The sequence below is a fragment of the Poecilia reticulata genome, chromosome 5 (assembly GCF_904066995.2).
Source record: "Poecilia reticulata chromosome 5, P_reticulata-male-v2, whole genome shotgun sequence".
NCBI classification, from domain to species: Eukaryota; Metazoa; Chordata; class Actinopteri; order Cyprinodontiformes; family Poeciliidae; genus Poecilia; species Poecilia reticulata.
In genome coordinates this window covers 10,055,416-10,199,594 of record NC_088834.1, presented here as the reverse complement: position 1 = coordinate 10,199,594, position 144,179 = coordinate 10,055,416, and the positions used below count along the sequence as shown (strand labels likewise).

The 144,179-nt window shown below is 38.0% G+C and overlaps 3 protein-coding genes across 6 annotated transcripts in view; all 3 read right to left on the bottom strand.

Annotated features, from left to right (window-relative positions):
• LOC103464393 (NDUFA4 mitochondrial complex associated like 2) overlaps nt 1–4,632 on the bottom strand; it is a 10,020-nt gene extending 5,388 nt beyond the window's left edge. The window contains exons 1-2 of the mRNA XM_008408450.3: nt 4,200–4,632; nt 676–761 (exon numbers count right to left, since the gene is read on the bottom strand). Coding sequence (XP_008406672.1) covers nt 676–761; nt 4,200–4,292 — 179 coding nt within the window. The 5' untranslated portion in view covers nt 4,293–4,632. The remainder of the gene's footprint in view (nt 1–675; nt 762–4,199) is intronic.
• An 18,706-nt stretch (nt 4,633–23,338) lies between these two features.
• On the bottom strand, nt 23,339–32,966 carry mims2 (mitochondrial inner membrane scaffold 2). Its single transcript, XM_008408449.3, has 3 exons — nt 32,333–32,966; nt 26,960–27,150; nt 23,339–23,804 (listed from the first exon to the last, which is right to left on the bottom strand). The coding sequence occupies exons 1-3, from the start codon at nt 32,792–32,794 to the stop codon at nt 23,588–23,590; spliced, it is 870 nt and encodes a 289-aa protein (XP_008406671.2). The 5' UTR covers nt 32,795–32,966; the 3' UTR covers nt 23,339–23,587.
• A 6,849-nt stretch (nt 32,967–39,815) lies between these two features.
• On the bottom strand, nt 39,816–126,236 carry ppp1r16b (protein phosphatase 1, regulatory subunit 16B). Of its 4 annotated transcripts, none has more exons than XM_008408446.3 (11): nt 125,917–126,236; nt 93,724–94,157; nt 66,996–67,066; nt 59,505–59,650; nt 56,473–56,576; nt 49,105–49,229; nt 44,714–44,842; nt 44,551–44,626; nt 44,226–44,355; nt 43,967–44,102; nt 39,816–43,050 (listed from the first exon to the last, which is right to left on the bottom strand). In XM_008408446.3, exons 2-11 carry the CDS (start codon nt 93,989–93,991, stop codon nt 42,577–42,579), a joined length of 1,659 nt encoding a protein of 552 aa, XP_008406668.1. In that variant the 5' UTR covers nt 93,992–94,157; nt 125,917–126,236; the 3' UTR covers nt 39,816–42,576. The 4 variants fall into 4 exon arrangements, with proteins under 4 accessions (XP_008406668.1, XP_008406669.1, XP_081463124.1 ...); XM_008408447.3 differs by lacking the exon at nt 125,917–126,236 and adding an exon at nt 125,500–125,851; XM_081606998.1 differs by lacking the exon at nt 125,917–126,236 and adding an exon at nt 100,336–100,355.
• Nucleotides 126,237–144,179: the final 17,943 nt, after the last annotated feature.

The window sequence follows — 144,179 nt, the reverse complement described above, 5'->3', positions numbered from 1 at the left end:
ATGATTTGGTGTCTTAACACAAGTACAGCAACCTTCAACATTTATAGGCATCTGTGGTAAAGTACTTTACAATCTAAAATAAAATAAAAATCATACTAAATTCACATTTTTACTGTAGAAGTGTAAAGCAATTTTTATACACTTTTTTCTATAACGCCACACTGCCAGTGCATAAAAAATATATTAAACTTGTTTTTTTTGGTCAAAATTACAGATGACACACTTGAAACTCATGTCAGTACTTACAGAGTAGACCTGACGCACATTTTAAAATGTTTTCTAAGAATTTAAGTAATCCAGGACTTCCTTTTTCCGGCGATATAAATAATGTGATTCTGAGACCTACTTCTCTCTCTTTCAGATGGAAAAAATTATAAAACATGCTATTCAAGTTACGAAGATTTTTTGAGCTCATTATACGAGCTACTTGTCATTGCACCGTTGGTAAAAATGTTGCTAAAGGGGTTAATACAGGAGGGATGTTGTGATTAAGGTGTTATGTAACAAATAGCATTTTTGCAACAACTGAAGTTAACATAGTGTCTTCATTGTGCTATAAAATGACATCTATGACACTATGTGGCTGGGAAACACATAATACTGCCCCATCAAAGTTTGTGGTCGTTTGGAGACAAACTGCAGCAGAAGTAGATTGACTACACCAGGCAGTCTTACGTGACATGGGGCCCTCTTGCCAGACGGATCAGGTAGAGCGTGGCACCTGAGATGCCCAGAGTCGTGAAGAAAAACTGAGGGATTAACTGAAGACAGGAGAGAAAGGACGAATTAGTCTCAGACCACTATGATACATGTCATAAGAGAACAGTGCATCCCATCACTCCATTGACTATATGAACATGCATTTGTGTGGAAACCATACACACACACGCATACAGGTAGTTATTATCATTCTTCTTTCACCTCTCTGTGCCCTTTTGCATATGCATGAAGCTCAGGCCATGTGCGAGGTTGCTCACTGTCAGCATGGGTTGAAAAGGCAAGGACACTAAAGAAGCAAGAACCATCATCTGCACGTGTGTGCGTGTATGTGTGTGTGTTTGCAGCAGATTTTCTTCCAATAACACTATACCTGTCAGATTGAGCAAAACACACACTTTCACACAAACTCCGTGAATACAGACACATACTGTGGGCAAGTGTGTGTGCAGAGGTTCTGACTGGTGACTCAGACGGGAATTAAAATTAAAAAGCATGTTAAGGGGACAGGAGGATTATGTGATTTGTCATCTTAAACATAAGCTTAGGTGAGAGAAACCTTAAACCGCGCCGCATCTATTTGTCGACACTTAACTGCCTTCTATTTCTTGTTTGCTTTTGCCGTGCATGAATCAGAGGGAGAGCCACACCGCTGGCGAACATCTGTTTGCGGCACAGACAGATCTAGTCAAGCTGTATAGAGCTGACAGTTTGATCAGGTTGAACTGAAGGATGTCTCTACTCAGCTGCATCCAGACATCTGTCCTCCGCTAAATGCGATGCCACTCGCCAAGTTGTTGATTAGAAGGATGTCTAATGATAAAACTTTAATTCTTAACAACACTGAAACTTCTGGTGGATACAGCAGCATTCCCTCAGGTACGCAGAGCCACACAGGACTGCTGGAGGAAACGCTACTCCCAGAGAAGAAGGAACATGCTACAATAACCTTTACTTTACAATCACAAGAATGAAGGAAATTATTTCAGAATGTTCCCTTAATACCAATGTGTTTAAAGTTATACGTATACAAATCTTTTTATGAATAAATCCATCGTTTTACTGTTTGGCTTAACCCATTTCACAGTGTTACTTCTACTCCTATTCAAAGATTAAAACTTTTCCCTTAGCCCCATGTTCATAACTGTGAGGGCTACAGGTTAAAATACACTATATTACCAAATGATTTCACTTGTATGCCTCCACACACAGATAAGCTTGAGTAATATCCCCTGTTAATCCATAGGGTCTAACATGATGTTGGCCCAACCTTTTCCACTAAAACAGCTTACGCACTTCTGGGAATTTCTTCCACAAGGTTTAGAAATGTTTATGGGAATTTTTGACCATTCTTCCAGAAGAGCATTTATGAGGTCAGACACTAGTGTCAGACAAGAAGGCCTGGATCTCTTAATACATCCCTGAGGTGTTCTGTTGGGTTGAGGTTAGGACTCTGTGCAGGCCAGTCGATTTCTTTCGCAACAATCTTGCTCATTTATGTGTTTCTGGACCTCGACTTTTTGTACTGGTGGTCAGTCATGATGGAACAGGAAGAGGCTATCTCCACACTGTTCCCATGCTGAACATTTAACATAAAATAACTTAATTTACTAATTGAAACACATAATACAGGTTTACACAGAATGATGCTTTTAAGCCTTTATTTCTGTTATTTATGATAATTTTTCACTTACAGCTGTTAACATTTAATTCCTTGGATCATCAGGGCAACACAATTTTTTTGTTCTCGAAAAGTACTTTTAATCAGATAAATGAACGTTATGATATACAAACTATGTCAACATATTTTGGCTCTAAGTTGATTTTTAGAAAGTAATTTAGGAAACTCATTGTAAGCTTGATTTATCCACTTCAAAACAAGTTCGGAAGCATTTTTGAAATCCATCCATCATTAGTTTGTCGATACCCATCATCCATCTCTAAATTCATTCATCACCGTTATGACTCCTGCAGCACACATGTTGTTAAGTTGAGCGTTTACCTTTCATATGCAACACTTATTACTACTTTGCAACATCAGAGGACCTGATGGTCAACTGGCTTGTATTTGCTCTCCTCCATACATATGCTGCTGCCTTTTGTTGGCTTTTGTTTTATAGATTGTCTTGATCGCACATTCTCTGTCTGCCCATCTGCCCTTTTGCCCGTCCACATGTCATCCATCCATCAGTTTGTCCACTGATTTATCATCTGTAATCCATTTGTCTGTCCATGAGTCATTCATCTCCTCACAGTTCAAGCTATTCCAGATTCCATGTTTAAACACTGCTCTCATTGAAACTATCTGCAGAAAATTAAGACAATTTCTTATTATCAAATTATATAGAGTTTAAGATGATAAATCTGAAACTACCACTTACAAAAGTGTTTTATTTTAACATTAAAACCCTACTTTTAGTGTAAAGCATCTCTACAGACTCTATGACCTTGGAAATTGGTTCATAGAGCACACACACACACACACGCACACACACCCCCACACACGCACACACACACTGTGTGCTGAGTGCAGAAGCATCAGCTCTGTCATCGCCAGAGTAAACACAAGCAGCAAACACACACACACACATACACACAGAGAAGCAGGTCACCTTTGATCTGACACATACACACAAACAGGGAGCAAATAATGAAGACATGCTCGTGTGTAGGAAGTCATCTACTGCATGGTTCTGATATCTTCACACTGAGCCACAAACTGAGAGGTTCACCTTTCACCATCCAGCCTGACCAATATAGGAAGTGTTTTATACTCGCAGGGGTTCGATACTGTTGCTGCCCTTATTACTTTTCTGGTGCACTGCCAAGCCAGCCCTGTCAGTCCATGAATTTGGGTCACCCTCAGTATAGCTCTGAGGCAACAGAGGGGGGGAAAAAAAAACAAGCGCACACAGCTTGTGTCGTCCTTTCTTCTTTTTATTTATTAAGATAGTAAAGCAAATTAAGAAGCCAGGGAAATTATGTGCTGTCACAGTGCTGGTTTCAAACATTTTAATGTTATTTAGGAACTCACACTCAAAGGTCTTTTAAGTTCCCAGAGCATCTGGAGCTTTCAGCTGAAGAGTTCACCCCTTTTCTGTGTTGGGTTTGTTGTATTTGTTTAAAAAAATTCTCATTAATACGTGTTGTCATGGCAAAAAAGTGTTTCTCTTTGGCAACACCACTAGCTCACACTGTTTGTACTTTTCTTTCACATATTTGCATTATATTGGAATATATTTCAAACAATATATGTGAAGCATTAATACCTTTGTTGCATATTGTTTTTCTAATAAAAAAATGTTTCCAAGTAAATAGAAGAAACTGTTTTGTGCATAAAAATTATGCATCCAGTCCATACTGCTTGTCTATTGCTCGCATTTGTCCTATAGTTTTAAAAATGTAAAAATCCTTACAATTCTGTCTAATCTCATTTCTCAGAAAGAATTAAGGTTCAACAAATAACATGTAATCCAACCTACCCCTGGATGTTTCTTGGCGTGCTGAATCATGTCCTTAATCATCTTTATTATTCCTCTGAAAATGTGTCCTCCTTTATAAAAGCCAAACCACATAAAACGAGGAACCAGCTGTTAGTCACTAACTGATGACCGTATCCATGTGAGATAATGTCTCTGTGCAGATTTATTGAAATAGTTTTTTGTTGACTGACGTACAGTTTGTCCCCCAGAGCAGTGAGACCTGTTGCCAGTCTCCCAGCCGTCCTGCCTCCCTCTCGTATAAGAGAGAGGGTCAGAGGCGACAGGGAGACAGAGGCAGAGACGTAAGTCCTAATCCTCATAATCACATCTGTTCGAGGCACTGTATGTTTCTACTGCAGCTCATCAAGTGCTCTGTGTCCTAAACTTTTTCTGTTTTTTTTTTTTTTTGTGATTTGGTAATGAAACAAGAGTGCAGAACAGTTTGTTATTGTTAACCAGTCATTGTTTGTAGGTGTTGGTCCTGCTTAAAACTTTCAAATCATCCCTCTGGTGATGCAAGATGCTGCTCTTTTTTTTTTTTTTTTGCAGTGCATCATGTCATCTCTAAGGAGGAGTTATACCAACAGCCAGCATGTCCCTTGGGTCCAGACCTTTGTCGTGAGCATGGTAATGGCAATTGATTAGTCAATGGTGCTGCACTTGCAGACTTTAAAGGTTCCCTAACAGCCCCCTGCAACCTAATGAACCTAATGTAATTAATGCCTTAATGCTATACAGAGTAAATTGCACAACCTACTGCTGTTCTTTGCTTAAGGTAACTGCTGTGTTCACATCATTTATCATGCTTATGTGAAGAGTGCAGAGTCACTGTACTTTATTTGTCTCCCATCGTCATGAATTTATGTTAATTTACAACCAAAATCTTTGCTTGCATAAAAGTTTTGGTTGTAATGAGACAGCTGGTCTGTCACATAAAAATTAGATTATATATGACAGAACCAACACAAAGTAGGTTCTTGATGAAAGATGTTCATCAAGAAGTTCATGGTAACGTTGGTCCCTCTGACGGCAAGTAGTTAAGATCGCGAGTTTTTTAAAAATCCCACAAAAAATCTTTGTAGTTTGCCAAAAGCCAAACGGGGAATCAAACTGGGCTGCATAAAAATATGTGGAAGAAAACTATAACTCCACATCAGTGTGAATACCATACAACCTCCAGTGTGAAACACGGTGGTGATGTAAATGCTTTTGGAGGAGACAAGGTAGGTGGTCAGATGATGAGATTATGGGTGGAGCTAAATATAGAGCAACTCCGCAAGAAATCCTGTTAGAGGCTGCTAAATACTTTACCTTCACCTTCCAGCAGGACAGCTTAATTCAGTTGATCTGGTATTTAAATTGCTATACAATTGGTGATTTACATGCCAGCAATTCTCAACAAATGTTGTCTTGAGGTACTATGTAAAAAGGTCATTTGAATTCTACCATACATAGATCCTAATTAATCCTGGTTATCAAACAGGGGATTATGTTCAGCTCATTATTTAAGAAGTTTGGTATATAATAAACCCCAAGCAAGTTGCATTGAGTCATTGACAGTAACTGTAAACAGAGTGCATTTATATGCTTGAATGGCCAAGTGTTATATTATCTGCATTTGACAGTAGGATAAGAGGGCAAAACAATAAGCAAAGCCCAGGAATTGAAAAGCCAGAAACAAAAACAGTATGAAAAGGCTTACATTTATAAAATAAAAAAATATGAAAGACAAGAAAGGACCATTTGAGGATTGGAATATGAGAAAACTTATATTCCAATTTATATTCCAATATAAGAAAATCAAGGGTCACCAAAAAGAAGGATCTACATAACAACTTTCTCTTTGCCACCATCAGACTGTGACATAACCTTCTTCATGAGCTCAGATAGTCCCCGCATTGCCAATTAGTCACCATTACTAGCATCTCTCACAGCTTTATGCTGTGGTGATCAGAGGGGACATAGTGGTGCCCACCAACAGCTGCAGGAAGCCCAGGGCCGACAGAAAACTAAGAACCGCACCCAAACCACACACAGGATTCTGAATATAAAAACAAATCAACATTCAGTAGAGAATCTGAGGCAAGAACTTCTGTTAAGGTGCTCTCCATTCAATCTGACTGAGATTATTTGTGTTAAAGTATTTTTCCAAAGAATGGTGACCAAAACTGTATTTTTCTGTATGTCCACAGGAGGTAGAGACATGACAAGCAACATACACATGTCATTGTTGAGTTTACTACCTGCATCACTTAAGATGCCCCCATTTTACCCACTTTTAACTTGTGCCTGCTGTATTAAAGTTGCATAGATGTTTGGGAGTGATTTATGCTACGCTGCCTTCATACAGCTATCTTATGAGTCCCCGTAAGTTGTTTTACCTGATGCTTTTTGGTAGAAAGAATGCTATTTCTGTGTACTACATGTCAAAGGTAATGGGTGTAATTTTTCACCCAGCAAGGATAGGGAGATTGATGAAGGTTGATGGGGAAGGAAAGGTGCTCAACAAAAGAGGTTTGAAGGAAAATGAGATGCATTAAGACGAGAGAGGTGAGAGAAAATGTCGATATGCGCTCCCCCATTCACTCATCACTCTCTCTTATTGTTCTCCTGAGCAGATTGCAAACCGAGTGTTTCAAAGAGACAAAATGTAGTATTTAAATGCGTTTCCTATTGGTGATAATGCTAAGAGGAAGGGTGGCTTTAATGAGATTTTCTTCTTATGAATTGATTCAGCACATGGAAACTGTCTAGAGTCCTGACCCCACCCTGTTTGCGGTTTCCCATAACCTTATGTCATCTGTAATCCATCGGGAATCACCTTTTAGTAAATTGTTTTTACTGCTCTTCAGGCTCTATAGGTTACTTTAAGACCGCTCTGTAGCACACATATTTAATTTTCTGTAAGGCATAACATGGCCTAAAATTTATCTAGAGATACTGGTTCGTTCGTATAGTTTAATTTGAAAAGGTTGTGAACAGCTGCTGGATACAAATTGATACGTTGGGTAATATTGAGGATAGTTTTATACCTACAAAAGGCCCAAACTTTGTGGTGGACAAATTAAACTTATGTTTGGAAATTGCATTCTCTGATAGCGCGGATCACATTTGAGCAAGATACTATACCTTCACATATTATTTTTAAAAGGTTAAAAATGGTTTGTTAAAGTTGGTGATCTTAAAAAACAGATTTGACCCAAATCTCTCTAAAACTGGCCATCTGTGGGATGTACTTGACAAACATCAATTCAAAGAGCTCACATTAACAAACAAACATTTCAGCAGACGTCCTCTTCCAAATTTATTTTATTTTATTTAGTATCATGTAAACAATTTTATCACAATGACTAAAATCTATGCTATTATCATAACTCCTGTTGCTGCTGCTGCTGACGACTCGGGGCTGTTCTGTTCAGAAGACGAGTGATGTGTGTGACTTTGGGTAAGGTCAACACTTTATGACTTATCACATTGGTGTTGGTATTTTAAAACCTTTTTGATTATATGATGACATAAGATGAGTATATAATATAAATGATATAACTTCTTGAAAATTCACCACTGCAATGCTGACAATGCCCAGAAAGTGAGTCTACATCACACTAATATTTGAAGCCTCAGCATTGGCTGCATATGCATTTTGGAATAGATTTTATGGTGTAGTATGTATATTCTTATGGTTTTAAATCCAACCTTTCTGCCAGATCAGGCGGGTGGCTGGATGGATATATTTGCTTCTGTGTTTCTTCCATGCAAAGAAACACAATTGTGTTTCCTCATAATTATTTGAATTATCTGTTTATACATTTTTAATTTCTCTTACGTGTTTTTGGTTATTTGTCTGCTTTGACTTTCTGTATGTCATATTACAATGCATTAGAGTAAAATTTCTGGTGGTGTGACAGAATCTGTAATTAACTAAACACATTTTTTATTATCAATATATAAATATTGAATATTTATATCCACAAAATAGACAATATTTTCAGTCCAGAGAGACTATTTGATGCTAAATTATTGAATGAATAGACACATGAGCTCAACAACAAATATATTTATTGTCTTTTATCTGTTATTTAGGTTTTTCAATTTGTGCAATGTGTTACACTTATTCAGTTTTAAATTAATCAATCAATCAAATTTTATTTGTATAGCACATTTCAGCAACAAGGCATTTCAAGGTGCGTTACATAATTTAAAAAACAAAATAAAATCAGCATGTGACATTGAAAATGTTTCAGGAGCCCTTGATCATTCACATAACTCCTTTAAAAAAATATACTTATTTAGAAATGTGGATACTGACGTTAGCAATGGGAAAACATGTTTTGTACTGGTTTAGTATTTTAGGCTTGAATAGCTTTGGTGACAGACCAACTTCTTTTGCACAACTTGCACACAACAATAGTCAATACAAAGGTTTTGACTTGGGATTTCTGTATAGCAAAAAAATTAATCGCGTTCAAAATTTCAACCTGTGCAATGAAAAATTAACACCTTAAAGTCCCTGACGTAAAAATTTTATGTTTTAAGTTTTCCAAGTTCAAATTATAAATCATTAAAATGTTTGTCACATTTTCTCAGCAGACATTTGAAAATATTTAAAAATACATATTTCTTTGCTCTATTTCTTGGACCTTTCTTCCAACGTGCACACATGGTTAAACACACATCTGTTGCGTAATATTCCTGAAGTTCGCCTTCTGACCCGTCACACACATCATTAGAGTTTCTATAAATTTTCAACAAGCTTTTCTGTTGTTCAAAGAAACCAGAGAGTAATTGGAGCCACATGTCTTTAGACACATCTGAGGAATATGGGAGGCTTTTTCAGACCAGGTCTGTCACCTTGGACAAACAAAGAGTAACCCAAACATGTGAACCCACCCGGATATCCTCCAGCTAATATATGACTGTTCTTGTGAGCAAAAACTCTTTGGTTTTTACTTCTAACATGTAAGAATTACGACAATTTTCCTGTCACAAACATACTTTTAAGGCCCAGTAATTTCAGGCTTAAAAATCACATTGAGTTTCTGTCGGTTTTGATTATTGTGAAAGCTTCCAGATTTTGCACCACTCATCAAGTCCACCCAAGCTGATTTGTACATGCAACCTGTAGTGAGGAAGTCAAATTTTGGTCAAATTTCCACTATTTCAGATGGAAAAATCTTTGTCATTACAGTACAATATATTCTAACATCATATTTTTGAAAAAAGCAAATATATTTCTCTCAGATAATTTCCATCCTTTTTGGCATGGTTGCACAACTGGCACTGTTGTCTTGCAGCAAGAAGGCCTTGGGTTTAAATTTTGACCAGGAGACTCTCTGCGTGGGGCTGCACAGTGGCGCAGTTGGTAGAGCTGTTGCCTTGCAGCAAGAAGGTTCTGGGTTTGATTCCCGGCCTGGGGTCTTTCTGCATGGAGTTTGCATGTTCTCCCTGTGTATGCGTGGGTTCTCTCCGGGTACTCCGGTTTCCTCCCACAGTCCAAAAACATGACTGTCAGGTTAATTGGCCTCTCCAAATTGCCCCTAGGTATGAGTGTGTGTGTGCATGGTTGTGTGTCCTGTGTGTCTCTGTGTTGCCCTGCGACAGACTGGCGACCTGTCCAGGGTGTACCCCGCCTCTCGCCCGAAACGTTGGCTGGAGATGGGCACCAGCAACCATCCCGACCCCACTGAGGGAAAAAGGGTTTTCTCTGGGTACTCCAGATTTCACCCACAGTGCAAAAACATGATTGATGAGTTAATTAGTCTTCCTACATACATAATGACTGTGTGCATGGTTTGTTTGTTCTGTGTGTTTCCATGTTGCCCTGTGATGATCTGGTGGCCTATACAGGATGTAGTCTGCCTCTCTCACAATGACTGCTGGAGATAGGCACAACCTCCAACTCCCTTAAGACAACATAAGACGATAATTGTGTATAGAAAATGGATTGATCAACTGATGGGTTTCCGTCTTGTTTGGTTTAAAGCAGGCCAGGAGTTCAGAAGCAGAAGGGAGTGTGATGATATGGGTCTCCATGTAGGTCGGAAGTAGTGTAACAGCCTTTACAAGTTAGTAAACGCCGGAGTCTTTGAATCTTAAGACTGCATGACTGATAAAAAACAGAATGAAAAAAAAATCAAGCTTTGAATTAAATTAAAGGGTGTTATTTGGACCTTCAGTGCCCTTTTTACACAGTCATTTGATAAATTTGAATTGTTTTGAAGTAGACACCAAATTACCACAGAAACTGTGTGCAGTGCAGTTTGGCTAATCAGTAGATGAAATGTTTGCAGCAGCAACAGCATGAGATCTGATTTTTAAACACCACAGAATTTTATTTTAATTTTATTTTATAGACATCCTGGACAAGAATTATACAAAGTAGAAGTTGAGAGGAGTGTACAACATCTGTGGGGAATTATCCATCTGCAAATGATCTGGTTTTAGTTTGCTAAAGTCAGTGAAAATGTAGAAAGTCATAGTCAGACTGTGACCGTCGTCATTTGTAATTTCTCTGAGCAGAAGGTGGAGGAGAAAGTTGTTTTTAAAGCAGATGCATTTCAGCTAATAACCATGTGTGACTGTGAGCATGAAAAACATCCCAAGCTGTTAAAAAACAAAATAAACACCAGCCACCGGTAGTGACAAATTGTTTCAAACATGTGCACAGATGCACACGTTTTACATCTCAACTGGCACACGCAGAGAGTTAACCAAAACTAGTGTTTTAATAACATGCAGGATGTTTTTTTTATTTATTTTTTTAAGTAGGAAAGTAGTGCATTTTAAATCCCGACACTGTAAGCAGCCGATGCGTTTCACACCACAGAGGTTTGGATGATGGTCACAACTTTGTGTGCCCAAAACTGGGTCCCGTGAGTTCTGCAATTGCTTTGATGCATATTTCAAAAGGACTGTGACATGAATGCCAAAAAAACATTGCCTCCCGTTCCTCCAGACACGACACACAGTATCTTCATCATTTCTCTTTTGTCATTTATCTTTCTCTACTGGGTCTGAATTCTTAGAGCAATTTTATTTTAAGTTCTGTGGGAACCCAAACACTGTCCTTGCAAATCAAGAAATGACATAGCAGAGTGGATACTGCTGAAGAAAATGACCAAATTGAAAACTTGAGTGCAAATCCATCAGGTGACAGAAATCTTTTTGTTGGCTGTTTTTACATTAAAAGCATTCCCCTACGGCTTAATTTAGTAGATAGTTACCACAGTAAGTGATTTGTTGTGCCAAGCTATTTCCTTTCATTTATTGTTTTGCTATTTAAATAAATAAAGCTGTTTTACTGCAAGGCTTATTCAGATATACAAAGTTCATTGAATTTAAATTGATTTAATAGAAATCAATGACCATAATATGACCAGCATAATATGTCTTCATATTATGCTGTTGCATCATAATAGGTTAAATAAATTAAATAAGAGCTACTGGAAGAACTAAAACGTCTCGCAAGGGATTGTCCTTTATTTGTCTAATTATTAGCATTAACAACAGCACCATATGTTTTCATAGATATGTATCAGGTTAATGTGGAATAAAAGCCTTCGCTTTATGTAATATTGAAATTTGCATCATATTTTAGCCACCTGTAGCCCCTGGGCAGGTGGGAAAAGTTGAAAATACAAACTTAAACAGTTCGCTAAAGCTACGACTGTATGCTAAATATTATTAAATGTAAAAAGAGCGATGGAGAGTTTAAGCATCCAAACTTTCAACAGTATAGCCAATAATTTACATATTCCAAACCAACACTGTCACCTTTCCAAGCTGAACACAGTGCAAAGGTTCAGCATGAGAAAGAGACAATTTGAATATGAGAGAAACCCTGTTTACAGTTGCAAAGAAAAATAAACCCCCACATGTTTTTATAGATAGCTATAAGAAAAACACTTATGAATGAATGGAAACTGTACTGTTTCTCTGAATCACGATGTCTTATCCCGTTACAGAACAAACGAAAAGATGAGTCATCTTATGTCTTTTACAGTGAAGTTGCTGGAGGCGTTTGGACACAATATTGTTTAATGTTTTTTTTTTCATCATTATATTTCTTTAAATTACATCAAATTGTACATGTGTTCTGTGAAAACATATTTATGTTTTAGATCACATGATCAGAGCCGGACCGGAACCGGATCAGAACCGGGCCAGTCCAGGGATTATGGGATGTTTAGTCTCTAATCTGTAATATTGGCTTGCTAAGCAAGAAAGCTGGAATATTTGTGATTTTGTGAAATTTGGTCATGAATGAGGAATATCAATCGGACCGGACCAGAACCGGTACCGAGTCAGTGTATGTAAATATTTACACAACTTAACTAATACATATTCCTTGCGACTACTTAATATGTTCGCAATAACTTTGCAAGCAGCTTAGTTCTGATAAATGGACAGGATTAAATATGTACTGATATTATCACTTATAAAAAAATAACACAAAATTGTTTATCCAGTCACACTTTCAGAGAAGAGACGTTCATACCTTTTGAATTTGTTTGTAATTTCAGGTCCATGTGTTTAACACATGCGCTGCATGTGCTAAAGCGAAGCAAGAACACATTAAAAGGCGAGAGACGAAGAAGCACAGTCAGCTAAATCATTTATAAGTAGTTTTCTTCTCATTTTCATCATCCTCTTTGACAACTTCACTTTACCGGAAAGTTGTCAGTTACCAACAAGCAGCAGTGTTTTTTATTTCTGAGCACATGACTATTGAACCAATTCAGAAATATTCTACAGCAGATTCGGCATAAGATTATCTGCATTTTTTTTTATATAAGAAGAAAACTTTTCCGGCTGCATTACAGATTGACTGGAGTGTCATAAATTCTGCCAAATAGCCTAATATCATAATATTATAGGCGACGTCATATCTGAATGTGAGGAATAATAGCCTTTCCTCCTTCTGTCTGCAGGTCTTGATGAAAACCTAATTTTATTGCCACAATCATAATGGAATTATCTCCAGGTGTGAGGAGGGCATTTAATGAAATCATTACAAAGGATTACTTGCTCTTTTTCATGGTCTTATTAAAAGAGCCTTTGTGATTGGAGGCAGAGTGTGAGAGGCTGTTTTTTTTTTCACACTCCACTCTGACTGATTGCATGTTTGTCAGGCTTGCGGCTGCACAATTTGTGGCATAAAAGCCTGCAGGGAGTCATAAGATCTGATTGGGAATATTGGGGGGGAAAAGAAGAAGGGAAGGAAAAAAAATTGCACTGGCTCCTGCTGTATTGATGTTTGAACACGGGGCTCTAATTTTCTAATTATCATTTTTTCAAAGAACACTTTTTTTCTACTGAACGTTTGTCTTTGATGCACAATTAATCTTTTTAGGACAATGGAGTTTCTTTTCCTCTTGTGTCCATCCCTCTCTCTGTCAGACTTCCTCTCAGTGACCTTCTTCATGAATTTCCTTCCAATTTTTCTCTATCTACCTCTTCAAGCTCATCTACTTTTTATTAACAGTCATTTTACTCCATCCCTCTCAGTATTGAACTGTATTTAACCTCCTCTGTAAATCCTTTTCCTACTTTGCCGCGGGGACAGAGGCGTACACTATGGATGTTAAGTTTAATGAGCAGCACAGCCACATCACTGCAGAATTGTCGTTCATAATTCTTTTGGATTGAATCTTGAATTGTAAAATCAATGCCTGCTTGCCCCTTTGCTCACTCCTGGCTGATATTTCTTTATATGACAAAGCAACTTTGTTTCTCCCCTCAACTTGTGTTGCCCCGAAGATTGACATACATCAGTGTTTGATGGGAAATCTATCTTTATTTGGGTCTTCTGCTGTTAAACGTAATAAACTTGTCTTTTATTAATCCCAAAGGAAAAATTGATTGTTGCATTTCATTGCTGAACACAAGAAGAATGTTGTGTTGCATTCCTTCTTCCTGAAGGCCAGCATAGACAGTTGTTCTTCAGCCCTTTTCATTAAATACGTACAGACTGGGACTGAGATGCTTTCAAATGAGCCAGAACAGCAGGGTAGCCACTCTGACACGGCTTGGACAGACACAGAGTTGGTGGTTATTATACAGCTCTGTTTAAGTGCTGTTTCCTGTATTTGCTCCCATTTTGAAAAACTCATTTCTCAAAGACATGTTGTGTCTTTGATGTACAGAATATTGCTTTTGAAAGGCTATGTTCAAAGGGACCCATTGAAATAACTTTTAGACAGGTATTTAACATAATTTTTATTAAGTTCTCATTTCTGTATTAGATATGTTTTTTATCAGTCGGATGTAATTATTCTAATGTTAAATGTCATATTTTCATTAGCTGTAATTGGAAAATCGTCAACAGGATTGTTAACAGAAATAAATGCTTGAAAACATTGGGCTATGTAAATACTGTAATATTACTGAAATAAATGGACTTTTATTAAATTATATAAATTAAATTGTACGATAACACCATTGTTATAACCATGTACATCCACAACCACAGAATCAGTTAATCAAATGATGACCCAGATTCTTGTCTGAAGGTTAACTCTAAACTTTATTCACTGTAAAATAAGGTAGAAAGACAAACCTCTTCAGAATTCAGACTAAAAGTGGCTGTGCCAGTTTTGTCAGTTCATCAGTAGCCCCCAGTGTGTCGTTTTTCAGGAACTCATCGTGCTTGTGCTGCTGCGTTAAGCCAAGAAACTTTGTCAAACACCCAAACATCCTTGTATATGGTCAAGATATTTGAAGTAAGTAACTTTTAAAGCACGACTATTTCAACACTGAGACAAATGTGCACTCTGTTTTATTGTCATGATTTTTTCATTACTGTTATTTGGACTGAGCAATCAAAAAACCACGAGCTGACCTTAACTGACAGCCCACAGTTTACACCTACTCTACACACACTTCAATGTAAAGGGAAAAAAAAAATACTATTTCTGTTGAAAAGCTAAGAAAAATAATTCTACTCCAACAGACTCTACTCCAGATCTTCTGCATAAACTTAACATATTGTTAAGTTTATGTATGTTACTAAAATCCAGATATTTACCTGATCACTACCAATATACCTGCATTGTTTTTTTTACAGACAACAGGATTTGTTCTGAAGTGTGCTATTTGTCTGGTAAAAGCACAAACTGAGAGTGTGACGCATCTCTGTTTGCAGTTGTATCAGACTGTCAACCCTTACGTTTCTCAAAATGGCCTATCAGGAAGTCAGTCAGCAGCGTGACAAGTCAGCACATGGCCAAATAAAGAATGGTCACAGCACAGCCGGGTCCCGTCCATCATGAGGCATCACATTATTAACATCATTATTAAGTCTGCAGCCGCCGTTCCTCTTGCCAGCTGCCATTTTATATTTTACACTCTGATTAAAGCATAATAAAGCAGCAGTCGCCAAGTGACATGCAGCTTAATCTCACCGTAAACATCAGAAAAACAAAAGGCAACCTAATTATTGATTACAAGAATTCAACATGTAATGAAATTATGTGCAAGAGATACATAGAAAAAAACAATGATGGCATTACTTATGGATGGAAAAATCCATAATCCTTGTATGAGCATCTTAGCAAACAAAATTAAATTAAATGACAGAACTTTCATGTCAGTGCATGAAAGGTGGACTCGGGTTTTTTTCATAAAGTCTTCTTTCCCCATCACAGTACATCCTCAGTCGTGTCTTAATTACATTTACATTAAATGCAATTTTAGTCATTTTTTTATTTAAGTTGACATTCTACTTTTATGAATAAACAAAAACTGTCTGCTTTTGTTTATTCAAAAACAAAGTAGTGTCAAACTGTTTGTTTTTATTTAGTACTTTGATGATATTTTGGATTTTGAGTAAATCGTGGTCGAGAGCAAAGCAGGTATGGATACTCAAAATGTCACAAATGAAGGATATCTGTGCCCTATCTGGTGAATAATCAGTTTTGTGGTGTTATTTGTTCAACATTTAATACCTTGTGTTTCACAAACATCACATTGTCATAGTTTACATATTGTCTTTTTGTTTGACCGAGGTCGGAGTTGACTCAAGTTTTTGATGGTCCTTCCTTTTTGAATAGGTTTTGACAAAACTGTGACCCTAAAATGGAAGCGTGAACTGAAAACAGATTTATTTATTCCATTAAGTTTCACAAACCTATTCAGAAATGTTCTGCTGACGATAAATTAATTCAAGTCCTTGATCAGCTGACTAAAAATCGTACCGATAAATGACCTCACTCACACAAAAAGAACCAGACTGATGATTAATTTGTAGTCAAGTAAAAACAAGTAATTTTTAATTGGATAAGCTTCTTTTTTATTATTGTGTGGGTGGATAGTTTCCATTTTTAAAAAATAATTGTTAAGATAAGCCAGAAAGACTTCACATGACGATCTGACTCAGAAAAAAAAAAAAAAAACGTTTTCACTGAGGTTAGAAATAGGAGTCATCAAGAACTGCAAATCTTGTTCACAGCTGTTGGCAAACTGAGATGAATGGGTCTGCCTAACTACTCAGGAACAATGTTTAAAACAGAAAATGAATCCCGGTTTTGAATAAACGTGTTAAGCATTTGCCTACTGTCTGGTCAGCACTTATTCCCCTTAGCCGAAGAACGGAGGGGAAGGGGTTGTGTTGTGGAGCAGCGAGTGGCAAGAAATCAGGCACTCAGCAGCTCCACGATACCCCATTAGTCTTCATTTTCAGCAGGACATGCAACAGGGCCCTTATGTCTTAAAGAACAAACTAAAATTTATTGGGCTGGCTAGTTTGAGCTAATTGAAAGAAATTGTCTGTCTGCTTGCCTTCCATTAGGTTTACAGCATGTAGTGAGTCAGGGCTGGTTGATGATATGGGGCCCGAGCTTATTGCCCTCTGCTCATCACCCCGGCCCGGTTTCATGTTAATGGTTTGATCCATGCTCACCCTCCACTCAGCAGACAGTCTGAGCAGAGGGAATGATTCAAGGAGGAATTGTTTAGAAAGGATTTATGAGATTTGTTCATCATAAAGTGTGAGACAAACAGACTAAAATTGACAATGGCGGTTCAGCGATTGTTTAGCACTGAGTGTCTGTACTTGTTGTATCCTTTGTTCAGTTTTCTCCCAGAGCTCAAACAGTGATTAGGAATGATTATCTTTTATACAGTGAACCAGGACATTCCCCTATATAACTGATCTTCCTGGAAGTTGTTGTTAATTTCTCAACTTATCATCGGGTCTAAGTTTTTGGAGGGAAATTGTTTGGGTCTGCAAAACAGTTTACACATTACTTGAGACCGTCTCCTGAGGCTTTTTGGAGGGGATGCTAGGGAATGCTTTTTCAGGTTTTCTGGTACAAGTTCTCAGCTCAAAGTCAGGCTTGTTTCTTGTTATTGTTGGTCTCCTCCATAGTCTTGACTCCAACGTTTTTGGTCTTTCTGGACAGAAACTGAAGGTGTAGTTGTTGACGCAGGATGAAAAACCACATTTCCAGGTGTGTGAACGTCCACTATTATCTGCAATTAAAAACTGTTTACATTTCTTAGCGAACAGTTTCGGTTCTTAGTGAGATTTGATCGGGGAGTCACACCTTAATAAGAAAATAAAACTGTGATTGACTGGATCTGTAGCCAAGTAATATTTATGATAGGACACTAAATTTGCCACAACGGGTCACTCCGGCCCATTATTATGCTGGTCTGTAACCGTCCACCCCTTAAACTGCTTATAATACTATAATAATATGATAAATGAAATCATATTCATAAGAGGACAGTGAATTTGACACTATTGGCTCATTATTATGCAGGTCTGTGTAACTCTCTACCCTTATTCTGCTTAAAATGCAGTTCTCACATGTTCCCCAGACAGAAAATAATAATTAAAAAAACACACAACATTCACTAATGACCTTGAAGTTAAAGTTTATTCTTTTTATAAATGGGACAAGACATATTAATGAATTAATTGACATGTAAATACATGAGATTCTACTCTAGTCCTATTGGCAGGTTGATGTTTATTGAATACATACATTTTGCAACAAGTACTTAATTGCTTTTGTTTTCGCCCAAACCTCACAAGAAACACACTGAAAAATAAAAGTTATCATTTAAAATAGAATTTCAGGCATAAACCTTGAAATTAAATGTCCTTTTTTTTGCCTTAGTATTGTAGTTGGTAGACTTAGATCCAGAAAACACCTGCTGGTCATTTGTTGCGGTGAATCCAGTCTGCTTTAAAATCCCTGCAAAGATCACAGAGTTCCTTGCTGTGAAATGAGGGTGCTAAACCACCTGAGCTTCCTAAACTTGACCCCCAAGTAGGGTGTCTGGTTTAGGAACCAGATAGATGAGAACCTATGGTTTAGGGTCCTCAGGATAATCTATCCTGCTTGAAGACGATGTGACTCTTTTGGAGTATTTGGCCCTCTTAGCCAAATCACAACCTTCATATGCAACATCTGTGTGCTGATTTAAAGATAAAAACTGCAAATCCAGCAATTAAAATAAATAAATAAAATTGAAATTGAATGGATCAGAGAAAAAGTGAAAAATCTAATTATCTCTATATGTGTCTATATTTTTTATCTGCAGATCTGAAGTGAGTCATTCATGAAGCTCGGACTGTTTGACAAGTGTCAGACTGCTGGGTTAAACTTACAAACATAATCCACACCTGCAAAAAACCACTTTAACAACTCACACCTGCTGCCTCCGGTCTGTCGCTGCAGACTAGATAAACTCCCATTCTCTCCCTCAGCTCGGTTCTAATTACCAACATTTAGCAGCGGATATTCCAAATCCAGATTCACTGAGAATATATGGAGGCAGTGCACAAACGCTCAAATGCACACACACAAAAAAATAAAAATAAAATTAACACACGCATGTCTGGTGAGAAACTGACTGGCAGTGGTGTTTAAAATAATAAGATGCAGCTGTTGATCGTAGCGACTGTCTCCAGGTTTACTTCCCTGTGGCCTCGATGGCAGCAGAGGAACCGTGATGAAGGCAGACAGCTGACAGGTGCTCCAGGATGCTGCTGCCATCAGGTGCATCTGCTAAACTTAACTCCGAGACAGGAAGACATAGAAGAAGGGGGAAAAACAGCAAAGGAAGAAGGGAGGAGAGAGCGGGAGTTAGGGGGGAGAAAAGAGAGAGAGAGAAGAGAGAAGAGTGGCCAGAAAGAAAGACAAAGAGGGGGAAGGGTATAAAGATAAAAAAGGAGGCATATGTGTGTGCAGTGTGTGCTCCTTGAAACTTTACGCCTCAGCTCTGTGTAAAGAAATTCACAGGATTGCTTTGAAGGTGCGAGGCTGCGGGTGCCCCTTCGTCTAGACACTGACACTCTGAAGGGCTAACAAGTTTACTGAGCAGGTCAGGAGATGGAGAAGTAGAGCAGGGAAGAGAAAAAGGGGGAGATAATGGGCACGTGCAGGAAATGATGGAGAGGGGATGGGAAGGAGTAATAGGAATGATAAAAAATTAAATAAAGGAGGAGGGAAAGAAGGTGGTTTGTCAAGTAGCGAGTTTTAGTGTGTGCAAAGTATGTGTGTGTGGCTGAGGATAGGTATTTGCCATATGTTTATATTCTACTGCCTGTTTCAGCACTTTACAGCTACATGCCTTCCAGCTCTTGTCCAAAAACAAAAAAAAGAGAGAACGCGGCCAGGGTGCGAGTACACAGCTTTAACGTGACAATGGTTATGCTCTCTGTGTGTCTCTGCCTTCAATAAAAGGTGCACATCCCAGGCGCCTAGGCCGGGGTTTGAGCCCTTCATCAGAGAAAAGGCCGAGCACAGATCAAGTGTTCACGTTTTGACACAATGTGACTCGGGTCGAGCTAAATTTGACATTGAGTGTAACCGAGGAGGTGATCTTACAGACCTCTATTCTCTTGTATCTCCTGCTTTTTTTTTGGGGGGGGGGGACATTCCTAAGACGCAAATGTGTCTCGGTGAGCAGGGAGAAGAGTCTGACGGAGCCTGGCGCTTTGCAGGTAGCCTGACAGAGTGGCTCGGAGCACTGTCACCAATTTGTTCCTAGCCATGGGGGACATGCAGGGGATGGAGAGGCAGTGGCAGCTCCCTGTCCTCATCATGGCTAATGAGGCCTCGGCTTCTCCTACTTCCTCTGTGTGTGTGTACGCGTGTGTGTGTGTGTGTGACAGCAGTTTGTAGAGGTTTGTGTCAGAGTGCTGCCAAAGCTCCTCTTTCTTAAAAATTGTGGCTGGTATCTGACTCAGACCAGCGTGTACTCTTATATACAAGTCTTCTTTCTGAATAATTCAACTGATCAAGACACACACACACACGCACACACACACATACACACACAGCAAAGGAGGGAACAGGTCTTGTTCAAGGCAGCTACGATTCAATACGCAATTCAGAAACATCACACCAGCTGAGACTTTCTTTCTGGGTTGAATCATACAGTAAATGCTTAAGAAATCAAGACAAAGGAAACAGGGAGGCGCCTGCTGTGTTACCCGAAAGAAAACCTGCACAATGTATTATGATCTGAACCTTTCAGCAACAATCAGCCGACCTTTAACTTGCTTCTAAGTGTTACTCACTTGTCTGTTTTGCACAGAACTTTCTAATTTTATGATAGTATATTATGCTGTAATATGACAACATGTTGCCATATTTTATCTTCTTCTTTTTTTATTTTTGATAAATTTACATTTTATGTGAGTCTGCATGCTTCCATTTGACTTGCACTTTGCTGTTGGAACACCTGAATTTCCCCACAGAGGGACAATAAAGGATATTCTATTCTATTCTATTCTATTCTATTCTATTCTATTCCATGTGTTGAAGCCTTGAAATAAACACAGCTTTATTTGTAGGACAGGAGCTCCCCTGTGTGTTCAAAAGTCGGAAGCGCAGTGTTTTTCTTACTTTTGGTTATATCAAGAATTACTTTGGATCTTTCTTTAAAATGCAAAAGAAATGCAGAGGTAGATAAAGAAACAATTATAAAACAAATTCTATTTTAGTAACCTGCATTCTTATGTTTTGATGTCAGCTGTTTTTTTCTCCATAAGATGAAACTGACTCCTGACATTCATTTTCCAGAATTATATTATGATTGTTACTAAAAATGTAAAACAAACAAAAACAGGAAAGTGAAGATAATTTCTAAAGCAAACCACATCCAAAGAACTGCAACAATCCCTAATAATAAGACACAAAGGGGCTCATAAAATTTGCATCGTTGGCATCTTATGAGTATCTAATAGTCTGCAGCAGGAGTGGAGAGTACTGAAGAATATGTGGAAAGTCAAAAGGGTCAAAATTCTTCTGAATTTTGAATACCAAATGGTATATAATAATGTCCTCCATTTGTGCTTGCAAGTCAGAATTTACAAGATCCAGGTCATAACACTTAACTGGGTTTATTTTTTAAGTCTAATTTCCAACTTGGAAAGTTAAAGGTTAATTAATGTAATTGTTTATGTTGCAGGAATGAACACAGCTGATGGTTTATAGATCATCAATTTAGTGGTACACATAGATTGTGCATCAAAACATTGGTTTGTGAACATGTCTTTTTGTTTGAATGACCAGAATGCAGAAAAAACATGGTCATCTAATGCGCCACCTGGTGATCAAACAATGTCACAGCAGGTGAGAATCAAACGTGATTTATCTATTTTTAGAAAATGGGTCTGAAAAAAATAACTTGGTTTTGTACTACAAGCTTTAAGGCCAAATAAATAGAAACAAAACCTTTTTCTAATTTTATTTTGGTTTGACATTGAAATGAGAATACAAATCCTACCTGACCATGAATATGTAACTTGGCATTTTTCTCATTGTTTTGTCTTGTTCAGAATCAAGACAACAAAATCAAAGTACACACACAACCATGACCGATACCTTAAACCAGGGTAGCACAATGTTTTTGTTTCTGGGTTTTTTATGTGATTGCATTTTAAATTTACACTTTATTGGTAATTTCACCCTCTTGATCTTTTCATACATTGAAAGTTTTGACTGTCACTCACAGACAATTTAATTTAGATAGGGGTCAGATAGGAGGCATTTTGTAAGAGTCAACCATTCATAATTATTTATCTTAAAAAAAATGAAGACATTTGTTGCACAAAAAAGTGATACTCAATGGCTTTAGTATGGGTTTAGAACTGCAAAAAGTATCAAACTGACCCTTAACCAACCATGAACTTAAAACTAAACCTACAAAAAACGTGATTCATGCACAGCGTTAACAATCCTACTAACTTAACTTAAGGCATGCTCCTGTGTGGTAATGCAGGTTTTTTTTGTTTTGTTATTGTTACAGGTTACAGCATGTAAGTTGGGTCTGCTGTGGCCTTGTTTTCTTCATGAGATTGTTATATGCTATTTTACATCTGCCTCTAATTTCTTTTCTGTGGGTTTTTTTGACCAACATAGAAATGTTGACTAAAAACAATTTGATGTTTCCTGAAAAGCATCTTTAAACAGGCTTGGCCAATTATTAGACACTTTTATTTACATTTTTGTTTCCGTTGCTCACCAAAAGTAAAGAGCTTATGTAATTTAAATCAAGTATATTTAGCAACTTTAACACTTAACTCAATTAGTCATAAAATTTAAACAAGCTGAAAAACTCTTAATGGGCAAAACTGGGCTAAGAAGATGCTTATTGCATTGTGTGGGCTAAAGAAGAAATCAATAATAAGGATTTTGTTTGCCACATAGTTTTTATATTATAAATAAATAAAGTTTAATGCAATTATGCCAAAAACATAAGATATTTAATTTAATAGGATTCACTCGGGGATCGGTGTTGAGTCACTCCTTGGTTTATGGTACCTTATTTTTAAAAAACTGTATTTTTTTAAAAATGACATAAGGGTAAAAGAGGAAGCAAAAAAGATGACAATACCAGGGAGAAATTGTAAAGAAGTAAAGGGGTGGAAAGTTTAAACAGAGGAAACCTGAAGTATTCTGCTGACTCCCAAAACACCAGAATATAGCAGAGTCAGCTATTAGAGGAGAGTGGAAAAGAGATCAGCTTTTTCCTGTTTATATTCCCACTGGAAACTTTCTAACATTAACCCATTAAAACCCAACCAGAAAGTGTCTCAGTTCAGAAAAGGTCAAGACAGAAATCTGCCAGAGCTGAAAACGTAAAATACATGACTGCAAAAAAAAATAAATAAACAGACATTCTTTTCTCTCCTTTTATTTCAAGAACGAATAAATATTAAGACATAACATTGGACTTACTTTGCACAACCAAACAGATTCTGTTACAGCAATGCAGAAAATATTTTACCCGGTTTCACAAATGCAAAAAGAGGTTATGCTGTACTGAACAAAAGAGAAATTACGGGAAAAAATAATAAACACAAAAGCTTTGATTTTATGACCATTCAGGATGTCTGTTGTTTCATGAGGAAGAGAAGAGAAGAGTCATCAGGGTGCAGGTGTGGGCGGTTTAAAGAGTCCGGTCTTTCTGAAGTAGCGAACGATGAGAGGTACTGACACCACTGTGATGCTGATGCGAACTGGAGCAAAGAGCTTATGGACAGCGTAGGCAAGGACAAACGTGCTGGTTCCTGCTGCCATTTTAGATTGAACCAGCTCCTCACTGAAGCCCAGTTTGCACAGCAATGCCGTCATGTCGATGCCACTGCAGGGCCAAAACACACACAATCAGTTAGAAAGCACACATTTAAATTGGACCTATTATGCTTATTTTTAAACAGGTTAGCTTAGGGCTATGAGCTATAAAAACGTGTTCAGATGATGAGATTTCACCTCAGTTCTGCCTATTTTGAGCTCCTTTCAGAATGAGCTTTTAGGGATTCTTGTCACTTTAAATCTAAATAAGCCGCTGCAGGCCACGCCCCCAATGTCAAGTGTTTACGCTCACATATTATGCAAATGAGAATGGCTGCAAACAGATGTGAAGTTGTACAACTGTACGTCTTTGACCCTGAGTCAGACCCTAAAACAGAAGAAGTGGAACTTCCTGTACAACGATCAAGGACGCATCAAACGGTTTCTTAATAGGAAGCCAACAACAAAACACTTGTCTTTTTAAGCAGCCACTACACAGCGCATGAAGAGGTAGATGAAAACCATAGAAGTTGTGTTAATACTACCACAAGATGGCGACAATGCACTTACTGATGATGACTATGACACTAGATTAGGAGAACTGCTGGTGTCACATATAAAACACCAGCAGTATAAAGCGTTGCTGACAATAAACATAAAATTTGATGAAACATGATCTGTATTATATTTCAATAAAAAAATTGGCATTGTCTCACATTTTTTAAACGGCGCAATGAGACAAATACTTTAGCATGTTTCCTCCTGAGCAACCTAAAAATAAGTAAGAAAATGTATGTAGGCTGAGTTTTTTTCAATATGCAGTAAACGTTCAGCTTAAAGACTCAAGATGCAGAGTATAGCAATACTACATACAAATGCTGTTCTCAAAGGCATTAATCTTATTTTTGAGCTGCAGTAGTTGTGTGGTTTATGTGTCTCAGTCCTGATCACACAGTTAACGTTAGCTTTTGACATTCAACTAATTTATGGACTTTTACTAGTTCTGCATCTCTCCGACTTCATAAAACAGTTGTGGCCTTTATGCGTGAGCAGTTTGGAGAAATAAATATGTAAGGAATGTGGCTTCAAGCTTCCTCTGTCAATGCAGTCTTTCTCATGCTTCAACAGCGCAGCTAATCTCAGCAGCACACTGAACTCTGCTAAAAATGTGGATCCTTTTCACACCGTGGCAACTGTTCCCCCCGCCACATGCCAGGGCTCACAGTGATAATGCTTAAAGTCACTGTAAATTACAATGATAATCACCACTTACAGGAGGAAATCTCTCCAGCTTGTCACACTATGTTTTCCCAATCCCTCTGTTATGCGATCACACAGACAAGCTCAAACTATTTAGACTTGAACTCCTGCCAAAAGTAGGTGTGTTAGGTTAGTATGGTTTTCCATTGAGCAGCAGATGGCAGCGAAGCTCAAGGGATACTCAATGTTAAGCCTCGCACACCCTACACAGCAAAAACGCTGCAAAAATTACCATAGGTTCCTCATTTGATTAAGGCAGTGGTAGAATTTTAAAAAGAACGAGGCCAGTAATGTTTGTCATAAGAGCTATTTTTAGGTTCCCACTAAAACTAGGAAAATAGAATACCTCTCCCTGGTCCTAGTCCTTACACTGGCAAACTAGTTCAGAGAATTTCATACTTTTGTTAGTTTATAAACCATTGAAAATCTGTTGTTCTTGTATAAGCCATCCAGACCACTAGATCATCTGGTTCAAGTCTCCTCTGCATCTTCAGAGTGACAACCAAATATGGGGAAGCAGAATTCAAGAATTCAGTTTTTATGTTCCTCTAATCTGGAACAAACATCCAGAAAACTGCAAAAACACTTTACATAAAGGCTAAAAGTCTATTTATTTATTGCCTTCTAAAAACAACTGCAAGATCATCTGTTTTCAACTTTTCATCACTTTCCTTCATTTTGCCACTGCAATTCAATTGTTTTTTGCTTGTTTGTTGTTTTGTGTTTTCATCATGTAAAGTACTTTGAATTGCCATACTGCTGAAATGTGCAATGCAAAGGGAAGGCCACATTGTTTGCATTATGCCAATTGTATTTGCATTCTCTGGGTAGGTGGAGCCCCCAAATTTAATGAATTAAAATTACTGACAAGTTTTACTTTTTCATAATTACAGCTGAAACATATGTGAATCAGGGCAGCTTTACTGAGAAACCCACCAAATTAAAATACAGTTAATGTGAACAATGGTACAAAAAGAGAACTAAAGAGATGTAAATAAGATGGGAAAGGCCAGAATGCAAATTATCCAGGATGACACAGTTCATGTTAGGTGGTGAACTAATATAGAAACATGAATTTGTTTGGTTGTGATGAAGAACTAGTTCTTGTAAGGTTGAACTTGCACACTTTTCATTGCAGTGAAAGAAATATTTCAAACCTCAAGACTGACATATTTCTCCTTCACAGTTTTCTACGGATAATAATGGCCTAAAACATTTTTTGTTAAAAGTGATTTTTGCAAAAAAAAAAAGAAAAAAAGATTATAAAAAATTACCATCTCTTTATTGGCAAATTTTTATTTAAGTAAGGCAAAAACCTGGGCCATAATTTAGGAAAATGATATTGAATATTGAATACTCTCTGAGAGCTATTATCTATTGATATTGATCACATATCTATCTAAGGTTTTGGGACTCTACCAAATCACTGTAAGAGTCATTATTGACAAATTTACGAAACAAGATTACTCCAAGAGAGCATTAACAACTCATACAGAAGGTCAGAGGAGAACTCACACTTCATGAAAAATGTGTGCTTGATACTTCTGGTAATTACAGAAAAATAAATCACACAGAAAGTGTTTCTGTTGGTATGCATATTGTTTCTGGTCCACTATGATGTGACATTAAACTGGCCATTCATGCTCAAAAACCACCTCTGTGGATAGATTAAAACAACTCCAGAAAGAAGAGTTGGCTAAAAATCCTCATTCCTACGACAATGTCAAAGACTTAAACCAATTATTAGGTCTCACACAGGACCAGGTTGGTTTGGAGAGATTTTCTTTTATATACTATTTTTACAGAAATTATAATTTGAAAACAGCATTTTAATTAACCTTTGTGATGGCACTGTAAAGTGGCTCTTGAGCGCTTTTAAGGTGAATTTCTCTAAGGGAGAAATTCACCTACATGAGCTGCATTAGATTTCTGCTGCGTTAGATTTCTAGAAGTCAGTCATGTTACCTGGATATAAGGAGATAGAACATTCCCAGAGACATGAGAGATATTCCAATATGAAAGGAAACTCCCACTGCTCCATATTCTTTAAAGACTTTTTTTAGCTGCTGGGTTTTGTTGGGTTTTTCTTCCTCTGGATCCGGTGTGCTTACGTGGTCTTTTTCTGTGCTTGAGGTAGAGGAAGCTTCCTGGAGACCCTGAACAAAAGGGGGGAAAAAAAGTGGGAGTTAAAAAGGAAGTAAAAAGTAAAATTTCATAGTTAGACAGGGTTGGAGGACACATAAAGTTGAAAGAAATTTGTTAAACTGGTGTTTTTCTGTGCTGTGAATGTGTGCGAACAAAGCCTGGGCTTTAATGAGCTTCCCTGTTAATGGAGCAGAAGAGTCAGCTGATTAAACACATTCTGCTGCTGCTGTGTGCTTTAGCTAATTCACATCACCACACACCCTGTCACACTCATTAAATGCGTCTCCCACACACACAAAAAGCCTCTCATCAGCACAAAAGCACGCAGATGACTCTGGCAGTGACCTCCCGACACAAGCGCCACACCATCTGCAGACGTCTGACACATCGCCGGAACGTGACGGGTCGCTGCGGAGCGAGGCGGGTTACCGCGGAGCGAGTGTGGGGCAGATTAGTGAACCAACATCACACAAAAGGGTCTCAACAAGCGACAGCCTGCTTCAAAGCGCCGAGAAAGCCTGTCAGTTGCCAGACATCGTCATCTGTCGGACAAAAGTCACATGAGCTGCGTTTTACAACTGCAGTCATAAAGTAAGAGAACCAGTGCAACAAGATTCAAGGAGTTGAGGAAATGCCACGATAGAGTTGAACCCAGACAAATCGAAGCAAATCTCATTGAGCATTGAACTTGAAGTTTTCTTTTTGGATTTGGTTTGGAATAAAGATATCGGTAACAAAGTAAACATTAAGGCTCTTTGGAAAAATAAACATAGCATGTTAAGTAGATTTGATTGATAGGATTAATAGGTCTGGATAAAATGCTTTGTTTACAGGAAATGGCAACTATGAAATTAAACGAGGGTGAAGAAAGTTGTCATCCAACTTTATTCTGCAGTAATAAAGCTTCAAACTGCTTGCATCATATAAAAGTGACGTATGTTCAGAAAGGGACAAACTATGAATAAAGCAGTGTGACTAAGTGTGAGAATGCCACACATGCTTTTCCTCATGTTGTGAGGAAAAGCATGCCATAAAACTTCTTCAAGTTTTTATGTTTTACCTTTAATTCATCTACTATCTTTCGTTTGAGCTGTCAGGACGTAAGTGTAGCTGAAATAAGGCAGCTTGCTTGGCAATAATACATCTTATCTGGGTGTTTTATTTTTAAGGCATACTATAAAAGTTACCCTGTGTAAAGATGAAACATGATTCTGAGTGAAAACAGGAAATGCCTCTGCTCTATTTTCAGGCCAACAGTGGACTGTGTGCTGTTGAAGCTGAACAAGCTCTCACTGAACTGTAGTAGCTGCAGTCTTTTAAAAGCTCATAAAACACTAAAATAATGGCAGTGAACTAGAGACGCTGAGGCAGATCAAACGTAACACGTACACGATCAACACTCTGATCATGTGGTGTGAATTTGTAAGCAGCTCTTCCAAACTGCATTTCCATGGGCAAATTGCTGGATTAGTCTGGTTCAAAGGTGATCAAAGGAGGGCGGATTAGACAGAGAAATGGGGGTCAGGAGATTATGACTGTGGTAAAGTAGGTTTCTCAAGGCTCGTCATCATTTGAGGCAGTCTTTAAGCACAGAGACATCGAGGTGAGATGCTGTCAGCAGCTCCAATGTCATACCGCCACTCCTCTCTTCCAACATTTTCCTTTACGATAACTCTCATCCTCACAGAGAGGTTCATCAGAGACTGGCTCCACAATGTGGGAGTGGACAGAATGAAATGGTCTAATGTCCTTATTTTAATCCCACAGAAACATTGTGGGAGGAGTTCAGATATGCTGTTCAGGGCTGAGTGAAGACATTCCCTGTAAACTGAGTCTTCAAGTTCAAACTTTTCAAACTCTTTTTCCTTAATGCTGACCATTTTTTCTTGTTTGTTTAGACTCAATCAAACCATTTATCTAATTCAGGAAGAGCAGAGCAATAACAAAGAAACCAGCTGATCTTTTGTTTTGGCTACTTATTTGTCTTGTTAAATTTTGGCCCAAGATTCTGGATGAAGCTACAGCCTTGGCCACATTTTCATCAATAGACAATGGAGGAATCCAGAGGGGGTGAGGGATCAGGGCCCTTTTTCTTGCTGTTCAGCACTTAGACAGGCCGAGCTAAAAGTAAAGGCGGGCACCACCGTGGGGAGGGTCATGTGAGCGAGCAGCTCACGGGAGCTGTGCCAGGAAGGTTGTATAGGACAAGAACAGTGGGACTGCTGTGTCTGATAACAGCTTTTCACTGCCATGAAAACACATGCAAAGTCACAGTGGCATGCAAACAGGGACAAAGACGCACTCAAGCTCTGAATAAACACACACAGAGCGGGAGGGAAGTGGTGATTCTCCCAGTCGGGCTTCTGAGTCTCCAGAAAATGAAAACTCTGATTTACCTTACAGTGAACTTTATAGATTTTTCAAGTGCAGGTCAGTTCTGGGCAGCTCATCTTTCTCTTGACTATAACAGAGTCATTGAAATGCTGCAGACTGTGAAATTCACTGTCCAGTATGCATCCTAATTTATTAAAAATTTGTACTTCTTAATTCGGGAAATTATTTGACCAGTTGAAAACTCAATTTACTTTTCAGAATCTAGTTAAACATAAGCTTCTTTTTCATTATCCTGCAGAAGTCTCTTGTCTCTTGACTTTCGTTCAACATTTAGTCATGCAAAGTGCGCAAACTTTAAAGTAATTAATTAAAATTTTATTTTACAGAGTACATAACACTGAAGTTAAAGGAAAAGGAAACTTTTTTTTACAAATAAAAATTTGAAAACTGTGCTGTATCCAGTTGATACTTTTAGGCTCACCTTTTGTTGCAGAAAATTAATGACTTTCAGTTTAAAACCTAAAACTACCCATACAATAACATTTTGTTATAACTTTAATAACATTCTATCTTTATGTACAATGGCTAACCTTATGATTTTACTTAAATGTCCATTAACTGCAGGACTTTTACTTGTTGGGAGTAAACTGGATGATTTCAACCACTCCTATTTGAGCCTTATCTCTAATGAACCTTTGACATTTTAGTGCTGTGGTTCGTCAGTAAGTTGAGATAGTAAAATGTTGCTCCAAAGTCCAAGCCCTGTTCATGTCCAGAAGCAGCTCTACCAACATTTATGTATATATATTTTTAGGATTTAAACTTTTTTGATCTAAATCAGGTGTCCTGTTTCCTAATGTTGATTTGTTTCCTGATGTTTATTTTAGTTTTGTTGGATATTAACAAGTTGTAAATAAACTTGAAAATTGCTCAAAATCTAAGCTAACACAATTAGATTGCTTCATCTGCCAAATTCAAGTTGTTACACAATATTCAGTATTGTGCAAAATTTTAACCAACCTTAATTTCTTCATACATTGAGGTGGCCCTGTTTTCCTTTACAGAATGATTTTTTTTACCCAGCAACAGTGGATCTACTTAATTATGAATAAAGTTACCTCGAGAATTATTTTCTATAGCTATTTGAGAGGATTACTCAACCACTCCTATTTTTATTTATTTTACAATATAACAAACAAAAATGTAAATATAGCCAGCTAATTTCAATAATGATATTATTAAGATATAGTCTTTGTTAATTACATTGTTATGTTTTAATTGTGAGTCAAAAATGAAATTCAAATTCAGGTAACTACAAACTTATACTAGTAGGTGACTTACTTGAAAATAATAATAATAAAAGGGGAGGAGAAAATGACAGTCTTTAGTTGATTATCCCAAAAGAGCTGATGTATTCTTCTTGAATTTAATATATAGTTTTCTAGATTAACCAGTTTAGACTTTATTTTTTAAGATATGACTAAAGTAATGAACTTGTGACAAGATGCGGTGAACAAAAGCTGAAAGAAATAGAGCATACATGCTCTATTTATATATATGCTCTATTGTATACATGCAAACATGTATACATGTTTGCAACACTAGTTCAGCTCTTAGACTCTATAACCTTTTGACGACTAAATGTTTCCACAACAAAATTACTGAAAAATCAAATAAGTTCCATTTTAAGGCAGCTTTTTTTTTTCACTGTAATACTTGAAGGTCAAAATAAGTGATTTCTGCAGCTTCTGTTTGGGCTGTGGTTACATTTTATGCACACTTAGTCTTTTAGCAAGGTCATCGGGTAAGTCTGCATTTCACTCTGTAGATGCTTGAGGAAAACTTTAATTTCTGCCCCTCCTCCCCAACTCTGCTAATACTGTAGTAATTGCAACTGGCTAATCAGATTAAATGTATAAAACCTTGAACTGGCTCTAGACCAAGAACCACATAAGGCCAGGCATGTCATTTTTGGCACAATTATTTAAAAGCTTCTAATTCATTAACAAAGCTGGTATTTTAATCAAAACCCATTGTCTGGAGAAATTACTCGTTTACTATAAATTATTTTTTCCAAACATTTTTTAAAAATGGTAAAAGTGATTAATCCTGTTGAGTGTCCCAAGAGTGATTAAATGATTTTTAAAAAATCATTAAATGGTATCTTCTTATTCATGTTAATTAAATTAACTGAAATGTTTTAATGTATTGAATATGAAAAGGATATTAAAAAGTATTTGTTAGAAATATCCATTCTTAATATCAACATTTCTGACAATTTTGTGTATCAGGCTTAAAATGGTTAAAAGACAGCAAGAAAGTCTGGATTCTTAACACTGAAAGAAATGAGGGATACTTCACTTATAAAGCTCTGATCTAATGCATTACCTCAGACCTGTGTGGTAATATTTGTTGTATCCTATGAACACATCGAAAGTGTATTTTTATTGCCCCTTTTGTTGACTCACCAATAAAAGCCACGTGTCAAGGAGCGAAGTGTTTTACTTAGCAGTAGGCTGGTTTTAACCATGATGACTCACTCTTAATAAAACCCCATCAGAGCTGTCAGAGTGTGGGGTTTTTTTCTGTCTAAATCGTTCAGGCACTTGTGTAGCACCGAGCATGTGTTTTTCTTGTAGTGCAGGCACATTAATAACATATGCACAATAGAGAGAGTTGTATAACAAGCCTGCTCGGTTACATGAGGGCTGCCTCCGGGGAGCCGAGGGCGCCACAGCCTTCCTGCTTTCTGAATATTTTATGGTAAAGTTATGAATCCTCTCAGCAGAGGGACAGAGAAACCAGGCTGCATGTGAACCCGTTTGGTCCCACTTGAGTTAAACAAACACTATTAATTACCGCTTTGCTGCTGTCAGTATGCTCCTCGCTCCTCTTCGCGGCAGCACTGGAGGAGGCAGCTCTGGTCTGCATGCTTCTGCTGCCCGTGTTACCTGTAAACAAAGCGGCGCCCTTCGTGTACCCTCCGAGCCTTGTGTTTGAGAATTCACCGCCCACTCGGTGCACGCTTCTGGATAAATTCACAGCCACGGCTGCAACCCGGTCCAATAGACCCCACTCTGTTATTATCATACAAGCGGACGTGTCCCAGTTCTGGACGGGCTCAGGTTTTTGGTGTGCCCGCTTTGCCTGGAGCCCGCCGGCGGACGCGCTGAGGAAGCGGAGCCGCTGAAACGTGTGGCCTGTCCCGCCTGTCAGAGAGGAGTCCCCCCGTCCGGTTGCTTTGACCAGAAACGAGCCCGGACGTTTGAAAACCTGGTCCAGAGCCGCTGCTGTCAGTCTCTCCGTACGGCACAAAAACATTGTCGGTGCGCCTCCTAAGACGAGTGTAGAGTTTCTAGAAAATTAAATAAAGCGAGTTAATCAAACCGAACAACTAATTATGAGAGTGGGTGGCGGTAAACATGCTGCCCTGTGCCCTCTGGTGTCCCCCCTGAGGTCTTCTTGTTGTCCGATTAATGCCGACAGCCAATCCGGACTGACGCGCAACCGCAGATAGTAAAAACTTGAGAGAAGGGAGGGGGTATTTAAAGGCATAACCATATTTATCTAATAGAGTTACATCATGATCTGAACATCAAAATGAGAGCAGTTAATGCTATTTTTACGTAATGCAAACACATTTAAATCAGCTCCAGGTGTCCACCATGGCCATTTACTAGTTTGAAAGAACTTTAGTACAGTCGGGAAGCATAGTTTTATTTACATAAAACTATTTAAATAGTTTTATTTACATAGAAAAACAAGCAAGAAAAGCAAGCAAACGGCTAAGTAAATATTTAAGGAGTCCATAAGTCATCATTTATTTGCATCACAGCAGTCATCTATCAGTGATCCAGAGGAAGGGTTCTGCATTTAAATGATCCCAAATCCGACCTGGTCCGGATCTGGCATTCTGCTGGCACCTCTGGCAAACCTCTGGCACTGCAAATTGGATGTCAACCAGACTCGGTTCAGATGGCACAGTTCACATGAGGCATGGCACACCTGGGCCAGATCTGTCCATTACGAAAGTATGACAATTCATTTTCTCATAAGTCTAAAAGCAGGGAAAATATTAAGAAATATATGTATGATTACCAGGCGAAAGAACTTATAACCAAAAGAATAATATGGCAGGTTTAGCAATATAACATTTACATTTTAAGTTTAAATTATTGTATTTATTGGCAGTTGCCTTCCATCAGAGATTACAAATCATTTTAGGAAATCAGTTCTTAAACGATGTTCTACAAAAAAAAAAGAAAAATTATAATCAATATAATAATGTTTTTTTTATTTATTACTCTAGCCGTTGCTTTTTGTGTATCTAAATTGTATATATGTCTACTGAATGTAAAAATATTTTTTGTTGTTTTAATTCTAATGTCTAAATATAAGAATATTTTAAATGGAAATGATCGCTGTCTCGTGCGTGACAAATTGCAGGCTTTAGCTCCGTCTCCATAGTAACGGACTCCTGAGCCGATCATTGAGTGTGACTGTAGCATTCCTTGTGATGACGGACTCCATGTAAACAGTGTTTTACCTGAGCTAAGGAGGAAACACTTAGTCTTAATTTTTGGACACATGTCCTGTGATGTGATGGAAGTAAACTAATAGTTTGGCCATGATGATTTTTGTCATCATCCCCGCTGTGAAGTAGGAGAGTGGCAGCAACATTTTGTGTGTTTTGCAGTTGGAGGGACTGGTAGGCTTCATAAAAACACGGAATTATGAGAAAAGAACATTTTGAGAAAATATAAAAACAACAAAGTGTCTTCCAAACAGATCATTCTTAATCATTCTGCCAAAATAAATGAAAACTGGTGTGAAGTACAACAAAGTCAATGTTTAGGAGAGGCCACAATAACCATTGATTACGACCCTATAAAAAAAACTTAAAGGCAGAGGTGAAATATGAGCAAAGCAGCCTACAAACCTGGGTTAGTTACACCGGTGATGTCAGGAAGGGTGGACCAAATTTCCAGGAAACAGTTCGAAGCTTGTGGAGGAAAACCCAAAACGTTTGACCCAAGTCATACATTTAAAAAGCAGTTTTGTCAAAGGAAATGCATTTAAGCTTGAAGAAGTTTTACAAAAGAATCTCTAAGATATTTGTTTTGATTATTATTTAGCAAAAGGATTTAACATTTACCAAATTGCAGTAAATATGGTAAATCTAATTGGCATAAAACAAATAAACAAAAAACAAAGTGTTTCTCTTTTTTAATGAGAGACAGTGAGGAAAAATGTTATGAATCACTCTATTCACAAAACCACCTGATTTCAGTTCTCTGGCAGAGATTACTACTTTGAAAATGAAAAACAAAAACATTAAAAAAGCAGCTTTTTGAAATAATCATTGTCCAAGCAGACCAAAACATTCAGACCTATTTACTATAAACGATTATGTTGATATAGGTTGTGTCATGGGGGGAAAAAGTAGGTGGGAGATCACAAAGTGGATGCTTGTTATCCCTGCACACAGTGTGCTGTTGCATGACTTATCTCTTTTATGCAGCCTCATTGTCTGCAGTTATCTAAGCTTTGAGATGCAGTGTCTCAATTAGATAAAACTGCAGGGGAATCTACACACAGGATAAGAAATTTAACTGAATGTACAGATCACACAAATCGCATTCTGAGGGAGACTTTAGAGAAAACAAACATCCCTTTATGTTCTCCTAATTGTGCAAAACTGGCAGAAACTTAAACCTTTTAAAGAAGGCCTCCTTTCAAGGAAGTGGTGGGATGGACCAGATAACTTCAGCTCCACAATCTATCACAGTTCACTTCCGTTATTGTTTTTATGTTATCAAAGCATGCTGATGCATGTATAAATACGACAGTTAGTCATGTGATGAGTCTGACTGGTTTCTCTGACATTTGAAACATTTCATAAATTATGCGCTTCTGCATGTGAATGATGTGAAAGTCAGAATGAAAAGTGATAGTGAGTAGGAGGTGATATAAAAAGGGTGGGTTGTTGGCAAACAGCTATCAAAAACGTGTCAAAGCAGTGGAGCCCTTAACGTTACTTCAGCAAAGCCACAAAATCAGCTTTTGTACAGGGTTCAAAACTGCTACTAGTTTTAACTATTTCAGGTGGATGCAATGTTAAAAAAACAACCTGTCTCAGAGCAAGCAATGTTATTTTATATATAACTGAAACGCTGGAATGAGGATTAGAATTGGGGTTGAAAGGAGGTTTGTAATTCGTTTTGGATGGATGTTTTGAAGGAGGGTTGGAAGTAGGTTTGAGATTAGGTTTGGAAGGAAACAGGGCTAACACATATAGCGTGTTCTCCATTGTCAAGTTTCACTCTTTCTCGTCTAATTCTAGCTAAGTTGGGTGTGTATCCACAAGCAAAATGTTTATGGAGAAGAACATGGAGGAGAATGTGGGAATATGAGCAGCCCGTGAGCTGTGGTCAATGCCCCAATGATGGAATTTGCAGAGTTTTCTTAAAATCTCTTAGCATATTTGTTTGCTGCCCGATCCAGTTGACACTCTTCTTTCACTATTGAACAAGACAAGGTATTGTTCATACATACAATACCTTGCCTTCAAGACAAAGTATTGAAGACAATACTCCCCAGTTTTGGCTCCTCCCTCTTTTTCCTCTCAATCCAGCTTTGATCCCAACCTGTGAAGAGCATTTCTGAAGCACAACTAAACAGAGCCTGTATACTAGCACATTCAGGTTGGGGAGGAGGGCCAGTTCGTGTTTTGGAATAGTATTTTTATTTTATTTTTTTCTCAGTTTATAAGTCAGAACCTTGAGAACCTTGTCTTCAAGACAGTACCTGGGTATATCAATTTGCAGCTTGCCACCTTGCCTACTACTACAGTCTTATCACGGATTGTAAATGGTGATTAAGATGTTGTTGACGGAAAATTCATGGGTTTTATCAATAAATGCAATCAAATCATTTGCATTTCAATAAACAGGGAAGTACTGTGCAGTGTCTGAAAATAATGCGCAGTAACCATGGCTGACCCCCCAGTCATACATGGTCACTGACTACGGTGTTGCAAGGGAGCTCCCTTAGGGACCTTTATAACATTCATTGAAAGCAACCTGCAAGTCAAATACTGAAGAGAAGTGAGTAGCTGATGTGTCAACATGTGACTTAGAGGAAACCTGACCAAGCATCCATATATGACTAGTAGGGAGTAAGAATGTGTTGTGTAAGAACTGATTAATGCTACGCCAATAGAGAAAGGGCTTTAGTACATTGGAAATGGCCAGTTAAATAATTGAAAATGTCTCAATTTTACAGTGTACTGCAATCATGTTTTGAAAATTATATAGACAAAAGTGACCACAGCTTGCACACACTGAGTTGTCAAATGAAAAGAGACTAACAGTAAATTGAAAGTAAATATTTTGGAGAGAAGAGGCAGGCATGCAGGAAATGGCCGCAGATCAGGAATTGAACCTTAGACAACCACATTGAGGACTATAACCTCTGCACATGTTGCACATTCTGCACCAGCTGATCCACACAGCATCCTCTGCTTGGTAATACTGTTAATGGTGGGAAGCTCATTTGGTAAAATCCAGACCTAAAAATTACACTGTGTTCCTTCTGACAATAAAGTTCAACTTTAATAAATCTCCTCACGTATAGCGAAGGCTGATGTTAAAAACATTGTGAGAATAATGTCACATCTGTCTTAGTCATAGTTATTTTAACTACAACTGCATTATATTTAGGTTTTTCTCAAGGATAATTTAAGCAGTCCACTGTTCTCCAATTTTACTCTCAAGGTTTTATAAGTTCTTCTTTATTTCCCACTGAACTGTGTTATGTGGTCGCAGTCTTGTTAATCCTCTGCCTGGCAGGTTTCATAACTCTTTCACAGTAACATTCATCCTCATCCAACCTTCTGTTTTCTTGTTGTTTCTTTTTTACCAATTTTGCAGAGTAATAATGTTTAAGATACAAATGTGATAAGGAAAAGAAAACAACATCTTTCAAAAAACCACATTTTTTGAATAATTTGTAAACACCAAACTTCTGAAAATGTTTATTTATTTATTTTTTTTACTGTCAGTGATTCATTTCATAACTATTTACTGCAAACAAAAGGGAAATAAGCTCAGAACTGTTTATGATGATTCCAGCCTACGAATAATGCATTTAGCTGTTGGCCTAAATGCACCAGATTTAAAGATGATTGTGGTCATAACATGCTGACACAGGATGGTAGGTCACTGTGGTTGCTCCTCTGTTTTCTTTGGAATGCAATTTCTAAACACCAGCAACCTTATGATGTCTTGAAAAGGACAAGTTTACACATGATGTCTGTGCTGTACTGTTTACTATACTAATGAACTCTTTGGTTTGATTTTGGCAATAAAACCAGAATTGTTGGGCAGCTAAAATTCCCAGTAAAATGGTTGGAAACAGCACTTAATAAAATAATAATAATTTTAAAAAAATCAAGGGGGAAATCTGGTCAAGTTTTGACCAGATTTCATTTACCAGACGTTTTGGCTAATTTACAGAAAAATAAACTGCTAGACACCATTCCTATGGGACATTCTTCGTCTCTACTAAAACACTGATAATACCAGGAGTTCTTTTTCCTTTGTATGCTACTTGATCATGATTTTCTGTTTCAACACAGAACTACAAACAAACATGTCGACTTTCATATTTGCCTGTTATTTTTTGAGTTGTGCCTAGGCAACATGCAGGAAATTCAACAGCAGTAAAGTCAATCCAAGTTACAGAAAAACTGTAATTGATTCAACTTCAATCAAATTTTCAAACAATGCCTTCAAAACTAAAAATTGTGGTGCAGTATATTTCTCATACATCATATGTATATATACAAGATACAATTATTTTGTCATGTTCTTTTATATTTATAATATAAGTATGACTTTTTGGTGCAGCAAAACACACATTCAACCCTACATATCTCTGATACTCTAGTGCCAGATTAAGTGTCATATTTTATAGAAATGTAAACAGCAGCTCTGCTAACATTAAATTCAAATATTTCAAAGGAAATAAATAAAGTCAGGATTACCAAATATGATTAGAATAGAAAAAACATAGCTAAAAAATTTACAGAAAAATAATAATATTAAAATGTGCAAAAAGTAACCAAAATTGATAAACTAGTGCAGATAAAACTAGAATTAACAGTGAGGGGAAATGGAGGGATTTTAATTGAACAACAGTCTGAGTTGGTCAAACCGACAACCGTAAGCGATTTCACAGATATGTAGGAACCACCCAAAGAGCTCTGGCACCTCTGATTTTGGGTCTGGATCTGAAAATGTTCAACGGTGTCTGATTTCTACCATTGCTTAGTTGTAGGCTTCACTGCAACACATCTGTGAGCGTTTCTCTGTCTTCTTTCAGCATCCCTCCTTTTATAAACCCCAATGAATGGTTGGTATGCTTTTGTAACGCTGCTTCTGGATTCAATCCTTGCTTTTCAATGAAGCGGACAGAAGAACCGGGATCAGAGCCAGCTGGCCTGGATTCGGTATTGCTTAGGCACATTAGCAAAGACAGGCAACATGAGGGAGGTTAATGCAGTCCAGAACCTGAGTTTTCAGCACCATTGTTCTCCACTCAGTCTTTATGTTGTGCGTACACTTACTGTCCACTGAGAGGGCTACGGATGAAAAGGGGAGTTCTCTGTTCATTTGCTCTAACAACATCACAGACTGTAAGCTGATATAGATGTTTGACAAATGAGTTTTGGGTTTTTTCCATTGCTTCCTTTATTCAAATCCTTGAGCTGCCTGAAAGGCCACTGTTAATGAGCGTATACTGTCACACTCATTTACAACTAGTAGCAGAAGCACAAAGGCTGAGAACAAATACAAAAATGTTTACGTGTGTTGTTTTCAACCATCCATGTCATTTTCCTCTGCTGTCAAACCATCACGATTCTGAGCTATTATTTCTGTACTCATGTTGTAATAAATCTGATTGGGAGAAAAAGTTTGGATTTTTTTCCCCCCTATTAAGTGTCTTGAGAAAATATTTGCTGGAAATTGGCAAAAGGTAGATTGATAGATGAACTGAATTAAATTGGAATAGAGGATAATCAGAAAAAAAGATGAAAAGAGAAATTATTAAATGAGCGGCCAACGTTTGGCGAAGACCCCAACAGCTGTGCGTAAAGAAAAGAGACACAATCACTTCTTGTTGCACAACAGAAGACCGTTGTAGAATGGATAATGCTGGCATCCAAGGGTGAAAACTACAGATATATTTATAAAAAGTACTGTTTATGAGTACTATTTTAACCTAACGCTAGAAGAAAACCTAATTGACAATATTTGTTTTTTTACCATTTCAGACACCATTTAAAGTTCTCAAAATATACAATTTATTCAAAATATGTTAATGCAGCCATCAATATATTCCAGTAATTACAAAATCAGTAGTTTTTGTTCATTTCATCCTTAAAGACAACAGGGATTGCAGGAAAGAACAAGCATTAATTCATGGACAATTTAACAGATTCTGATCCCTTACTTCTTATAATATTGCTTTATAAAGTCAAAACTCAGACTTTAAAAAAATAATAATACGTGTACTCAGTTTAACAGTTTGGAGAAGCTCAAGTGTCATTGTATCTCAGGTGACATACATTTTAGCCAATAATTTTCAATCTACAGTCACTAAAAAAATTTACTTTTAGAACAATCCAATTAAAAAAAAGATGCTTTGTTGAATCAGAAAAATGATTCAGACTGACTGATTTTTTTAAAAAACAACCAACAGGCCTAAAAAAAATTTAACGTTTTAGATAATGCAAAAAAATTGATCTCAGGTTTGAGAGCCAACTAGGTGCATGCAACAGATTTATAACTACTGGATGACTTAAAAAAAGGGAGCTAGAATGTTTTCTGCATTCCAACCATGAATGTGCAGACATTGTTTATTAAGACAGGTGACTGTATCAGTTCCCCAACAGCAACAACACAGACATATAAAGGCAAACCATGAAAACAGATCCAGGAACACGGACACAAACATATTTATGCACTCATCTGTACACTTATAGAACACTGTACAGGTAATTATAATGGGGAAAACAAAAGAGCATCATGGGTAAACGTAATTAAAAAAGGGGTGGCCATGAAAGACAAACTAATCCTTAATTCTCCAAACCTTAATGCATTTTGTTTTCAACTCAGCAAAGAGTCTTTGGCACAATCGAAACAGAGAGGCTGTAGGAGATCAAAAGGATTAGTTGAGCATGTTTGGAAATACAGATTCTGAGAAGTAAGTAAGAAGGGTGGTACTATTTTTCAGTTTATTGTGAATATGACCTTTCAACAGCTTTTCATCATTGTGTTGGCAACACACACCGATGTGTGTTGCCCATGAACACACATCGGTGTGTGTTCATGAAACCCATATACTTAAACCAATGCATACTAGTTCATGTTTCTTTTTAGTAGTTTCATGAATTATAAAAATAAACTGAAAAATATTTTTATTTTCATAAAACCTTATAGAACAAAAATGATAGACATCTGCTTTATTTTGTATCTGAAAAGTCAGGTACAAAACAATCAACGCCATAAAGGTGAAAAATGGAAAAGAGGCAAAATGACCAGCATCTAGTGACATTGCCATCATGTTGACAGTTATTGAACCATATACAAACAAATTACATAAAGGAAATTTGGCATTATTTATGGCAATAAAAAAATAAAAAACAGTGTTTGGTCTTCCAGTGGTAGTATATATTCATGTGCCATCTGATAGATGGATGCATGCTTGTTATGTGGAGAAGGGCAAGGACTGTATTTCCAAAAATGCTGCACTATTCCTTTACTTTCATGTCTTATTTTAACTAGAAAGTTGATATTTTGAATTTGAACCATTATTGGGAGTTCTAATGACAGCATTGGCTTTTGAAAACTCTTACAATAATTCACCACAATCTCTAATAACAAAAATACAATAACTGGCAGACAGAGGAGCCACACAATGGCTACCAGAAAAAAACCCCAAAAAAACGATAAAAACAAATAACACTGTTATTTGTTGAGACACAAACAGTACCCCACCCTAACGAGACAAGTTTGTATTTAACAACATGTACAGACGTCGGACATCAACTTATGTCTCTTCATCATCAGATTTTTTTTTTCTTTCCGTGTCAAAAGGTGCTCATCTCATACTGCATTCACACTCTCCACATATCCAAATAATAAATACACTCAACTTTAAAGAGCCATAATGTTTTTACACATTAATCTCATAAATAAGGAAATGTACAGCAACCAAGTTTGTTTAAATTATCTATGGGGGTGAGCACAAAGTGGATTATAAAAAATACACAGCATGATCTGTCAGTTAAGGGGTCATATAAGAGGACGGTGAAGGGTAGCCAACATGTTATTCTGACATTTATAAACAGTGCAGGTGATTTACGTTTGTTATCCACTGTGAAATACACTTTTTCCATTAGTTAACACTGTTTTCTGGTATGTATTCCCTTTAACAGTTTAAATGCAAACGAGACTTAAAGACGTCATGCTACGTTTCGCTGTTCCTCAACAACCTTCCTTTAACCCTCCAGTATGATGTTCCTGCACATTCAGAAATGACAAAAACTAGTGAAAAAGGCAGAGTGATGCAGTTGAACTGTCAATTTGTACTGCATGAAAATGATTATTGACCTGATAGCAATCAGTTTACTGAAAAAAACCCCAAAAGGAGCCGTTTCCAGCTCAGTTTGAGGGCGGAACATGCATCATGTTGGGGAATGTCTCTACTCCACTGCATCAAGACTTTTGACATGATTTAAAAAAAACAAAAAACCCAATCTTGGTGAATCTACCAAAGTACTCAGGCCCATTGAACCAGTATCTCCTGTACCTCTGAACTTCATCCAAACAACTCGACTCTGCTCTTTTCCTGCTTCGAGCAGGATCTCTCTGACCGCAAGAGAACTTGCACAGAATGGAAGTGCAACTTTTCTGGACCGAGTTTAAAGTGGACAGAGAACAGGATGTTAAAAACAGGATTACTCTTTGTTTTCTTCCTTCCTCTCCTCCTTTCCTCTTTACTTTTTCTGTTTCGTCAACAGTCACATGATCAAGAGGCTACGACACGCAGCAGCAGGTCCGCGCCTTCGGCTGCTCCTCCTCCAAGGGCTGTTTGAATTTGAGGAGGGGAGGATCGCCGCTGGCTGGCGTGTAGTAAACTGCGTTGCCGTTGGAAGAGACCAGTGGCATCCGAGGGTCCTCAGAGTAAAATTTGGCATCAGAGAAGGAGTCTGTGGAGCCGTTGCCAAGGTGGCCGTTGAACAAAGGGTGATTCAACAGTTTGGCTGCTGCCCTCTGCTTCTTTAACTCCGACAAAGTCTGAGCGCGCTCCTTCGGCGCAACGTCCTCCTGCGAAGGCTGGGAAGTGACGGCCGCGCCCTGACTGGGCGTCGGTGTGCTGCCATTGGAGGGCGGTTGAGGTGGCGTGGACGTCGTGGTTGTGATGAGGCCATTCTGTTTGCCACTGCCATCTTTGAGGATGGCGGGTGTCTTGGGCTTGTCTGGCAGCTCCATAGCTACGACAGGCGTCACCTGCAGAATGTCGATAATGGTTATTATGGTCTTATGTGCCATTTAGTCTATTCACGCCACTTGAGCTTTTTCATATTTCATTACTTTGCAGCCATAAACTGTAGTGTATTTTATCAGGACTTTGCCTGATAGACCAACACAAAGTAAAACATAATGATGAGGTGGAAAGAAAGAAATATGGTTTTCAACATTTTGTACAAACAAAAGTCGAAAAAAAATGCTATTTTGTTCTGGACTTGTTTTAATCTAAGCCATTCCTTTGTAGCTCTGACTCTATCCATGGTTGCTGTCCTGCTAAAAGTCAACCTCCTCTCCATATCAAAATCTCCAAATCAAACACAGATGAACATAATTTCCTAATTAGGTTACTTCTGAATGGTTGCACTAGATTTTATTTAGCTGTATCAGAATAAAGGGGGATAAACACAAGTGCCCCACACCTTTTTCAGATGTTCATGTTTCAAAAATCAACCATTTTTCTTCGGACGCAATTATGCACTTGATCTTGTCCAGGGGAAGTCAACTACAAATACTAGAAATCAAATTTATTATGTATTTATTTATACAATGTACTTATTTTGTAGAAAATGCAGCTGTTCATAAAACGTTTTAAAAAGAGACATAAAATACAAATATTTTAAGCGACCATGGTTCACGTTTATTAACAACTTTTTTGAGCACCTTGCAGAAAATTCCCCTTCAGTTCATGACTGAGTATTTTTAGCATGTTTTGTTTTTCCATTGTGGGTTTCCTCCTGTGTGGCTGTCGGAGGAAGTCTTTATCTCTTGACATACCAACAGTCAACCTGACATTTATGACAGATGGTTATCCTTTTTGCCGTTTAAAAATCACTAATTTTAACATGAGGGAAAAATACACCACAATAATTAGCTTCTTAGTGGAACAACTTCCCACCTGATTATTCTCCTGATCAGACTCTTTCTCCTTCTCCTCCTCCTCTCTCCCTCCCCTCCACACGATGGCCTCAGTTTCGTACTCCTTGCGACACAAGTTGTGTCTGTCTGACAAACTAGCTCGCCGCACCACTTTTCTGTAAACACAGACGAAGTTACAATAAATAAAAAAAAACAGAAAGTCACGTTTATCTTCCAACTAAAATCAAACCCAAACCATGCCGTAGCAGGCTTTAGAACCAGCAGAGGGCAGTACTCACCCACGACTGCCTGCGCTGGAGGTTCTCCTGCACAGTGAGGTCTTGTGTTTGAGCTGAGACTTCATGATGGTGTCATGCTTGTGTTTCAGGTCCAGCAGGATGGCTCTGAACTCCTCATCCTCACACAGATCTTAAGTGGCAAAGATGAAGCACACTGTATGTCAGCTTGGGTAGGGACATGAGATTAGTTAAGATTAATGCAACAAACAGCAAGGAAAAGTGTTAGCGTTCCTTAAAACTTTTAAACCAGTTCATAGTGTGAATAGATCCTTTATCTTAAGCATGATGAAGTCCCTGCAGGGATGATTTGTCTTCTTTAACATACCGATGGGTGTCTCCTCTAGGAAGGTCTTAGCACTGAGACTTGCTCCTTGTGACACCAGCAGCTCTGCCACATGCATCTGAAACAACCACCACAGGAGTAAATGCCACTGATGGCTCAATGTGAACGCTTATCTTCTTCGTGCTTCTTGCTGTGTTTGCTTTACCTGACCCCAGCACGCTGCCGCATGGAGGGGCTGCCATCCATCAGAGTCCCTCAGGTCCGCTCGAGCCCCCGCCTCCAGCAGCAGCAGCTCTGCAGCCTGAACGTAGCCGTTTGCTGCTGCGATGTGGAGCTGCAAAGACGGATTATGGATGATTGTGAAATTTCTGTCAAGTGACTTGGATATGCAGCAGATTTGCTCTGGTGTTTATACATTGTGGCTTAAGATTCCACGCACAAAGATTGTTGCAAACTAATCGCTGCGACAGAGTACAAAAATTGCTGGTTTGTAAGTTTGGGTGGTTCATTTTCAATCTAAAAAATATATCAAAAGGTTCTACAATAGGTGTTGAGTAAAGCAACAAAAATTAAATCAGTTATTGTTAGGAGCTTATCTGCGGTCATTATGTTTCCTGTTTTGCTGGTTGCCATCAGGAATCACTAAAACATCCATTGAATTCAAAACTCTTCTCATGAGACATTAGAAAAACATTTTATAGCCGTGCAAAAATGTTCAGAAACTATGTGAAGATTAGATTTCAGCTGAAAATAGGTACAGTAAGTCTGTTGTTTGCTTCATTTAATATCCAAAGTTTGTTCACATGGACATGTAAAATTTGTTCAAAAATTTAATGGTTGAAAGTCATGTCTACAAAGAAGAGAATAGTATGAAGTTGGCATATAATCTCCAGATGGTCTCCAGTTCTTCTAATATAAATAACCTGCATCTTTTCTTTGATGCGCCAAGCAGATGAACCAAATCTGTTTATTAATTTCAAAACACCAAACAAACATGGAAGAATATTAAACTAAACAGTTTGGGGTTTTAAGAGAACTGAATTCAGAATTAGTTTATTTAAGATAATACAAATAAAACATTTTTTTTCTGTTTTTCTTCTTAGAGTTTGACTCTGTTGTCCTCTGCAGGTGGCCTCACCTATGCAGGATCAGCTGGTACTATGGAAACAACATGTAAAGCTGACAGAGACATAACATCTCTGTTGGTTTGTTTTTGTGTGTGTATAGATGTCATAACTCTGACATACAGACTCACAGATAAAAGTACTAAACATCTTCAAAGGAGCACTTTAGAGCCCTTTTCTAGACATCAGAGAGGAAAAAGTCTAATTTGACCTTATAGATCATGCTTTTGGATTTGCAATCTCTGTACATGGATATACTAAACCTGTAATAAAGACACGATGTCAAGAACACACAATGTAATTTAGTCACTACATGCCAACGTGCATGTAAAATAGAAAATTTAAAAGCAAGTTCTTTCTTTGGCTTTTTATTATTTTTTGTCCCGAGTATCAACTCAGGCTCAACTCATTTTAAACCTGCACTGAAGTTATCCTAAAACCCAAAAACGGCACCTGGTGCCAGATGGTACCTTCAGAGGAAAAGGAAAAAAAACTAAACAAAAAAAAAAAAAACAAAGGGTCAAATTGAGAAATACCATGTAGTTGAAAAGGGCAAACAGAAGCATGTGAGGAATGTTGGGGTCATCCAGTTCATGGAGAGTTGATCTCTGTCTGCTTTTAGAAATATTGGCCGATGCAGCGAGCGACTGAGACCTCCTGTTTCAAGGAGGTTTATAGAGAGTTTATTATAATTGGAATGAAAAAACACAAGTGATCTGTTATGAACTGTACAGGAAACAGATTTCAGGCTCACGAGAGAGGAGCAGATTAGGTTACGTGTGGTAGTCATTATTCTCATCTCATTCACTGGGATTCTTCCTGTTTAAAGGAGGTGGTTCCTCTCCACTGTCACCACATGCTTGCTCAGGCTGATGGATTACAAAGTGAAAGGCTCAAAGAAATTAGCTGGGCTTCCTCTGGTTTGCGTAACCAACAAGCAATACAAGGATTTATTGCATAAAATGTAACGTGATCTGATTAAATGACTCAGTTGTTCTGCAATTATTTGGACTGATTTGAGTTGAACTAGTATGGTAAAGTGCTTTCAGATGACCTTTATTGTGAATTAGATTTTCATAAATAATTGATGTAAATTATGCTTTTAGTGGAAAAAAGAAGTTAATATTTTTTGCCATTTTCTTTTCTCCTGCTTAATTTTACTTCTCGCACAGAAAAGTTTAAACTTGCTGAATATCCACAATTCATAATTTCTGCTGGGTGCATAGCACTTACCCAAAGATTAAGGGTTACCTTGATTCATGTTTGTAAAGTAGTGATCTAACCCTGTAATTTTGATTCGTAATCAGAAAATGGTTCATAGAAGTGGAAGTACATTCACGGATCTCTATTTTACACTTAATCAGCATAATTTATTCACAAATCTATTGAGTGCAGAGTGATTCTGCACATGAAATCCAGGTAGCAGGTCTCAGTGATCATTAATGGTTACATAAAATAACTTAATAAAGTCTTTGTGGCTCCACAAGGAGCCCTGAAAAATCTTTAAATATCTCAAGCTGTTTAGTGTTTAAGGAGTTGCCAAGACTGTGGAATTGCCTCAAATCTAATAATCAACAAGATAACATGTTTGTTATGCTGGCATGGGTGAATATAAAAGTGCTCTAATTAGCATCAAAAGATCTTACAAGTTATAAGCTTTTTCCAGCATCCTTTGAATTGTAAAACGCAGTAGTTTTCTGCCCAAAGAAAACAAGATTCAGATTTATACTGCTCATATTGTGGACTCCAAACAAAACAGAAATGTCGCCCTCAGGTTGCCTCCAAATGTTCCTCTGCAGCTATTCTAGTCTTTCCAAAAGATTTTGAGTGTCTCTATAGGAATCTTTGGACAATTTTCTTTAAGAGCATTTGTGAAGTCAGACACTGATGTTGGATGAGAAGGTATGGTTTGCAGTCTCTGCACTAAGTCATCCAAAAGGTCCTATGTTGAGTTGGGATTAGGACTCTGGGCGGACCAGTCAAAGTCCTCCGCGCCACACCGGAACATCCATGTCTTTGTGGAAGTTCATCCTTGTTTTAGCCATGTCAGACCACAAGACATGAACATCACTACTGCTTAAATAAAAAAATTAAATAAACACAAAATGTATTTCACTGAAAAGCAAAAGATTACTGTTGCATAACATTGTAACCAGTTCCCGTTTTTTCCCCCCGTCTTTCCTGCCAGTGATTTTAATAAGGTATGCTCCATTTTGCTTCACCATGTTCAAAAAAAAGATCATCAGGATGCAAGGCAAAGGGATGAGGAGGTCCAACAGACAATCTGTAGTAAGTATAAAAAGCTTAACAAGGTTATTTCGGGATACTACCTTACTTCGCTATTTCCACCCAGTGATCCGTCACCATGTTTCCACATCGCAGCTAAATCCCTGATACGTAATGAAGACTTTATGTAGGTCCCTGACATTACATCCCTCTTAGGAAATTAAATGTAGATGATTCTTTTCATGACCTTTTCAGTGCATCACTGCACTGATCTGCTATGTTGGGGAAGCAGTTAATTCAGTGCCCCTCTTAATACTGAAAAACTGATTTAATGAGTAAATACAGCTTTCTCAGTCTTTATGCCAGAGCACACTTTCTATAAATGGCTAAGCTAGCAGAACGAGTACTGTCAAACTCTGTTCCAAAGAGTCTGTAAGTTATTAATCCACATAACAAGAATGTGTGCACAATGGCCAGTTTTATAATTCATTAACATTAATTTGTTTTATGCTGTATTGAAATGGTCTTACATTGATTATTGACATGCATAGCTTTTTAATGCACCAATTATTGCTTCAAGCTTCTTTACATTGCTCATGTTCACCACCAGATAACCAGTGTATCTGTAGAGGATTTTAAATCTCAGCTGATTCGCCATAAGAAGGTTTTAATGAGCCTCTAATGCCTGATTAGCTCGGAAGGTTTTACAGCCTCCTGAGACGACGCTGTTGAGAATATAATCTTGAAAAGGTTAACGCGTAACGAAGAAATTTGCTGAATATTTATACATATTTTTCTAATCGTCTCTCTGTTGAAGTCCTCTGTGGAGAACTCAATTTGCATCTGCAAAAAAAAATTACACATTTTCTTCAAAACGACAAATTTACAGATTTGTTTTGGTTTGTACTTCAGACAGTCTTTTTCCAGCTGATTTGTTTGCTTATTGGACTATCAGTGTTAGGGAACTTGGATGTGTAACAGCATATTTGGTTTCACACAAATGAACTGATCTAACAGCAAAAGCATTAAAGTACAAAGTAAATGTAAAGAACAAAATAGTCTGAACAAAAGCTTAGGACAAAATGTCTGCCTTAACAGAGGTATAGCTGCGCAATATTAGGAAACATATTTATCGGTTGATGATATCAGTTACTATTATCCCATCTCACTCTTCTTTTCCTAGAAAGATCCATTTCAAAGACAAACCCTCACAGCCAACTAGTTATGCCTTTGAACAACTTCTTACCAGCGTGGCTCCCTGGGAGTCCTGTTGGTTGACCTCGTCTCCTACTCTCATCATCTCCTGGATGTCTCCCATCATCTTCCTCTCTGTGGACGCCCGTGTCTCATTGATCATCTCCTGAGTGATGCCTGTGCAAATTGCAAACAGAAGCATGCTTAATAAAACCAGGAAAACACTACCCTCCAAGCACAGCAGCTATGATTGGCAGTAGCATGTTTTTAAATTAACACAGGATGTTTCTGCGAGCATAAGAAATTGCTCCAGGCCAAATTAAACTGATTTAAAGAGACAGCAGCACACTCTACTTTTTAATGTGCTGCAGGGATGATACAGCAGCTCTAAGAAAAAGAAACATCAAATGTAACTTTTCTTTTAATATTTGAATGGAATAAATGAGTAAACTGTTTACAAAGAGAGGATAATGTGAAAAAAAGGCTTTTAGTTTGAATATTCAAACAAAATTTTACTTTAAGACATGGGTGCATTGTTGCCTTTCATTGGGGAAGTGTATGGAAGACAAACCTGTAAAAATGGCATTCGCTCCAGAAATAAAAAGCAGAAGCCAACAGGTGTCACTTGACCATGCATAGTTTACTGTCAGGGTCTCAGCTCTATGACCTTTCCCATGACACGGACTTGCAGAAGCCCGCACACTCATCTGAGGATCCACCTTCCTACCGAACGGATTTAAAGATAACCCTCTAGTTTATTTCACACTCTTGGCTGCAGCAGGAACCGGCATAAGACTCAGTGAGTGATTGTGAGGAAAGCTTGACTGAATTCACAATCGGAGTCTTAGCGAGAGAAGCATATAAATCAGCGCTTTTTGTTGGTTTCATGTTCCCTCACATTTTCCTTCTTTTATGTTTTCACTTGTACTTGAATTGAAATCTTTCTCTTTAGTAATGTCACAAATTCTGCGTACCTGTTGAGAGATTTGGTCTTTATGAGCCACAGTTTGAAGATGAGAGAAATCTTTTCACTCAAGTAATAAAAGAGGAAACTATTTCTAATTCAAGGACGGATAATGAAAACACAGCGGCTTATAAAAGAAATCTGTTTTTTTTTTTGTTCCTCATGGAACAAAAATGTAGATTGTTGTAAATACATCTACATGATGGGAGCAAATATTTGGATTTTGCCTTTGATTTTGTTCTAATAGATTTCACTACATCCAGTCTGCAATAAACAAAAACTCTGCACGGTAAATTTGACTACAGTTGTATACAATCAGGCTTTTTATTGCAAAAGTATCATATTTTGGTTAATTATCTTATTAAAGATTCAATATATGCTTCACATTGGTACCACTTCTACACAGTTTACCTAAATGATGCACAAATATCACAATGGAATCACCTAAACTTATATACCGATATACCAATACTCTGTTGGCACCGAAGAAGATTCGCTCACCTCATCATGCTGAGTGCTTTAACTGTCAGCAGTCCAAATGTTTTCCAATTAATTCAGCAGGGTTCTTATACACCAGATGGTGAGGCAATCAATACATTTTGACAAAGAAAAAAACTAAAGGTGTCAGACAATAGGCAACTCTCTATCCTTGTGCAGTAGCACAATGTAAATGTTAAATCCTTCACTGAGACAAAGATGGACTATGCAAAATGATGACCAACTTTAAATCATGCACATTACATAGATTTGACTGAATGTGATCCATATCTTTGAGCTCAGATAAAAGTAACACAACTTTACATGATAAGAAAAGAAAACAGTGTGACAGTATATTAAATGTAATATATATATATATATATATATATATATATATATATATATATATTGCACTGCATGCACCCTGTGCAAGCAGTTCAAAACTTTAACATAATATTAAGGATGCACTGCCACCAGTGCCAGGAGTGAAAAATTACTGCTATGAGACTATCAACACTTGAAAAATATGATCTGATAGTACTGCTGCCTTGCAGCCAGAAGGTCCTGGGTTTTAATCTTGGCCTGGGATCTTTTTGCATAGAGTTTGCATGTTCTCCCTGTAATCTGGCTTCCTCTCACAGTCCAAAAACATGATTATTAGAGCAACTAGTTTCTCTAAATTGACACACTTAGGGATCAGTGTGTGTGTGCATGATAGTGGCTGTGATGGACTGGTGACCTATCCTGAATGCCTCTCGCCCAATGACTGTTGGAGATAGGCACAACCTGCAACCCTGCAAGGATAAACGATATAGACAGTTGGGTGGATAGTTATGTGGTCAAGCACTTTGGTGGAAAACCCCGTAAGAGATCCAATAACTATTTTCAGCCCATATTGTGTCTCAAACATAAGATACATGTCTTTACAGCTACACATCTTATGTGTATTTGATAAAAATGTGACTTGCTGATGCCAGTTAAAATTTAATTAAGGAAGAACCAAACCACTCCAGTTGTTTGTGTTGTGGCCGGTCAAGAGGACCATGTCTTCCTCGCAAACAGGTAGAGAGATTGCCTCATTATCACTGCGACTCATTGCAGATCATCTCTTCTCTACAGGGGGAGGATCAAGGCAGAGTCGGATCAGTCGATGCTGCATATTAAGCGCTCTGTGTGTTTGGGACAGGCTGTGTGTGTGTGCCTGTCCCCGCAATGTCTCTGGAGATAGAAGTCTTATTTCCCACCGCTGTGCAGAGAACATTACAAGAGCAATTAGCAGAGCTGGACTCCCTTTGATCAGCGTAATAATCATTCTTCTCACCTACTGTACCGCTATCTGCATTCTGCAGCTCCACTGATCCTTTTGTATGCCGAGAAGCTCATTTTCGAGTGTGTGTTCACCCTCTTCAGACCCCCAGTTTGTTTGTGCTTCCATCACTGGCTCCAAACCAGGATCCAGCCAACACAAGGTGGCATCATGTGCCCCATTTATACGGATAACAGAAAACCAAAGCTATTAACTCAGCTCTTGTTTGCAAGACAGAGCTTATCATAACAGAGTTTTCCTGGCCTTTAATTATCTGAGGGAATATGAAGAAGATTTATGATGCTCCAGCATCCTCCTGCCTCCACACAGTGATGTTTACCACCAACCAGCCCAGTGATTCGTTTACTTGGATGCTGAAGGGCACCTTTGCATCCTTTACAAGCATGCAAACAAGCTAAACAACTTCCCACAGACCTACACGTATGCAGTCATGGTAAAAAAGAAAGTACACTCTACTTATTTTGTGTGTATTCAGGGGTTTTTCCACAAAATCTTCAATTATGTTAGGGTGACGTCTGAGATGTGCAGTTCTGCACACTTGGTTTTGGATTTTAATAATATCAAAACCTAGAGAAGATCAGATAATTTATACATTAAAAGCACAGAACTGACAGAGGGATGACATCTCTTTTTAGTATGACTGTATATCACATAAAAGACACTGGTTAAGCAAAGAAAATGAGCAAAAAAAAGGAGCCGAGGTTCAAAGAAAAACTGAAAAATCTTTAAAAAGCTTGGGGATTACATGAAAATCTCACTCCCTGGAGGCAGTATACAGTATAAAGAAGTTCAAGGTATTGCTTTTCACCCAGTGAAGTAACTGACATTCAGTCTCAAAGTTTATGTCTTTAGTGGCCTTCATTGATTTTATTTGAATTTCAGTGTAGAAGCACATGAAACGTTAAGCTTTCATCACTTTGCAGTGTCAACTAAGATGGTCCTTTTCACCTCTTCTCAGAGCAAACCAACATTTTTCCCTTCAGATTTTAGCAGTCCGCTCTAGAGATGTGATTCCTGCCATATTTCTTACAGTTCTAATCACTGTGTGTGTGAATAAATAAATTTGGATCTCTGTTTTTTGGCAGTCTAAGTTGATTTAATTTTTTTAATTACTGCTATACATATGTGGTTTGTGGAAGAACAGCATGAAAGCCAGATTATAGTATTCAAATGCACTTAGGGAGAAGGACCTTGCCGGTTTGGCTACATGTTCACTGGCTTGATGAAAGTAAAATTAAAATGTTTAGCCATAATAACCATCATCACATTTGGAGGAAAGAGGGAGAGTCTTACAACCTAGGAACATTATAATGTGTGAGCATTTTTGCTGCAGGGATGGCAGCAAAACACTCAGTAAAGCTCAGTCAGACCAGTTCTCTCTGGAGGAACAGGACAAAATTCCAGAAAAGAAACGCAATATCCAAAGCATCTCGCCCAAGTCATATATAAAGGATATTATTTCTTTAAATCACCACCTCCACAGGTTCCTCAGTCGTCCCCAGAACAGAACCAGCCTTCTTTACCAAGCTGCTGAGCATTTTTAAGTCCCTGGTTCTACTGCTGCTGCTCTAACAGGTGATAGCAGAAGATATTACGCTCTCCACAACAGACTTATAGAAGACATGCAGCATCTTGCTGCAGACATGGGAGGATCTAACCTTACCCAAGAAGTAAAGTCTGCTCCATCTCTAATAGACAACTTGTTGCATATCCACTCCGGTCCGTTTTCCAAGTGAACACCAAAGTATTTATACTCCTCCACCAACTTTCCATGATGGAAATGGAGCTCGACATACTCATGTTCCTGAAATCTACAGTCATCTCCTTTGTTTTGTTCACATTTAAAATAATGTGATTGTTCCCACACCATGCCACAGAGCGCTCCACCAACTCTCTGTAGTCAGCTTCTTGATCATTTCTGACAGACCTGATGAATGCAGAGTCATCTGAGTATTTCTACAGGCCACAGGAATCTGTTTTGTACTGGAAGTCTGACATATACAGCGTGAAAAGGAATGACGAGAGTACAGTCCCCTGTGACGCTCCTGCATTTCTGACAACCTGCTTCATTTATTAACCACCAGACATTTTGGCATTGTGGGAATTTATTTAATCCTAGGTAATGTAAAACAGGAAATGCTTAATCTGATTTAATGCTGGTAAGAAAAAGGTTATGTGTCTTTATATGTATTTTATGTAAATATCTAGTTTCAACTGTATTTCAGCAATAGAAAAATAAGAATTCATGACAGACAATCTCAAAATGTATTGCCCTTCAAGCACTAAGATTCCTCTGTTACAACAATGCTTGTAAAGGTCAAATATCCAAATATCTTCAAGTCAGTTTGTGGAGAAAGACAAAGACATTCAGAGATCCTCTTTGGAAGAGGAAACGCTTTTCCCTCACGCCCTATTTCTGCAGTAAACACAACACAACACCATATCCTGCTTACACAAACTCTACATTTACAAGTATTGAAAAAAATAATAATAATTCAGTGTTTACTGGACTTTAAAGGCCAACTATTTCCTGGCGGGTGGCAGGAACGTCTTGCAATCTCCGTTCCTCCAGCAGATGCTCCTCGTTCTGCTCAAGTCCAGCAAGCAACCCAATGGGTTTATTTTTGCTCATTAAACTTACGAAACTCAGCCAAATTGCTAATATATCTACAAAAATGCTAATCTGCTCTTGCAGTGGATTATATTTCAGCAGCCAAAGAACATGTATCAAGTCTTCTTAAATGCAAAAAAAAATCGCTGCCAACAAGATTTTCTTCCTTTACCAGCTGTAGTCACGCATGGCAGTCTGTAAATGTCACTATTTACCCAAGAATAAAAACAAAAACATTGACAAGCTTACTCCAAGCTAAATACAGCCGTATCTCGCCAAAGCACATATTTGAAACACATCACACGCCCCCCTCCTTCATTCTTGCTGATCTGCAGTCTGTTTTGTCAGCACTGCTCTCCTTGAGCTCTCTCTCACTAATATCACAGACAAACTGCGCCGGCTGCAGCTGTTTACTGTGCCGCAGCATGAATATACAGCCACCTAATCTGCATCCCATCGAGAGAGAGAGAACACGTGAGCTGTGAATATATTAGGAGTTTACCCAGAGAGCCGGTCCTAAATCTGAACGAGACTCTTAAAAGCTGAGTGTGGTCTCAGCTCTGCTGCTGGTTTTCTCTGCAATCTGTACCTGTGCAGCCCAGAGCAGGAGTGTAAAAATTACTTCAAGCTGCAACACATGCTGACTGCGTCCTGTATAAATTGGATTTATAGTAAAATAATCAAATATTTATATATGAACATGAATAAAGAGTAAGTAGCTGATGGGGGGAAAAGGAAAAACAAAATTAAAGGAAGTAATTTAACTTCAAAATATAATAAAAACAAGGCGGATGTTGGAGATAACATCAACAGTCTAAATATTTTCCATTTGAGTTCTGTTCTGAAGTCTTCTGAAAGTTACAGAAAAATATTTTCCATCAGAGATGTTTAAAATCATTAAGGCTATTTCAACATCTCCTTCTGGGTGTTTTCTGCAGACTCCATCTTTGGGGATTAATGGCTCCCTTCAGATTATAGCTCTGTGATAAATACAAGCACACACACTTTCTTCATGGCACACTATTGGAGGCATATGGTAATTACACACGAGGGATAGGGTGTGATAGGGTGTGATAAAATGAATCAACTCACATCGATACATGGACGGTGTGAGCACTTTAAATAGAGCCAATATGAAGAGAAACAGTTTTGGGGATTTGATCTTCATGCAGATGTTTTCACATTTTTACATCAATAAAAGTTGATCCATTGCATAATAATACTCTTGACACTTTATTTAGGAGCATCCTGTGAATGTGAAAGGACATCAATAATTTAGCTTTACCAGTATTTTAGAATTTTTAATATGCAACATTTTCAAATTCATTTTGTCCTTTTTTGATTTAATGCCTATATCTTTTGACTATTCCTGTATCTATTCTTTGATTCTTTTAATTTGTATGTATTTATTCCTGTATCTCTCTGTTTCTATTTATGTGTTTCTGCAATTTACTCAATATTAGTTAATTTGTTTCCAGCCATTGTTTCAGGCATAACAAGACTATGTATTATTGTGTTTATGAAAAGCCTTGAAGTTGTTTAGTACTAAGGTTTAATTTATTTAGTAAAAAATCTAGGTTTTTAATCCTATTCCCCAAATAACTATACTTACTTAAAAATCTGCAGTGATGGTATGAGAGACTTTTTATCCAGTATATTTAAGCTTATTCCTTCCTTCTGTTGGAATGGCCTTGCAGCAAGGCTATTTAATTTTTTAATCTTTTTCATAATTTTAACGTCATTTTCTTTCCTTCTGTCTTTCTATTTTCTTTTTAACTTAGAACTGCTTAGTGTATAAATTACACCAATCAAAGAAAAGAGAAGACATAATCTCAGTGTTCAATACTACTTCAGCAAAAAGAGGATTAGTTGATGAATTACTGCAGTTAAAAAAATAATTAGTAAGATCATCCTAAACATTAAAATTGTGGTATTTTACTCAATGACATAATCCTGTGCACTCTATTCAAATCACTAATTCTAGCCAAACTCAAAAATGAGTCTTCAGATTCTCTATCATTTTTTCATTTCCGCGCCCTACCTCTGTTGGCCATGGCCGTCTCTATGATGTCCAGCGTCGGGTCGTCCTCACACAGGTCGTAAGGCATGTTTCCGTCTGAGTTGACTGCCAGAAGATCTGCACCACTGTAGGAAATGAGCAGATTAATATTTAAACCAATATATAACATTCATTTGCAAAAGATACTGTGTGGATTAAACACTAAAAACGGTTTAATATATTAATGAAAGCTTCAGCTGTTATAAATGTTCTCCACAGATGAGTTAAAAAATGCTGAAAGCTCATCGTCACACTGACCTAAAAAGTAAGAAAATAAATAATTTGATGACAAAAATTATATTAAATAACATCAATAATATAAATACAATGATAAAACAGATATTTGCTCAGCAGTCATATATATATATATATATATATATATATATATATATATATATATATATATATAAGCTTTATTACAGCTTTCCGTCTTCATAAACAGAAACAATGTGGGTGTGATTAGTTTTCTCTCATTTCTCTGATGTTACTTTTTGTGCCTGTGCATATCTTGATGTTATATCTTCATTAAGCTGTAATTAAAGCCTAATAAAAGCCATCTCATTAAGTCCTGATTAAAAATGTCAATGTGTGAGTCACACTATCCCAGCCATTCACGGTTAATTTAGTTGACGAAGACAGGAGCTTGTGTCAGCGCTACTGGATTATTAAAAGCATTTTCATAATAAAGATGGACAGCAAGTCAATCAGTGACTGTTCTTCTATGACATCATGTCCAAGGACAGGACAGAACTCATCGATATATATGTCAACTGTGTCCTCCTTTGTTTTTTTTATACAGATCACACACTTCTGCCACGAATTGATCCTTTTCTTTTTGTGTTGGTCTCCTTTTTCATGAATATCCCATTTTTCATCACGTTATTAAAGTGGGATTGCAATTTTCTCCACTGCTAGATGCATTACCATCCATATTGTCGCTCCATAGTGAAGCCAGTGTAATTTTTTTAGACAGAAAATTGTCCTTTTTCCTAAAAGGAAGTCACGGGAAATCAATTCAGGCTCCAAAAAATTGCTTTTTTGTTATCCACAGCTGCATATAAACCTAAAAACACACAAGCCTTAAAATGTACCAGTGCTGATATTTTCTACATGGGCCTTATGATTCCCGACCTTCCCTTACAGATATTATTGCTTCTGCAAGTTCAGATTCAAACTGTTTAAAATCTCTTTGGATTTTCTCTTCCACTTGAAGACATAAAACTAGTAATGGGTGACACTAACCCAAGATGTTATTGAATTTATTGCAAACACAATAAAAGTAATTATTTAAAAAAAAAAAAAAAAAGCTTTACAAAATCTGATCTAAAATAAAACTCATCTATTATCAAACAGTAATGTAGCTCAACTGTCAAACAGCAATTATTTACAGCTACATTAAACCAATACAGAAAAATAATAATAATCCGATTCCTACGGTCAGTTTTGGAGGTCATTGAGTTTTTTTGTTAGAATCAGAAGATGAATCATTCTTATTACAACAATTTTTTATTTTAAAGCAATTATAACTGATGCAATAACTGCACATCCTGAGCAGAAACCTAATGTGTAAATCCCTGAAGCTACCTACATTATTTTATCACTATATCTAGTAAGTATTCATCACCGTATACCGCCTTATCTTGTTGCTGCTCTGTCATGTGCATTTTAGTTCCTTGTTGCTATTGTGGCTCACACACCAGGCTCAATCAAAAGTCAGGATTCCTACATAGATTCCAAAAGCATCGTTGTTGTGTGATTTTCTGCTGGATTTGAGCTCAACTCAGGCGCCTTTCCTGTATTTTGCTGGTGGTTGAGGGGTTTCTCCAGTATGTACCCTTTGTAGGCTGTGCTGGAGAAGCCCTCCGACTGCAGAGATATCCCAGTTAAACCACTCTGCACATTCAGCAAGAAATATCTGGCACTCATGCATGAAAACAGCTGAGCTCAATGCATGTAAGGAAATGAAATGTAATGAAAATATTTTCTTTAACCCTTTAAGTATGCTGACATCCTCAACCATAGGAGTTATTAAACATTTATAATATTTGTTTAAAGGTGTTGATGCTTTAACTTATTTCAAGAAATATTCATATTACATATTATTAAAGACTCAATATCTGGAGTAGATGACATTTTATTCATGTCACAAAAATGGCATAATGTTATTTTTAGACCCTTTAACTTGAACAAATTGTTTTCCTTTATATACTCTTAAAATTATTAGCTGTGTATTGGATAAACATTTGAAATTTTCTTATGTCTGATCATCTTAATCACCCACAAGATTGAGATGCAGCGGTTAGGCTTTTCCCTGCTCATTACAATTTATGGTTGTGTTGATGTTTATGGATTGAAAATTGTGGACATTTTATTTTGATACATTATTTTGAATTTGGGGGAAAAAAAATACATATATATATATATATATATATATATATATATATATATATATATATATATATATATATATATATATATATATATACATATACATATACATATATATATATATATATATATATATATATATATATATATATATATATATATATATATATATATATATATATATATATATATATATATATATATATATATATATATATATATATATAAATATATGTTTTGTTTTTTTTCAGCTATTGATCTGCCAAATAATGGTCATAGCCAATCAAGGGAAAAGTGGCCCGTTTTGATCTCTGGCTGGTTTCTCTAATTAGTTAAGGCCTTAAGTCCTACATTTACTTCTTTATGACAATTTATGTTTGCAACCATATCTAGCTCAACCACAGATTGGGGTTTTCATGTCATCAGAGAGTTTGTGTAAGCTGTTCAAACTTTAATGTATTTCCACTTCTTCAGCTTTTTCAACACAATTCATTTAAACTACAACAGTAAGGGTCCAACGTTAGGGATCTGGAGGAAACATTTCTGGACATCAGCGGAGCTGCGCTTTTTTTTTCTTTCTCTGACATAATAAATATTAATTGAACTGAGGTTTCTACATGACTCACTGTGCGATGAGTATTTTGACAAGTCCTGCGTGGCCACAGGTTGCAGCAGCGTGCAGCGGCGTCCACAGTTCGTTGTCCTGAGCGTTGACGTTTGCTCCACGGTCCAACAGCAGCTTCACCATCTCTTCATAGTTGTCTATGCAACACTGTGTGGGGAAAAAGGAGGAATAGATATTCCCGTCAGATGGCTGATTAATGCAAGAACAGTTATTTCAGGGTTTTGCATGTCAGAATAAAATTTAGGGTAACGGAAAGTTGCATTATTTTTCAACATTTATCACCACATTATTCCCTCTTGGATATTTTATATCAATATTGAGAGACTGAAGAACAGCAGGAAGGAGAAAATATGTTTGAAGCTGCTGTTTTTATTGAGTCACTCTTAACTTGACGTGACAACTGCTGTGCTTATCTGAGAAAAACTTTCATATCTGTGTGGCACAACCGAAGACTGACTAAAACAACAGTCATGCAGCGTTTCTTCACAAGACTTTTAGTGGCATATTGCTGGGTGGAAAACTGAGAACACATTAAGCCAAGCTGGAGACACTATTCCTACACATCAGCCATTGTGTGGGCTGCTTCCTGGATCCCAGACAAAACTGGAAAAGCACCCAGAACTCACACCCATCCACAGAAACAGACAGACAAAGGCATGGAGGGGGAGGAAGCCTTGTTAAGCTGGGTGTGAGTGAGAGGCTGGGAGGAGATGTTTCCATAAAAACTGTCAGGCAAACTGTTGTTTTCTTCTACATCGGAACCAGTTGACGTGAGTGTGGCCCAGTCAAGCCACCGAGCAAAGACTGAGGCAGAAAAACAAGAAAATAAGAGACTGCAAAAAGCAGCAGTGAAGGATGAGATTACTGTGTCACAGAAGGGCAGAGCCAGGCATGATATCAACACTCAAAATAAAAAGCTTTCTAGAGGTCTCTGTTGTCATCATCGTAGCATCTTCAGTCGACCCGACTGATGTGATCTCCCTACGCTCTGTGCTAAGATGAAGTAAGACATTCGTCACAATAAAATGCTAAGAGAAGCGGCTGACAATCCTGATATAAACCACGAAAGATTTCAGTGAAGATTGAGACGGAACTGAGAACGGGAAAAAAAAGAGAAAAAATGTTAGTGGGTAAAAACAAAATTCTGGCAACTCCTCATAATACAAACGTATCCATGAATGGGAAAAAGTAGTTACATTAAAGTAAATGGTGACTACTTTCTTTTTGATTATTTTGGTTTTTTACATGTATGAACGTTGCTTATAATGTGGCAGAGATATTTTATTTAATAAATGCATAACTTCTTTTTTAATCCAGCAGGTGAAGAAGGCCTTGTTTGTCCCATGAAGAATATCTCTAGAGAGTTGCAAGTAGCAGCAAAAAGGTAGATCTACAAAGAACTCACTCACATTTCTTTCTTATAAAACAGCAAAGAATAACCCTTAGTATCGTTTAAGTTGTGTTGTTCCATCACATAAAATCACAACAAAATACATAGAATTTTTTAGTGTGAAGATTTTCAAGAGATATAAAATATCTACATTAATGGGTTACAACAACATTTAATTTCTCTTTGGGATTAATAAACAATTTTTGAATTTGCATTTGAATTTAAGTCCTGGCTGTAAACTAAAGATGAATTCATAATTTTATCAAGATGAAGAAGTGTAATGGTTTTGGGGTTTTTTTCCCCTTAAAGACAGGTGGTGGAAGGAGCAGATAGTAAAACTAATATGATCATTAATCTGTTTAATATATGTGCATCGCCCTCAGTTGTTCTGCAGCCTCTAGAAAGAACAGCAGCAGCATTTTACACGCTCATCATAAAACTCCTTTGGTGCAGAGAGTGGATGCTTCCTTTTTACAAGGATTTTACACAGAAGATGAGCTGTGGTGCAATCTCCAGAGGTTTGCCATGTCTGAGAAGTGGTAACACAGTAGAAAATAAATAAAAAATAAAAAAAAACACAAAAGAGGAACAGAAATATTTTAAAAATTGCAGACACGGATAGACACATGAACGTCGCCAGGGGGAATGCATAGAGCAAGTTTGTATTATGAGTCAGATGTAAAAGATTCAAGAGGAATGAATGTTTGGCTCAGACCATTTCCTTCTGCTCTAAAAAAAAAAAAAAAAAAAAAAAATCACCTCTTTTCAGGGCAACTTTTGCTGCACCTGTGACCTCTGCTGTCCTATGCTCATATAAAACCGTGTCCATCTGAAACAACACTCAGCAGAAACGGTGCTATGCTCGTTCAAAGCTACTGGCACAGGACATTTATTATTTGAAGATGTGGTGGGTGACAAATACGTCCAACACGAGCAAAGGAATGAAATGACTGAGAGAAAAGAGACATGACACACGACTAACTGGTATATTTCCTCTAAGCAACACATTCCCTCGGGTGTCGATGTAAATAACGACTTAAGAGTTTCTATTTTAACCCCTGAAACTGCAAAAAAGTCATATCAAAACAAAAGTCTGACAGACGCTAAACTGTCTGAGAGGAACCATGACACAGCTTCATTTGAAGTCTCTGTTGAGAATGCAAATTTCAACATAAACTTTACACGCAAGATCTCCACATTCTTACCCTCATAGTGGTCTCTGGTTATAGATCAAAAAAACTAAATCATAGATACAAATGTCTAAAATTAGTTTCCTCTGCAATGGTTTTTTTGTTAGCTTTTTTTTAATCTTCATGTAAAAAAACAACAAGAAAACTGAGAAAAAAAACAGTTCATAATTCTTCTACAGCAAATGTTGTAACTTCATGCCTTTTTGAAATGCTGAGCTTTGTCACTCAACTTTTATCAGCAATGGAAATCCAGACTTCTACTCAGAGCTACATGACATTATTTACTGAATATTCTGACATCAGCATGATAAAAATTAAAAAAAGAGCAGGAAGACCACATCTGTGTGCATTCAGAAGCAGAACTGGCGGTTAAATATGTCGACTGCTTCCTGCGCTCACGGTGGAAAGAAAAACCAGGTTCAAAGCAGAAGAGAATGAGTCACGCATTTCCTTATTTCAGCATTTTAATGTGGTCGTCTGATGCTGTTTAACTGGCAATTTCGTAAATTCATAACAAGCAAACACGATCATACTGTGGTCATGTAGTATTCTCAACATATTCTCAACGCTAAAACATAATACAACCTGGAAAGCGTCACAAAAAGAGAAGAACAAGACTTTCAACAAGAACCGCAGAAAAAAACAAATGATTTCAACACCCTCAGAGTCCAGCCTACGGCTTTTGCATGAAAGATATTATCAAAAACAACCTAGAAATTTGCAACCCACTCGCCAGTTAAAAATCTAGGTTAATCTCTTTCTGAAAAAAACAGAAAACCCCGGCGCACCTGCTTGCTAAATACTAGGATTATTGCTTAGTTTTTCTACAAGAAGAAAAAAGGACCCCAATCTACAAACTTGCAAGAAAAAGGGAAGGAAATAATCTGCAATTCATGTAAAGTACTGACAAAGGGATGGAAGTGTGGGCCAAACAAAAGCTCAGATTATCCCAGTATGGCTGGAAAACAGCAGCAGCAGTCTTGGCGGGTGTCAACAGTGGGCAGAGAGGACGGCGAGGAGCAGGCTGACAAAGAAACAAGGCTGACATTTGGAGTTTTAAATGACTAAAATTGGTTTGAGGCCACAGCCGAGATGGCTGAAAGCAACAAAAACCACACTAAAGCTGAAATAGTGATGCTTTAAGAGGCACAGGGCCAGGTGAGAAAGCTTACAGCCCAGACTGAAATGAGCTTAAATGGGCTTTAAATTTTAACAGAGCTTAATAAGCGAGTGCAAATCACCAAGAGTGATGGGAATCTAAGGTTCGGCTGCTGGCAGAGAAGACATAAGAAGGCCAGATTGTTAAATTGAACAGTGACAAGCAGCTGAAACACCAGAGGAACAGTTTACCTGAACTCAAGGGCAATTTGAGCCAACCCTGTAATGTTGTTTGTCTGTCTGGAAGAAAAATGTGCCTCTCTGAAGAATGAAGGCACAGATTTACGGCGTCTTTTGTGATTCATACTCTATGTGAACAATTTAAATATAAACACAAATTTTGACGTATTTTGTGGGATTTTATGCTACACATCAAAACAATGTGGTGCAAAAGTGAAAAAGTAAACGGAAAAGAGGTAGAAGATCTTAAAAGTTTAAAGAAAATAAAGTCTGAAAAGTGTGAAGTGCATTGCTATTCAGCAGTCTAAACTCTGATCCCCTTTAGCATTGCATGTGTCAAACACAAGGCTGCCTTCAAGATAACAGTTGTGTACTTAAATATGAAAGTGCTTGTTACACTTTTCATATTTTCAATTGTAAAATAAAAATGAAACCCATAATTTCCTATTTATTACAGTCATGCAATAATTTGCTCTACCATTTTATATGAAAGGGATCGTAAGTCAAGACTTCAGAAGATGACGCTGCAAAGCTTGTGGGTCTGAGTCCTCAAACGCCGGAGTAACGCAGAGCAGAATTACTGATGAAAAGACCAAAACCACACAGGAAAACAGAGGGAAAACTTCACAGCTCAACATGATCAAACTCTGCGGATGATCCATTACGGCCTGTGGAGTCAGTCATGTCTGCATGAATATTTCAGCACTAAAATTGCAGAAACGAATGCTTTCAAACATGGCTCCAACAGTGATGTTCTGGGTCACCGTGCACACACAGCCACACCGGGGTCACACACGCACGCACGCAGCAAAATACAAGAGATTACAGCCGCATAACAGCCGGGTCGCTAAAATATAGGACAACATGAGGCAGGTGAATTTAGGAGCAGGAACTGACAAAAGAAAACCGCTACTGGATTAAATGTTCATGTCTACTCAGATTATCCTTCTGATTTAAAAAGTGGAACATGTCACAAATGAATCCAGCACTGAACAGAACTGCATTAAACTCAACTCATTTGGACTGTTTTCTTATAACCAAACTGTTTCACTTGTTTGTTAAATGAACTTGTTTCATATCTCTGTCATAAGCCCCCAGACAGTTATATTTTGAAAGATAAAAGCAAATCTGCAATTTATTTAAATCTGGACATGAGATGCTTTGGCACAACCCTAAACAGACATGTCATGCACAAAACACTCCAGCATGGATGAAACCTGTAATTAGTTAAAATAATTCTGCAAAGAACATGTGGGCCAAAACGGAAAAGAACAAATTATCTCAAAGACTTTGCAGGTGTTGCTGCTTCTCAGTTTGGCCTATTAAGTTTAACAGTTCAACGGTCTATTACTCTTTCACAAAGAACCAGGTTGATTTGGATTGTTTCCTTTTGTTATAAATTAAATCAACATTTGAAAACTGCATTTTGTTATTTCTCGTGGTAATTTTGTGCGGCATTGAAATTTCAAACCGTTCTTGCCTTTTTACACTGAAATCACACAATAGACCCTTTTTAAACATTGGAGTTGGGGTAAAAAGGAACAGTAAACCGGGACACGAATACTAATTTTGGAGCTTAGTCTTGAATGTGCGTCGTGGATGATTTCCAGCAGCATTAATCCTGCTTTGCTGGTGGCCTTTAAAATAACCACGACACAAATAATCCATCACATTATTTTGACTAGAGAGGCATTCATGTGGCTTTGGGAAAAATGCTGAGGAGTTTTTATTTCTGATTGCTTGTATTGTATACTGTATGTGTGTTGTGGTACATGCTGTGACCCTGGAAGCCGCGTTTTTTATTAACGTCTCATATCAGAGAGGTGACAGCAGGCCCGGATAGATATGCCAAACCATCTAAAAGAAACAGATCCTGCACCTTTCTTCATTTATGTCACCTTTTGTGATCACATTATTCCTCATGTTCTGGGGACCCACAACTGTTCACACAAGCAGAGTGTGAAAGGTTTTCTTTATGGATATGTACTGAAACTTCAGGAAGCGAATCCAAATGTCCTTTGCATTTTGTGCTCTCTGGACAATATATGTGTGGCAGTTACTGTGAAATTTACGCTTTAAAAGGGTCAAATCTTGAACCCGGTGTGGAGTCAAGCCCATCCAAACGGCGTATAATCAGGAACATTGGAAGCTGAAAGGTCATTCCGATCTCTTGGCCGCGTTTAAAACGGCAGCCTCACCAGTGGTGACTGATGGACTTCAATTTTCTCTTCCGCTGTTCATTTCACTGCCTCCCGGCTGGAGTGTGAATATTAGGCTTTGCACAGCCAGAGGGGAAAAGAGATATGACTGCGCCAGCTCAGACAGAGCGAAAAGGATGGAACCAAATGAGAAGGGAGGGATGGAGACGGGATAGAAAGCAATCAACATTTCTCCTGCAGAGATCTTTAAGATAAAGAACCGTTCCTGTGAAAGTCAGACACTCTATTAAAAAATAAAGCTAAATCCATCTAGCATTTAGATCTATGCTTCAAGCATCGCCGGTATTTGACATTTTTAGCCTAAGTGGATCAAACAGAACGGTTCCCCCTGTAATAGAAGCATCTTCATGCACATCCAGTAGCTTCACAGGAAATAAAGTGTTTATTTTCCGGCTGCTGCATTTTGAGGAATCGGCTCGGATGCTGTGTAATAGCTTCTCCCAGACAGGCGCCATTTTTCAGTTTTCAGATGGAAACGTAAATGTTTGTTTCCTGACTGAAGCATTAATTCGAAAGAGATGGAAGCTCTGATTTTAATACCAGTAATGATTTTAATTAGCCTGAAAAATAGACCTGATGTCCTTGATCAGTTTTCTACATCAAAATGAACACATTTTCCCAATAATGAACTAATTTCCTCAGAATTAAAAATTACTTTTCAGGAACAGAAACCCTGAACACTTCTTTCTACATGAAACCACCCATTTAACTTTAATGTCAATGCCTTAGTAATTGTTGCGCAGAAGAAATTGTGTTGCATTTCTATGTTCAGAGCAACAAAAAGTCTTGAGGGGTCAAATAAGGTGGTAACGTTTGTTCCTGCACAGAGTTTAAAATATTATGCATCTTTTTCTCTGTTCACTGGGGCAAAATGATTTAATAAAAGTTCATACTTGACCTTAGCATGAACAATTTAAAGTTCTTTCACTACTGAGAAAAAAAGGAAAAAATATCACAAGGTTCAGGTTTATAGAAATTTTCTAAACTTCACTATTTTTTTCCATTAGAACTGCAAATTTCAGTGTTTTTTCTTTGGTTAGTATTTTATGGTGAAATAATCAATTACAGAATTAATGATTACAGAATACTCCAATCTCAGTCAGTTTTCAGACAGATTTAGATTGTACTAACATATGACTGTATACTTTAATCTTAACCATTCCAGTGTAGTTTAAACAGTGTGAATTCAGGACACGTTAGGGTGAAAGAGGAGCACCAACAAAGCATTTTAAGTAACTACAAATATAATATGCCTATGCTTTGTTTTATGTGGTTTTTTTATACTCATCAAGATTCCAAAATCAGTTTCAAAAGGAGAAAAAAGTGGTGGAACAAATGGACACAGCTGATCTTACCTGATGCAGAGCAGTGAGACCGTCTTCGTTACAGAGATCTGGACTCACATTGTTCCTCAATAGGTAGCGAACTGGACGGGGAAAAAAGAGACAAAGAAACAGAAATAAATACTCAGAAAGCTTGTGACAGACCTCCACTTAACCTATTATTATCTGTAGCATCGTCAATAAATCTGTATTATCTATTATTCATAGCACAGCACCGTGATTTCTCTGCATTGCCTAAGTTATGCCCCCTGTCAAGATGTTTCCAATCTAAGCTCAGAAGTATAAATGAAAGGTTGAAGTAAAGGGGAGGGCTGGTGAGGTAGTACGACGATGCAAAGGATCAAAGTGTCTGTTGGGCTCCCAATCCGACAGATAAAATTGTCAAACTGGATCCTAATTTCAAAAAATACACAGCGTGTCAATATGCACACGTGACGGATAAAGAGTCTCATCTGTTTCCATTACGCACACACTCAAATAAAAACACATATAAAAACAGCTTGAACCAAGTCACATAAAGGACATGAGCAAAGTAACACAGGAAACAACAAAACTAATAAACTCAAGATGGTGTTATTTTCACTGTCACCATAAGCACATTGTCGTTATGCTTGCCTTTCGAGTTGAACTGAAATGTATTTTCATGTCAGATTAACATATGAAGACAGGACTGATTTGTGTTTCCTGCAGAAAACCACTGATTCAATCTGAAATGACTCAGAGGAGAAACCCTGGGTAGAGAAAACAGTACTGATTGTAGCGTTTATAGTTGCTGGATGAAGGTTAATCAGTGAAACCAACAGATGACAGTAAAATTTCCAACTTCCTTCTCTGTATTCATGTAGAACACTTTTTGCAGAGATTAAAAGATAAAAAAGCACATAAACCCTTAAAACAACAAATTAATTTGAGCTCTGACATTCATTCTGGCAAAAATCCCCACAATAATAGTAAGTAATCATAATACGAATATAAATTTTTTGACCCCTAATGAAGGAACTGAGACCCACTTTTGAGTTGGTCTCGTTTCACTCTGGACCAAACAAGCGGATCGAAGGACTTTCCTGGTGTGAATGCCCCCCTAAACTTAACACTGTTTTCAAATTTTACTTGGATTTCTGGCTGATAACCAGCACAGAACGCCTGATTAACAAGATCGTGTTGGCAAACAATTCTGTGCAATAAACCAGCTTCCTTAAAAACCAACACTGAATACAGGTGTTTAGCTTTGCTAATGTCTAATTAATTACAAGAATAAAATCAATGATATTTCTTTATTTTCACAATACGAGCAATATTCCATACTTGTATGTTTTTACTTGGATATTTTCTCCTTTTGTAAATTAAACAAAACCATCGTATTGCCCTGCGATGGATTGTCGACCTGTCCAGGAACTCTTGGATGACTAGATGAAAATTAAACACTTCAAAACACTTTAAAACACCCTGATGAGACCAGATGATTTATACAGAAAAACTAGGACTCACTTTCTCTTTCTTGTTATTGTAAATTTGACAAATTCACTGGGTTCTTTTCACTTGAAAAATTCTCACAAAGGAGCCTTTTTCATACCGTCAATACTCAGTACTCCGTCAAATTAGTTGAGGCTCATTTTCCAACACTTTCATAGATTCCCTGATTTCTAATGATTCCTTGGTTCCTCTTCTCTTCAATAGCGAGCTCAGCTCTTTCATTACTCTTGTTGTTTCAGAAATTCTTTCAGAACGCAAACAATAACCCAGGAACGCTGCACTTGCTTTAAGCCACTTATGGTTAATGCATTGCTACATTGACTGTGAAATTTGGCTTTTGTGTTTTATGGTGTAAAACTGTTTTCCTTTTATATCATTGCTCTTTTGTGCTATGATACGGTATGAAATGCATGTAGTCTTTTGGCAGATTTCAATAGATTTTCAATCAACTTACAGAGACAAATAAAGGGGAAATAAAAAAAACCCCACAAATTTGGCTTTCTATAATCAGTAACAATGAAAAAAGAAAAAAAAAGTTCCATAAGTTTGAAAATGTGTTATTTAAGCTCACAATAGAAACAGTCTTCCCTTTCCTCTCTTTCATGTCCTCTCCAAGGACCTTTCATTAAGATTAACTTTGAAAAAGCCCATATTAAGTCTCTTTAATAGGTTTAAATTAATAATAGTATGGACAAAAAGTACGCACTGTTAAATATGACTGAGGACTTGATTCTCATGCAGTAAAGCTGAAGGACAAAATGAGCAGCTATTATCAACCAGAGGCTTTCAGAGGCTGAATCCTGCACCTGCTAGACCTTGATTAGGCTTTTTTCACACTTTACTGTTAAAGCTCTCTTACTGCATTTTTTTTTCTTTCATTTTGTTAGAACATCTCCAGCATATTTCCACTATGACTCGCACAGCAGCTCAGCAGCAATCAGCCGTCTTTAAAATATGAGGCCGAACCAAACAAAATGAGCTGTTGCTGCAGCGGCTATTGGTGGCTACATGCACTCTCTTGAGCGTCAAGGAGGAGACAGCAAACTATTACAGAAATGGGCTCAAGGTTCTGGAGTGAGCGATCAGTCTGGCAGCATCGGGTAAGTGTCACACATCATCTCTGCAGTGCTGTTTTTGTAAGTGTACAAATCTCAGGGGAGCTGCCAACATCGCCTCTGCGGCTGACATCTCCACATCCCCGGAGATCTATTGCCATCAAGTTTGTTTTCCTTAAAGGCCCTGATTACCTCCCCTCAGAGAGAATAAGACTGCATTTAAATTTATTTTAGGCTAACCTAACATGCCTAAAATATACATACATGACAAAATGGGTGCATGTGATGCATGTGAGGTTATCTTGCTTGTTGAAATTACTTATTGTGAGTGTGTGCATGTGTGGTTATTAAATATTTGTACTTGAGTTGAATGGGAGACTTATCAAACATCTGGCCATGCTCTCACCTACTGACCGCTGCTAATGAGAGATTAAATGAGATTTAATTTAACGCTTGCATAAAAATTTGCGTAGATAACACCACATGTTGCTACGTAAAGAGATGAACATTGGCCACACGTAGTTTTATTCATGAAAACACTGACTTGTGAACACAACAAGATAAAAAGTTGAGATGAAACACAAAGACAACACTTCTTTTGGATGCTGAAAACACAGAGGCAAAAATGCAAAAGAAACCTAGTGTTAGAAATGTGTTGATTCTTATTTACCAGATCTGCTGGAGAAACCATAATAAATAATAAACTCTCTGTTTTTCTACATTGTTAACTAGCTGATCATGTATTTACTTTAGCATAAATCCTTGTTACTTTTTCGTTTTGGCAAATATCACAGATTGGCACTTCAATGCAGTTCTCCTGCTATCCACATACTGACATGCCCTTCAGCAAAATCCTTAACTTCTGATGGGATGCTGAGCACTCTGCGACGTAGCATCTCCCATTAAAAGTTGTTTGTTTTGGCAATTTACCGAGGCAAAAGGAAACTGTGTCTGTACGAATGTATTATTTAATGCGTTCATGAGTTGCAGTCTGTGTATCAAATCCAAAACCATCACAGGAGGATTTCAGGAGCACATCAAAAGTTTCTTTGTTCCTCTCTTGAAGCATTTCCTGCTCATACACAGTTTAGCTGATTAGAGACTGGATTAAGGCGGAGACTTCCTCTACAAAGAAGTAAATCTTCCAGTTTAATATTACCAGTACACAAATTAATTCAGAGACAATTTTCCGACTAATACCAGTTACTTCATTGCTTAATGTTTTGCACATTGAGAGATCAATGTTGCAGGAAGAAAAAGGCTTAAATCTCAGCTGGTGTGTGGAATTTGCATGTTTTCCCTTCTGCATGCCGCAGACCTGTTTTCTCCCACAATGCAGTGACATGTATGTTACAAAGGTATTTGCAGAATTTCAGGGTTTTTTTCATGTTTTGTTATGTTTAACAAAACAAAATAGACTCTGCTTCCCCACAGCAGAGCCTCACAGTTCTGCAAACAATACCCTGTAATGACAAATTGAAAAAAAAAATGTAAGAAACTTGATAAACTGTGATATTACAAATGACAAAAGAAGACAACAAAAATGTAATGAAAAAAAAAATTAAAAATCAAACTGGCCAAAACCTTTAACATTTTTTTCAAATTTTAATTCAGCTGTAAACTTTTTGTGGATATAAAAAATTATTTAGATGAAAGTTATCACAAATGATTTAGACTGCAGAAATATTTTCTTCTGCAATAGGAAAGCACAGTGTCTTCGCAGTGAACATGATTGGTTTCTTGGTGCTAACACTAAAATAAATGCAATGCTGCTGAATTGCGTTGTCAGTGAAAGTATGACCATTGATGCAGCAGCTAAGATGAAATGTGCCTGAGTTGTGTTGTAATAAGCATCTTTTGGTGCTGGTGGTGAGGGGAGAGGCGAGTAGCGGAGGGGAGACGATGTGAGGAGGAGACCACCGCAGTGATGAGCAAAACAGCCTCAGGAAAAATACTGAGTTTTACAAATATACTTTCTTATTGTTCTCTTTTCTCTTAATATTCATGATTTTTCCTGGTTTCTGTCCTTTAATGAATATTTTATGTTGGGCCTCTTTTTTTAGCTGTGAGGCAAACATATGATTACATTTATTTTTAGTTTGTCTGCCAATGGATTTTACCCTCCTGACAAACAAAAATAATTTCTGTAAAAACCCTTCTAATGAGCTTCTTAAATAAAGGAACAATATATAGTCCATTTTAAGAGTTGCGCTATATTACTGAAGATATTTTTAGCTCTAACTTGGTTTATTAAGATGATGTCAAACATTTGGTATTTTACAGAAATGAGGATGAGCAATTATTGTATTATTTATTGGTATTTAATAAAAAATATTATAATACTGAGAAGTGGATGTTTAGTCTGTAGCAATGTGTAGCTGAAAACGACATCAAAATTGCAATCATAAAAGCCAGAGCCCGAGGTTACACAGCAGAACATTGAATTATAACACGTTGATCAATGTTTTTTCTTCACCTATAATCAGATTAGATGCGACAGAGATGACTGAACTTCACAATGACATTAAAATTAGTTGATAATATCTAGACAGATGACCTCTGAGAGGTGGATGTTATACACATGAATAAAACTCTTCCAACACAATCCCTAACTGATCGAAAACTGAAACATTGACATGTAAGCAACAACAAACAAAATCTTTAATTAGTTTCTGCAGCAGGTTGGCTGCACAAACCAAATCTCTACAATTACAATTAGAAGTTTTACTGAACTGCAGCAGAGCAGCAACATAAAGTAAGTAACCCGGTCCATGGGGAAAACCTTGTGCAGCGCCGTCATCGACGTCCTATAGATGTGTGAATGGAAACAGTTTACAGCAGCAGAACCATACTGCTGAAGTCAAAGACAGCTGGCTAATATAAGTATACGTTTCAAACACCTTTTTTCTCTTACCCCTGCATGTCGCCAATCCACTGAAATACTCTGCAGAGCAACGGTGACAGTTGTGAGCTAAAATGACTGAGACGTCAGCTGGAGTCAGTGGTGCTCCAACTATTGGCTGCTTTGCAGATGAGACTCCCATAATTGAAAATAATGTTTAAATCTTTCTAAATAACATTTGTTTTATTTTTACTTTTTTTGCTATATTACGTTCTACTACTACTGAGAAAAGAAAAACATCTGACATCGGATTATTTTCAAATAGCTCTCGAGCTAACTTTTCATAGTTAGCTTGAAAGGTTTCATGTTACCTTTTCAAGCTAACATGAAACAGGAAGAAAATGTTCTACTTTTCCAGATAAGTTGGTCCTTTACACTCATTCACAATAAACCTATTTCAGGTTTGGCTATAGAGGTCAGGGTGTGTCAGTAAAAAATAGAAAAGGATGTAAGGACACACACAGAAGGAAGAATGAACAGATGGATGAGAGGTACGGCAAGAAGGAAGGACAGAAAGAACAGAGTAAGGGAAGTAAAAAGGACTTAAGAAAATAAATTAGGAGACACAAAAAAGGAAAGAAATAAGGACACAAAATAAGAGCAGTGGAAAAAGAGGAGTGGAAATACACAAACAACAGCAGTTTAAACGACAGCAGAATATGAGGTCAAAAGGGATAAGGAAGATTGAGACAGGAAGGAAGCAAAGAAGAGAAGAAGGGCATGGAAATCAGGAGGGAAGAAAGGACAAAAGGAAAGAAAATTTAAGAAAGGAGGGGAAGGGCACAAATGAAACAACTATGAAGGAGGGAAAGGCAAAAAATGGAATGATACAACAAAGGAAGAATGAAAGGAAGGGTACAATACTTAGAGAATAAAACAGGGAATAAAGTCTGAAAATAGAACATGCTTTCCATGCTCTTATTTTCATTTTTCCTTATTTTCCATACCTGGAACATGATGGAATTAAATTCCAGACTTTATACAAGCTCTGTAGCATGAACGCAAAAAGTTTAACTTTTCATACAACTTTGCTGCTCTGATGGATTCTGATGTACAGGAAGAGAAAAACCGAGTTGGCAGCATGCAGCAGGAGCGTGATTCCTATCTGATCCAACACCCAGAGGGATGGAACAACTTCACCAGCAAACAAACAAGAATAAATAAAAAAGAAATCATCAAAATGCAATCCATAGCGACCACGGTGCACCATGGCGACTATCTTCCACCCTACAATCCAGAAGCACAACACTGCAGAAACGTTGTGCACGCCTTCCTGGGCAGGTCCTGTATGCTCTTATCAGGGGAGGAGATGGATCTGGATGAGATGCTTCCCAAAAGATAAAAGATACATCAACAAATAATGACGCAGGAAAAGAAGCCCTCCCTTTCCTTCCTGTTATCTTACTGAGCTTCTACAGCGACATCTGTTTGCGCGTTCAGCTGTGTGCTGGAGATGGACCCTCGCATTAATCGGCCAATAACTTCTCCGAGTGCTGATTTCTGATAAGAGCTTATTAACAAACTGTCCTGTAGGCTCTGAGATCAAACAACAGTCATGATAATTTGCAAATAATGCATTTATAAAATCTTCTTTTTTAATCAGTAAATGTATAAAATTCAATTAAGTATGAATGCCAAGAGAAAACAGGATTTAAAAAAAAGGAAAATCAGTGAGATGATTCTGAGCAACAGAGGAAGACAGAAGATATTGTGAAGAAAACCAAAATGAAATGAAAAAAAAGTCTGGAAAAATCCTTCTATAAATGGATGGGTCACCAGTCAATCACATCTGTAAATGTAAGGTTTGGCAGATAACTGGAGAGTGGTCTCAAACTTTGAAATATATATATTTTTTTCTAGATTAACTGAAGCTGAATCTCTTCTCTACTCTACAGTAAAAGATTTGAGGGTTCAGTGAAGACAATAGCAGGGATCTTATATTCTGTATTTGTCGAAGAACCCCGACAGGAACAGTGCATCCCAAAAGAAGACATGATCTTCCACTTTGTATTTCCTAATGAAATAATTTTACTTCACTTTTGTTTTCCTGTCCTCTATAAATTAAGTACATAATATCTAAAACGCAATTATCTCCAAGTCTTCACATGGTTTTCATGAGAACGTCATTACACTAATTCATCTCGACCATCCTGTTTTGGAGCTGCCTGTAATGCATCGCCTGCAACCACAATGGGAGGCAGTAAATGCATTAACGCCGCCTTCAATTTGGAAGTTGAAATATGAATTGCTAATTGTTCTGGTGGCTAGTTGCTATCAGCAGTAAAAACAGATAATATACTGTACAGTATTTCTCCTCACATTCTAAGTTAAAACACAAAAATACTGTTGACTGGTAATAACTTAGGAAACAATCAGCACCACTGGTCATAAGAGTTTTAGAAGTGCTAACAAATGGATTATTTTGGCCACTTTCACTAACTCTTAATGTGTTTTGTAACTTTAGATGCTAAACTTGGATAGCTTGATAATCTCCGGCTTTCCCAGTGAAAATATCGATTTCTGCAAGGTTTGAAATATGTTTCTGTTACCACAAGGAGACGGTAATGGACCAAATAATAAAGAAAGCCACCAGAGATTGTACGACAGTGTTGCTAAGAGACAGTGTTGTTCAACAGGTGGCATAATTTTAGCTATTTTACATCCTTCCACTTTTATCTATCATTTAATTAATTTAATTCTAAATTCCTAACTTTTTGTGCTTAAGTTTGTTTTGATTTAGAAAAAAAATTTTGGTTTGGAGAGATTTTTTTCTTTCTATCTGAAAACTTCCAATTTACTAAAGTTATCTTTTTATAAAATTTGACATTTGTTTGATTATTTGAAACATTCAAGTGCCACAAAAAAGCAAAACCCAAAGAAATATGTAAAAAGTTTATCTTTCCCTGCAGCCTTTTCTTGACTTGTGCAGAACAAAAACATTAATTTTACATGAATGGCATGTTAAAACCAGAGTGGTTGGAAATAAACTAATAATAATACTAATACTAATAAAACTTTTGTTTAGAATAATCCTGCTTTTTTAATCATCCATTTTACAGTGTTGGTAAATCTGAGATTTTTATTTATTTATTAAAAGTTTTAAAATGTCCTTCAGTATTCAACCCTGGGGCAGTGATAATTAATTATCAAAAACATATTTTCCTTCTTGATGACGCAACAGATAAATTGCTGTATTCATTAATTTCTCCTAATATAAAAATAATAATAAGGATTTTTCTCCCACCGTGACCCTGAACTGATGTGGAGCTGATGTCCTGCAGGTTTATTTTACTCTCTCTCTCTCTCTCTTTGGTCCTAACCAGGTGGTTAAAAGTAGTGCTTTTGCTGCTTCAGCTTCAGAATCCAACATTTTGTTCTCGAGGGTCAGAGCCTTCCACCTGCATGAAAGGAGCTGCAGCAGCTCTTCATCTTCAGCAGGAATCTGATGTCTGGGTCTATTTACTTTAAGAAACGAGACTCTGTAGCTGGAGCTTCAACAGTTTGAAACTTTTTCCTATTGTATCGTTCAGTATATTAAAAAGTCGCCATTTTCAGCTGGGTGTCTGCTTTCAAGTTAAAATAGCCTTTCTAAGGCAACTTGGTGTTCCTTTGGCCCATTTTCAGACTCATTTACATTTTAAAAAGACATCAAAGAAAAAAAAATGGCCCAATTATGCCGTTCACATTTTAAATGGATTTTTTCTTTTTATTCCTGGCAGTTTTTTTTTTTTTGTTTTAGCCAAGAAGCTCGCCTAATGTGCTTTTGGCAACATAATAAACCAGTTCAAACAATTCTACTGCAATTTACTGCAAACAGGAAAAGGCTGATCCACTGCACACAATGATCAGTTCCCACAAAAAAGACATGTTATTCTTGGAACAAACAAATAGCCCTAAACAATGTCCGTGTAGCGCAGCTTCTCTTCAGGCAAGGTGGCCTTCTCTGCATTCCCATCAGCTGTGCAGAAAGTAGGCCGCGCTGCACATACATGCACCGAGTTAGAGCTAAATGACATTGGTTTTAGTAGGACGAAAGCAGAAGAAGATAGTTGGTATAATTAGCAGGCGTTATAATTATCACCCACATGATAAGCCATCAGGAGGCTTTAGTTGTAGTCCTAACATATGTAGTTGGACGGATGCATGGGGAAGAGAAACTAAATGATTTAAGAATGCAATACAGTATGATTTTGTTAGGTTACTGTGTGAAGATTATCTCTGGAAAAACACAAACGTGAAATAATTTGAGGCTCCAATAACACTGTACATCTACAGATTAACCTAAATTACTACAATCTTAGTTGTAATTATTTGCACTAATAATTACATTTGTTTGTAATATTTTTGGTTCTACTTAATTTATCCACTTACTTTTTTTTAATCAGTGGACAAAATCTGCATCCGGGAGATAATGATCAGAAAGTAGTGCCCCGAATGAGTGGAATTAATGAATTAAAGAACTTTAACAACTGTGTCTTTTACATGAACTGGAACTGAGCACAGCTTTCCCTGGCATCATTAAATGGAGATCTATGAAGGAGGGAAGGACAGATGCAAACTGATAAACTTTGAGCAAATTTTAGCTTCTTAAGAAAATGACATTTGCCCGTAAAGGTAAGCTGTTTCTTACAGCTTAAGGTATTAGGCTGGCATATGGTTGAAAGCCAGTATTTGCATACACTGCATAAAAAGACACATTACCTTTATTTTGTCATTAAATCAGTTTAAATATTTCCTGCTTAGGTCAGGGAGGATTCCCAAAATTTCTATTTTCTATGTGCAAGAAAATATTACAAGAAGCATGTTCTATTTCTATATGAGCAGAAGTTTGCAATTGTGCCATGAGTTTGCTTTATTAAGTGACTTCATTTTGCAGGGTTGTTTTATTGTATGTTATTTTTTATAAGGGCAACTTTTGGGATGGCCTAGCTGGATTTGCGATGCTCACCTTAAAATATTAACTTTGTGTTCTTAAACAAGAAATATTTCCTTTCTGCTCAATTATTTTCACGTGTTGAGGGCTCTGCACACCAGTGTTGCATAATCCTGAAATCACCTTGTTGAACCAGAGTGAAGAGGTAACATCTGTGGTCATCATATCACAACACGCAGTGCCAACAACCATGACTGGTTCGTGGTAATGTCTCTTTTAGTTCGCTCTTAAATGAGGAGGTACAAGATCTTAATTTTTGATGCCTTCTTAATCAATCATTATATTTTGGGCAGCGTTTGGCCACTTGAAGAGATTAGCTACTTTTGAAATGACAAATGCACTTAAACACTTGTAGTGGCAAACGTGCCACTGAAGGTTTACGGGCTTTCGGGAGGCCGTTTATTTTTGGGGATTGTTGTTTGCATTGACTGACGGCTCCTCGGGGTGTAACCAGCTGTTCATCGCAGCTTAGCCACTGTTGTCTTTGCACTGCTTAGATTTGTGGGCTTGAATTACCAAGTAAAGGTGGCAGGAAGTGCATGTCGTGTGTGTGTGTGTGTGTGTGTGTGTGTGCGTGTGTGTGTGTGTGTGTGTGTGTGTGTGTATCAGCATCTGAGTTTCTTACCTAATACACTCTCTTACTCTGTGGTTCATAGTTTTACATTTTGTTTCAGGGCCTTAGTGAATAACATCCTTGCAAGAGCTGCTAAGGTTTTAATACTTAAAAAAAAACTCACTTTTTAAAGTTTTATCAATTTGAAATTTGCAGCAGTCCCTTTCTAGTCTGTCACAGTCTAATCCTCATTGGATAATCCTGAATGGTTCGGCGGGATTTATAGCTGAGGGCTGTTCAATCACTAAGAGCAGGTGGACAGACTCTGGAAGATGTTACGGGTGCTTTAAAAACGGGGGGAGAGCAGCAGGGTGCTGAACAAGCATTTGGGAGATTGGCAGCAGGGGATCACCCCACGACACATGCTGACATGCCTTCGGCAGGCCAGCGCCAGGCAGGAGAGCTTCAATCACAGTCACTGATAAGATGGAGCCCTGCTGATAGATTTATCCACCACTTGCTTAATGTGGCCCCATTTCAACTAATGTTTTCCTCTTCTAATGCTTCTTCTTGCTCATTATCAATAAATCAGGATTCTTTGGAAGTTGAGTGGCATTAAAACATTTATCTTCTGTTACATTAAATATGTTAAAACTGACCTGACCTCAGTCAAAATGTGATAAGATAGTAAGATGTGTTTATTTAGTTTTTTTCACGCACTGTAAAATGACTCATGGCAGCCATGAAGTTTAGGTTTAAATAAATCTTTAAAGGTGATGGAGAGTTTCTCAGGCGATTCTGATTTTAATTTATGAAAGTGGGAGTTTTCAGAAAAAAATTTAATAACTGTGGTTCTGTCGGACCTTTTACTGAACTAAATAAGTTGTCATGTTGCACAGTTTGTGACAGCCGAGTTGCTCGGAGCCACGACTCCACAGACCTCTCCGTGTCTGCCTCAGTTACCATGGAAATAGGAGTTAACTCAAGAGTCAGGGTTTTCCCAGGAGAGACAACCGATGGGAAAGAGACAAGGTGATGGAGAACTGAGACAGCCCCTGTGCAAGGCACCACTTGTGAGAAAATGGCTCACTGAAGTAGCAAGTAAACAATAGAGTAATAATTATGCCAACGATAAAAAAGACGCTGAAGGGAGCAGATTGAAAAGAAGGACTGGATGAAAATAAGACATGCAAATTAAATTGCAGTGAAGGCAAAGGCCCAGTGGAAGGGGGACCGTCAGTGGCATGCTCACGCTAAACAAATAACTCTTTGTTGCTTTGATATAATGAGAACACGTGTTCAGATATGAAACTAAATAAGCCAACATTCTGATAATTCTTCGCTCTAGCGCATCCGGTTCTACTAATTGACTCAGCCAGCCACTGACGCCATCTCCCAAACATCTAACCTCCTAGCAGCACTGGACATACTACCCAGCAATCAATCATGCTGCTTCCACTGATACATTTTTACTTTTCCACAGGACTGTCGAGTCCAAATTACAACTATAATGAGTCATTTCTCTAAAGAAAAAGCGTCGGCTGGGAGGAGACAGCAGTGCCGGGCTGTGCCGGGTGAAGCGATTAACCCTGGAGGAGCTGGGTCTCATGAGAGTGAACAGAAATCTCTGAGGCTGAGAGGCAAAGGAGAACAGCAAAACGAGAAAAAGTTGAGTTCTGCTGAGCCAAAGGCTGACAAGAGAGCTCCCTTAATCACACAGGATTGGGAAGAAGGAAAGGACAGGTCGAAAAAGGAGGAGAGAAGCAGCAGCTTTATAACACTACTCATGACAGGAGGGAACGATCAAACCCCCTAATCAAGGGAGAATTTGACAGCCCACACAAGGTTATCTGTCATTGTTGCAGCCCTACTCGAGAGCATGAAATGCAAAATCCCACTTAAGTAATCAAGCTCCAGGAATGTAACATCAAATCAATAGTGATGATAAGGATGATGATAAAGAGGGAAGAAAGGGTGTAAAAGCATTGGTGAAGGAGTCTTGATTTGGCTTTATGTGAATAATTCTGTGTAGAAAAAAAACCCACATGAGCTCATCCAAATTAAATCATTTGTGAGTTAAACAGACATTGGTTTGGTCAGTGTGTTCACCAGCACCAAGAGGTTCAGCTCAACCTGCAACCATCTTACAGCTTATAGTGCCACGAATAAAGAAAGACTCTTTACGGGTTTCAATTAAATACTTTGACTAATCAAAATATATTTTTATGTCAAACAATAATGACCCGAGTAAACATAAAAAGCAGTTTTAAAATGATTTAAAAACAGAAAAAAAGCTAGTGCATTATTACATCCTGACTTAATGGTGATTAACCAATTATGTTATACCAATTTCACAACAATGACCGACTCCACAGACTAGAAATCACTTAAACAGAAACAGTCTGACAACATAAAGTTGGCTAAAAGGTCTCAAATGCAACACGTCATCACCAGACATAAAGAAAATCAAGTACCAACAAGAAAAAAACAACTTACGTCAATCAATCTTAAAAGGGCTACAAAGCCATCTCTAAGATGGCTGCCATTATTTGTGGATAATGGAAGTCATTATACACAAATTGAGAAAACATGGAACAGTAGAGAACCTTCTCAGGAGAGCCTGGCCACAAAAAAAGGTATGCACTCTAGTAAGATATGAAATAATTAGGTTTAAAGGGTAGTTACTGTTCACCCAGAACTAAGTTAATAAAGCTACTTTTAGTTTAAATTCAGATTATGTTTGATCAAATGTATTTGATCATCTGAAACTTTGAAGTCTGACAAGAAAGAAAAACAAATCTATACCAGGGCAAAGAGCATTTTATGATACTTTCCTCAAACTAATCAATAGCAATTATCAGGTAACAGAAAAGTTTAATTGGCTGGAGATCAGAATCAGTGAATTTCCTCTTAATCTGAACTATCAGAATTTATTTTTTCTTCTTCATAAAAGGCTAAGAACAGCAATAATTATGTCTTTATGTCCATAGCCAACAGCCATCATTCTGATAGTTGATTCTGAAGTTTAGTAAGTACCAAATTAAGGAAAATTACTTGTACATTCATCCACAAACCTGTAGCACTTTTGTTTTCACATTCACACGTTGTATTGCTTAAAACATGCAATTGGTCGAAGCAGAAATCAGCAGCTCCAGAACTCATAAGAAACCTGGAAATCAGTATTGGCAGGGAAGAGCCTGATCAGTGCATTTCTAACAAAGCTAAGGAGCATTTGCAGCTCAGATCTCCACAGATCAATGCTCAGCCTTGTTGTCATTTGTCTTACAACACATGACCCAGCTTACACAGCGGCTGTAAGGGGTCACGCCAGCTTAGTTAGACATGTGAGCAAACAACCTCATGCTGTGGATCAGCAGTTAATTCATACTAAAGGAAAATCTCACTTCGCAGGCTTTAGAAAGTCGCTGCGATCCAAGATGGGTCAAATAAAGTCTGACATGTTTGTGCTTCAGCAAACAAGTCAAATTTAAGTTTACTGATGATGATCTAGGTAAGTTAAAGTGCATTGAAAAAACTCAGATCCGTGATAAAATTCTTCTTCCATGGAGGCTGATTGAGATGATTCTTTTCAGCTATTTGTTCAAAGCTAGTTGTATTATGTTTTATGTCGAGGCTTGCTCCTTTTTCGCTGCTTTTCAGTTGAGTCCTTGCACCTGAGCATTGTTTAGAGGAAAAAGGCTTTTAGATTGTTAACCGACTTATCTTTGACCTATGAATTACTCAAGAATAGAAGAAAAATAAACCCTCAAGGATTAACCAGCGTGGCCTGAACAAACAGCAAACTCTACAAGTAAAAACTTTTAAATTAAACTTCAAGGCAAACTTCGATGTGCAAAGCATAAATAAATCCTTAGCTGAGAACTTACGACAGATGTCTGCAAATCTCGGCAGAGGAAGCAATGTTGTAAAGGAGAGGAAGTCAAAACTGATTCACAACAGCGAGAAGTAAATGATTATATTAATCAATTATGTAATTTATGCTAAAAATGATTCTACAAGCAAAGAGTGTAGAATATGTCTGATTTAAACAGTTTTGTAACTTGAAAAGACCAACATTATGTATTTTACCATCCTTTCCCATTTCTGTTCATCCCAGGAAGAGAATAAAAAGAATGCAATAAGTGAGGCGTATCTCCAGACTTCTAGACAATGCTGTAGATTTATAGATGTGTAAAATGAGCCTGTGTATTACCAACCGGATCAGAGGGCTTTACATCAGATCCAGAGTTTATCGGGTTTAAAGGCACTAAACAGGAGGGGATGGATGACAGAATCTGAGCATCTTTATAGGCTGATAAATGTGGTTCAAAAGTTTATCCTTTTACATCCGTGAGTGACGTATCTGAACTTAACTTCTTTTTTTGACTCACTCCATCATTATCACTATAATCAAACAGAAGAGACACATTGATGTTGCAACAGAGCGACCTACATCATCATGGCAAAGACCTGTTTAGCTTTCAATGCCAGACCTGTGAGCAGCTCCGTTTCATGTTTTTGAGCTAATTTCTCTTTCATCGTGACACGATAAAGACATCGTTCCAGCAACACACTAAGAGACTTTATTACAGGCAGACAACACGGGATTCTTCTCTGTGATTAGTCTCATTACTTTTACAGATCATTTACTTAATAAATCCACTAACAAGAGCAGAAGAGGAGTCTGAAACTACCTTTGAAATGAGAACTGGAAGTGACAGGAAGCTGCAAATGCATCTATCTGGCAACAGAAATAAAAAATGTATCTTTGCTATTTGGTGTTGCGTAGTTGGATTTTAAAATCAATATATGCAATAAGTCTAAGCTAAAATAAGTTGTTTTGAAACTGAACAGCATCAGTGAGGCATATAATCCATTTTTTTCAGGGTGTAATGAACTCTATTATAATGTATGGGATGTTTCTGCACAAGTTAAAGCCAAGCTGATGCAAATGAACTTCTCTTTTCAGGACATTTCTGAGCAAGGTGTTGTTAGAAAGAAACAAAAGCTTCTGCTTGGTGTCCTTCATCAGTCTGAAGGGCTGCGTTCTGGCAGCAAGTAGCAGCAGAGCAAATCGTAGTAAAAATGTATTTCAAAAAGGATGAACAGTTTTCTGTAAAAGTTCTAGCAATCATTTAAAATAGGAACTGGTGAGAAATGCCTAATTTTTGTTAAGGACTTTTGCAACTTTAAATTTTTTTAATTTAATTTTTTAAGTCACCTAGTAGGATGGTCTAAAACAAATTTTCCCCAAAGTGACAACTAAGCATTTTGCATCACAGTGCTTCATATAAAGCAAATAATGGACAGAAAGAAGGGATGTACAGCATACATCAATAAAAGATAAAACTAGATATGCGATTTACAGCATAAAAAGATACATCACCTCAATGCCACCACCTGGTATTAAATCAGAGTTAATGTTAAGTTATATCTTTAAATATGATACCCAAAAATTATATAAAGACGCTGAGACCAACTTTCAAACCAGGGATACAGAAATAGGATACGAATCGGAAAAGAAGGGTAATATTTATGAAGATTTCAATGGGATTACAAAGAATAAGGGAGTTTTCATCTGAGCAATACGAACAGGAGATTTTAAACCACACTTCTCTCTCACACAGAAAAGGTCACTAACTGTGCAGAGTTTATGAAAAAGATCCAATTAAATTTCTCTGATTTTCATTCCGTTTTGTTACTGCCTCAGTGAAGGATGTTTGTGACATTTTTCCACTGGTATTTGAAATGAGAAGTGAAGATAAACCACTGTGCGACATGTTTAAACATGAATCTGAAAGCTGACGTTAAAATCAGCAGAGGAGTATAAACATAAGACGAGATGGTCGGTGTTTTGGTGATGAATTTTCTCCGTGCTCTTTGCACTCCTTCTCGTCTTTCACTTTTGCAAGACTTTTTGATGCCGTTCTGCTGCTGCCATATGCCTGGGAGCAGCTAAGCCTATTTTAGGCCTCTGAGGAGAAGCCCTTACCACTCTAATAAGACAGAAGAAGAAGACAAAAGCTCCTCTGAGACCTAATTTGCATACAAATAAGAAAAAAAATTAGAGTGAACCACACGAGTACTTTCCCTCTGGGAGGTGATACACACTTGTGGAGTATTTTTATTTTTTATTTTTTGTATCTACAGTTGTATTTTTATGGTGATGATATGGCAGGAAAAAAAAAATTACGGAGAAAAACCAAAAGCAAAAAGCCACACATCTAAAACTGGAATGTGGATTTTAAGGGCGGCTTCTCGGGCTGCAAAGTTAGAAGTTATGAAGTTTCAGTGGGGGGCATAAGTGGTAATTAGAGTGCAGGGTGTTGTCCTTGTGAGTGGGTAGTTAAATGGAGAGAAGGGTGGGAAGAGGACAGAGCTGCAAAACAAAGACAGGGTTCAACAAGAGGCAACAAGAGATGTGTGGAGTCACATAACAATGAGGATACTTGGATACTTCAAATGTCCAAACAGTCACTGCTTCAGAGGTTAAAAAAGGTTCTTCACTGGTCTACTAATTCTGCTTGCCTTGCTTATTCATAGCATTTTGTCACATTGCAGCTACAAACATTGCAGATAAACTTGCAAATGCAGCTGCAAGTGTCTTTTATGCTTCACAGTTTTGGACATCTATACTGCCTTATAAGATTCTTTACAGAATATTATTCTTTCTGAGAATCTTTGTGAGACTGAATGGAAAGCATGAACCTATTTTTTAAAATATTTTCACAGATTCTAAATGGAACATTGATTTGTACTTTGACTAGGCCATTCTTACACACAAATTAAGCTTTTATCTAAACCAGTGGTCCATAACCTGGGTTCCATCGAACCCCAGGGGTTCGGTGAGTCGGTCTCAGGGGTTCGGCGGAGCCTCTGCCGCGGAGGTAAAGACACACTTGTGTAAAGTCGTGATGACGCCCCACTTTGCCATCACTTGCTGCAGAGGATCACGTTACATTGCTTAGCCAATCAGTGCTGCGGAGGAGCACTGATTGAAGGAGTTCCACTCTCAGCATGGATTTGAACTTGTGTCTTTAATTACTTCAGCAAAGCTCACAGTTTTTACCAAATTCTATAGTCTAAATCTGCTCCTTAGTTGCATCTTTTCGGGGTTGTTACTGCCTCTAGTGGTGTGGGCGTGGTTACACAGCCAATATAATTACATTACTAAATCAGAATACCACTAAGTATTTTGGGTCGGGGGGGTTGGAATAAGAAGGGTTCGGTGAATGCGCATATGCAACCGGGGGGGTTCGGTACCTCAAAAAAGGTTAAGAACCACTGATCTAAACCTTTCATCTGGAGCTCTGCCTTCTTGTTTACTGTTATGCTGCCTAACCCACATCATGATACGACCACCACCATGTTTCACAGTTGGAACGGTGCATTCAGATGTCAGCTTTGCATGTAGAAACATTCAACTTTCACCTAATTTAATCTATTTCAACATCTCTGCAGATTTCTGCAAGGCTTGCTGGAAATGTTAAACACGACTTTCTTCGGTTTTCTTTCAACAGTCATCTTCTAGTTCTTCCGTTAAGCACACATTTGTGGAAAGAATGACTAATAATCGATGTGACAACACATTCGCCCTCCAGAGCTGTAGAATCTCCTGAGCTCCTCCAGAGTTACAACGTGTCTTTGGGTTGAGTCGTCAATTAAAACTCTACTTTTCTGGTCTGCTAGATTAGATGGATGCCGATGTCTGGGCAAGTACACAGCTGTGCCATAATCTATCCTCAGATGGGAAGATGGGACTCTGTGATGTTAAACACCTGGGTTATTGTTTTATAACATCATCCTGCTTCAGTCTTCTCCACAACTTTATCCCTGACAGACCTGCTTTGTTCATTAATCTTCATGATTCTGTTTGTTTTCTAACGTTCTGCAACAAAGCTCTGAGGCCTTCGGAGAACAGCTTTATTTATACCGACATTGAAACACACAAAGATGCACTCTGTTGCATGAAATCAGAAAAACAATACATTAAAGTTTGTGGTCGTCATATGACAAAATGTGAAAATGTTAAAATTATTGTTTTTAGACATTTAGATATATTGTATCTGGAATTTTTCTGTTTTGTCATTTAAGAATTTAACGTGTTTGGTCTTCAGTTTTCATCTCAGGGATTAAACCACAACAGAAGGACTAAATTAAAGCTTTGTTGTCCTCATTTGAATAGAAGAAGGTGTGTCCAAGAGTTCTTTGCAGCTTTACAGTAACAGCATTAATGCTCACTTAAAGCTGTCGCACGCAAAGGATTATAAAGATTATAAATGTTTCTTCTGAGCACACATTAACTCCATCTTGTTCCTGCCTCACACAAATGCTTGTGATGGTTGGTCTACAGGAAAACAAGTCATAAATGTTTAGTTCTCCACAATAATCAGCCATGAAGATTCACAGAAATTACAGAAGCATTTTGAGACCCTGCTCTGCTAATGGACACTTTGGGAAGCAGGAAGTGAAAGTGCTGTTCACCATCTCTACTTTCACCACCCACTAAACCTCCGCTAATCACCACAAAGAGTCAGCTGCATCCAAACCTGATGATGATGAACAGCAGCTGAATAAATGTTTGTTTTCTTCTTAAAGGCGTAGTGACCATGTGAACTTCAACACACAAGCTGCTGAAATAACAACCTGCTTTTAAAGCGAAGGCATTAGCTCAGTCGATACTGCGTCTTTGTTGCTGACTGTCCACCCTGACCCCGCTGCTCTTCAGTGGGACGGCGGAGAAATCCCATCAGACTCAATGGCCTGACAGCCACACAGAGAGAGGCCGGGGTGATTCACAGTAATTTCACAGCCATCAGCCCTCGACGCTGTGAGGGGGCGCAGGGTTGAGGAGGCCGGGGGACAGAGAAATGGTCTCTAACATCCCTGCTGCACCTCCATCAAGCTATTTTCTTCCTCTTCCTCTTAACCAGCAACAACAGACCAAAAATATTTACATCCCTGACAGATTTATGTCTAGATTCCTTATAATTTCACCAACCTTTGTCTAATGACTGCATATAATATTAACATGTTGTGATTACGGCGATGGCAAGGAGGCTTTCTCCCTCAACTTGGAGTTAATCACCAAAGATAAATCATCAAATTACCCATAGACAAAAAATAAACTGGCCATAAATAGGGTTAAGTAGCTCCAGTGCTAATAGAGGTTGTTGTAAATTGTTTGTAAAATCTTTTTACACTCTACTGCAGTGGTGTCAAACTCATTTTTATTTTGGGCCGAATCAAAAATCTGAATGTTCTTAAAGGGCCGGTTGCACCAGAATCTATTGATAAAACCAATAAAACTGTTAAAATATCAATAAATAGCTGTTCCTCTGGGATTTGTGATTATTTTAGTGTTTATTTTTGCAATCAAAATGACAGATTTTGTGGTGAATATTAAGAAATATTTGTAATCATTATTTTTTTTACAATATTTACGCTAATGTATGATGTCAAATGTGACTATCACTCGTCGTATCAGTTACGGATTCAACGTTTTTGACCAATTCTGAGAAAATTAGCAGTAAAATCAGGAAAAAATGTGGAAATTTGTTGATTTTGTGTGATTTTTGCAGATTTGTGAAAAACTGGAAGGACTTATTGATGTAATTTGGAGTCCAGAGGGCCACATAAAAAGCTGCGGCGGGCCAGATTTGGCCCCCGGGCCTTGAGTTTGACACCTGTGCTCTACTGAGAGACATCTGTTTAATCTTCCACCAGAAACAAAATTCTGGGTCAAATGAAATTCATTTAAATTTATATTTGCCATGAATAATTGTGGTATGACATTCCCTGGGGAAAATATGGAACTACTTATCAGGATAGTCAGTTATTTTACTTTGCAGCAAAATGTTTTGTAGCACAGATAATACACTAACTTTCTTTAGTAAAAGATAAATAATGTAGTTAATATAACTCAGAGCAAATTAAGGGAAAAATGTGATATCAACCTTTAATTTGCATTTCTAAAACAAATATCTGCACACATCTATATTTGCATATTTCTACAGTGTTTCTGGTAAAGAAGCAGGGAACATGGCGACCAAACCTTTACAGGAAATCTAGGGGATAATGACATTTTGCTGTCCTGTCATCAGCTTGAGGCAGGTTTGTTGATTAATTTGTTGCTCAGGATGCCGTCACATTATAAGTGTGCAGTAATAAACGCAAGAAGAACTCTCTAGAGTGCAATAATGGTTGGCTAATATATTCCCAGCGTTCCAAACTTGCATTTCTCACAGTAGAAGATGCTCACATTGGACACAAATGGCATTGGCCAAAATACAAAAAGGTCACAGAGTTTAGGAAGGACAGATGCCTTCAACCAATTTTCTGATATAGTGCAGTCCCACCAATAAATATGAATGCTACTTCATAGTGTGAGGCAAGTCTAAAAAAAGTCTGAAAGTTTAGCCATAAAATAAAGAAAAATATCGGACACCTACTCCTCAGAAAGTAGTATATGTTTTGCCTGAGCTGGAGACACAATCTAAAAAAAAAATGAACTCAGAAGAACATATGAACCCCTCGGAGCATTTTCTGATGGAAACCTGAGTAGTTTGGACAACATGCAGCTCTTTCAACAAGGACTCAGCCTAAACTAACACGCTGCAGAGCAGCAGAAGCAGCCAAATCTGTTGTCTCATCAGCTATTTAAAGAATTATGTGAGATTGGGTTATTAAATTCAGTTTGCATCGTTTAAGCATACTGAACATAAAGCTCACAGTCACAGTATTTGCCTGACCACTTTAAAACCACTTACCTATAATATGTTTTATTTCTGTTTGTTTGTTTTTTTGCACAGAGCATAACACGCTTTTAATGTAATTCAGAAAGAATATGTACAGGGAAATTAATAACACATTTTCTGAGGTCAAAGCAACTCAGTTGATTCTGTCATTTTAAATTAGTCCCGATCAAGTAAGATTCCAGTAAAATAAATTCTAAAACCTTCTATTCAATAGGATTAAACATGCTGAGAAAGATTACTTTGAGCTCCCTCCACCCTATGCTGACCTAATCTTACAGAATCTCAGTGTGCTTGGCGAGGTAATATCAATTCATAAGACCTGCTGTCAAGAAAACACGGACAGCAGTGGCATGTGGTATCTTACCTGATTTGCTCTCCAATCTCACCTGAATGGAAAATATCACACAGACTCTATGGTTCTTCTCCTAACTCATCCAAATGTCTCTGAAAAGCGGATAAAAATTTTACCGAAAACAAGAATTTGAAGAATAACACAAACACCTGGTAGTGGCACTTTGAGCCTGAAATAAGGAATATGCATGATGTAGTTTTTGCTTTGTTTTATGGTCCAGTTGCAAACAAACACACGAACTTGAGTTTGTGTACGTATTGTTTGAAATATATGTCTCCTCTCTGGCTGGAGAGTTTACTAAATGTACTAAAGTCCCAGAGCTCTGGGAGCTCTGGGACTTTAGTACATTTAGTGTCATTAGTACAGCTTTCCTGTACTAATGACAGGAAAACAAACACACACACACACACACACACACACACACATAGACACACACATCCATTAAATACGCACCACTGCGTCTACACAGATTTAGTTTTTGACACTTTTAGCTGTTTTAATGCTGTGCAACTCTGAAGTTCACAACAAACAGCAAGTGATTCAATTATGAAGAATGCATACCAAAATCCAGCATTATGTCAACACTGAGAGCAAAGGCAGGAAGTGGAGAATTACAGGAAGCAACCCGTCAACTCCTCCAAATCACAGATTAAATGCGAGTCTCCTTCTGCGTCTCATCTCATTATAGCCTCAGTACAGTCAGTCTCAGGTCGGTGTCTCAACCTCTCTGTTTTGTTTACATTTGACTAAACACCCTGAAGATGCCATCTGCTGCAGCACGTGGGCTTTTAAAACTTCATTTGTAGACATGTTGTACTTCAATGGCATTTTAACGGTGCAGAAATTAATGTTTAAATATTTATTAGCTTCTTTCTTACTTGCTTTTTTTATCTTTTACTTCTTGATCTCTTTACAAAAACTGGAATTGTGTCTTTTTGATTTCCATCCTTTATAAGTATCTTTTCTCTGCTTATAAGCCACTCTTTGAACAAACTTTCCAAAAAGTTTGACTTTCTTTTAAATGGGTGAGTGTTATATAATTTCCAGACACACAATGACACATCACAATCAAGTTGTCTTCAGTTGTTTTAAAAATGCTGCTTATATCAAACATGGCCTTAAATAAATTTGACTTTGCAATTTAAGGGCTTGAAATTGGGCTTTTGTCTCTTTAAGAAGCAACAGCTCTTTCTGACACTCCACCCTCAGCACGTCATCACAGCACTGCTCCTCCATTATGCCGTTTACAACCATTCTTAGGAGCACTGAACTGAGAGGAAGTTTGTAAGATAAACTCAGCAGAAACGCAGTTCAACCAGGTGTTTGTTAATTGCTGCTGCCGCTAGTCTGGAGGAGCTGAGAGCGGAGGGCGAAGGGCAGGGATGATCTGTGAGGCAGAAGCTCGGCTTGGAAACTGCAGCTCTGAGGAGAAACTTTGGATAAGCACCCCTGAATGGTTGCCATGGAGATTCAAGGATTTCGCAAACATGCACGAAAGAATCAAAGCAACACTCCAGGTATGAGGGAATAACATTATAACATGAAATAAAGCACTTTAAATATGTTTTTTTGGCACTAGTGGCCTTTTGGAGCTATTGTCATTTTGAAGAGAGAGAGAAAACAGAGGGCAGCTGAGTCAAGGACTGTAGCACCTATATATGGGGCACATACTCTACCTTCTACACCACCAACACACAATGACTTTTTTTCCTTTAAAATAAAATGTCTGAACACATTCCCACAGTAATCCCTTTAGCTACTATTTTCTTTTCCTTTCTTTACATAACCCTAACTGAAATCATGAACAAATGAAACGTCGTTTCTGTTGTGAAGCATTTCTGTAAAACTGGTCAGCCCGCCATGCACAGACTGCTGGAGCAGCACAGCGTGTGGAGACACGACGCCTGATCGAGCATTTGGGGACCAGAGGGAATGAGAAGGAAGATTATCAGGCTCCCGAACCAGCCAGCTGCCACTGGAGCTGTGTGGGCAACACTGCATCCTGCCTGTCTTCCTTCTGCTTTTTATCTCCATGCCTCTTTCATGGTCACCCTCATTAAACAGCAGCGGTAGCAGACGTTTTTGTGCCCAGGCACTGCCAGCAGGAAGGAGAACTGATAAAAGCTTCTGCGTGTCAAACGTGCAAAAAACCGAGCCAAGACATCTACTCTCAATGTGTGTCGAGTGTGAAAATGAAGAGTCACGTGCATGACGTTGAAAAGTAACTTTGTTTAAATATGCAGGATGTACTGCATAGACAATATTCACTTCCAGTTCAAGGTTTAATATGAAGTTTGAAATCACTAATAAAGAGATTGACTCGAAGTTGTTTGAGGCAGATGAAACAGCACTTCGTGAAAAATGGTAACAAAGCTTAGAAGTAAGAATAGTGAGCAAAGCTTTAAGACTGAGAAAAATATTACACAAAGTGAAATAATAAGATCTCTGTGCAGTATTTGGATAGATGCCCTACCCAAATTCACATGAAAATCCTTAAAAGCTATTATGAAACAATACTACAGTGCTAAAAAGAAAGTTCACCCAAGGGCTGTTTTGCACAGCTCTTTTAAAGGTTCGGAGCACAGCATTTCATCAGGTTATAGTCTGGACTTTGACTAGGCCATTGCAATACTTTGATGCGTTTAGTTTTTTTGACATTTGGTTGTAGATTTACTGCTGAGAGTGATCATTGTTCTATTTCATGTGCAACTTTCATTCCCTTCCCCCCTGTGCTCGACAGTATGAGGTGTTTGGTTTTTATCTTAGCATCTCACCTGTTCAGGCTCCACTTCACAAAACCTAAATTATGCTTCTCTCTAAATTATTTTTAGAAAAAAGTTTTCTCCCAGCAGCATTTTCACTTCCATAAAGTTATAAGTCTGCAAAAGATTTTCTCAGTAATCTGTTTACATCGACTGTAAAACAAGTAAAACGCAGTGACCTATGAACACAAACTGATTCAAAACACACAACGTGTGTTTATGTTCATTTAGCTGCAACGTCTACCACAATGCGTTTCTCAACACAAAACTATTTCTATTCATTTGGCCAGCGCTGTATGTTGGACCAAAGTTAAACTATGATAAAATACGACCTTTTAATGTCTTATAATGTAGCAACTTTAAAGGCCTTCTTAGTCTGTCCTGTCATGAAAGAGTGCCTTTTAAAGCTCTCTGATGAGCTAAATGCTTTGAAATCATCTTCCTTTGGTTTTCCGTGTGACGATAACCCCCAAAAAGCTGCGCCTACATCTAAATGTTTCCCTCCTTGGAAGTGGACATAGATTATTAATTACCCTTGTGTGCTTTTTCCAGGCCAAACTGAAGACTCGGAGGAAAGGTGCAGCTGATAAGCTAAAAGCTTAGGGCTAAAAGCCCTAAAGTGACTTTGTGTGAATTGCACCCAGCAGACCCGCCCAACAACACTCTTTAAATGTTCCCTAAACCATTTCCAAAAATCAATCCGACACCACAACTCCAGTAACAAACAACAACAGGGTCTCTACCACAAACGGCATTTCACATTCCTAGGCTGATGTGCGTGTTTCTACAAGTAAATGCCGTCTGTCCTGTTATTATAATTATTACGTAAATAACGGAGCCTCGCGGTGGCATTTAAATCTGTTGAGACAGTTTGCAAACAGAAAGGATAATAGTGCCACTGTAGGCTGGTTTTGTTATGATTAAAAGAGATCAAACCACTTTCAGGTTAAAATTACATTAAGTTAGATGTCATATATGAAAGATAGCAGCATGTTATCATTTAGGCATCACAGACTCGCTGCCAAGGCATCGTGGGACAGTCTCTACTGGAGGAAAACAATTATTATCTCCAAACATAGGGGGATTTTTTAATTAAAAGACTGGCAGAGTTTCATCTCAGTGTGACAACTCCATTATTCTCACAATGATAAAGCGGATTTGTGGCAGAACAAATTTCCAGAAGCGTTTTCAGCGTGCGAGCTGAGCTAATTGTTTTCCTGACATTTTGATACCTCAAAATGTTGATGAACAAGGTGCTCAGTTCAGGAACAAAACATGACGGAGCATTTTAACACGCGAGGCACTGACAGACCTGCTGTTGACTGGAAGTGGGTGAGTTTCAGATCAATAACCAGATAACAAAAACATGATTTTTTTTTTTTCCAATCAGTGAATAAATCATACATGAACATTTCCGTAAGGACAAACACTCTTAAATCTTTGGATGTCATTGCAGAAAGAAGAAAGTCTAAAGTTAGTTATTTTGAGTAACAGTGAGAGGTTTAAAAATGAAGATATTTAAATGTTATAGCATGCTAAAACACCTTTATATTATGTAAATAATGGGCAGACAAAATTCTCAGGGTCTCTTCAGATTCTGTAGTGTAGTAAAGGGAAGTGCTTTATCAATATATTTTTCTAATATAAAGTTAAGTCAGCGCTTCTTTAAAATCCATTAGCATTACATTGGTGAAGTCTGGTCTGAATTTTGCACATTTCTGTATTTTTATTCTGTTTGTAAAAGTTCAAAAATAGGAGTTTCAGTGATTTGTCTGATGACTAAACCAGATGATATTTTAAAACCCACACAGTTTAAAACTATCATAATATAAATGATTAAAGACCCACTTACAGTAGAAGAATAGAAGATTATAAAGTATTTAAGCTATAGTTCTTCATTAAAAAAATGCATTATAATGTTTATTAGTTTCTGTAATTTACAACATCAGTTACCTTCATCGGGATCGTTCCTGGCTGAAGCCTCCAGAAGAGCCACGCTAGCAGCGAAGGACACCCGTCTCTTGGACTCTGACTGCTGAAGGCTGTTCAAATTACGACTCTTCTTGTCGGCCTTCCTCTTCTTGTTCTGCATCTCCTTCTCGTACACGGCCCACCTCTTCAGCTGCTGGGTACGGCGCTTCTGAGCCGCCCGCAGCCTCTCCAGACTGGGCACCTTGTCCAGCTGCTGCAGCTCCTGGATCAACTCCAGGTGGTTGGCCATGCCGCCAGGTGGGATGGATAGCAGCGGCAGCGGCGGATGATGAGGATAGTGATGGTGGAGGGGGGGGAGGGTTGCTGGGAAGGTAGGATTCTAGCGAGGTCTACACCTTCGGCTATGACCTCCTCCCTTTATCCTCATCATCATCCTTTCATCACCAGTAAACGACCTGAGAGAGCAAACAGAGAGAGAAAACGTGTTATTAGATATCAGAGAATGTTCATAAATAACTGAGATACACCATCTTGTAAGAGTATGAAGCTGCTTGAACTTTTTCAAAGTTTGTCATGTCACAGCCACAAACTTCATTGGATTTTACAGAAGTTTCATGTGATAGGCCAACTCAAAACAACACAGAGTTATGAACCAAAACAAAAGCAACAGATGGTTTTATTTTCTTCCCCCAATAATAGTCTGGAAAGTGCGGCATGCATTAGTTTTCAGCCCCTATGAGTTTAACCTCTTTCGCTTAAATTTCAGCATTTCTAGACCCTCGCATTCAGACGGAGTGGGTCTGTGTGCGTACATTTTCAGGAAATGCAACATATTTTAACTGGGCCATGAATATGTATCCATCTAAATCATTGTACCTCTGGCTCTATGCCTTTTGTTTGATTTTCTTGCTGAAATTTGGACCTACTCTACTTCACCACAGGCAGGGTGTGTTCAAGGATTTGTCCAGTCGGTTTTCTGTTAGACATGTATTATATGACGAGGAAAATCGCATCTTTATTTTCTTTCAATGAAGTAATTTCCTTTGAACTGAGATATGTGGAGCCCAAGACTCATGGCTGTGAAATTTTAACAGATTGTCCCAACGTCTTGGCATGAAAGTGACTGGTTGCACTGGTTGTGATGAGAGGTGTTGGACTGACGCTATATACAAATGTACACCACAATTTTCATATTGTTAATTGTAAATAAATATTAAATTGTTTTCTCACTTATTGAAAATCAAGCTGCAAAACTCTGGATGAAAAAAAGAGAAATATGGTTTCAAGGGGAAAAAAATATCCCTTTCACAACAAAAAAGAAAAATTCTTCATCTTTATTACTAAACTGATCACTGATGGCTACTACAAATTTTTGTTCACTTTGCGAGCTTTTACGGATCTGTCAGCTATTCTTCATCATGGTTAACCCTAGAGCTGAAAGCACAACAAAGTGAAAAAATTATAACCGGGGGGGAAGAGTGCTACACCGAGGAGCAGAAGAGCCACAGAGGAGATTGTTTATTTTTCTAATTCAGAATAATAGTTTTCCATCCTCTTTGACAGTAAGTCCGCTACAGTGTTTGTGGCAAGTGAGAGCTTCAAGGGAAGCTGGAGTTCAATCAAACTACATGGAGGAGAGTAAACATCTGAAATATGAAGCCATAAGACTAAACAAAATGCCCCTTACCGATCACAAATGCCGAAATCACTATTGTAGAAAAGCTGATGAACATTTCCTCAAGTCTGCAGCCGCTCAGTAATGAAAACCCCCTTGTTCTCCATATTCAGAGACAAAATGTTTCACAAAGCCACCAATAACTGCCTCCAGTCTGCCGTCAGACTCATGTTTCCTCTAGACCTCATACCTAACTGCTAAAAACATGGACAGGAAACGCGCTGAACAATCACTTCCTACAGCATAATTTTCAGTTGTGGGGGTAACGGTGCACAAAGTCTGTCAAGTTTCTATTCTAAACTGAATCTACCGTAAAAACACTCAAAAGTTCCACAAATTAAACTAAAACTTAAAGTTTTTTTCAGGGTCAAGATGTGAGAATGTCCTTGATTTTTTCTAACATAACTTAATGTTCAAATAACTCAGAGACACAAAAGCTTTGATGCAACAAATGTATTTGACATTGCAAATGATTCATAAGGACCTGGGTCACAACCTGAAGGCCAAACACATGAGGATTAGCAGCAGGGTCTCAAATTATTTCTGCTTGAATTTGAAACGTAAGCTTTGAGCAGAAATACCATCTAGTACACAAACTGCAAATGCAGATAAACAACCATCTGGACAATTTTTATTTCTGCAAGAAATAAAAAAAAAAATTACATCTGGTTTAAGTAGTTACAGTATTTTGTCCTGGTTAATTGAACTACTTTGTTGTCTGTTATGCATGAGACGTAAAAGCTGATAAAAATAAACTTACTATTTTAATAGTTTGGATTCTGACTGGACTTGTGCAACTACTTACTCGTGATGTTTAAATCACTTGTAGAGGATTTTTTAATCAAATTAAAGGAACTTCAATTTGAGCGTGTTTGGCAATGAAAAAAAATTTACATATTAACAGCTAGTATTTTGAGGGCGCTGATATTACGCTGTTGTTTTGCCGCAGTAAAACAGTATTAGTTTAATAAAACTGAGATCTAGAGTTCTTCTTTTCAAGACATCCTAAAATGATTTTATTTACTTCTCTGCATTCTCCTTCCCTTCAACATCATCTTCTCTTTCTAGTATTATTAAATCCTATAAAGACCCTGCACTGATTTTGAAAGCATCGCACACTCTTTCAAGACATTACCTAAACTCATAAATAGTTATTTTCCTTTTTGTGCTCTCATCCATTCTGCAGCATAAAAACAGACTCTTGAGCTCATCTTAATGCTCCATTAGCGCTAAAGAGGAAAAGCACCACGCTGAGTGAAACAGACTGTTTGGAAGATGATGTTTGGTGCTGAGAAAAGGTCACATACATGCTCTGCACCTGAATTCATCTGAAGTATATTTCATGCTTAATCAGAGAAAATGAGAAGCACACAGCAGAGAAAATTTTTCTCTTAAATTGTTCAAGAAAAAGGAACAAATTACTTTGAGGTGAAGTTCTAAATCTTTGATGTTATTTAGAAAATGTAGGGCTCAAAAAGACAGATACTCTTCAATGGTCTATGCTGGGAACATTTTAAAACCCCACTGACTTTAAATGAGCTTGTCTAACAATAAAAAAAAGTCTCTGAAAGAGTGCCAATGCATTATTGTGATTTATGAATAATGCAGAAAATGCAGACAGATAAATTTCTGTGACTCAAACCTGCTGACGTCGATAAAAACACGTCACATAAGATGATTTGTTTTATTTTATTTGAAGAGGTTAAAATTTTCACCGCTGCAGACAAAGTGAGTTAACTTTGGACAGGATGAGTGACGAAGAAGGAGGCGGTCAGTGTTTGCTATAATTGTCTTTGATGGTCAAAACCATCAATGCTGGGAATTCAAAAACCAGGAGCGACTGCTGATCGAATCAGAGGGAATCAGAGCAGAGGTAATGATGTTACTCACACACAAACACGCAAGTGAAAGTGAAGCCAGAGCCACAAAAAAAGAATGAAAGACACAAACAGAGCCACACAGACAAATAGCTTGAGCAATAATCCGATGCTGATATTCAAGATCAGTTGTCATCGTTGTTGGAATCAAAATGTTTTTTTTCTCCATCATTGGTAGCTAATAAACAAGTATCAACTTCCTACAGGAATGAATACTGACATGCGGTCATCATTTATTCAAAGAAGCTGATTTTAATGAAGGAAGTGCTTAAATAATAAATCATGTGCTAAAATTTTAAGAGATCAAAGTTTCAGACCAAATTCAAGAAGATGCTCTTAGTTGGTATTTCTGTGCTGAACTTTATGCCAAGTAGAGGAAACACTGAAGAAACAATCTGCCTGCTCCTTTGTCTGTTTTTTGTGGTTGGTAACATGATAAAGTTGTTTAGCAGGAAAGACAAAGGTTCCTCGAATGTTACATTTTGCTATTTCTGTTTTGGTGATATTGCTTCACTTTGCCAAAGAATGAACTTTTTCTTTTCTTTTCTTTTTACTACATATCATAGTATACCCTATTTTCCGGACTATAAGCCTCACACCCCAAATAAAAAAAGAAAAACAGTAAACATACGTATAAGCGCACTGGACTATAAGCCGCAGATATCTCTGCCGCTCTAGGTTTTCCACAACGATGCAGCAGCATGCAGCAGAGCGGGGGCGGACATCAAAAATTTGAGTCATAACAGGTCAATTGAATATCACATTTATTTAGGTTGAAAAGGAAAAAGTTGCCAAGTTTAGATTTAACTGAACTGATTATGAGGGCATAATCAGTTTGAAGAGAAAAATCTACTTACTGTCTGCTACTAGCATGTGCTAAATGAAAATGGGCGCTTTCTTCTTCTTCAGATTTCAACGGCAGCTTGCATCCATTATTTTCATTATTGTTGCACTACTGCCATCTATTGGATCCTAATATCTATACCGCAAATTCTCATAATGACCCCAGTATTATTTAAAAAACGAAAAATCTTTTTTTTCCCCTCAATACTATTTAACTGATCAACAACATTCTAAAATTTCAATTCCCTATTAAAACCTAATTCCGTTTTAATGGGCAATTTCTTCTTTTATTTCCAATTTTGACTTCCAATGATTCACTTCCTGCTAAAGAGCCCCCTGGTGGTTAAAGAAAAATCCACAGGAAAGCCGCACCAGGCTATAAGCCGCATGGTTCGAAGCATAGGAAAAAAGTAGCGGCTTATAGTCCAGAAAATACGGTATCCAATATGTGAGGACTAAAAAACGGCAAATCCTTTGCTGATATCACAACAAATGTTTGGTTCCTTTTTAATTTCTACATAAACAGAACAAAATAACACAACTACTCAGTAGATTAAGGATGACCAATATGTCAAACACCTACTGTCACCTAATCATGGTTTTAATACAACTTCAGTCAATAAAAAAAATAAGAATTCAAGCCAAACGTTGTAGAACAGATTTAAAGCCACTTCTTCATAAGCTGCTCAAAGTAAGATGAACATGTATTATTATTGAACTATCAATATGCACAACACTACGATTCCAAAGGATGATTAGATATAAAAAAGTCTGATGGTGAGAAAAAAAATAGGAAAAATAGCGAACCAACACCTTCTACCTAAAAAATATCTAATAGACTTTTGCAATATTAAACCGGGCCCAATTTTGTGTTCAAGGTTTATTTGCTACCGTTGCTTTCAAGCTTTAAAAACCTGATGAACTATCTGAAGACTACCCACGCATTTGAAACCTAAGAGTGTAGGACGAGACTAAAAGTTTTCCAAGAACAACAGATTTTTCTTTTTTTTCCAACATTAACCTCCTTCCATCTGGCAAAGTAAACACTGTGTAACCACACAGCAGCAGACAAAAAGCTGAAGTAAACAGCAGTGTGATCACATGCTGCGACATGGGGAGTAAAAAGAAATTTCCATTTGATGACTCGACTGATGGGCCCACATGCTGATATGCTGCTTTGTTTCCGTTAGATTAAAACCAGGTGAGGAGTTAAATTTAGACAGCGCAGCTTTGTTTCCCCTGTAGGTAAAACAAGAAATCAGTAAATAATTTGTAAATTCAGAAGCAGCTCATCTCGCCACTGGCTCTTTAAAAGCGCTTCAAAAAAGATGTGAGACAATGAAAAAACTGACATGATGTCATGGCAAGAGGCAAAGACGAGCTATTTGATGTTATGTAAAACAGGGGAGCTGTAGGTAACTGTAAGCCCTGCAGCGACAGCACAGCCGTTACCCGCGGCACAGGCAGCAAATCACAGATTGACCTCAATCAGCTCCCTGGCTGCAGCCATGAACGTTCCCATGCACTCACTTTGCGTTTCATATTATTACGTAAAAGCCCAAACCTAAATGCAATGCTGATTATCCTCCAAAAAAAAGCAGGTCAGACCATGGGCACAAAGCTGCTGCTATCAGTAAACAGTTCCTGCTCAAAGAAACCTCAGAAAAACAGTTGCTGGGCATTTTTAATGGCTGTTTTGTTTAATCTAGCTTCATAAATTGGCAGCTGCAGGACACAAAGCTTTGTTGTGATCACAAGGTCAACCAGAATGCAAACATCGCTACGGACAATAATGAATATTAACATAGTAAAATTGAAAAGCTCCTCTACATCTTTTCCCATTTTCTTTCCTATTTACTGCGTTTTTGACATTTATTGGCACCCATAAAAGTAGCCTCTATTTAAATGGCATAATATCCCAAAAGTAAAAGCAAGAAAACTCCTACCTATAATTTAATTAAGCTCAATGAAGAAAAAATAAGATATACTTTTTAAACAAAGTACTATAAAATTGATGTCACTGAAAAATGTTAATATCAATCTTAGTAGATCAGAGAACACTCACATACTGTGTTTTTCACTTCCTGGTTTCCTGGTGTATAAATATGACACAAAGGCCTATTTTTGTTAGACACTGTTCAAAATGGGAAAGCCAAGAGAACATGTCATTCACATCAAGATACAAGTTAGCTTATGGGAGAGTGTAGGAAGGAAGACAAAATCTTATCCATAGCTCACCTTTGGAGAAATAGAGTGTCTTTCTTGGCATCACAAGGTCTCCATAGAAACCATTAGACTCCATCAACGTGCCAACCTGTTGTTTAGCAGCCTATTCTGTCCTTCCATCTCCAATATAACTTTTTTAAATTAACTGGAACAGCATACAGTAGGTACTTCAGGACAGGTGTAAGGCTGAGTGTTTGAGGAAAACTCTGCAACACAATCAAATAAATGGCTCATTACCAGCATGGTAGCATGATAACACACTGAGTAGGTAATCAAGTATTACTGCAGCTGTGCTGGAGCGTCTTAAACAAGCACTGCATGCTCTTGAGGACTGGAGTCCAGCATAAAGCAAAATACGAACATATGAAAATGTGGAGAAAATCCCTGGATATTTAAAATCAAAATCTGGTGTGTTCTGTCACCATCAAGTCTTTCAAGAGGATAGTGAAAAACAACACAAATGTGACTCATCATAGATAAAATCAACCATCTTTCATGGCCGTCTCAGTCTCCTCTTTTATATCCTCACATGAAAGGTGATCTGAGAAGAAGAGAGCATGTGAGAGGAAGCAGGACACTGGACAATTAAGAGACTGTGGAAAGAGGAATGATCAAACATTCCTTTCTCCATATGCCTTAACCTTATAAAATAAAAATAATAAGACTGAGCACCATCTTATTTGCAAATGTATTAACAGCAGAGGTACCAACAATTGTGGCACCGGTTATTCTATAAATAGAAAGTTTTTTCCCACTGAATTATTTACTCAAATTAAAGCTTTTTTTTCCAGAAGTTTTCAGGGAGAGATCATGCTCTTGCAGTAAAAGATGAATTTCTTTGAAGACCTTTCACCAGGGGAACACTAATTGTGCAGGTTGCTGTATATTTTTGTCTCAGCTATAATTGACCTGCCGGTTAAGTCTGCCTGTTTCCCCAAGATTAAAACTGTAAAAAGAAAGTCTATTGTGAAACAGAGACAGGCTCCTAAACACACAGTAGGAATGCAACATTTCCAAGCCGGTGTTTTCTTCCACTCATAGAGCTTTTTATTGTAGCTAAATTTGCTGATTGATGAAACTGAAGAAAACACAGCAGATTACAGAGGCTCACAAAGCATTATGATCCATTTTTATCTCACTGACAATTATACAGAATGAGTTTTCACTTAAATGAAGGCCAGCCCCTGCTTGTCCGTTAGACTAAGACTATGAAATTGAAACTTAAAACAGTAAGTGTATGAGGGCGTCTTTACTTTTACATTTTTTATATTTTCACACTGGATCAAGTGAAATTGATCCAGACTTTCCAGCTAAATAAATGTGATTTCACATGGACGGTAATAAACTATAGAAACATAGATAATAGCCTTGAGTGCATCAAAACACTGATGAGCATTAAAGCACCACAGGATTTCCTGTAAACCTCTTACGAACACTAACTGCCCGGCTGAAATTCGGTCCACTCTGTGCTGTTTTAGTGATCCTATTAGTCTTGAGAACAGAAAAATAAACCCGATGAGGTCATTAAATCTATTCAAAGTATCCAGGATTGAAAAGAGCTTGTTCTAAATCTTGTTCTAATAAAACCTTTTGATTTATAATCAGCAGAAGCTGCTTTTAAAAGTGCTCAGTATGTTTATAGTTAATACTGATCAAGTTTCATTAGTATTGGCTGGGGATGCACAAAAAAAGAAAACGTATCATGATGCAATTTTAGTTTGGGAGCAGGAATCAAGGATAGTAAGTCCATAGCACACAAATTAAATACTCCTTAGAGATTTGGTGACCCCAGCAAGTTACTATTTACTGCGTTTCTCTAACAGCAACCATGAAAAACTGTAACGCTCTCTGTGCGTTGGAAAGGTAAATGCGAGTCTTCATCAAGTGTTAATCATTACAGTTACACTTGTTTTTAGCTCTTTAATTATTGCTCTGACCGTACATGCAGGCAATTTAAAGCAAGAAGCAATTTTCTTGTAGTCATCCTGTGAAGATCAGCAAATTCCACATTTACTACGATTTCCTGAAGAGAAACGGTCCTGAGAGCAATGCCATACGTATAACAGAAGAGACAGAAGGTAATTAGTAGCTAAAAGATCCAAGGATCTCAAATAAGTAAAATATAAATTAGAAAACTTCTGTTTTCTTTCATTTATAGAAATTGGTACATGCCAGTAAGAGCGGCAACTAGTTATTTCTTACGTAACAATTAGCATTTAAGTAATAATCAACTGTTGGATTTTTCTATATTTTTGAAGTGTTTAATTAATCTCCTACTTTGGGGTACCAATACAAGTTGGCAGTGTTGAAACAATGACTGAAAATGGATGCTTTTCAGTTTCTTATCTGCAAACAACATATTTTATTTTGGTTTCTTTATGATAAAACCTTTGGGGTCAAACTTTGTTTCTCAGGATGAAACCACAACTATGACTGACTCTACCATGGACCCTGAGCTAAAAAAAAATAAAGTAAAACACAAAAATTAACAAAAACAAAATATTATTGTTGTATGAAAATCATTGGGCATGTTAGACATAATCGTTGAAATAATTTTTTTCCAAGTTGACATTTTCTTTAGAAATATGCCTGAGTAATCTAGTCAGCTCATGAAGAGACAACGATAACATGTTGAAAAGCACCACAATTGAAGGGGTTTGGATTAAAATGTCTAACCGGGAAAACACAAACAAGCAAGACATTTCAAATCGGATGCATCTTGAAAGCAGCATCATGTACTTCTGCAAAGTACATGATGCTGCAGCTCCATTCAGAAACACTTTTCAAGACGTTCTGTGTGAGCTGTGGTCAAAAAGTATATTAATTTTCACATAAACATCCTCCTTAACATCTGAAAAAAGAAACGCCTTCTAAAGACATTCTCTGAAAGGGGAAATTGCTTCCTGACTCCAAAAACACCTTCAGAGTTAGAGAACAATGGAGAGAGCAACAGAGTAAAAGGTAAAAGGTCATCTTACAGCAAATTTATCAAATTATAAGAACATATCTTTTCAAAATGACTTTCAAATTGCTTCAAATGGAGCCAATATCTTTTCAGACTCTCCATTCAGTCACTTCTATCCCATTAAGAATGCATGACATCATTTTATAATGTTGTCTTACTGAACTTTCTTCTGACTGTGATAAAGAGCCATAAAGTGGAAAAGTTGACCTTTTAGTTAATACAAACTGCAGAAACATGCTGCTGCCAAACTAAAACGACTCCCCTCATGGAGGCTGTGACCCCGTCAATCAGCAGCTGCTCATGAAGAAAGCTGAGAACAGAAGGCAGCATGTGTCTGTGTTATGTTCTCAGGATGTTCTGCTGTACATCTTGTGGTTGTAAGCAGATGAGCAAATGTTACTCTGTTTGTAGTAGGTTAGGGAAGAAAAAAAAGACAGTCAAATGGATAAACATGGCATTTCTCAAGCAATAACATGGTGGATTAGCTTGACAGATTACAACTGAAACTGAGATTAGGATGACTACTACAGCGTCACGTTGGTTTCTGACTCAATGAAAGGTTTTAAAAAGATATAGTAGTATTTACCGTCATACAGTTTAAAGTTCTTGAATCCCAGATAAATGCTATATTTCTCTAGCACTGCCTCTCCCTACCTGCTATTGTGCACTGCTGGTCAGCTGGCTGAAAGAAGGGTAGTACACTTTTCACTAAGTTAAAACAGAGACAAACTGAGTTGTTTAGAAATATTTCCATAAAATCACCATCATGTGGAAACTGAAGGAGCATCATAATTAAGTGCTGTTTCATAACTTACCATAAAGCAGTCAACTGCAGGCTTGCAACTAGATTGACAATTGGTGATGGTTAACATTATCAAGGTTTTATGAAAATTCTGGTTATGAAATGGTTAGTTGATTCACTAACAGACAAGCAAACTGTAAACGTAATTATCAAAATCACTGTTATGAGCAGTAGTAGTAATAGCCATAGCAGTAATCATTTTATGTTGTATTTACAACCAAATTTGACACTTGCTCTTTTATTAAGCGAGGTCACAGATAAATTAGTCTGCAGACTGAACCCACAGAGAACCTAGCATTCATCCAGCATGTTTTTATGAGTGAAAATAGAATGAAGATATTGTAAGCAATTTTACAGTCTTAATAATGTGTTTTCTGAGGTTCATAGGGCAGAATATTCATGCCCAAGGCTGTTATTGCAAAGGCATCTACAAAGCTAAATGGTAAAAACTGTGACTAATCAAAAAAGCTCTGCAATGTTTTTATTTCTTGCATGGTGGACTGGAAATTCACATCTCAATCAAAGCGTAGCATGACCGTAAAAAAAATAAAAATACCACACATTACTCAAATTCTTACTTGTTTCCTATAATTGTTTTTAGTTCAAATATAGTTGCTTTTTTCTTTTTGTCCGAATTAAGCAAGCCTAAAATATCAGAAGTATTTTTGCCCTCTCTGGTCTACAGAGACCAGTCCACATGTTCAGATTTAAAACCAAACATGGTGAAATTATTTCCATGAGGCTGCCAAGCGCTGATATCAGCTTTGCCCCAAACCATTGTCGTTTTTAAATACCTTACTTTTTTTTGACAATTTACTGTTTTATCTTATTTTTTTAAATACTATTTAAACCTTTTATAGCCTGAATTCTACACATAAACTCTGATATCTTTGTTTATTTGACTTTTTGAGCAGCTTGAATAAACTATGATTAAACAGAAAGACTAACCAGCAAAAAGCACATGTTTTTTAATAGTCCAATATTAATAATTTCCATGATAAGAAAATTTGAAAATATCTTAAAGGATTCCATTTTGAATTTTAAAAAAACACAGAAATGGCTGTCAAGTTACTTAAGTGGTGTTCTGTAAAGTTTACACAACAAAATACAAAAAAACAACAAAATAAAATTTAAAAAAAACACACAACCAGCTGCTCTCTGCATCAATATTAATGTTAGTAACACTGTGTGACATTTATCGGTGAAGAGGCGTGTGCTGTGTCAGGACGCTCCGTGTGCAGAAACAGAAGCCTCCACTGTTGCAGACAACGGCTTTGTGTGTCCAACAGAGCATGTTTCTGTCTGTTTTATCTACATGCCTGTCTATTCATGATAGTTGTACAAACTCGTGTATGTCATTACAAAATGTAACTGCAGAGTGTCTGTATGCAGACTCGGCAAAATTACAGGAAGCAGAGACAAACCATGACGTCTTCCCATGATGCCTGTGCCCCCTGAACCTCTGGGCCCCTTGTTCCAGGTCAGCACTAATGGTTACAGGTCGTATTAGTTCATTTATTCACTACACTAATGCCACAAGCTGATTATAAATCCCACCAAGACCACTCACTGAGAGAGTTACAGCTGTCACGCAAATGATGCACACAATCCTTCACTCTACAGATATGCAACTTCCTGCTGGCTCTCTTAAAACAAACGCATGGACTTTTGTCTGGATTGTATTATGGAAGACAATTTTCCTCTCAGTCACACTAAAAATAAGAAATGCAAAATTGGATTTGTTCAAGGACTCAATGTGAAATTGAGAAGTTATATCAACTCTTTACAGCAGCTCTGGGGGAAAAAACTGAGATTATTTCATGAAGCCATTAGCATGGAAAGAGCGCTATCCAAATTAATTTTAAGAATGAGCAGGATAGACTCTCAGAAAAAAATGACATAGGTGGACCATAAATACTTTCAGAAAGCGATGTCTGCTTTCATTCATGAGCCCTAAAACACAGCAACATGCACCGAACACAACAAAAGATGCAGAAATCGAGACTGTGCAGTCATTTCTGAGGCAGATAACAATATTTTGCTAATAATCCAGCACCATACAATCACAAACCTGCAGCATTTTCATAACGGCCTGTGGAAATTGAGAATTTGCAATCAACACAAAAGGCCTAACCTTTTACCGGGAAGTAATCCATATTAATCGAAAGAATAATGCAGTCTGCAGACTGGGCCTTTGCAGAATTTAAGTATTCATCCTCTTTGTTTATCATCTCACACCTAAAATGCAGAGACAGGAAAGCTGTAGGATCTCATGATAAAAGAGGGTGCAGTGTTATTTATTTTAAATTTTCTCTAGAGCTTTACAATATTTTTTATACAACTATGCAGTCATTTCATAACACCATGACATTTCCACACAAACTAATTTGTCCAAAGTACACAGAATATGCTTTATCGGTAGCAGTAAATTGTTATTAGTTCTGACTGAGTAATTCAGTCAACTGCCTGATGATTTATTTTTTTAATAAGTTGAACTATGCAGACATAAAACATAATTTGGTCTGCTTGTATTGAAACTTATTCAGTTATTCTTACCCATAAACGTTTTAAAATGTCACAGAAAAACAAAGGTCAATGCGTTTAATAGATATTTCTGTTGAACTAACATAAAGGACAGGATCACTGTTAAGTGGAAAGAAAATGATAAATGGTTTTCAAAATCCCTCTTCCAATAAAGAAATAAAATAAAAGGTGCGTGGTGCATATGTATGTATTCTATTCCACTAATTTGGTTTGCAGCAAAGGCCTCTGCCTGAGGTTTAAGTCATTGGTAGAATGTAATTCTTTGGGGTATGTCTTTAGTGAATTTAGAGACTAAATTTTGTTGCTATTCTTCTAGGAAAATTGCATTGGGTGGAATTGTGAACACAATTTATTTTAGTCTTTCAACAGATTCTTAATTGGTTCTGGGTCTGGACTTTGACTGGGCCATTTTAACTTTCTCCACCACAGTCTCTAGTATTTTACATCCTCTAACATGCTTTCATTTAGTTCCATCCATGCTCCCCTTAAAATCATCATGATGTCATCAATACCATAAATGAGTGTCTAGATCATTTTGGTTTTATATTGCCAACATTTTTTTTTTCCATGTACAGATCCTCCCAACTGTTCTGTTAATCTCTGCAACTCATCTGCTTCTCTAATTAATGCTAACTTTCCTTGGTCTTTATATGTAGGTGGAAAGAAGCGTTCATTCGTTTGCAGTTTTTCCACACTTTTATATGGAGATCAAATTTCACACAGGTAGACTCTGTTTTCTACTAGGTGATTTCTGAAGGCAATTAGTTGCATTTGATTACAAGGGGCTCAATGCATAACACTTGTTTCACATTTTCAATGTATCACATAAGGTATTACATTTCTTCCAATTCGCAATTATGCACGCCTTTTTTTGAATCTATCGCAAAAAAAGTTCCTGATGTAATGTATTGAAGAATGACTGTAAAGTTGTAAAATGTTATGAAGTTAAAATGCGGTGTCACATGAAGTTTTGGATATTAAATAAAGAACTCTGAAGAGCATGCTCTTTCCTCAACAAAATCATAAAAACAAAGCAGCTTGATTAAAAGCTGCCGCAGGTTGACTTATTATGACCTTCTCATAATGTTCCATTTAAGCTGGTAAGTACATTGTTAAAATAATTGACAATAAGTGTAACTTTTTGTTATTAAAGTGTGACACCATCCTTTAAACTTTCGTGACCTTATCTTTTTAATAACTTAAGTTTCACCCTGCTGCCTCATTATCACATATTCAATTATCTTGAATCTTCCAGCTGGTGCTGAAAAAGCTTGCACAAATATCTGGAGACGCAACGCGTGGTCATTAGAACAGGAAGGACTTGGTTCTAGCTGTTAAGACTCAGATTTTGACCTTTCTGACCGCTGCGTTCATTAGCCGAAACACGACCCCCAGACGTGTCAAGCTGAGGCCTCTGAAGTCAAGCTGACACAAAGCAAGTCTGTGTTCAGAGCAAGACAGCTGCACAAAAATCACACCTTCAGCACAAAGGTAGGTACCATTTCTGCATCACTGGTCCTGTGTTTGTGGTTTACAAAACAGTATCACAGAGTGGGTTTGTCATTAGTCAATATGTATTCCATGTACAACATACACAAAATCCTTTCCCAAGCAACAGCAGAAAAAGATTTTTCCTCTTTCACAAAAACAAAATTCCGATTAAAAACATCTCAACCAGCCGCAAAGGAGAGAATAGGGACAATGTAGCTGCTGTGTGAAAACATGGCAGAAAAACTAAGCAGAGCTCATTCAGCCACAAACCCCTACAGAAAATGCTCAAACAAGCGATGCTGCATTGCACTGCATCCCCCTAATAAGTCGGCTGCATGAAGCTGGTGGTTAAACGTCAAAAGGTCTCTTTAGATTTCAGTCTGTATGATTGGTTTGGATGAATGACTGAACTCACAAATATCAGAAAACTGATTCCCCCTTAATCTTAAATCCATCAGAGTCAAAAAAAGACTAATAATCTGAACAGCTCAAAATCTGAACTACCTCAGCATCTAAAGAACGGTGGTCACACGTTATGATGCAACCACCTCCATGTTTTAGTGTTGGTTTCAGAAAAACATACTGTATCTTTTGCCGTTGTGGCCAAAAGTTGAAGTTTGATTTCATCTGTGTAATTAGAATGTGATGGTAGTCATAGTAACCGTTTCAAAATCTTTGTCTTAGTATATGCATGATGTTTTAGGTACTGCCTAAAGTTGGATGAGTTGATGCATCTGATTTTGCTTTTTTGTTTTCTTCAAAAAAATTGTTTGATACTTTAAAAAAAATTGAATAAAGTGCTGCTATTGGTAGCAGAAGTTAAGAACCGTGTAAATTCACAACACAGTGGGCAAAAGTGAGAGCTGATTAGTTACAGGTTTCTGTGTGGAGGTTCTATTATGACTTGAACAAACAAAAATGCCTGGCCAAGGCCAGAGATCACCACAGTGAAATGTATTATGTTTTTCTTCAGGTGAACAAAGAGGAGAGGTGCAGAATATATACATAGGACGTCCAAGACAGGTTAAAAACAGACAAACAGCAGAACCGTCAGTGCAAGAGTCCATCACCTTCAGGGTGACTTCTCAGGAGTCTAATCACACACTGACTCCCTGTGGCGCAGAGTCCTGGTTTTAAAGCCACAGGCTCCGCCCACAGGAAGACCAAGCAAGCAGAAAATACTAAACAGTTACTTCTAACTCAAGTAAACTCTTAAAGTATACAAAGTAATAATAATAATGCTGAGAAAAAAATTAATATAAATAAATAAACCTGTGATCAGAAATACAATACTCAATTTAAAGTAAGTTTGTGGTTGTGCATATGTTTGTGTGTGCAAACGCTTTGCATTAAGCCTAATTTTAGTCTCGTTTTTGACATTATTGTCATGTTTAAAATATGACAGAAATTACATTTTTGTCTTAAACACACAAAATAAAAAATTTTATCAGCACAATTTGAATTGTTGTGCCTTCCCTGATACCGATCGCAATCCTGCGAAATGTAAAAACACATCAAAATATCAAAAGTACTGCTGGAGCTGCCAAGCCTCCTTTTGTTCATCCTTTCTTTCATACTAAGCTTTAACTTCTTTATCCCTCTCTCTGTAAGCGTCCTCTAAGAGGACGTTTTTATTCTGTCTGGATTACTTGTCCTACTTGGCGCTGGGCGTCCTGGTGGGGCGAGAATTTATTTCCTCTGGTGGAGTCTTGATTTAAAGCGCTCAGGTCAACTTGATTCTGGGTCATTGTCTCCCTTGTTGTAGCGATTCAGGGCGTAGGCTGCCTGCACGCTGCATAATCGAGAAAAGCAAGGTGCTCTGTCACCAACGGGATACCTTTACTGACCAGCTGCCAAGGAGAGTTAAAGCGATCAAATGATTGCGCTTTAAAGCCCATAAGTATTTCAGCTTTAAAAATATGAAGGAAGAAGCTCAACTCTGTCATATTAACTTAAAAGTACACAAGCTGACATAAGCTGTTTACCACATGCTTGAAGTTACTGAGGCTGTAATCTCGAATGTGTCGTTCTCTACCAGGACTCATCCGACAAGGCCTACATAAGTGAGCAGATCCAAACTTACGCTAATGCAGAGTGGATTTCTCCATGTTTGCAAACACAAACAGCATAAATCCTCACTTTGTGAACTCAAGTTTGAGGTCAAGTCTTTACTATCACTGCTGTTGTTGGATAAAGTGCTTTGCTGCCCGAGTTTGGTATTTAAAACACATCATCAGTCTTTGAAATTGTTCTACATGTCTTTTAAATTAGTGCTTTTAAGGTGGCAGTATAATGGATTTTCCAGTCACACAGTGCCATTTTATAGAACAATCAAGTAGTTATGTTGCTTTCCGCCGTTATAAAAATGCTGTCATGGTCAAACATAACTTTGAAATTTGACTTTGGCTTGACGGCTTGAAATTGGGCCTCTGTTTCTATAAGAAGCTCCTGCTCTTTCTTTGCCATCAGCATGTCGTCGCAACGTTTCTCTATTAAGCCTTATACAACCGTTTTTATGATCATTGGAATGAGAAGTAGTTAGTATGATGAGCTCTGTACATTTGCAGGTGTTTGCTAGTTTCTAATTGTTTTGGATAGCAGAACTGCAAATAAAAGTCGCAAAAGTTCTTAAATATGTCCTTTAAATGTGAAAAAATATAAATTGATATGCAACATCATGGCAACAGTAACGCACCCTGCCGTGACTCAGTGGGACACTGTGAATTTTCTTCTCAATAGATATGCATGCTTTACGATATGGAGGCACATCACAAGCAGAACACATGCTTTAAATATATAAAAGGACTTTGTGATCCATATAATCTTCACATTTAGACAAATTTTTCCATTCAGAAACATGGCAAGATTGACAGCACCTTAAAGAATCTATCCATATTTAGTTTGGTTTGTTTGTAACTAAATATAAAAGCAACTTATATTCCATCCTGTTAATGATAAAATACCAAACAAACCAAGACTGCTCTGCATTTTGTGCCTGTGAGGGTTTAACAGCTCTCTCTTCAGGACAAGCACAGGTGTCACCAGCCATTAACTCAAACAGGCCTCCAGAAACGCTCTAAAGAGGCACTGAAATAACAGCTCAAATTATCATATGCCTCCAGTAATGGCCCATCTGCTGCATGATGGAGGAACATAAATTTTTAGGTGGCTGAATGATAAAAGCGGCCAATAAAATCTGCTAAAGTCTGAACGCCCCATAATGTCAGGCGGCTGCCACTGCAATGGGCGATGCGCAAGAAACTGCTCTCAGTCTGATGTTGGGCGTTAATAAACCATTAGAGTGCTACATTTCTGAATTCTTCCATCAAACTGATCTGATCTACCACATCCATCTAGTCAAGCTGGAAATAAGATGGCTTCAAGCAAATAAATGCATTGAAAGCATTTGGGAGAGAGTAATCTAACTGAAGTGTGTGCTTTACAACAATAAATGTAAAGTTGCAGCAATCAAAATCAACAACATAAAATGTGTTGTTTTTTTCTTTTGCAATGTAAAGCCAAATTCAAATGGCTAGTGATTGGATACATCCCCATCACGGATTCTGCTGAGTGTCAGTGAGTGTGTGAGGAAAATGTGGCAAAATCAGTAAAAACATTACATGACCCAAAACACACCAGTGGATCCACCACAGACTGGCTGATAATTCAGAAATGGAAACTGCAGGGCAGAGTCAAAGCCCAGATCTTGATCTCATTAAGCTGCTGTGGGGCGACTTGAAGCAAGTAAAACATGCAAGAAACACTTACAACATCTCACAGCTAAAGGTTTTGTGGTGGGCAAAATTCCTCTGACGGATGTCGGCACCCCAGTGAAGTTATTTCACCCAAATGGGGATAAAACAAGCTTTTAACGAATTAGGGTGTCATTAGTTTTTCCTCAAACAGATTTTTATGGTAATCTTGTTTTAAAGAGTGTAACAAGGTAATCTTTAACCCTTTCATTCATGAATTATGATCTTTTGTGTCAGGATTTTTTTCCAATTTTTTTTTTTTTTTTTCTTAAGGCATAAAAAAATGTGTTTTTTTTTTTTTTAGGTGATCAATTGTAATTTTCTCCAAATACAAAGTTGTTATTTGAAAAATACGTCAGTAGTATTGTTCTCTAGGGGTTATCTGATGTCCCAATATATTGTTTTACCTGCAAGAGTCGTCTACAGTAGAAGGAGGGACCGGGTCGGTTGGCATGCAATTTTGTCTATCGGCCATATTGGATTTAACAAAAATAATGTCTTGCATTTGCAACTGATGGCCAGTAGTTGATAGTGTATTTTATGATGAATTAGTGTCCACTTCATTTTATTCATTTATAACATAAAAATCCCCAAGAAGCACAAGAAAATGGCTTTTACATAGCTGTCCGCTGTAGTGACCACTCTGCATGAAAGAGTTAAAATTAAAAGTCATTGGATTTTTTTTTTTCCTGGCGTATCAATTCATTTTTGAGCATTTTGTATCAAAGAACAGAATATAAATTTTTATTGTTTTTTTACGGTTTGTATGTACAAATATAGTTTATAAGAAATAATAATAAGGATAAGATTATCAGGCTAAAAGATCCTTTGAAAATCTTACCAATTACAAATATGATTTCATCGAAGTTGTCTAATTGTGTTCAATAACAGTATACATGCAACATGGTTGAATCAGGTTTTAATGGCTTAATCAATACATAGCAGGTCAATGTAGTGTTCAAATCCCACTGGTCACATAGTCGCTCAGCTTGTGTGACATTTATCGATGACCTCTGAGCTTTACAGTCTCCCATAACCTCAAACTGAATTTATGATGTTGAGATCAGATTGATGTATCACTTTTTATTTGAAATGTTTATTTTTCCCTCTGAATTCTGGTTTACATATTTGCAACATTTGCTTATCAAGTTGTAGAAATGTTGCTCCAAAGAAACATATTTCTAGCAAAAAGAAAGAAAATGATAGGAAGTTCAGTGACTTGTAGAGTCTATTCTCATACAGAACTACACACATTAGATTACCCTTTTCTTTTTGAATTATGTGTCAAACAAAACAAAGATGTGATTTAAAATGGGAAGTAATATCAGGATTAGTCTTAGGCAGAATTTAAACAAGCTCTAACAAGCTTTGATAATCCATCTGCAAATATACTTTTGAACACGGCATTATCCAGCCTTTTGAAGTCTTGTTGCAGGCAAAATCCAAACAAAAGAAATGGCCAGAAGCCACATACAGTTTGCAAACATTGCATGCAGAAGCATAAATGCATTTGAAACGTTTTTATTATCTGAGGAAATAAAAACATTTCTGTTTACCAGTGTGTGGTAGTGGAGTTGTTTAGTTTCCGCTGAAGAAATGAGAGGCGAGGATAAACTCAATGGAAAGCACCTGGTATTTCTGCTGTCAAACAGTAAAGGTAATCTTATTATGACTTTTGAATATAATTTAAATTCTGCAAACGTCCACAATTGTGGTGGAAATTCTTCATTTTGAAATGTGAAGGAAACATAATGTAGGAATATTCCTGTAAGATGACAATAAGCTAATGCAGACCATTAAACCAACAAGCAATTATTTGACCATTGACTATCATTGTTCCCTTTTCTGTACTTTGAGCAATAAATAATGAATCATCCTGAAGGAACAATATTGTTGCAATTTTGAAAGTAATGTCATTAGATTAGTGCAAACCACAACTAGGAATGCTTAATGCAACAGCTAACTGGTGCCAGTCAGCAGACCACTAATAGTCTATTTTTTTCTGCATACGTTTTAGGGCTTTTAGTGGCCAGTATTAAATTAGCCCACTGTTTTAATTCACATTCATTAACCTTTTTCCTAATGAATTGAAGAATTGTTCAGTGACAAAGGAAATATGTCAAAACTACAATGATAACTGAAAAGGCCAAGTACTACAAGAGTTTTCATAACTCATATATTTCTGAAATAAAGTGTGCTAATTGTGGTTAAAAATATTAATTTGCTTTCAAATATTCAAGGCTTATTTGAAAATATGCCTTTTCAAAAAAGCCACAAAAAGGTTTATTTCATGGCCTTCTCATGGTCATGAAATAAGCCATTACTTATTTCATGGTTTAAACAAGTCATGAAATGAAAACATATATTTTTTTTCTTCATCCGAGATAGGAATGTAATGTGCTTTCCCCCTGAAAATTTGCACTACTTTGAATATTCAAACCCAGGGGACTCAAAGAAAATATCAGGGAAAGTTTTTAAAACTTAACTTTTTAAGACTTGCAGTGAGTTCAAAACGCCGATATTCTCTCTGAAGCAACGGAAATATGATATTTAAGTCTTTTTTTTCTTTTTTTAAACATGTAGCATTTCTACCCAAGAGAACAACTACGTTTGTTGCACTGAACACAGTAAATTAATCTAAGACATGGTCTTTTTCTATCCATCTATCTATCTATCTATCCATCTATCTATCCATCTATCCATCCATAACATCCCACTTGTTCTGTGTCTCCTTGAGAGTTGCTATTATTTTTTAATTTTGTTGTGCTTTATTCATACGCAATGACATTAACAGGAATTCTGATTCTAGATGTCAACAAAAATAAACTTCAAATGCAACTATTCCCAACTATAGCTAATAACCATTCTCATAGCTCCTACACATAATGCACCCATGCTCAGTCTTAAAATAATAAAAAATACTTTCATTTTCATTTTATTCAACCTGTAATTAACCAAGTAACATTTGCAACTAAAAAACAGCAAGTTAGCACAACACAAACAAGTTAGCAAAATTACACAAAAAATTGATAAAAGGTAAGAAATAAAGTGTGAACATGGTCTGCTGACAAAAGTTAGCCTCTTTCTAAACTCTTTTGACAGCACAAGTAAATTAGCTATAAAATTCTATCTTGTCTTATTGTCTTATCACTGCCCTTTATCACTACATACTGAGTAAATTTTTAATTTTTTTTATTTCCTTCTTATAAACAAGTGTGATAACATTTGTCATTTGATCAGCTGTGTTTTCCTTTGACTTCCTTCACCAGCAACTAACAGATAAGGCCCTCTAAAATAAGCCTTTATTATTATTTGCGTAAAAAACTTTACATATGTCCAGTAATCAAATAGGAACTTTATAAACTTTCTGGATTGTACATCTTTAAGTATATTCCACAAACATATTATGAAGAACATTGAATAATTCTTTTTCATTAAATGAATCAAAATCAATAACGTCAAAACGTCTGATAAACAGCACCATGTACTTTTTTTCAGATTAATAAAATCAGGCTGAGGCCCATTCTTTGACTCATAAATGGAGATAATTATGTAACTCATCCATCTTGAGCACACATTTCTTCCATATTTATGTGTCATAATCCTTAAAGAACTGAATCAGTCAAAATCGATATAAGCCAGGAAGAGCCTGATCAGTGTGTCTGTCAGCTGTGTCTCATGCTCTATGTAAACAGCTGTGCTCAAACACAAATGACACACTGAATTAGCAGCTTAAGTCTTCAGATCTGAATCCAGCTCTCTCCATTCCTGCTTTAGAGTCCATTAGGCTAACTCTAAGGAAATATAATTTACTTCCTCTCTGCAGCCGTCATGTTTTGACAAAGATTCATGGCTTGGCGTTGACCAAAAACCAGTTAATTATTCGTCTCATGCTACTTTGGTATACGTGGGCTCCATTTGCTTATCGTCGTCTTTCTTCTTTGCTTTGCTGTGGTTCCTTCTATTCTTGTGCTACTTTTAAAAAAAAAAATGTACAGCTTTTATTTCATCTACCCCCACGTCTATTGCTTTATGTTGCATCAGTAGAACAGCATGCATGTCTGAGGGGGTTTACAAAGGAAAAGACAAAGGTTTAAAGCCTTTAAAATGACATCCAGCGCTTCCACAGTTGAACCTTTCTCAGGAAGACATCCCACTGATCTCCTGTCCCTTTAATTGGACAGTTTAACGTGTGAGCAGGAAAAAACTGGACATCAGCAGAAGAGCATGTGGCAAGGCCTGCTGCGCTGTTCCTGTCCTGGGTGGAGCCATTTGTCAATCTGCTTCAGACCAACCAGTGAGTCTTGTTTATGTTAGACGTATCTGTTTATTTTTTCAAAGGGTTTGACCACAACACGCCTTGGCCCAGAGGTTCCAAGCTCTCCCTCAGAATCAGCCAATCGAGTCACTTGAGGAAAACAAAAGGTTTCATCTCCTTCCATGTTTCCTATTTTTGCTCAGAATGGTTACTGCTCATCTTTTTGTAGCCACTGCACTACTCGACGTATTTGGAGAGCTCTCCCAACATTGAGTCATTTCACTGCCTAATGATGGTTTGAGTTCTCAGCTAAGACCCAGTCAGACTAAACAAGGCTTAAACACAGCCAGCCTGCAGTAAGTGTCACTTCTAATCCACTGCGAAACCAAGAAGACTGCACACTCATTCCTCCACCGTCCCGGTGTCTGCAGGCATGAACAGAGCAAGAGTAGGAGCTGAGCGTGCCAATTTCTCATTTCAGTTCTCAGAAAAACAAAGATGCATTTGTTACTTTCAAAGAAGCAAAGGTCGAAGCAATGCATGAGATTATACTGTGGATTTGCAGTCTGTTATTCCCATGTGAGCAGCATGATTCTCCTGAATGAGCATAGTCTGACTGAGTTCAAAGAGTTACGATCTTGATATTGTAATTCTGCTCTACTCAGTATGGATGCTTTTGCTGAAATAATATCTGATCGATTTTATAATTCCATTATCCATTGTAGAGAGAGAAGGAAGGTAGCTGTCACGAGGGGTGCTACCATGATGATGGTGTTGACAGCAGGCTATTGAACTCCTCTGGGATGAGAGATCAGATATTTGTGTATCAGATTAGGATTGGTGGAGCCTGGAAGTCAGGGTCAACGTATTTTGGCTCTTTGTGTTGCCTCGGCCCACCATTGAGCATTGTTTGCAGTGTGTGTTGTAGGAGGCTGCTGCCATCTGAGACTGCAGCAACCACAAGTAGCATGTTTGGTCTGAAACAAAAGCCCCATTTTGGATCTGAATACCAAGTGATTTCACTTGCAGAATGTTTTTTTTAGGAAATAAAACTTAATTTTCCATGGTTAACTTCTCATTTATAAAAGTCTGTCCAAAGAAAAATGATGGTGCACAGAGGAGTAAAGCCACATTAAAAAGGAGAATGCCTCAAGTGTGTTCATGTACAATCTGCATAGGTGGTAATTTTCCAACAGGAAGTGCAAAAATGACTGACGACATAAAGAATCCAGCGAAAACATTTAAGTAAAATTGCTCTCCTGCCACAAACACATTTCTAACTTTAGAAAGTTAGAAACGTTACACGCCTGAAGTTATCTGTCATTAAAAGTCAGCAAACAATTTCCAGCTTGATCTATTTGTGATGCATTTTCTGTTCCTCTAATGCAGCCAAAAAAACATTTCCTTTACTACTGAAAAATATACAAGTACTTCACACCTCCTCTAAAAACACTTAGAACTATATATTTTATTAGTTCAAACACCAAATATACATTACAATATTAGCACTACCACAGCAGGTAACACCTACAGTCTGCTCTTCAGGGTACAGCTAATCAGCACCAAGGGAAATTAATAGTGTTCATTTAGCTCTCCAACCTGCAGTTAAAAAACAAACTTTAGATATTGTCTACAAAATTAGCAATTTTCTTTAGGAATAACTTGGAGTTACGTTCCACAGAAAAAAAAAAATTGTGAATACTGACCCACAAATAGGTTCAGTGATTAAAACTGAATAAAACTAGAAACAATCAACAAAACTAGAAATCTGCAGCAGATTTCTAGTTTTGTAAAGCTTTGACCTGCTGATACCAACTTTAGCAGTTTCCTTTCCCTTTGTGAACTGCAATATAATAATCATCCTACTGTTAGAAGTTATTAGTGATGTATGAGGAGGAGAGGTGATGTTATCTGGCATGACTGTAAAAGAGTATCTATATTAAAATAAAAATTAAGGTCAGGCACAATTAGTTTAAAACACCTCGATAAGATAGCTTTATATTGTTTCTTAAGAGGGGCTACAATGTCAAGAATGGTTTCCTTTAAAGGAGTCCAATGCCGTCAATCTTGTTTAAAAATGTTGACATGCATTTTACAGAGGTCCTTTAAACAGGACAAAAATAAAGTGGACCAAATTTGTGTGGGACTAAACCAAAGTACTGAAAAAATAACCTCAGGTCTGTATTTATGGTCTGCCTGCACTTTTTTTTTCTCTTTTTTTCAGATCAAAGCAGAAACCTCCACGGATACAGGAAGAGTGTGTATAGATGTAAACACTGATACCCTATAAAACATGTTAGCTTTCAACAGGAAACGTACACACGAATGTGTTCCCAATCATAAAAATTTGAAAGGTTCCTAGACGCAAGACAAGATTTGGGAAGCAACAGCTGTCAAAGACCAGGACTCGGCAGCACAGCAGAGCTTTCATGGTTAACAGTGTGCATCTGTGAGGGGTGTGTGCAAGGGGAAAGCAAGCATTGAGCAAAGCTTAAAAACGGGGCAAAAGGTAAACACGCAGGAGCTTCTTAGCTCAAACATGGAGTATACACGGTGTACAAAGAAGCAGCATCACGAGACCACAAACCACAAAAAAACCTTACAGACACACGCGCATTGCAACAGCAGCCTTGGCACAGCCAGGCACAACTAGGCAATGGAGCATGCGGTCAGTGTTATACCAATGAGTGCATGGTGCAGACAGTGAGGCAAGACAGAGAAAAGCTGACATTAAAGGGCCCATCTCTATCAAAAAGCACACACAGAGACACACAACACACTCAGTCCTGGATGAATTTTGCCTTTGAAGCTCAACAGCTGTGTTCATCTAGATAAGAGGCAGTCTGCTCATCAGGAGAAGAGAGCCTTAATGCACACAGATTTAAATAGAAATTATACTAAAAGCAGCTTGAATACAATACTTGAGAAAGTTTTCTTCTGTATTTATCATAAATTCAATGTAGTAACACCAAGCTAAGTCAGACTGTCTGTCCTCTACACAATGTGAGGAAAAAACTTTTTCAATCCCCCCACGATCAAACACCTTCCTGAACAAAGACTGCAAGCCACAATCTCCATGAAGTCACTTCCTCTTCACTACCTCGCTTCGACGACTCCCACAGGTTGCCCACTCTCTGCAGCAGACACACATTGAGCTGTACACACAGCGCCAGGTCAGCATGAAACACTTTGATGCACTGAGGACAATGATTATGCATGAATCAAAGTTTCATTTTTGCCATAATTGGAGACCCACCAAGTTTTGCACGGATGTGAGTATGCAAAAATGGAGGTTGACATAGAGCTGATACATACTCTTGTAAGAAAAACAGTTTCATCTTAAGTATGCTGAGGTTGGGATTTTACAGATTTCCTGCACCCTAAGCTGCAACTCTTAAGTATTTCCAAGACTGCATATTTAGAAAAGAAAAAGCAACAGTAAGCAATGGGCTCATGAAGTGAACCTTTACATTATAGAATATTAGGCAGATGGTGACAAGAGACTGAATACAATTCAATCTACCCTGGACAGGGATGTGGAGCTGGAAGTCGAAGTGAACCACCAATTAGAGACAAGTGTCAGACACTTTTCTCAGCTGAGCAGCTCAGGGAGTGCAGCAGAGCATCGAAAGTCACTCGAGGCAAATTTAGGGCCTTTTTTAGAGACTCACTGTATGGGTGACTTTGCTGTGGGAAAGCTAACAGCTCTATTACTGTTATATTTGATGCTGTTTGATAGAGGCAACATTACTACCCTGTGAACCTGGATGTAAGGTGAATATCCATAGATTGCACCATCCAAGGTGCTCGGTGAACTCAAGAGAAGAGCAAGACTGAAGGTCTAGAACAAGTTCTTCACCTTTTGAGCATCAATCTGCTTGGGATCACAGATCTGCCATCATTGTTTGGTAAAAACAACAGACTTAAAATACAAGGAGGTTAGTCAAAAGTAGAAACAAAAATGCCTTTTTATATGGTTTTCAGACAAGAAGGGATTACTTGGTAAAATTAGTAATTTCTCAGATTTGGTTAAAAGACAAAACAGAAAGTGGTCAGACAGACAGCCAAGAAGCCGACAGCAGCACTGAAGAAGCTGGAAAAGTTTCTAAGTTCCGATTAAGCCATGCATGTGACAACAAACACATATTTTTTTTAAAATCAGAATTAGAGATTCTCCCAAAAGCTTTAGGGAGAATTGTGAAATGCAACTGAACTTGAACAACTCTAAAAGGTGTGTCTGCTTGTACAACACTCCATCATCATAACAATCCCAAATCCACAATGAAGCAATGACTTCCTGCCAATTTCCCACCAAAAACTCTTCAGGTGGAGGGATTTTATTTTCTCAGCAGCCCAGTGAGTCGAAGCATAAATCTAAATCAACAATGAAATAGCTTCTACAGAAGAAAATTATAGTTTGCTGAAGGCTTAGCCTGACTCTAGAAGTAAATCCAGCAGAGAATCTTTCAGGTCTGCTGACAAAGACAGTCAGCATGAAATGTTCTCCAATTTTGACAGATTAAGATGTTTTGCAATGAAAAGTTTGAAATATTACCTATTAAAGATCTGGCAAGCACAAAAACTGCTACATGAAAACACTGCAGACATACACACAGGAGGCTCTTAAAAAACTGTCCCCGAGTTAAAAACCGTACACAAATTAAAGAAATCAAACAAAAACCACTCTTTCAATAAACCATCAAAGTTAAAGACAAATTAACCATATCAGAAATTACCAAGATGTGCATTTTTTGGATCCTCTTAGACCGTAGTAACTGTCCTGAGATTTTCCTGTCTCTGTACTAACACCCCAGATTAGCAAGTCTGTGCCTCATCGCTGTCTCTAATCAGATTGCTGATCTACTATAATCTCTTTTCAATAGCGAGCAAACATATTGGTTGCAGGCCCTGCTTACAAAAGACTTATTTAGCAGCAGGAGGTCAAGGAAAAGATTTTGCATTTCCTACGAAGCAACAAACAAATGTTTGTGCACTTATTTTCACTTCTTTAGCTAGCCTGTTAAACATCCTGTCGTATTCAAAGTGTTCAAAGACAGGCCGATGTTTTTTGCTGTGTCTCCAGGGATACTTCTGTTTCAATATTTTATAAGTACAGCCAAATCACCATGTTGGAATAACTTAACATCACTACGGCTACAAAACTACAGAGAATATATTACGGAGGCAGCTTATCAGTGAAGAGGGAGCAGTGAAGGAGAGCAGTGGGGCTCCTCGGAGATCAGAGGCTGCTCACTCAGACACTCAGAGGAATCTAATTCAGTCATTACAAAATAGTTTAGAAAGACTAATGATTTACAGCTTTAAATATCACAGCAGTCTGGAGGAGAGACTCAGTCTAATAAACGGTGTTACAAAAAGATATTAAGATTCTATTTTAATGTTAAGTTTTGAAAAGTGTGAAAAATAATAGAAAGCTACTTTGAATCCATTTAGGAAAGACTGAATCAGGGTTTAAATGACTTGGAGAAAGAAAGTCACCACCAGCACTATATCAATTTCAGTTTTCTTGCACAAGCATGCATACATTTTGTGAATGTTGCCACAACCCCCAAAAACCACAGGAGGCTCTTTAAAAACTGTCCCCGAGTTAAAAACCGTATGCACTCTTACCAAATCTAAATGCCTGAGGAATTATGCTGCTCTATTTTAGCTTAAAGTCAGGGCCTGCATAGTGGTGAAAATAATTATCTGTTGATTTTTCTTTTAATACAAAAATACCTGAATAGGCATGCAAATTTATAAAAACCAAAATGATTTAACAAACATTTTCACATTATTCACAAACAATTACTTTAATAACAGATATGAATATGTTTGGAAAAATAAAGATGATTGATCTACTAAAGGTTTCCGGTGGTGTCCCACAAGGTTTTGTTCTGGCCCCGAACCTTTTTATTTTTTACATAAGTGATACATGCAGCATACCTACTGCTCTAAAAGTGTCCCTATTTGCTGAAGACATTATGTTGTTTGGGTGAAAGTATGAAACAGCTTCTGTGTGGAGCAGCAGGAGAACTGATAGTTTTAAAGAAATTGTCTGAATAAATAAAGTTTAATTATAGAAAACACAATTTCTAAGAATTAGTAATGGTTAGACAAAATTTAATTCTTATGATTAATTAATTAATACAATAAAATTTAAACCAATTTCCCAAATTTATTTACGCAGGACAAGATCTGCTTCAACATTAGCTTGCATTTCAGACATATGCAGTGTTCAAGCTAAAATAACAAATGGTTTATTTTGTTGCCTTTGCAATTAGACCGTAATATATCAAAGTCATAGGTGCACTGAAAACAGACCATACAGCAAATAAACTGAAACCCCTGAGCGTGAAAACACGAGGCACATTTCTGACAGCAGAAAAAGATTAATGCAGCCGTAAACCATAAGTCTTCGTGCATTGTGATGCGAGTCTGTGGGACATTTCAGGTATGTTTGCATGCATCAATGCCAATCATCAGTGCAACACACTCGCTCAGTAAATATGCTGGCAGACTCCACACCCCTTTCTCCAACAAGAACCAACAGCTTGTGCAGATGCTAAGAGAAATTACAGGGGGAGCAATGAGAACGGCTTAATGCATCAAAGATTTAAAAGGCCACCAAAGCCAGGAAGGCCTGCCACCTGTTTTAACTAAATCTACATCAAGGGGAACAGTAAGCTCAGGATGTTTCATGAATGCTGGAGAGTGAACAGAGAACAGAGCAAGATACAGAAGTTCACTACTTAAAAGACAATCAGAAGAACTTGCAGTACTGAAAGAATTATGTTGCAAGTTCTGAAAATGTTAACATTTTTCATTCAGCTGGAACAGGCAACCAATGATTTAAAAGGTATAAACAATTAAATAATCAGATGAATTATTTCAAACAAATTTCCTGCTTTGATTCAGTTTTCCAACCTCCAGGCACAAGGGAGTAAGCTGGATAAGGAAATTTCATTTAGCCCTAGAAATGTTGTTCTACAGCAATGTTTTCAAGATGACAGGATAATTAGAGCAACCAACTTCCCACCCACAGTTGCACAACTTCTGTTATTCAAAGACCAACTGGATTCAAGTTTGCGTGCAAGATCAAATAAACTGCAAAAGCAACCATTCCCGCTCTGCTGCAAGTATCTTTGATTTAAGGCAAATAAAAAAAACTAAAGTCTAACATTTATATGTATAATTTCTAAAAGAAAATAAAGATTTTGATCAGTGAAAACATCCACAGATTGGATGCAATGGCTAAAAAAACTGAAGAATGTCTTCCTTCCTATATTGAGATCACACAGAAAGTTCAACTTAAAAATAAAGATTTTTGAAAGAGGTCAAAATAAATGTCTAGATTAAATGCTCCCATTTTAATGGATGTCATTTAAGTAACAGAAAAAAATTACTTTGCATAGCAACACATGGAGGTAGGAACATTTTATAGGGCATTGTTCGGCTTTATGGTCAACTAAAATGTGAAATAAAAAGGGCAATGTTACAGACATTAAATCATCCATTCATTTAGCTTTAACCGCTGCTCTTAAAACTGAAATCAGTCCTATAGTGATTTTGCTGAAATGGCTGCCTGTAGTTTCTCACTGCATTTAAACCTTTTTTTATTGAGCCTATATTAAGTTTAAATAGCTCCTACAGCACTGAAGTTGGCTGTCTGAGGTTTTCATGACATAACCTGCATGTCATAACTCTGTCAGGTTGGACCGTTAAGAGGCATGCTTAGGGTTGCTGCTTCGTAGAGTGGTAAAACTACTTACCAGAGTCCTGTGGGTACACCATCACAATGTAAAAAAGAACACTTTCCGTTCTTTACACGTTGGTTTTCAACTTGTTTGTCTAATGTCTTGTTTTAAGAAACAAACTGATGCAAGTCTCTCTTTCATTTAAAGAGATGCAGCGATAAAACACAGCCAAAAAGGATCTGTCACACAAACCAGTCAGACATAGACGCTTATCCTCTGCAGAGGAAGTTAGCTCTTTGTGATGATGCACAGAGTGCCTTTTTTATTTGACGTGTAGGTAGATGCTGTTTTCTTCGGAAACATTTCTGCTGAATCAAATCAAAACGCTAAGCCCTATTATGTCCAATCATGTGTCGCAAGAGCAGAAACTTTAGACACAACTAACCATTAGAAATAAGGTAGAAAGACACTGAAGGTCACGTTGATAGATATTGACAGACTTAAACTCTTCACTCAATTTATATCAACGTTTGTAGCCGCAGCTGAAGCATCTCAGTCACCAAGATGTAGATTAGGATAGACGCAAAAGACAAGAACTATCCATCCAGATGGCCAAATGTGTTATCGGCAAAGCAGTGGTTCAATGCACAACACATGAAATATAATAGAGTACCAAAAACATGGATCAAACTAGTTGTTTGTGTCCATTGTGGTATTCCACACACTCACACTGCAATGATAGTCGTGATTCAGTAATTGCTTGGCTCTAATTATTCTGTTTTAAAAAAAAGAAAAACAGAATGCAAAACAATAAGCAAATTGTACAGCAGCTACTTAGAAAATGTAGTTTGGAATCCATCAGAAAATAAGAAGATTACAGGATTACTTCCATTTAAGCATTGAAGTAGAACTGTATAGATGATCAAATATCAATATCACAATCACAAAGGAGAGTTTGGATGTGCCATGTACACATAGTTAGCATTTTCAAAGCGCTGCATCCTTAGTTTGCATGCCTTAAATATGTTACAGCAGTTTGAAAGCTCTCTGACTTTCAAAAGCAACTATTTAAAAAAAAAACAAATCCAGATTCTAACAAACCAAGATCTTGATGTGTAGTGGCAATACAGTGATGATGGAAACAAAAGAGCAAAATGAGGGAAATGTGGGCTAAATGCAACCAATGGCATCGTCACATTAAACACCCTGCAGCCCTAAATAATCTCTCAGATTTGTATTAAACTTGAAAAAAGTATCAGATTGCAAGACGCTAGCTTATTTGTAGACAGAATATAATGAGTAAGAATTGGGACATTTTTTTTATTATTATTATTATTATTTTAGCATTTGACCAGCTGATCACCAATCAGAGGTGACCAAAGGGGGATTGCTCAATATGATTGGTGCTTCCCATACCATTTTGAACTTACAGTAGCTTTTACGGCTAGCTTTTTATTCCACATCATAAAGTTTGAAACAAAAAAATAGCATAGCTTAAAGTAGTACAAAGATAACACTAGCAATTAGATTCAACTACAAGTGTTTGTCCCGACACTGCTCCTCCGCGGAAGATTTGAAGTTTAAAACCAAACATCCAGTTGATGAGCGGCCAGCATCTTAAAAAGTGAACTATCTGCGCAGCTCCGAACATTTCAAACAGCGATTACCCGTCCCAGCAATCCAGAGCCCGGCAGCATCAGGGGAAATACTGTAGTTGTTGCAGACAGAGCCATGTGTAACAGTACAGTGGCGTAGTGGCGGCATGAAGGAGGAGATGTAAGAGCCGCTCTGCTAATCTCAGACCGGGCGGCTGAATGTAACAGGCAGCGGAAGCGGCGCTTTTCTCCGGCTTAACTACAGGTTGATAGACCGTTTGTTTACCCACGAAGGGCGACAAAGTGAGCTATCCGAAACTGTTTCCAACAAGCCGGACATGCCTCCCTCTTCCAGCACTGCCTTCCTCTAGAGAGAAAGGGGGAAGAAAAAAACCACAGCTTCTTCCCTCAGTTATAACCGGTCCGGAGCTCACCCCTTTGAAAAAAAAAAAAAAAAAACTGGCAGCATGTTTGAATTTCTGCACTCACCTCAGTCCGGGTGAAGATGTTCACATTGGACGGGCCGAAAGGACAGCGGTATCCAACAGGGTTAAACTTGTCCCGTTAGAGAAGACACGGCATTGCTGGCAAAAAAAAAAAAAAAAAAAAAAAAAAAGAGAAGCTCAGAGTGTGTATGTGTGTGTGTGTGTGCGTGTCTGCAGGGTCGCTGCCTCTCCTCGTTTCAAGTCACTCCTAGGGGGCGGGGTTGAGAGGGAGGAGGAGACTGAGGAGCGGCTGCAGCTCCAGAGACGGACAGGAGCGCACCTAGAGGGGCCACACACCCCTCCGGGAGACCCAGAAAGAAAAAAACTCACTATCTTTTTTTCTAATTACTTCTATGTGCGTAGGTTTGAAAATAAAACAATAATAACTACAAAAACGCATTCATACTAGTAGGATGAAATTTTAAAAATAGTTACCGTCAGAGTGATTACATTTTCACCTATCTGGATGTTTTTTTTCTGAGTTTTGGGATTGGAAACTACTGATGTGTTTAATGCTGCATCCCATTTACCTCAGAAATTGAATCCCAGAGCAACATTCCCGTTAAATTAGGCAGAGAAGTCGGGATTCCAACATGGTGACATCTAATTTGCCATTGTTCGTCTTACCTTCTTACAAGCACCATTTTTAAGCTACTTCCACATGCAAACACCACTTTTCAATCATACAGTTTAAAGCTGCAGGCGCTCTAAACATGTAGCACTGATGTTAGACGCACTCTTACAAGTGTGTGTTGTAAAATAAACAACTTTCCACCACAGCGTTCTGTTGTTGATGTGAAGAGCAGCCTCACTAGGTCTTAAAGTCGGCATTTGGAAAATTCTCAAACTTTCCAAGTGAGTAGTTTGACTTCAGGGAGGCTGTTCCAGTTGACTTGTTTGAGTCAGAAGTCAAATTTCCCAAGTTCCTACTACAAATTAAATGTAGCTGACTGACCACTGCTTTCACAGCAGTGTCTGGAGAGAGGCGTGTGTGTGTGTTTACTCTGAAAGTCAAAGTCAGGGGGAGTTTATGAAATTCACAGATATTTAATAAACAAAGCCTGAAAAATGTGACTGTGCCTTCTTTCTTACAAATCTTGGAGTTTGTTTTTTTATGTATGTGCCTTGTAAAATAAGCCATAGAAAACCATAAAATATTACTTTGACTGCAGGAGATACTCTATCTCTCACCACAGATGACTAAAAAAAACTACATGGGTGATTTAATCTCTTTTGCACTTAAAATGATCAGGCTGCATATAAAGTTTAAAAAACCTGAAATGATGATGAGCTGCCTCAATGCTAAATTTAACTGCAATTTTACAAAAAAAAACATACAAAACAGATATGTTACAGAGCCTCAGACAGTTTAGAAATGTGTGGATTATGGGATTTCCTCAAATATAGTTACTCAAACCGTGTGCTTTTCAGAACAGCTGTATATCTATCAAGATAGGAAAGAGTGTAGCATCATGTAGTTTAACAAAGATAAATTCGGGGACTGGAGGATGTTGGAACGTCATCATTTGGGTGTTCAAGATATTTTTCCAACTATTAACTGATATGTTCTGACTTTAAGTTCAAATGGAACATATAAGAACAAAGCGTTAGCTTGAAGCCAAGAGTGTTGCAAAACATTTTAATAAGTAACTACTGGCTGGAGAACCCTCTGATTAACTCCTCCCTGACATGCCACAGATAGCAGGATGCAGCTGTTATGATTGTTGGGAAATGTCAGTTTGATGTGGCGGTATAAAGTTTGCAATTCTGTTGTTGCTTTTTATTTTATTTTTCTTAAAGACGATTTACTATCAAACCAAATATGGCAATTAAATGCATCAAACTGGTTGTTGTAAAGGAAAATAGGGCAATTTGTAGTACTGGGAAATGTTCTCCCACTTTTAGAGCTGTCCTTTTACTTATATATGTATTTTCCTTTTTATGAGTATTTTATTTTAAACGGAATTTCCCCCATTTACATTCTCTTAATAGTAATACACCAAACACTCATCAGTCTGTAGATCACATATAAAATCATATATGGCTCAGCTGTGTTTTTTATTTAAAGATAATGTTTTTGGAGGGGATAGTAAATGTACTTATTTCATTGTAATCTTACAAAGTAGGCAGAGAAAATCACAGATATGCTGCTAAAACTTCAGATGGCGTAGTTTATTTTAATTTCTGCTGTAAATTTCTTACAGTAAGTCCATCTGTTAATACTCCAGGGCTCATTAGTCCAGACCTGCCTTCTGCTAAGATGAAGTTTTCATTGGAAAGAATGATCTTTGATCTACAAAGAATACAATTTTTATACTCTCTGAGGCAGCATAACTGGCCTCTTCCTTCCTTTCTCTCCTGATTATTAATCATTTAGTGACTTCATGCAGCTCCGTAGAGGCGAATATATCAGAAGTGTCTGTCTGACGACTTAATGAAGGTCCTAAAAAGACTTTGAAGGACGACTGCACAATGTCAGATATTTATGACTCTCAGTCTCAGAAAATTAAACATGAGCATTTTATTCAGCAAACAGAAAAAGTAACAACAAAGTTCTCCCATCCCTCACTGTGGGTTAAGGTGTATGTAGGTCAGCTGTAACTGTTGATGAAGTAACATGATTGTTCATATGTGTTCACCATTTCCCCCTAAACCCAATTCCCAAGGTCCCAGAGCAGTTGGAAGTGGTCTGCAGGTTCAAGACTTTACTTCCTACATATTTCATGGGTTTGCACTTGACCCACTTCTGTCCAGGAGCAGGAAATATTTGGTTTATGTCAGCATAAAGATTTGAAGTAGAAGATGTTTATTTGAGATTTTTTAAAATTTATTTTTTATTAAATCCTAAACAGAAGTCGTATAGCTTTGCTTTGTTTTGCTCAAACACCACACAAACATCCGAATAATTGGAGAAAAGTGGGAATAGTGGGTGTAAATAACATAATGTGCTCATTTTTCAAACTAGTTACCTTCCTGGTGTTGCTTCTCCCCATTTTTTCATCAATATCCTGTGATCAACTGATCATTTCACTCCAATGATGAAAATCATTTCCATTTCCCCAGAAAGAAAGTAACTATTTTTAAGAAATAATAATATCTCCCTAAATCTTGAGGATGGTTGATTCTGCTCCTGCTCATGTGCTTGATCAAAATCACCACAACGTCATGAAATGAGCTCCACTCAGGTGAACAAAGAGAGGACTGAGATAAAAAGTTTCCACAATGCTGCAGAACTTCTGTTTCAGGTGCTTTTTTAGAAGAGATTAACTTTAATTAATGTACTTTAATTCTGTGATAACTTTAACTTTAATCCTATGATACACATCTGTGTATGTAAACATGCACAGACGTGTAAAAATCCACTCTTTAGTCATTCTATCAGCCTTTATACCCTCCAAGGACCAAAATGTATGAGCTCAAGTAGCTGTCATGGAAAAGCATAAAGGCACTAATGAACCAATGAAGATGATGCAGGCTCTTTTCTTCCCTTATCTTTTTAAGATCAACTACACATCAATCATTTAGACTCTCATTTCTTATGTAAATTACATTTGAGCACGCTGCTCATTTTAAAGGAGCTCCCTCTTACTTCAACCTGCTTCTTCGAAAGCAAAGAGAACTCTGAGGTTTCAGTGCCTTGACAGGATTTCACACAAAGGGAACTTGAGATTTTCATTGAAGCAACATGATATTACTGTGATTTGGGAGATCAGGAGCCTAATTAAGTGTAATTGTGTCAGATTAGTTTATAATTCAGCTCTACAGAGTTTGCAGAGGTTTATTATAGATTGACCGCAGTTCCAGTGGTGTAGTTTCATCTCAGCACATGTATGATTGAAGTCATTTTTTTTGCAAGTGGTTGGGAGGTAAACTATCTACCTAGTATTAGGCAGTGTTTACATCACCTTTTATTTGACTCAACTCTAAAACACTTTCCTCAACTTAATGTTTTATTTTTAATGCTATAATATAAATGAATTTAACTAAGCATTGGTATTTATGCATTTTCACTGCTGAACATTCTGATGCCAACGATTTTTATTGATTTTTTTATTGGTGAGCAGCGTGATAGATGGATGGATGGGCCATAAACTACAGTACTGACATGCATTAATAATTCCCCTTTTTCCCAAATGGGCTTTGGTCCTGGTTTAGTGAAATATGTTGGTGATTAAATGTTAAGGCGTCATCATCTATGGCATACGGCATGTCTTACATACCCAGTGAACAAATGGCCGCTTTTCTGTTTTCACTACGCAGCACAAAAAGCTCCTTTTGTTGAGAGACCTCAACTTTTTTTCTTCTTTAAGAACTATTTTGATCTAGGAATAAATATTCAGTCTATCTTCCCCCATGCAGTTTTTTTAGACTACAGTATTGAAGTATTTTATTAGCATTAGGTCTAGAATTCAAATTGTTTTTGAGTTTCTTTGCTGTTTGTGTAATTTTAATAGTTTAAGTCATTGTTTTGTTAAGTTACATTCTACTTAGGGAGTCTCTTCTTTTCTGCTTTCTGTGTGTTTTTCTTCAGATTCTCTGTTTTTTTTTTCAGCTCCCCATAATAGTTTTTCTCCATTAGTCCCACCTAATTCCCACTTTGTGCATGGAGTCAAAGTTTTTCTGAGAGAATATTTATGTTACATTTAACTGCATTTAAAACCACTCACTCATTTTTCTCAATCTTGGTTACTTAACACTTAAGCCAGGTCTCAAAATCCAGTCCCCAAGGGTCTGTGTCCTGTAACTTTTAAATGTGACCCTGGTCCAACACACCAGAATCAGATGACTAAATTACTTCCTCTACAATCCAGTTCTGTGGGTTCCTGCAGGTGCTCTAATTACTCGATTCAGTTATGTTGTGGCACAGACACGTTCAGTAGCTGCAAGACACCTGCTCCTGGGGACTGGACTTTGAGACCCTTGCTGTGTACCAGCACCTGCATTTCAAGTTATTTAAATGCCTGAATTTCACTGATGTTTCGCCTGAAGCTCTTGTCAGGTGGGAATAAGTCTCCCTAGTAAGATGGCACAATCTGGAGCTTTATGTGGTCAACAAGTGAAAGTAACTGATACATTTAAGAAGAACTCAGATCCTTATGGTTCTACCTTTGTCAGGAACTCCTCAGTGGAGACTGTTGAATACTGGGATCATCCAGGACTTCATTTTTGGACTTCAGTAACTTTGCCCAAAAAAAAAAAAAAACAGCAGGGGATGTATTTTCTGATGAAAATTCAACCTGAAAAATAAAATTATTGTGCACTTTTCAGCAGCCATCATTGAGTTCATCCCATCCTCATCCATCACTGTCTAGTCTACTGCTGCAAATGTCAAAGATAAAAAGGATGCTCCAGTAGTTCAGCTGGATCCAATCTGCCTTTCTTATGGGACTTGTAACTAAGACTTTATGACAGCATCGAAAGACTAAGGGTGATCCCCATTACATGGGAAGAGCTGCTTGATCTTCTCTCCACTGGTAAGAGGCTGAGGCCCATCAGAACTAAAACTACACAGCCCGGGAGAAACCTACGTTTTTTTTTTTTGGTTGTTTGTTTGTTTGTTTGTTTGTTTTAAGTTCCTTTTTTTTTTTTTTTTTTTTTTTTGCAATTTTTAACAGTGGCCCTCAAGGCAAAAATTTTACTTTTTTTTTATTCAGGCTATATTATATTATCATTCATTCAAAAAGCTATGAATGATATTTTATTTTATTATGTGTACAAATCCTGAATGCATGTATATTTGCATTTACATTTGATTATGCATTATGAAAATGTTGGCACTATACCTTTGCTGTTTTTCTGCACCAAAAGCAAGTCATACGGCTGGAAACAGTGACTTTGTATTTTGAACTTATTTATAAAACTGGAAAAGAAAAAAAAAGGAAAAGACGAGAAAAAAAAGACAAATAATAAAATTAATTTTCATAATGAAAAAACAAACTAGGTAACCTTCTCAGATATGGGCTGTGTGAGCTTGATTGGATCAGGTGTAACTGATGACCAGCAATCACCTCCATGTTTTACCAACCTTATTCTTATGGCTTTGTTTAGAATATAAAAGCATGTACAAACATGATATACAAACGTGTATATAATTTCTCATCAGTCAGCCAGATCATGTAACCAAACATGAGAAAAAAAAATATTTTAATTTGAAAATATAGGTAAAATGTTGCACATCATAATTCATTACAACCATAAATGCAGGTTGTACCAACAAGATTTTTGAGCCCAGTTCTTCACAATAATTAAAATAAACAACTAACTTAATCATAATAAACATAACAGCTTCTGTTTTATGTGAGAAAGCACTTTTTCTGCTTTATATACTTTAAGAGCACATTAGTGTCTGAGCAGTAAAGATGCAAATTGGACAGCTGCAAATGGCACACTTTGTCATTTAGCTCCAATGGGAGGACTATTTTCTGCAGGCAGAAGAGTTTTTTTTTTTTAGTAGAGATGCTTCAACACTTAACTGTGAATGTGCCAAACTGAGTGTGCCTGGAGAATGGTTCATTTCTCTTGTGGTTATATTTATCATTTATCCAAGCAAATATTTCATCAAAATATTTTTTTAAAGAGACCTAATCAGTAATAAATAAAATAAAAAACAACAACAAATAAAGTACAACAATACCCAAAGAAACAAAAATAGCCTGAATGAAAAAAGGAATAAACTGATATTCAAATTGTCCAGATATGTACAGTAAAATTCACAGAATATAATCTGCAGCAATAACCATCAAAGTAATGAAAAATATCCATCTTCTTTCACTCTTGTCCCTCAGTGGGGTCGGGAGGGTTGCTGGTGCCCATCTCCAGCTAACGTTCCGGGCGAGAGGCGGGGTCACCCTGGACAGTTCGCCAGTCTGTCGCAGGGCAACACAGAGACACACAACCATGCACACACACTCTCACACCTAGGGACAATTTAGAGAGGCCAATTAACCTGACAGTCATGTTTTTGGACTGAGGGAGGAAACCGGAGTACCCGGAGAAAACCCATGCATGCACAGGGAGAACATGCAAACTCCATGCAGAAAGACCCCAGGCCGGGAATCGAACCCAGAACCTTCTTGCTGCAAGGCAACAGCTCTACCAACTGCGCCACTGTGCAGCCTCCAATGAAAAATATCATCCCTGTAAATGTTCAAATATTATTTGTTCATAGAGATGGAAATTTGAAACTTCTCCAGGGAGAGATACCTTCTAAAAACCCTTCTCTCCATATAAACTTGAACATTTTCTGTGTATGAAATAAAATAATGATATTGAGCCTAGAAATAAAGCCATGCTCAAATATGACCCAGTTTAAAATGCATGACAAAAACACAATATTCACTTTACAGGCATGTGGATAAACTTCAATCAACTGTCCTCTTGAGTTTACATCTACAATGAGTTTAAGTATTTAAATATCTGAATATAGAGGTTTATGCATTGTGTATATTGGTACACAAATTAGCTTAAATACATGTCTGTATTTCTATGTGGTTGTGAGCAAATGTTACTGAAAGTGTACAGGATTAAACAGGCATTTGCTTTATGCTACTGCTGTTTTGGACTTGATTTTATAACTATTTAGATATACATGCAGTTTACTCTACAAACTGCACATCTCTGAATTAAAACGTTATCAATTTATCAATTAATGTAGAAAAACTTAATGAATTTATTTCCTATAAGGCTGCACAGTAAGTGACTAACACCTCAACTCATTTAGCTGTCAAAAGTAATTTTATTAAAGACATTCTGTATATTTTCCTGAGCACAGAGATTTCAGTATGACAATATACTGTGAGTATTTTCTGTAGAAACGTCAGTATTTCGCTGGCATACAGAGATAGACATGCAGGTAGATATAAGACTGTATAACAATACAAAAGCTTAAACTTCAAATGAGCAGCAGAGCTGGAGAATTGCTCATCTTCACTACCTGCAGGCTGTATGTATTCAGTGTGTGCCTCATTCAGATTCTGCCACTTAAAGAGCGTTTCAGTGCCTCTTCATCGTGTCGCAGAGGCACTGATTACCCATGTACCGCGTGTCACGCTGCGAGGAACAACATTGCATCTCTGGAGTATATTTTAGTTTTCATTCTCCTTAGAAATGTTTTACTGTAAACCATATTATGCTGTGATTTTTATTCTTACCAACACCAGCCTTCCATTTTTGCTGTGCTTCCTGTGCAGTTGACATATATATGTATATATGTATGTATGAACATATATGTATATATGTTCAATATGTCACTATGAACAGATTTTGATCATTAATATCAAATGTATTTGCAGACTACTAAGATTCTCCACTTTTTACGTCAGTGTTCAAAAACGTGGTAATACACTTTCAAAAGTTTGTGCACTGAATTATCTTTGGGAATAATATCAAACTTTAGATGGAGTTTGAGTTGTTCCAGTGCAACTTCAATAAAGCTTAGGGGACCTCCCCCGCTGCTGAGCTGGGAAGGGAGAAATTATTTTATAGAAAAAAAAGTTGTCTTCATAAAGTAGAAAATTATCTCTATGAGTTCTTTTGTTTATCCAACTGGCTTTTTAAAAAAGCCGGTTGGATGCGTATCCAACAAAAAAAAACATATATATATATATATATATATATATATATATATATATATATATATATATATATATATATATATATATATATATATATATATATATATATATATATATATATATATATATATATATATATATATATATATATATATATATATATATATATATATAGCTGACTGTATAGCTCAATAGGTAAGTCACCAGTCTTCCACCCGGGAGACCCGGGTTCGAGGCCAGGCTGGGGGCTGGGGCAAAAAGTTACAACGGTGACATTGAGCTGTCAGTGTGGGTCCTTAGGCAAGACCCTTGGAGCTATATAGCCTACCTCATACCATGAGAGACACAAATAAGCACGACATGCCGGCTCAGACGTCGCCCGGTCAAACAAGGTCTGCGTCAGGTGCTGGGGAACCAGAGCACCCTGATGAAAAGTGGGCTACTGGAACAAGACGGAAATGGGCGAGAGGTGAAAACATGGATCTGTTGGAATGCTACTACTCAAGTAATCCTAGTCAGAGGGGCTACATGCAAAGACTGTGGGAGGAATGGTTAGCTCGACATCCCCAGTCAACACTAACTGCCAAACAACTAGTAGCTCAGTGTTCCAACATCCGCAAACGGCAACTGCTGTCACAACTTGAGATTGACGAGGTACGACACAAGTGCTACGGGAAGGAGCCAGGATGCCAGGTCAGAAGGGAGTCAACTACAACTCCCCGCCCAGAGACTGGGTATGTAGCCCCAGTAATGAACGAACCATCTGAGCTGAACGAGGCAGCAACTGACCTGAGAGAGAGAATCATGGCCCGAATGAACACCAGACGACCCCGACGCCAATTACAACGGCTGAGTGAAGTACCATCAGAAAGTCTCATTGAAGATGTGAATGCAGCATTGAGAACGATCCCTACCAACACCATAACAGAAACCAATGAGCTGATATACAACTCAGCATCAGTGATCCTTGAGATGCTTGGTTATAAGAGCAACCATGAGACCCAATACCCACCATGGAAAAGACGGTTAGAGGCTAAGATCAAGATCACAAGGAGGGAAGTGAGTCAACTGTCAGAGCTCCAAAGGGGTGCAATGAAAAGATCAGTACCCAAGAAGTACAGCCAGATGCCCATACCTGAAGCACTCGAAACTGCCAAACAAAGGCTCCAAGCCTTGGCCAGCCGCCTAAAGAGATACACGAGAGAGAATGAAGCCAGGAGGATTAACCGGCTCTTCGCCACCCAACCAGCTAAAGTGTACTCTCAATGGCAGGGTAATAACAACAGAGCAGACCCACCCAGGCTGGAGACTGAACAATACTGGAAAGGCATATGGGAAAGGGAGGCAACCCACAACAGCAATGCACAGTGGCTAACCTCTCTACGAGAGGACCACAGCAACCTCCCGGAACAAGCCCCGGTAACCATCACTGTGGCAGATGTCCAAGACAGAGTCTCGGGTATGAAAAACTGGACAGCACCAGGACCTGACATGATCCATGCCTACTGGCTTAAGAAACTCACTGCCCTCCATGAGCGACTGGCAGCTCAACTGAACCAGCTGCTACAAAATGGGACTCACCCTGAATGGTTAACTGAAGGGCGCACAATCCTGATACAGAAGGATCCCTCGAAGGGTTCAGTCCCATCCAACTATCGGCCAATAACCTGTCTATCTACAACATGGAAGCTCATGTCAGGCATCATAGCGGCTAAGATAAGCGGGCACATGGATAAATACATGAGCAAGGCACAGAAGGGCATAGGCATAAATAGCAGAGGAGCCAAACACCAACTCCTTGTAGACCACACAGTCACCCAAGACTGCAAAACCCGACACACCAACCTGTGTACCGCTTGGATTGATTACAAGAAAGCCTATGACTCAATGCCACACACTTGGATCATTGAATGCTTAGAGATGTACAACATCAATAGGACTCTAAGAGCCTTCATTGCAAACTCGATGGGGCTGTGGAAAACCACCCTTGAAGCCAACTGCAAACCACTTGCACAAGTGTCCATCAAATGTGGCATATACCAAGGAGATGCTCTGTCCCCACTGCTGTTCTGCATAGGCCTGAACCCTCTCAGCCAAATCATCAACAAGACTGGCTACGGATACCGACTCAAGAATGGGGCCACGATCAGTCACCTCCTCTACATGGATGACATCAAGCTGTACGCCAAGAGCGAGCGAGACATCGACTCACTGATCCACACCACCAGGATCTACAGCACTGACATTGGGATGTCATTCGGACTAGAGAAGTGTGGTCGGATGGTTACAAAGAGAGGGAAGGTCGCCCACACAGAAGGGGTCTCACTCCCAGAAGGAACAATAGCAGACATAGAGCACAGCTACAAGTACCTGGGAATACCACAAGCAAATGGCAACCTCAATGAGGTCACAAGGAAAGGAGCCACAGCCAAATACCTCCAACGAATAAGGCAAGTCCTGAGAAGCCAGCTCAATGGCAAGAACAAGATCCGTGCAATAAACAGCTATGCCTTACCAGTAATCAGATACCCTGCCGGAATAATTAGCTGGCCAATGGAAGAGATGAAGGCCACGGATGTTAAGACTAGGAAGCTACTAACCATGCATGGAGGATTCCACCCCAAATCCAGCACCCTGAGACTGTACACGAGCCGTAAGGAAGGAGGCAGAGGACTAGTGAGTGTGAGAGCCACTGTCCAGGATGAAACATCCAAGATCCATAAATATATCAAGGACAAAGCCTCAACGGACGATGTGCTCAGCGAATGTCTCAGGCAATGGGGAACAGAAGACAAGGTGCTGGAAGTACCATCATGGGAGGACAAGCCCCTACATGGGATGTACCACCGACAAATAACTGAAGTGGCTGATGTCAGGAAAACCTACCAATGGCTGGAGAAAGCTGGACTCAAGGACAGCACAGAGGCTCTCATCCTGGCCGCCCAGGAACAGGCCCTAAACACCAGAGCAATAGAGGCTCAGATCTACCACACCAGACAAGACCCAAGGTGTAGGTTGTGCAAGGAGGCCCCTGAGACAGTCCAGCACATAATAGCAGGGTGCAAGATGCTGGCAGGGAAATCGTACATGGAACGACATAACCAAGTGGCAGGCATAGTGTACAGGAACATCTGTGCAGAATATGGACTGGAAGCCCCGAGATCAAAGTGGGGAACACCCCCAAAAGTGGTGGAGAATGACCGAGCTAAGATCCTGTGGGACTTCCAGATCCAGACAGACAAGATGGTAATGGCGAACCAACCGGACATTGTGGTGGTGGACAAAGAACAGAGGAAAGCCGTTGTGGTGGATGTAGCAATACCAAGTGATTACAACATCAGGAAAAAGGAGCATGAGAAATTGGAGAAGTACCAGGGCCTCAGGGAGGAACTGGAAAAGACCTGGAAGGTGAAGACCACAGTGGTGCCTGTGGTCATCGGGGCCCTCGGGGCAGTCACCCCCAAACTGGAGCAGTGGCTACAACAGATCCCAGGAACAACATCAGACATCTCAGTCCAGAAATGTGCAGTTCTAGGCACAGCCAAGATACTGCGCAGAACCCTCAAGCTCCCAGGCCTCTGGTAGAGGACCCGAGCTCAGAGGATGAAACAGACCACCCGCGGAGGGTGAGAAGGGAATTTTTTTTTTTTTATATATATATATATATATATATATATGACTGTATAGCTCAATAGGTAAGTCACCAGTCTTCCACCCGGGAGACCCGGGTTCGAGGCCAGGCTGGGGGCTGGGGCAAAGTTACAACGGTGACATTGAGCTGTCAGTGTGGGTCCTTAGGCAAGACCCTTGGAGCTATATAGCCTACCTCATACCATGAGAGACACAAATAAGCATGACATGCCGGCTCAGACGTCGCCCGGTCAAACAAGGTCTGCGTCAGGTGCTGGGGGACCAGAGCACCCTGATGAAAAGTGGGCTACTGGAACAAGACGGAAATGGGCGAGAGATGAAAACATGGATCTGTTGGAATGCTACTACTCAAGTAATCCTAGTCAGAGGGGCTACATGCAAAGACTGTGGGAGGAATGGTTAGCTCGACATCCCCAGTCAACACTAACTGCCAAACAACTAGTAGCTCAGTGTTCCAACATCCGCAAACGGCAACTGCTGTCACAACTGGAGATTGACGAGGTACGACACAAGTGCTACGGGAAGGAGCCAGGATGCCAGGTCAGAAGAGAGTCAACTACAACTCCCCGCCCAGAGACTGGGTATGTAGCCCCAGTAATGAACGAACCATCTGAGCTGAATGAGGCAGCAACTGACCTGAGAGAGAGAATCATGGCCCGAATGGACACCAGACGACCCCGACGCCAATTACAACGGCTGAGTGAAGTACCATCAGAAAGTCTCATTGAAGATGTGAATTCGGCATTGAGAACGATCCCTACCAACACCATAACAGAAACCAATGAGCTGATATACAACTCAGCATCAGTGATCCTTGAGATGCTTGGTTATAAGAGCAACCATGAGACCCAATACCCACCATGGAAAAGACGGTTAGAGGCTAAGATCAAGATAACAAGGAGGGAAGTGAGTCAACTGTCAGAGCTCCAAAGGGGTGCAATGAAAAGATCAGTACCCAAGAAGTACAGCCAGATGCCCATACCTGAAGCACTCGAAACTGCCAAACAAAGGCTCCAAGCCTTGGCCAGCCGCCTAAAGAGATACACGAGAGAGAATGAAGCCAGGAGGATTAACCGGCTCTTCGCCACCCAACCAGCTAAAGTGTACTCTCAATGGCAGGGTAATAACAATAGAGCAGACCCACCCAGGCTGGAGACTGAACAATACTGGAAAGGCATATGGGAAAGGGAGGCGTCCCACAACAGCAATGCACAGTGGCTAACCTCTCTACGAGAGGACCACAGCAACCTCCCTGAACAAGCCCCGGTAACCATCACTGTGGCAGATGTCCAAGACAGAGTCTCGGGTATGAAAAACTGGACAGCACCAGGACCTGACATGATCCATGCCTACTGGCTTAAGAAACTCACTGCCCTCCATGAGCGACTGGCAGCTCAACTGAACCAGCTGCTACAAAATGGGACTCACCCTGAATGGTTAACTGAAGGGCGCACAATCCTGATACAGAAGGAACCCTCGAAGGGTTCAGTCCCATCCAACTATCGGCCAATAACCTGTCTCTCTACAACATGGAAGCTCATGTCAGGCATCATAGCGGCTAAGATAAGCGGGCACATGGATACATACATGAGCAAGGCACAGAAGGGCATAGGCATAAATAGCAGAGGAGCCAAACACCAACTCCTTGTAGACCACACAGTTGCCCGAGACTGCAAAACCCGACACACCAACCTGTGTACCGCTTGGATTGATTACAAGAAAGCCTATGACTCAATGCCACACACTTGGATCATTGAATGCTTAGAGATGTACAACATCAATAGGACTCTAAGAGCCTTCATTGCAAACTCGATGGGGCTGTGGAAAACCACCCTTGAAGCCAACTGCAAACCACTTGCACAAGTGTCCATCAAATGTGGCATATACCAAGGAGATGCTCTGTCCCCACTGCTGTTCTGCATAGGCCTGAACCCTCTCAGCCAAATCATCAACAAGACTGGCTACGGATACCGACTCAAGAATGGGGCTACAATCAGTCACCTCCTCTACATGGATGACATCAAGCTGTACGCCAAGAGCGAGCGAGACATCGACTCACTGATCCACACCACCAGGATCTACAGCACTGACATTGGGATGTCATTCGGACTAGAGAAGTGTGGTCGGATGGTTACAAAGAGAGGAAAGGTCGCCCACACAGAAGGGGTCTCACTCCCAGAAGGAACAATAGCAGACATAGAGCACAGCTACAAGTACCTGGGAATACCACAAACAAATGGCAACCTCGATGAGGTCACAAGGAAAGGAGCCACAGCCAAATACCTTCAACGAATAAGGCAAGTCCTGAGAAGCCAGCTCAATGGCAAGAACAAGATCCGTGCAATAAACAGCTATGCCTTACCAGTAATCAGATACCCTGCCGGAATAATTAGCTGGCCAATGGAAGAGATGAAGGCCACGGATGTTAAGACTAGGAAGCTACTAACCATGCATGGAGGGTTCCACCCCAAATCCAGCACCCTGAGACTGTACACGAGCCGTAAGGAAGGAGGCAGAGGACTAGTGAGTGTGAGAGCCACTGTCCAGGATGAAACATCCAAGATCCATAAATACATCAAGGACAAAGCCTCAACAGACGATGTGCTCAGCGAATGTCTCAGGCAATGGGGAACAGAAGACAAGGTGCTGGAAGTACCATCATGGGAGGACAAGCCCCTACATGGGATGTACCACCGACAAATAACTGAAGTGGCTGATGTCAGGAAAACCTACCAATGGCTGGAGAAAGCTGGACTCAAGGACAGCACAGAGGCTCTCATCCTGGCCGCCCAGGAACAGGCCCTAAACACCAGAGCAATAGAGGCTCAGATCTACCACACCAGACAAGACCCAAGGTGTAGGTTGTGCAAGGAGGCCCCTGAGACAGTCCAGCACATAATAGCAGGGTGCAAGATGCTGGCAGGGAAAGCGTACATGGAACGACATAACCAAGTGGCGGGCATAGTGTACAGGAACATCTGTGCAGAATATGGACTGGAAGCCCCAAGATCAAAGTGGGGAACACCCCCAAAAGTGGTGGAGAATGACCGAGCTAAGATCCTGTGGGACTTCCAGATCCAGACAGACAAGATGGTAATGGCGAACCAACCGGACATTGTGGTGGTAGATAAAGAACAGAGGAAAGCCGTTGTGGTGGATGTAGCAATACCAAGTGATTACAACATCAGGAAAAAGGAGCATGAGAAATTGGAGAAATACCAGGGCCTCAGGGAGGAACTGGAAAAGACCTGGAAGGTGAAGACCACAGTGGTGCCTGTGGTCATCGGGGCCCTCGGGGCAGTCACCCCCAAACTGGAGCAGTGGCTCAAACAGATCCCAGGAACAACATCAGACATCTCAGTCCAGAAATGTGCAGTTCTAGGCACAGCCAAGATACTGCGCAGAACCCTCAAGCTCCCAGGCCTCTGGTAGAGGACCCGAGCTCAGAGGATGAAACAGACCACCCGCGGAGGGTGAGAAGGGAATATTATTTTTTATATATATCTCCCTCCCTGTATCTCCCTTCCCAGCTCAGCAGCGGGGGAGGTTCTCAAAGCTTTATTGAAGTTGCACTGGAACAACCCAAACTCCATCTAAAGTTTGATATTATTCCCAAAGATAATTCAGTGCAACTTTATATCTGCCTTTCTTATGGGACTTGTAACTAAGACTTTATGACAGCAAACAATCCTTGCACAATTACATTATATATATATATACATATATATATATATATTTTTTGTATATAAATATATGTATATGATGTATGTGTGTGTGTTAACCTATCTTGTGTTAACCTATTTTCTATGCACTGTAACCAGCACAAAGTGAGAGAATGACTCTCTCTGGTGGTGTTATGGTGAAATTACACGCAGAAAATTGGACATTTTGTTTGTTTGCTTTGTTAAACTCGACCCAGGTCGTCTGTTCATGTCATTTAAAAGTGCGATGCAGATAATGCTATTGTCTTTTTCTGTCTGATCTGGCGAATCTAACATTTGAAGCCCTTTCTTTTTTCCTTCTTTTTTTCATAAAAACTACAAACCAAGATTTGGATATCAACTGCAGGATACAGACTGAGACAGAAGAGGGCGCAAGTGTGACGTTACAACGCAGTACCAAAAATTGTAAAGTTGTACTGATTATTAAAGTGCGTCTCCCAGTTTTTGCCTAGCAACAACTGAGCTACTGCTTGAGTAAGCTGCTAGACAAAAGAAACAACCTAGAAATTAGAATATACAGCAGACTGTAGCTAAATGCTAAAAGTTTTAGCCTTTACTTTAGCATGAGTCACGTTTATTATGAATTGTATTCACAGCTGGGGAGTTGAAAACATTAGAGAATAAAAATTGTTTATCAAATTCAAATCTTTGTAATTTTAGGAGCAGCTAAATGAAGGAGAAGAGTTGATGTAGTTTCTATTTTCAGAAAAATGCCAATAAATCATCTTTCAAAAACATTTTCTGTTTTACCTTGCAACCATGTCTTAAAATACATGGTTTTAGGTGTTCTGCCCCTCGTATGTATTATCTTAAAGATTTCACATTAAAATAAAAAGAAAATAAGGCTCAAGAAAAGTACTCTCTGTGTACTAATGAGACCTCATGAGTTCATAGAAACATTCTAAATTCTATTGAACTGGTTCATTATTCTTTCTACATCACTGTGAAATCATATAATTCCCCTTTTAAATGTCAACACACCCCGAGCTGCTGAGTTCACATCCCACCAATGCACTTTGTGCCCTGTTCAAATCAGGGTTAATCCCATTGCAGGATATTACTCTGAATGAAAAAAAAAGATTAAGTTAAATATAGCAAGGATTGTTTGCACAACTTGAATAACATCCATTGTGTGCATATTTATGTAAGCACCCTTCTCCTGGTAAACCTCTTGCTTGTAAACTTTCAGCTTCAAAAGAATCCAAAGTGAAAGCTGTTAGAGATTTTTGCCTGGATGCATTAAAGTGAGGCAGTGATGATTAATTCATGTTTCTGAACAAAACGTAGCTTTTACTACCTGTTGTCAGTTTATTACAGCGTTCAAAAAAATATTTCCCAACCATAAACATTTGCAAGAATTATCTCAAATAAATGATCTGATGCAAGATGACAGATGTCTGGACCATTTCGCTGGATTGACTGGTGTAAAACTGAGGTCTTTATGGAATTTAAAAATCCAACTTAAAGCACACATAATCGAGCATTGGCAATTTCGCAGCACCGCAAATGACCCACTGTTTTCCTGATAGTGACATATCGGTGATTTATTGAGTTTTAGAACTTGGCTGTTAAAGAACCTGACTATGAGTACAGGTTGAATTGAATATTTGAGGTAGGTTTTCAGTCAGCTGCCATCTTTGTTTTATGATGACACATGTCAGAACATTCCAGCGCATACACAGATGTAAACCAGTGAGCTGCAACAATAAAGCGACATATTACCAACCAAGAAGTTAACCCCACACACCTAATCTCTCCTTGTTGTTTTCTTAATGGTTTCAATCGCACATTGTACCATCTATTTTACATCTGAAGCGCCTCCCTGCAGGGGATGCGATCATCTGCAGGCATGTTCTCCACTTCCATGGCAACACACAGCAGCTGTCATAGGAGGGAATGCAAGCTGAAATCTATGGCAAGCTAAGTCTTAATATATTAGTAAAAAGAAAAAAAAAGTCTTGTCTGAGCAAAGAAATAATGCCCAGCTAAATCACATTATGTGTGAGATTTGAGTATTTTTATAATACTTCATAAGAGAAATAAACTGAAATGTAGCTGTCATAAGTGCTTGTGAGATAAACAGTTCCTTTAGATGAAATAAAAGGAGGTTGGGATGAGTGGTCGTGCGCCACATGACCCTTCACAAGTTTGGTGAAGGGGCAAATCAACCCAGAGGCAACATAAATATATCACTCAGTTCTTACTGTTCAGAATGAACCATTTAGTTTTCTGGAGAACATGAAAGTGCATTAGCATGTTTCAGTTCAGATATCCCGAATGAAGGTCTTACTACAAGTGAGGATTTTCTTTTCATTCTTGAA

Excerpts from the sequence above, each read along its gene's own strand:
- mims2 (XM_008408449.3), bottom strand. The coding sequence starts at position 32,794 with ATGTTTTTGTGCCGTACGGAGAGACTGACAGCAGCGGCTCTGGACCAG. Across the intron at positions 27,151-32,332 it reads ATACTGACAGCAGCAAAGCG|GGTCTCCAGGAAGCTTCCTC; the intron begins GTAATTAATAGT and ends CCTTTTGTTCAG. Across the intron at positions 23,805-26,959 it reads TTCTATCTCCTTATATCCAG|TGGCATCGACATGACGGCAT; the intron begins GTAACATGACTG and ends TTGGCCCTGCAG.
- ppp1r16b (XM_008408446.3), bottom strand. The coding sequence starts at position 93,991 with ATGGCCAACCACCTGGAGTTGATCCAGGAGCTGCAGCAGCTGGACAAG. Across the intron at positions 67,067-93,723 it reads CAGGAACGATCCCGATGAAG|TTCGCTACCTATTGAGGAAC; the intron begins GTAACTGATGTT and ends TTCCCCGTCCAG. Across the intron at positions 49,230-56,472 it reads GACGGCCATGGCCAACAGAG|GCATCACTCAGGAGATGATC; the intron begins GTAGGGCGCGGA and ends CAATTTGCACAG.